Genomic DNA, 144,179 nt, shown 5'->3' with positions numbered 1-144,179 from the left:
CCTGGCACATGGCAGGCACGTAAAGGAACAATCTTTAAGTGAACGAGTGAATGCATGAAAGAGCATTCCTTTGGGTCCGGAGGAAACCAAATCCAAACCCATATTTTTGTTAGATCTGGAGCAGAGACTTTGACCCTGAGCTCTCAGATGTCAGCTGCTACATAAGCAACACACATTCCCACAACTTTTCACAAACCATAGCTATAATATATGTGGCAGGTTTGTGAAAAGCCCAGCCCTCAGGCGGAGAGGAAGGGTGAGGAGGGAGGATGAGAGAGAGAGACAGAGACAGAGAGACAGAGAGATTCGACTGGAACCTAGTCATAAAGAAGAGGTAATTCAAGTTGTACCTGAGTGATGAAGACTGGCTGGAGTGAATAGAATCCTGGAGTGGACCGCTGTGCCTCAAAGAGCTATGCCATCTGCCAATTTCTACCTCACTTTTATATTCTTTAAAAAGCAGAAGTGGGAGAACTTAAGAATTTCCCCTTTGGCTAACTGATTTCACAACCAAATTAAAAAACAAAGGAGGAGCAGTGGTAATCTGGGGAAGGGGTGTACTGAAATAATTGTCTAGCCCATGGAAAGGCAATGGGTAGTGAATGGTGACACATTTTTGCAGATGTGTCATTATGCAAATATATATTGTTTTTCTGACAACTGTCACACAAATGATGTCAATATTAAAGTATAGGATTTTCCTAGGTTAGAGTACTATTTTAATTTAGGGTCTCTGGAACAAAATGGAGGACACACAGATACCTGCATGAACAGGCTCCCTCACTCATGCACTGCACTTAAATTTAGGAGACTTCTCACTTGGAGATGGATTAAGGGGTCTAAAAAGTGACAGCAACCCTTTCAGTCTGAACTGAGGTTGCTGTTCTCTACTTTGGAAGCTCAGGGTTAATTACGGAAGCCTCTGGGGAGACAGGTGGGGCAGAAAATATATAGTTGTTCAGGGATTCAGCTCCTGATGGGGCTGGGAGACCCTTGCAGATAAGCTCGTTCAACCCTTTCAGACCAGGTACTGGTACCCTAGCCAGTTACACATGCAGTCTCTAACAATACTTGATGAAGAATGAATAAGCCCGGATTGGGAATGTATTTGAAAAGATTGTGAATAATGAGGTAGGAAAGAACATTAGGGTTTGAAGCTGATGGCCAGGAAAGAATTCTTGAGACGTCTTTGGTGAAAAAAAGGTTGTTTTATTAAAGCACAGGGATGGGACCCATGGGCAGGAAGAGCTGCAAAGGGGTTATGACGAATGGCCCGTTATATACTTTCAAGTTGGTAGGGGGTTAGGGAAAGAGTAAATCTCTAAGGAATTTGGAAACAAGGTTTCCAGGACCTTGAGGGGGCTAGCTACTGTTGGGAAAAGTCATTAATTACTATCTAACAAAATCATACTCAAGACCCTTCAAATGTATATCAGTGGGCCATATGCTTGGGGGGGTGATTGTCAAAACATATCTCGAGGGGTTTCAAGATAAAGGAAAATTTTAAAGGAAATTTTTTATGTTAAAGTAGACTTACAGGATCCTGGGGAGAGGAGGGTGGTAGGTCTGGCCCTTAGCAAAGTATTGACATTGAGGCAGTTGAGTACCTAGAGGAATGTTACTCTGTCTGTTTCAAGGACTGGTAAATGGGCTGTAGGTAGTAAGGAAACTTAATATTTTCTCTTCTGCCTTTGTTTCCCACATCAAGTAAGTCAAGCTTTCAGGGTCATGATCCCTTTTTAAAATGCAAACAAGATGGGGCACCTGAGTGGCTCAGTGGGTTGGGCCTCTGCCTTTGGCTCAGGTCAAGATCTCAGGGTCCTGGGATCAAGCCCTGCATCGGGCAGTCTGCTCAGTGGGGAGCCTGCTTCCCCCCCCCCCACCACCCATCTGCCTCTTTGCCTACTTGTGATCTCTCTCTCTCTCTCTCTCTGTCAAATAAATAAATAAAAAATCTTTGGGGCACCTGGGTGGCTCAGTTGGTTAAGTGACTGCCTTTGGCTCAGGTCATGATCTTTCAGTCCTGGGATCGAGTCCAGCATCAGGCTCCCTGCTTGGCAGGGAGTCTGCTTCTCCCTCTGACCTTCCCCTTTCTCAAGCTCTCTCTCTCATTCTCTCTCTCTCAAATAAATAAATAAAATCTTAAAAAAAAGAAAATCTTTTAAAAAGATGCAAGTAATATGTTTTCTGCCTAAAATCATTTTTCTCTTAATTTTGAAAACTGGAATATTGTTTTTTATAAGAATATCCAGCTGCTACTGTATCTCTTAATATCTCCAAGAGTGATCTGACTGGTTTTTTCTCCCTAGCTCTGTTGAAGATATAATTAAAAAAAGAAACATTGTGTAAGTTTAAGGTGTACAACACAATGGTTTGCTATACATACATATCACAAAAAGATTATCACAATAAGGTTAATCAGCACATCCATCACCTCACATAATTATACATATTTACATATTTTATATTTACATATAAACATATACATATTTACAAAAAGATACATATTTATCTTTTTATGGTGAGAACATTTAAGATCTACACCTTAGCCACTTTCAAGTATATGATATGGTATGGTTAACAATAGTCATCATGTTGTATGTATATTGGATCCCAGAACTTACTCATCGTATAACTTGAAGTTTGACCAAACTCTTCCTATTCTTTTCTGTTTCTGTGAGTTTGCCTTTTTTTTTTTTTTTAAATATTCCACATATAGGTGAAAAAATAAAGCATTTGTCTTTTTCTCTCTGACTGATTTTACTTAGTGTAATGCCCTCAAGGTCCATCATATGGTCACAATTGGCAGGATTTCCTTCTTTTTTATGACTGAATGATATTCCTTTATATATCACATTTTGACCCATTCATCTGTTGATGGACATTGAGGTTGTTTCCATGTCTTGACTGTTGTGAATAAAGCTGCAATGAATGTAGGAGTGGAGATGCCTGAGACAGTGACTTCATTTCCTTCGGATATATACCTAGAAGGGGAAATCCTGGATCCTACGGTACTTATAGTTTTAATTTTTTGAGTAACCTCTATATTGTTTGCTTTCCATAGACGTTCTACCAATTTACATTCCTGCCAGCAGTGCTCTAGGTTTCCCTTTTCTCCACATCCTCACCAAAACTTGTTATCTCCTATCTTTTTGATGATATCCATTCTAACAAGTGTGAAGCAATTAGCTCTTGTCCTTTCGTTTTGAATTTCCCTGATGATTAGTGATGTTAGGTATCTTTTCATGTAGCTGCTGGCCATCTGAATGTCTTTTCTGGAAAAATGTCTATTGAGGTCCTCTGCCCTTTTAAAATTAGATTATTTTTTGCTATTGAGTTATAGGAGTTTCTTATATATTTTGGATAATTAACCCCTTACCTGTGTTTTACAAATACCTTCTATTCTGAAGTTACCTTTTTGTTTCATTGATTGTTTCTTTTGCTGTGCAGAAGTCGCTCAGTGTGACAGTCCCCTTGTTTATTTTTGCTTTTGCTGCTTGTGCTTTCGGTGTCATATTAAAAAAAAGCCATCGCCAAGACTAGTGTCAAGGAGCTTTCCCCCTATATTTTCTTACAGGAGCTTTACAGTTTCAGGTCTTACTTTTAAGTCTTTAATACATTTTGAGTTAATTTTTGTAAGTGATGTAAGATAGGGGTCTCTGGTTTCATTCCTTTGCATGTGAATATCCAGTTTTCCCAACACCATGTGTTAGAAAGACTATCTTTTCTCCATTGAGTATTCTTGACTCCCTTGTTAAATATTAGCTGACCATATATGCATGGGCTTATTTCTGGGCTCTCAATTCTGTTCCTTTGGTCTATGTGTCTGTTTTTATGCCACTACTATACTGTTTTGATTATTACGATTTTATAGTTTAGTTTGAAATTAGGAAATGTGATACCTCAGCTTTGTGTTTCTTTCTCAAGATTGCTTTGGCTATTCGGGGTCTTTGGCGCCATAAAAGTTTTAGGATCCTTCCTTCCTTCCTCTCTTCCTTCCTTCCTTCCTTCCTTCCAGAAGAGGATAAGCAGGCGGGGGAGGGGCGGAGGGAGAGGGAGAGACAGAATCCCAAGGAGGCTGCCTGCTCTGCACAGGTGGGGCTCAATCTCACGACTTGAGATTATGATACAAACCAAATCAAGAGTTGGATGCTCAAGTGACTGAACCGCCCCAGTGCCCCAGGATTTTTTTATTTCTGTAAAATATGCTACCGTAATTTAAATAACTGTTGTCTTGAATCTATAGATGGCTTTAAATAGTATGGACATTTTAATAGTGTTATTATTATTATTCCAGTCTATGAACTTGAGATATCTTTCCATTTATTTGTGTTTTCCTTAATTTCTTTCATTAATGTCTCATAGTTTTAGTGTACAGATCTTTCACCTTCTTGGTTAAATTATTTCTATTTATTTTATTGTTTTTGATACTATTATAAATGGGATTATTTTCTTTATTTTTCTTTTAGATATATATTTTTAAAGCTTTTGTTTATTTCTTTGACAGAGAGAGAGATCACAAGTAAGGAGAGAAGCAGGCAGAGAGAAAGGGGGAATCAGGTTCCCTGCTGAGCAGAGAACCCAACATGGGGCTTGATCACAGGACCCTGAGATCATGACCTGAGCTGAAGGCAGAGGCTTAACCCACTGAGCCACCCAGGTGCCCCTTTCTTTTGGATACTTTGTTGTTAGTGTATCAAAATATACCAGACTTTGTTGAACTCAGAGACCAGCAAAGTACTTGCCCAGCATACTGGCCAAGGGTAACCTTCCCATTTGTAGAATGATTGAATGACTAGGTCATAAACTGTGCATAAAGCCTAGAAATGGGGCCTTCCCCACCCCTTTTGGCACATCTATATTACAGCATTTAGAGCACTGAATTGAAATCTTGCTGGTTTATTGGGGCACCTGGGCGGCCCAGTATCAGGAAGACAGGCACAAGAATGCTATCATTGGTAAGTTTTATGTTCCACAGGCAATCTAAAAGTTGCATACTGGGGGCTCTTGTGTGGCTTGGTCGGTTATGCATCTGCCTTTCATATAGGTCATGATCCCAGGATCCTGGGATCTAGCCCTGCATCTGGCTCTCTGCTCAGTGGGGAGCCTGCTGCTCTCTCTCCCTCTGCCCCTGCCCCTGCCCCCTCAAGTTGTGGGTGTGCACACACACATGTGTATTCTCTCACTCTCTCAAATAAATAAATAAATTCTTAAAAAAAAAAGCTGCATCCTGTTCAATGCATCAATTTCTTGTGAGTTTGGTAAGCAATAGTCGGTTCCCAACTCTGAACCCTTATAAAATCGGGTGTCTAGTTCTGCAGACACTTTAGAGGCCCCAAGGAGCTTAATGGACTTTTCTGTTTTGCCTCCATGGGCTTCACTCTCTCAAGTAAGCAGTGGTTGCCAAACTTCATTGAAGGAACTACCATCTTCCTCAGAGTCCTTATGCTGGGGTCAGCAAGACCTGGAGGTCTGATAGCTCTGTGGGCTCTCCTGCCCAGAGAACACAGAGATGCTCTCAGCCTCTTGATGTGTTGAGAAGCTGAGTGGAGGAGGATGAAAGCCAGTCACAGAGAGGGAGGTATGCAAGAGACTCAAGCGTCATTTCTGAGTTAATCCTTTCTGTTTCTAAGGACTATGAGCTTGAGGTCAGGAATCTCGAATCTACTTCTCCATCTTTTTGTATCCAGGATGCATAAGTTCCCATTCTTTTTGCTCAAGGGAAATTTTGGAGCCATGGGGCAATGCCCCTTGACGTAGTAGTTTCTAGTTCTGCTGTGTCTCATCCCAGGCTCAGAGCCTGGACCCCAAACCTGGCAGCATCCTGTCCATCTCAGGAAGTGAAACTTCTCATTGTGTCAGGCAAGTATGTTGCACAATGCATGTATCCAACCCCATCTCCTCAAAGAGACTACTCAGGTCATAGCACTTCCTTCCAGTCCCTAATCAACAGAAAACTTCTCACTACAGAAATAGTTGCACTGGGGGAGGGCCTGGAAGAGTGACAATGATGTAAATGGCCACGCAGACCCATAAAAAATGGAACAAGCAGAAGTGGGGAGTTGACAATGCCAGGATGTAGTGGGAAACTCCATTTGGGGAGGACTCTTCCCTCTTGAGTCACTCAAGCCCTTCTCACCTCCAAGTCAAGTTGTCCTCTTCACTGTCAGGTCATTTCTCCAAGACAGGAGAATGGCAGTTATTCAGAGCAGCAAGTGCCTTGGTAATATCTTAATATAATATCCTATATTCTCTCCTAATCTGTCTGATCTTGAACTTCTGGCTTCTCTTAGCAAGATTGACCTCCCCCAAATGGTCTTCAGTCAAGAAGACAAATGATCATGGGTCATTTCTTATATTATCATGTGTAGTTATAGTAATATCTACTCTCTGTCATGGGCCATTTTGTTCTTGTTGACTCTCTTGTACAGAAAAATGTAAAGCCATGACTGTCCCTACGATTTTCCAAGTCCCATCTCATCCTTGGCATGGACTTCCTAATATTCTTCTTCAGAATCTTATCATTTCTTTCCACCATTCCCATAGACCTTTCTGGTACCCAAAAGTGTTTAAAATGTCCTGTGTAGCCATACCTGTCTCCATGGCTACTTCTTTCCTTTTCTTTCTGTTTCAGAGATTATTTCAGATTGGAGAGTCTGATTTTAGTTTTGAGACCTCTGCTTTTCTTCTTATAGCATCATCTCCATCGAGTCTGCCCCTCTCTTGGATCCAGGTACTTAGAGCAGACAGGCGGATTTCAGGAATGCTCCATTCTCCTCCCTGGTCTAGAACAAGGAGGACTCAAATATATGAGGAAGCTGCTAGGTTTGGTGAGGTATATGGTCTGCAGAGGCTTCTCCCTACTGGCTGAGTCATTATTCCACCTCTGAAAGTCCAATGAAACTTGTCCTTCCTTTGGGTTCAATAGTAAAAGCCCTTTGGTAGGTGAGTAGATGCCAGGACGTTTCTACTCTGTATCTTTCTTGCACGAATAGATATAAGATAGTCTGCCATAAACACAGGGCTTTGGTGCTGCTTATATAGGGATCTAGAAACATTATAAAGGACCAGATAGTAAATATTTTAATCTTTATGAGTCACAGGGTCTATGTTGCAACTACTCAACCCTGTCATTGTTGTGTGAAAGCAGCCATAGATAATATGTAAATGAATGGGCTTAACTGGATTTATCCTGCAGGTCATAGGATGTCGGCCCCTGTCTTACACCATTGTATTAAATCATATTTCTTGGACATAAATTTAGAAACAATACTTTAAAAAAAACCCTGCCCTTTATTGAGTACCAGGCACTTTTTCCCTTGTCTTATTTAGTCTTTGCAATAAACTTTAAGGTAGATAGTATTGACCCATTTCACAGATGTGAAAACCGAGACTGACAGAGTTAACTAATTACTAGTACATGCTGGAACCATGACTCAAACATGGTTTAGTTGAATCTAAACCAGATCCTTTTTTCCTTTTTTTAAAAAAAATTACTTTTAACTGTTATAAACATTTTTTGCTCCCATCTTGTGCTGTCCACAGTGCCCATCTGCAGAATTTTTTCTCAATGATTCAACTATATTCTAAATGACATTAGTTTGGCAGACTCATATATCTTGGAAACTGTGCCCATAAATGTTTCCACACTGTCCTCTTAGGATTAGGGTAAACTCCGTGCCCCTGTCCTTCTTCCTCTTCCCACCTGGCTGTGACATGTGTGAATTCTCTTCTTTCTCCTTCTCTCAGGGTAGCACTGGGACTTTCCAAACTGGGTATTTAGTTCTCTCTCTTCCCTTTTCTGAGTTTCTTCCTTATTCATTTTCATTTTCTCACCTGCTACTGGTAGCTCTGTTGTTTGGTTTCCTTTATCCTTTCCTTTTTCTTTAAGACTGTTCTAGCACTATAAAAAAAGACCACTTTAGGATTATTATCCCTGGAATCATATGGTTTTTTAAAAAGTAATGCTTAAAAATACTTTGCTCCTAAAATCTCTGATGAAATACTTCTCTCCTAATCTGTCTGCAGTGTATGTATTCTACTTGCTGGTTATTACATAATTGAAGGTGATTTGGTCATTTCCTTCCAGGACTTAGTTAATTTCACTTCTCCAATTACTTCCTCCTTGTTGGCTGGAACCGAGTTTTCTATCTTCTGGGAATACAAAGTTCTTAGCAAAGCAACTCAGGACTTGTTGGGTGCAATGGTCAAGTCTAGAACCCAGACTCTAGATGGTTAATCTCCCCTAATTACTGAGCAATGTTGAATGAGGAAGTCTGATTGTGTAAAGGTATTATACAAATTCTACCCATACTCCTATACAATGCATAGATATTCCAGAATTCAGCAACTTGGGATTCCTTTCTCTCCCTGGCATTAGAGGTTGCAACCTCTTTAAGTATGTACTAATGGATCTATGAGGCTGCCACATGTGACCCATTTTTCAAAGTCGGTTTTCACAAGGGAGGATGTTTGATATGATGGTTCCAAAGTGATCGATCAAAGTTAACCGGTGGCATGTGCAAGCAGCAGGTTATATTTTAGAATTGGTAGTGATTTAAAAAATCAGGGTCCTGGGATCGAGCCCTGCATTGGGCTCTCTGCTCAGCAGGGAGCATGCTTCCTGCTTTTTCTCTTTGCCTGCCTCTCTGCCTACTTGTGATCTCTGTCTGTCAAATAAATAAAATCTTAAAAAAAAAAAGGGAGAAAACTTTCATTGCCCCTACCTGTTTCTCTCACTGGGTAAGTCATTTTACCAGAAATTGTCCCAGTCACTGCCATCCAGGGACTCACCGTTCATTCATTAACCACCATCAGTTCTTTGAATAGGTCTTTTTTTGAGCACTTCCTGACTGCCTTGGATCTATAGATTTCTCTCCATCCTCATACTTCATTGTAAGTAATTCAAGCCCTCTCCCTTCTTACCTCGGTCATTTAAATCATTTCCTAATTAGTTTGTTTGCTGACCTGGAAACTCCATTCATCCATTCCCAACACATTAGCCAAGGGATGTCTCCACAAAGCAAATCTGGAGACATCAAGTCCTTGCTCACATCTCATTGCTGGCTCCCTGTCTCCTCTGTGGATGAGTCCAAGCTCCTGAGCATGGCAAGCAAGATCCACCATGGAATCCTCTCTTCTTCTCTCCTGCCACACACTTAAGTCCTCCCAAACTATTTGCAGTCCTTGAATGCAATAATATTCTTTCTAGCTTCCATGCTGTTGTACAATGTTTTCTTTTTGCCTGGAAACTCCTTATCCTCCTTGTTGTTTGTCCACTGCTTAATCCCTTTTTTCTTTTTTAAAGATTTTTATTTATTTATTTGAGAGAGAGTGAGAGTGAGAGAAATCACAGAGGGATAGGGAGAAGCAGAATCACTGCTGAGCATGGAGCCTGATGTGGGGCTCGATCCTAGGACCCTGAGATCATGACCTGAACCGAAGGCAGATGCTAACCAACTGAGCCATCCAGGTGCTCCTGCCTAATCCTCTGTACCATGTGCCTCTAACACCCTCTGCAAACCTCCCTCACTGTGCTTTATTTGCTTATCTCCCTTACTATGAACACACTTGTTATAGCTCTTATCTCCATGCCTGGCACATGATGGTGGTCCATGAGTGTTGGCTGACCAAATGAATGAAAGCCAGGCATGATCATGCTGCCACTCTCATGGGTTCCATCTTGAGCAACCTTCCTCTGTTTCCTTAGAAAAGAGTATCTTGGATTAAAGATAGAGACTTACCAGAAGCGCAATTTTCAACTCACAATGAACTCCTCAGTAAGCAGCCTTGTTGATAATGGAAGCAGCAGGTAGGCCCCAAAGACTCCTAGAGACTTCTGGGCGTGACTGGGGGTGTTGTCCTCTTGGAGAAGTGCAGTTCCTGCCACAAAGGCACAGTGAACACCTTGCTGCCCAGCTTGAGTCAGAGTGGTGTTCAACTGCTCCTCTAGAGCATCCTGAGCTCTTTATGAAATCCTCTGGGATAAGGAGGTGACAGGAGTTGTCCCTATCATCAGGAAGTGATAGTGTTCTCCTGCTCAGTGTTTCACCAGATGCCTGGGAGGTAAATTTCTGGAGAGACACTCCCATTTGTCCCAAAAGGCAGTTTTGAAATGTTTCTTAAGGACTTTTCCAAACTCCTCTGAGAGTTTGGGAGTTCCAGAAAGATGAAATCAGAGGTGATGACATGGTAGGGTAAGTAGCTTTTGGAATGACTTCCATCATTCCAAAATGGGAGGTGTGTGAGCGTGTGCACGTGTGTGTGTGTGTGTGCATTTGTGTGTGTGTATACAGAGGAAGGAGAGGAAAACTATACCTCACACCAGGCACCATGTAAGCTCTGTGTGTGTGTGTGTGTGTGTGTGTGCGCACAGAGGAAGGAGAACAAAACTATACAAGACACGGTACTTGTCCTCAAGGAACTTTTGCAAATGCCTACAATTTAAGAGAATATGGCAAGTGTTATGAGGTGTATAAACTGCCATGGAGGGATCATCTGCTCTTTCCTCTACATGTGTTCAGGGACTTGGCCAGGTCAAAGGAGGGAGAGAAACATGATTTGGCTCATTGTGAACTGAGAGTGCTCTGGGCTACATTCTGATATCCTGTTTGTGAAATTGTGGATTCATGTTGGGAGGGTTGTTTACTTCAGAGCAGAGTGAAGACCTGAGAGTACTAGGAAAGGCATGGAGGTGAGTACCTCCTCACTCTGGACAAGGGACTATAAGAAAGAACTGGATTGGCCTTGGCAAATGAGGTTGCAGACTCGTATCTCCATGTGGTCATTGTTGCTGTCTGACTTGGAACCCTGAAAGGAATGGATATCTACTGTCAGACATCCTAGGGAGATGGGGCAGGAGGAGGGCCCTAGTGGGTGTGGGGTAAAGCTTTCTCTATTAGGCCACATGGCAGCTAGGGCCAGGACTCTGGGACTTGGACCTGCCTGGAACTCACCCTGCGGAGTATGAGTGGGGAAGTGGGATTGAGCTGGTTGCTCACACACTAAGAAACTCCAGGAGTGAAGCAGGGAAGGAGGCCTGGGGGTAGCCACTCTGCCCGAGGCAGTTTTATTTCCCTTCTTTCATCCTCAAGCCTCATGTCTCTGAAGGCAGGAAGGTGGTCTCAGAGATTTAAGGGACATCCCCTCTAGGACAGATGTGACAGGAAGAGTTAGGAGGTATTGTGTGCCCAGCAAAGCAGCCACCTCTAGAATGGTCCCCGAGAGCAGGGCCCTGGGGGCCTTTGCTCACTGCAGTATCCCCAGACCCTAGAGCAGTGCAGTTTCACTGACATGAATGAATGAATGTCACCAACAGCAGTCTGAGTGTGGCAGCCTGAGGTGGAAGTCAGAGGGAAGATTCTGAGACAGTGTCTTAGGGACGCTCAGAAGTTGATCACTGGGGACACATTGAGGGGGATACATTTCTGTTCTCATAATTAGGCGTAAGGCAAATTTGACCCCTACAGAAACCCAGGCATGTCGTGTGTGGTGAATGAACTGAAAGGGAGTAGTATGTGTCATTCAGAATGTACTAACTTGGCATATGGGTTATTTTGAGCTGAACGCAGTGAGATTCAAAACTCAGCTTAACCTCTCTCGTAACTACTTAAAATAATTTAGATAAGTGGCCTATACCAGAGAGAGGGCTGTTAGCAGAGAGAACTGTTATCTGAAAGACTTTTCTGTGTGGTAGGGCAAATATCTGATTACCAAACTCATGCTCTTCTTATCTGCCTACGAATTGCCCTCCTTCCTCTGAAGCCCCAGGGCCCTACCCCTTTCCCTAGGTCAGAATGGGACACATAAACCTCAATTGCCTGACTGCTTTGAGTCTCATATTTTTATGGGGTGCCTATACAAAGGAAATTAAATTTGCTTTTCTCCTATTAGTCTGTCTTATGTCAATTTAATTAGTAGAACAGCCAACAAACCTAGAAGAGAAGAAGGGAAATTTTGTCTGTCCATACAGAATCCTCACCACTGACCTTACCGTATCCAGGAGCCCAACTCCACCTTCCCTCTCCCCAGAAGTCTGCTTCAGCAGGGCATCTGGAAGGTTTGTACTATGCAAAGGGAAGCAAAAAGAAATGGGTGTTGGGGCCCCTGTTTCAAGACGTGATATGTAGGGGACTGACTGTCTGCACTGGGGAATAATGATAGGGCTCTGAGTGCCCAGGTGGCTCTCCAGGTGGCTGACATTGTTTGCCTTCAGCTGGAGCCTGTCCATATCTGTGATTGCTGGATGCTTGTGGACTAGGGAGTGTGGGGTTCATAGCTGTACTTGTGATGGACTCTACATGCCCCTCTTTAGGGCAAAGGCTCCCCCCATGTCCCTATATGTCCCCCTATGTCTCCTATTTCTAACTGGGGTAAAAATCCATGTGACCTCTGCATGCCTTAGTATGAAGTTATTGGTTGGTTAGGTGGGGTCTCCTTTGTTGAGGCCTTTCCAAGGCTCTTGCAGCCCAGGCCTTGCTGGTACTTTCTTCATCTCTCAGCCCTCTTCCTCTTGCTCACTACATCTAGCACACAGGCCTTCTGTCTGATCCTTGGCTTGGCAGTCTTGCCCCTAATTTGGGGGCAAGTTGGTTTATCTTTCTCTCATCAGGGTCTCCCTCGGCCCCCAGCTCTCATTCTGTCTCCAGCTCTAGCCACTCTCTCTCTCTTTTAAAATTTATTATTCAAGTATAGGCAGCATGCAATGTTATATTAGTTCCAAGTGTACAACATAGTGATTTGGCAATTCTATACATTATGTAATACTTACCATGATAAGTGTAGTTACCATCTGTCAACTTACAATGTCTTATAATTTTATTGACTATGTTCCTTATGTTGTATTTCCCATCCTTGTGACTTTTTAAATTTTATTTTAATTTATTTTTATTTTATTAACATATAATGTATTATTAGCCCCAGGCATACAGGTCTATGAATTGTTAGGCTTACACACTTCACGGCACTCACCATAGCACATACCCTCCTCAGTGTCCATAACCCAACCACTCTCTCCCTACCCCACTCCCTTCAGCAACCCTCAGTTTGTTTTGTGAGATTAAGAGTCTCTTATGGTTTATCTCCCTCCTGATTCCATCTTGTTTCATTTTTCCCTTCTCTACCCTCCAAATCCCCCACTGCCTCTCAAATTCCTCATATCAAGGAGATCATATGATGATTGTCTTTCTCTGACTTATTTCGCTCAGCATTATACCCTTTAGTTCCATCCACATCATTGCAAATGGTAAGATTTCATTTCTTTTGATGGCTGCACAGTATTCCATTATATATATGTATACCACATCTTCTTTATCCATTCATCTATTGATGGACACCTAGGCTCTTTCCATAGTTTGGCTATTGTGGATATTGCTTTTATGAACATGCGGGTGCATGTGCACCTTCAGATCACTCCATTTGTATCTTTAGGGTAAATACCCAGTAGTGCGATTGCTGGGTCGTAGGGTAGCTGTATTTTCAACAGTTTGAGGAACCTCCACACTGTTTTCCAGAGTGGTTGCACCAGCTTGCATTTCTATCAACAGTGTAGGAGGGTTCCCCTTTCCCTGCATCCTTGCCAGCATCTGTCATTTCCTGACTTGTTAATTTTAGCCATTCTGACTGGTGTGAGGTGATATCTCCGTGTGGTTTTGATTTGTATTTCCCTGATGCAGAGTGATGTTGAGCACTTTTTTATGTGTCTGTTGGCCATCTGGATGTCTTCTTTGCAGAAATGTCTGTTCATGTCCTTTGCCCATTTCTTGATTGGATTATTTGTTCTTTGGGTGTTCACTTTTTAAATTTTATAACTGAAAGTTTAGACCTCTTAATCCCCTCCAGCTATTTCACTTATCCCATCAACTCTCTCTCTCTCTCTTCCTGGCAACCAGTTAGTTCTCTGTATTTACAAGTCTGTTTCCCTTTTTTTGTTTATTTTGTTTTTTAGATTCTACATATGGAAATGTAAGTGATGTCATATTGTATTTATCTTTCTCTGTCTGGCTATGCTTAGCATAATGCCCTCTAGGTTCATCCATGTTGTTGTAAATGGCAAGATCTCATCCTTTTTTTATGACTGAGCACTATTCTGTCACATATATTCATATATAATATGTATATACACATATATAATATATATATATCACATTTTTAATAAAACTGGACAGCTACATGAAGAAGAACGAAACTGGACCATTGTATTATACCGCACACAAAAATAAACTCAACATGGATTAAAGACCTAAATGTGGGACCTGAAGCCATAAAACTATAAATGAAAAGGCAGTAATCTTTTAGATATGGGTTTTAGCAGCATATTTATAGATATATCTCCTCAGCTCAGGGAGACAAAAACAAAGATAAACAATGGGACTGCACCAAAATAAAAAGCTCTGGCCGCTCATTAGCATTTTACTCCTGTGTATTTTCTTCTTGCTTATCTGTTGTTTGCTGACAGATTGCTCCACTAGCCTGTGGGCATGAGGAGCATGCAGCTCCTGTAGTCTTACTACTATTGTGTCCCCAGGCCAGGGTGGGTGATTTTGATTTTTGAGTGGCAGTTGAGCAAATGAGCCATCTAGCTCCTGTCTCAGGTTTCACTCCATGCTTTCCAAAGAATGCAGGCCCCCCAAAATTAGAGTCATTTGGTTCAGTGCCTTTGGGTGTGTGGTTTGTGCCCCTGGCTCCTGCCTGGTAGAGTGTGCTGCTCTGACTGGCTGCATAGGTGCCCTTGCCCTCTCTTTCTTCTCACTTCCTCTTGGCAGTTCCTTCTGAAATTGCTTGTTCAGTGTAGAGCGTGACCTTGCCCAACAGGATTCTGCTCCACATGGGCTTAAGAAAACCGAGAACTCTTGCTTGGATCTCTCCTACTGAGCTCCTGAAGTCAGTTTATAGGTGAGGAATGAGATTACCCTGGGGTCAAACAGTAGATCAGGCAGGTTGCAGACTCTTGTACAGGTGCTCAGCTTCTGGTGTGAGTTCCCCCCTACACTGGGTGTTCAGGTGGAGAGAGGGCAAGGTATTGCTTTGTGCTCCTGAGGAAGCACTGGACTGAAATCTCAGCCAAGGGCCACATTATTTAGAGGAAGTGGCTCAGCCAGTCCTGACACTGGGAGTTGGCCCTGCCTGATTGTCCTATTGCAAATGGCTTAATGGACAAGGGGACTAGACTGGTATTAGTGGAGATGTGGGGAAAAGGGAATAAGCCCACAATATTTTCTCTGAACCCACAGCAGCCTTGTTGGCTTTAACACAGATTGTTTAACTGTCAGCACTTAGCTCTTACGTTATCCTATGGACAACCAGATCTCAGGAGTCAGAGTTTGTGAATTCTGGCAAGTTCCTTGACTCTCTCTTTACTGAGATTGATTCCTCAGGAGACCCCATTTTAAAGTATCAAGGATACAGTAGGATTCACCTTAGTCTCACTTTGTTCATTGGACAAGGAAATTTGCTCTTCTTTTAAGTACTAGTCATATGGAAAGCAATCCTACAAATAAGCAAACAAACTCATGTCAGTACCCAGAACAGAACTTTTCAATTTAGTTTTCCCCAAGTAATAAGCCTCCTTGTTGCTTAGTAGGGAGCTGCTTTGAGTGTGACTGTTTGGGAACACATCTGTCCTTCCCCTCCAGTCTTAAAGTTCCTAGAGGACCATGACAAAATCAGCCACTTCTTCTCCTATGACACTTTGCTTATGTTGAGCCCTCAGGAGAGGGAGAGGGAATTATCACTGGAATGAGGGATTCCAGGAGGCATTCAGTAGGTGAGTCAGAAAGACCAAAGAGGGAATCAGGTGAAGCTCTACCCTCCTAGCCTAATCTCTGAAGGTCACTCATCTTCCCGGCCAGATGTCCTTAAGTTAAAATGACGACAACAAAACCTAGCTCTCAAGGTTGTAACAAAGATAAACAAAGTCCCTTATGTGAAAGTGTCTATCACAGAGGTGGACCATGGCTGACACACAGGAAATACTAGTTTGCCTCCCTTCCTCCTCCTTTCTTCCCTTTCTACTGAGAGTAGCCTCCTCTTCACCGTTGCCACAGAATCTCTGATAATAGTGGTAATCCAACAGGACTCACTGGTTATGTGTGAGTATGTGTGCATTAGGACTGGAAAGTGTCAACTGGCAACATTCATTCTTAATGAACTCACTTGGCCTGGGGCTGCAGTGGGGATGGAGAATATCGTTCCCCAGTATGCATCATTGTCCCTTTGTTTCATCGGTTCCTTGGAGCATTTGTCCAAATGGAGCCCCTCAGTGGGCTCACCAGATACAGATGTCCTGAGTTTCCCAGCACCCTTAACAATTTAGCATCATCTATTCCCTAAAAGTGTAATTGCTTTCCATACAGTATTTCCAGTATTGCTAGGAATACAAAGATGGATTAAACATGGGTGCTTCTCTTCAGGGCACTTATCTTGAATACAAAAAATTAATAGTAGGTGCTGAGAAGAGGCACTCCTTTTTGCCACCCTCAAGGCTGCGTACCTCTTGGAAAGACTCCATTTAGGCAATCATGCACACAGACATCCTTCTTTCTGACCACAGCCTTCCTGCTTTCTCACCCCCATACTCTCAAAGCGTCAATTATTCACCCTTATCAGGACAACTAGCCCACAAACATCCCCCTTCTCTATCTGTCCTTCTACTTTTGCTTCCTTTTTAGCCATTTTAGTTAATATGCTCCATCTTCTCAACCATTTTCTTGCTGATCTTCTCAGCAGCCTTTCCCTTTTTCTCCCCTAGCATTTCCTAGGCAAAACCCCAGTCCTGCTTATATTGATGGTCTGCTTTTTCCGCATCTCTCTTGAGGCTACTGGGGACTGTTGGAGAAAACTGTCTGGCTTACAGATGACTGCCTCCTGGATGCATGGGCACCACTACCCACTGGGCTCTGACATTGTTTGGCAGTCCTATGAAGATCTCCTAGTGTGCTGTGCAGAGAAGTCATTTCAAATACTCACCACTGACCTCAAATCCTGACCCTACCTCTTTCCCTCATACTTAGTCCTTGAAAAATCGACACCATCATATGAGAGCTCCCACAGCATTTCCTTTTTTTTTTTTTTAAGATTTTATTTATTAGAGAGAGACAGCATGAGCAGGGGCTGGGGTGAAGCAGAGGGGAAGGGAGAAGCAGACTCACTGCTAATTGAGGAGCCTGACCTGCGGCTGTATCCCAGGACCCTGGGATCATGACCTGAGCCAGAGGCAGATGCTTAACTGACTGAGCCACCCAATTGTTGGAATAGTGGAGGCTTTTTATCCTACATGGGCTCTTTCTTCTACCCAGGCCTGCAACCTCTTGACCCACTGTTGTATAATAAAGAGTGTATCTGTTTTTTGCCCCAGATTCCTATCAGGGAACTTCTTGAAACTCTTGGAATTTTTGATTCTTGGCAGTGCCCTTAGATAACTTTAGGTGGGAGGCTAGTCTCCAGAAAGACCAACCATGTAATTAGAAGATTGGGGCTTTGAGTCACATGATGGTATTAGTCAACTCTTCCTCCCAGCCTCCTGAGAGTGAAGAGGAGGGGGACTGGAGGTTGAGTTCACTCGCATGGGCAAAGATTTAATCAATTATACCTACATGATGAGATCCCAGAAAAACTCTGGACACTGGAGCTTGGATAGGTTTCCTTTTTGTTGAACACAGTGATGTACTGGGAGAGTGATGTGTCCTGATTCCACATGGAGAGGGTACGGAAACTCAGTTCCCTCCCAGACCTCCTCCTCTATATCTTGGCATTTGGCTGGTTCTCCTGATGTGTATCCTATTTAATAAAATAATAATAATATCAGCACTTTCCTGAATTCTGTGAATCTTTCTAACTAATTAAAAAAGCTGAGAGGGTCTTGGGAACTTCTGAATTTATAACCAGTTAATCAGAAATGTGGGTGGTCGCTGGTCAGGACAGTCTTATTGGGGACTATGACCTTTAACTTGTGGGGTCTGCACTAACTCTGGATGGTTATTGCTAGAATTGAATTGAAGTATACCCAGTTAGAGTTGAAATGGAATACTCATCTTCTCAAGGACCTTGCTGTTAGTATCTTTCTCCCTCATTTTTGACCCTTTACTCTCTACTGGCTCCTTTTTACCAAACCCTCTTGTGCCTTGCTTATATGAATTAAAACGAAACAAAATAAAACAAAACTGCTTTGTTTCTCTTAAAAAAGTGCCTTCACTTGTTTCCCCTCCCACTCCTGAGGCCTCAACGCTTTTGCTTCCTCCCTCCGTTTGATTGTAACTTCTCTCATGAAGGCCATCCTGTCCCTAGAGTCAGTGATCATTTTCAGCCTTTAAAAACAAAAAACAGAAAACAAAAAAAACACAAACAAACAAAAAAACTTGACTTCTCGGTGGTATTTCACACAATTGATCTTTTTTTTCCTCAAACTACAATCCCCTATTGCCTCAGTTCTTCAATATCACCCAGCTTTTCCTTCTGTCATTCCTTTCCCAGTCACCTATCTAGTCTTCTTCTGTCTCTTAACTACGCCAAACTGTTCCACTTCTCACCCTCTTTTTTGATTTCTAGTCTATGAAAGTCTCACCCTCCACCCAGAGACCTAGAGCATCACCTTGACCCCTTCACCTCATTCACCACTCTAACCTCATGTCTAATGAACTATCATGCTTGGTTTCCTTTTACTTTTCAAGTACCTCATGTCTCCGTGCATTTACACCCTCTGTTTCTATTGCTCTCCAGTCCACATGAAAACCTCTGGTTCACTTCCTCTTTAGACTCCCTGCTTCTAGTTGTGTGACTGTCTAACCCATTCTCCACCGTATAGCTAGAGTAAAATTTCTAGAACAGACACAATTATGTAGAGCCAGAGCCTATGTGGAACCTGCCCAATGGAAAATGCCATGACTTTTTGTTGAATGACTATTATGTCCTTGCTGAAGACCCTTCAGTAGTTTCCCATGGCCCTTAGAGTCCAATCTCCTGGGCACAGTTTGTAGCCCTCTTGACCTGGCCCTTGCACACACCCCTTTTTTTTGCCTTGAATGTATCATGCTCACCCTCCCTCTACCTGCAACACCCTTCCCTTCCTTTGGCCAGTAACTGTTATTCATCCCTTACATCTCAGCCTTCATGGGCTCTTTCCTGCCCCACCTGCCATAGGTCCTAGTCACTTCCTGCTCCACCTATTATATACTTATTACATTGTATTGCAATTGTTTGCAGTGCTGATTTACATACCCACTAGCAGTATCTCAACATCCCCATCACTCTACATTCTTGGCAACACTTAATGTAGCCAAACTTTTAAAAATGTTGACAATCCATTTGGTGTAAAATGGTATCTTACTACACTTTAATTTCTATTTCTCTAATTTTTAATGAGGTAGAGCATCTTTTCAAATGTTTCTTAGCCATTTGTATTTACTCTTCTATGAAATGCATATACGTTTTCCTGCTGGATTTTTTCTTATTTATTTGTAGGAGTTCTTTATATATTCTAAATACCAATCTTTTGTGACAAATTTTATGTTATAAATTTTATATCCCAGTTTGTGGCTTGTTTTTCCACCTTTTTTTTTTTTTTTTTTAAGATTTCATTTACCTATTTGACAGAGAGAAATCACAGTAGACAGAGAGGCAGGCAGAGAGAAAGAGGGAAGCAGGCTCCCTGCTGAGCAGACAGCCCGATGTGGGACTTGATCCCAAGACCCCGAGATCATGACCTGAGCCGAAGGCAGCAGCCCAACCCACTGAGCCACCCAGGTGCCCCTGTTTTTCCACTTTTTAATGGCATATTTTAAAGGAAAAAGTTTTATTTCTTTTGTAATCATATAATATATTATTAGCCCCAGGGGTACAGGTCTGTGAATCACCAGGTTTACAGACTTCACAGCACTCACCATAACACATACCCTCCCCAGTGTCTATAACCCCACCACCCTCTCCCTACCACCCCCTCCCAGCAACCCTCAGTTTGTTTTGTGAGATTAAGAGTCTCTTATGGTTTGTCTCCCTCCCAATCCCATCTTGTTTCATTGATTCTTTTATTATCCCCCAGGCCCCCTCATGTTGTATCTCCACTTCCTCATATCAGGGAGATCATATGATAGTTGTCTTTCTCTGATTGACTTATTTCGCTAAGCATAATACCTTTAAAGAAAAATTTTTTACATTTAAAATGAGGTCAAATTGATCAGTTTCCCATTTATGGTTTATGCCTTTCGTGTCTTATTTAAGAAATTTCTCCCTGCCCCAAATCACAAAGATATTCTACTATATTTTGTTCTGTAAGTTTAAAAGTTTTGTCTTTTCACATTTGTGCCTTTATTACATTTAAGAATAGCTGCAAAAGGGCAAGAGGTATGGTCTGATTTCATGCTGATCACCAGAGCTCTGTGTAGTGACTGGTACCCAATAAGGGATCAGTGACTGAATGAATGATTGACTGAAGGTAGAAACAGAGCGGTGTGGGAATTCAGAGGGAGCAAGAGGTACTGTTGAAAGGTGAAGGAGATCAAGTAAGATAGTGGTTCTTAATTCTGGGTCTACACTGGGGTTCCCTGGAGACCATTAAAATGTAGAGGGCTCCACCCCAGAAACTCTTTGTGATTGGTCTGAGCCATGGCCCAGGCATCAAGTGATCCTAGTGAGGGGTCAGGGCTGAGGGCCATTGGATTTGGAGGTAAAATAATATTGTAGTCAAGGAAAGAGGATCTGGGCTCAGCACACCTGGGCTTGAATTTAGCCTTGTAACTGACTAGCTGTGTGCTCTTATACTGTTTGAACGTGCTTCTTTACCTACAAAATGGATGTAGTAACACCTATGTGCCAGGGTGGTTGTGAGAGTTAGAGGAGATAAATGTGTTCCCAGAACGAAGTGTGTTCTTAAAGATCTGTTGCATTTGTTTGTTTGTTTGTTTATGTTTTTCACAGAGGCGATGACATTTGAGCCAGACCTTGATGCCTGGGTGAGACACAAATATGTGGTGATTTGAGAGAGAAGGTCAAGTCAGGTGGAAGATTCAAGGGGGTGGCAGAGGGAAGACATGCTCAGGAGGAGTTAGCAGGCCAGTTAGCATCCGCAGAAAGTGCAATAAAGAGAAGAGTGGGGAATCTGTAAGGGGAGACAGGTAGTGAACAGGTGCCAAGGGTACAGCTTTTCAGGGGTTCCTATGGGCACTGTTGTCTTCCCAAATCTCCAGCCTAGCCATAAGTGAGCAAGGATTCTGGATTCTCTCTCTCTTTGTTTCTCCCGTCATTCCCTAGAATAGAGCAGTAACCGGCTTTTAGGAGGAAAGTTAAGACAGGGTCACGCTGAGGATCAGGAAAAAATGCAAGAATGCTCTGCTTGTTCTCTTATTGAGTTCTTACTTTAGTGTCTATTAAGGCAATCTAGTCTAGGGCAATGCCCAGTGGAGGTTATTCTCTTTCCCTCTCCCATATGCCTAGATTATCTTTGTTTTCCATCTCTATTCTGTTATTTATCATATTTGTCCTCTAGCACAGTATTTCATGTCCTGTCTGCCTTTCCTCTTTTCTAGATTCCAGCTGTTCCTGGAGGTTTAGATCATTTCCTTGTTATTTTCTTGTCCCCCAGAGCACAATGAGTGCTTAATAAATGGTTATTGATTTGAATCAAATCTTATTTAAATGGTTATGTTTCACATCTAATTGGCTCCTGGATCTTTGCATTTCTTTCTAGCATAACCAGAGATGGGGAACCATATCAAAGGCAGGACTATGCCTTGTAGAAATGCATGAAACCCTCTCCCTGACAGCTGAAAAAGAGCATGGAAAGGTGCAAAAACAAAACTTCCACTTTTGGAAATGTAAAAATGTGACACTTGTCACACTTAGGTGTATTTTACCATGAAGTTATTGTTGGTGTCTTATGACTGCATTGTTTACCCAAATATGGATTTATCCTCCTGTATCAGGAGCTGAGGACAGAAATGTTGTTGATACAGACTCTTGATAAGGAGGCCAGTATTCAGAGAATTTCTATAATGCAGTTTTTGAATTGTTTTGCATTTCTTTAATATTTACTTAAATTGGTGGTTTAACTTAGTTGTGAAGTCTGATCAAATGTTTGGGATATACTCATAATGCTGGCTTTGGTTTTTAGAAAAGTTATTTGTAAGTTATTATTTCTGGTAATACTTAAGCAACATGGTCATTTGTTTCTTAAGGCCTATCTTAGGTTGTGACAGTAAAATTATATCATCCCTGTGTAGATAAATGCTTATCTTTTTGGCTCCTGTAGCAGGATATAACCTTAGCTTGTCCCCAGAACTAAATCAGGTTAGTAAAGTGTAGTTTACTAAGAAAATGTTTGGGGTAAAACAATCTGTTTTATTTACTTTGTTGGATATCACATATCCATCAGGAGACTCTTCTGACTGTGACTGTGAACAGACTAAAACAAGAATTAAGAACATCAACTTACATTTTAAAAGAATCTTCAGCTTGGGGGCACTTGGGCAACTCAGTCGTTAAGTGGCTGGCTGTCTCTGGGATCTGGGACCAAGTCCCACATCGGGCTCCCTGCTTTGCAGGAAGCTTGCTTCTCCCTCTCCCACTCCACGTGCTTGTGTTCCCTCTCTCACTCTCTCTCTCTGTCAAATAAATAAATAAAATCTTAAAAAAGAGAGAATCTTTAGCTTGTTTTAGATGGATTGTTGGTTGGATAGCCTGAAGATTTATAATTTGGGGGAGAGTTGTCTCTTGCCCTTAGTGGTTTGACTTATTTCAGTTACATGTAGTTTTGTTGTGAAACAGTCTGGATTCTCAAAAAAATGTTGGCTTGTATAATGCTGAGAAGTACTGAGCCACTCATCTGAAAGAGTAGGCCTGAGAAATAATTTGAACTGGTTTATAGATGGGCACTACAGACATCTACCTCTGTCTTAACTGGCTGTTCAGATATAGACAAAATATTGAGAGGAGTAAGGATTCAAAAGTAGGTGCTGAGCTATGTGTGATCTGTTTGATCTACAACACAGAAGACTGCGCCAATGGACCTCAAGGAAAAGGGGTGTGCATTTATTGATCCCACAACATGAAGGGCAAAATGATAAGCTGAGTAAGAATTAGCCTCTGATCTTAAGAGGTTAACAGGTTTTGAGGATGACAGACAAAAATATTTAATAAAAATATTTAAGGTTATAAATGCTCTGATGGAGTTATGTTCAAGAGATCAAGAGGAAGATTGGTTGATTGAGTCTGGGAACATGGGAAAGAACATTCCTGAGCAAGCAGCTGCTACTGGTACTGAGTCTTAAAGGAGGAATAGTACATGAGAGGTATGGGGAGTGCCAGCAAAAGGACTTGAGGCAGGGTCTCTGGAGGCAGTGATGAGAGATGAGACTAAGAAGTAGGCAGGAACAAGATTAAGAAGGGCCTCCTTAGGCAAAGGAGATCTGAGTGACACAGTCAGTTTTGCATTTCAGCAAGTTCATTTTCTCACTGTAGCACAGAAAGGGCTGGAGCGGGGCCAGGCTCAAAGCAGGGAGACAGAAAGTCTGGGGGAAGTTATGATGCCCTGAAATAAGACAGCAGTGGTAAGTAGAGAGTGGAAGAGACAGAGTTGAGATTTTTCCACAGTAAAATCAGAATGGACTTATTGGCCAGTTGGATAGGAGTGGGGATTCAGGAAACAAAAGTTGAGGATAACTCTGAGATTTCTAGGTTGACCTACTAAAGTGGAATTATCTAACACTACCTGGAAGCCAGGGGGATGATCAACTTTGTTTGCTTTGGGCAAAGTGATGTAGGAGGAGTTATTGCATTAAAGTTTGGATATGTGAATTTGGTATGCCTTTGGAATTTATAGGTAAATTTCTCCAGATGGTGGTTGGATATGTCTGTCTAGATGAGGAAATAAGAACAGTTTGGCTGGTGATGCACAGTTGGAAGTGGTCATTGTATATCTCAGAACTCAGAGTAACTGAATGGAGAGGGCCATTCTGAAGGAGCTAGGTGAGGAGGTAGGGGAGTAAATTCTCTCATCTCTCACCTCTCTGCTCATGACTTCCTCTCAGTTTCTCCTGTTGACTAAACCTGACAGCAGGGGAGCCCAGTGGATATAGTTCCATATAGGTCAGCCTCCTAGGGACCAAAGCCAGATGGAAAAGGATGATGGAAGATCTGGGGTTCAAAAGGAGTATCTGGGATGACCACCATCTGAAGGCAGGTTATATAAGAATTGTCAGTGGGGCACCTGGGTGGCTCAGTGGGTTAAGCCGCTGCCTTTGGCTCAGGTCATGATCTCGGGGTCCTGGGATCGAGTCCCACATCAGGCTCTCTGCTCAGCGGGGAGCCTGCTTCCCTCTCTCTCTCTCTCTGCCTGCCTCTCTGTCTACTGTGATCTCTCTCTGTCAGATAAATAAATAACATCTTAAAAAAAAAAAAAGGAATTGTCAGTAAAGGACACTGAGGAGACAGAGGCCAGAAGAAAAACCAGACGATTCAGAAGCCAAAGGGAAAAGGAAGTCAGGCAAAACAAAGGTTGAATCCATTGGATTTGACAATTAGGAGACCTTCATAAAAGTAGTTTTAATGGGGTGGTGGAACCAAGAGTCAGCCAGTTAAGGTGGATTAAGGAATAAAAAGGATTTTCATTTCTAGCAATATGGATGACTAGTTCTCCATATAACTATGGTGACTTAGTTGGTTAAACAGCTGCCTTCAGCTCAGATCATGATCCTGGAGTCCCTGGATCAAGTCCCACATGGGGCTCCCTGCTTGGCAGGGAGTCTGCTTCTCCCTCTGATCCCTGTCCTCTCATGTTCTCTTTCTCTCTCTCTCTCTCAAATAAATAGATAAATCTTAAAAAAAAAAAAAAGCATGACTGAGCTGATAAGAGAAACAATTTGATGTCAGTTGCAATGGGAAACTTATTGTGCAGCTGAGGGTAAAAACTAGAGTTGGCAAAGAGTTGGTTTGTTACAGAGGAGCAATAATCGGAATGATGGCAGACTCTTCAACAGTGACAGTAAAGCCAGAAAACAGTGCCATAATATTTTCATTGTATTGTGAATAAATGCTGTCAACTTAAGGTTGTGTACCCAGTAAAACTATCTTCCAAGAATAAGAACCCATGCAAAGATGTTGGTGATGCGAGGATTCATACCAAGAGAACTTTATTAAAGCAGCTTCCAAGGGCAGTACTATAGGTTGGGGAAAATGAACCAACTAGGAAGGCCTGAGATGTAAGAAGGGATGGTGGGCCATGAAAATGGTCAAGGTTTAGATAAAGCTAAGCAAATATTAACTGTTCAAAATGATAATAATGTCTAATTTGTGAGGGAACTATAATTCTGGGCAACAGTAGGTTTGGAGAGGGGAGAGATTAGGGTTAAAGCACTCTGTGGTTCTTCTTTTTTTTTTTCCCCCAGAAGAGAGGAAAAATACTGACAAATTTTTGATTTGGTTAAATTAGATGTGATGTTGAAAGTTCTTGGAGGTGAGGGGTGCCTGGGTGGTTCAGTTGGTTAAATGTCTGACTCTTAATTTTGGTTCAGGTCATGATCCTGGGATCATGGAATCAAGTCCCAGGATGGGCTATGTGCTCAGTGTGGGGCCTGCTTAGGCTCTCTCTCTCCCTCTCCTTCTGCCCCTCCCCCTGTCCTCTCTTTCTCAAATAAATAAATAAATAAATAAATAAATAAAATCTGGGAAAAAAACGTTCTTGGAGGTAAGCACCAAATTATATAATGCCCAACCCAGTAAACAAAACACAAATGGCATAATGAAAACAAAATGAAGCAAATCAAACCATCTAAGAGAAGAAAAAAACAAGAAACAGAAAAAGTAGACAAACTGCACAAAATAAGATGGTAGAAAGAATTAAAATACATGACAAATCACCATCAAAGTAAGTGAGCTAAACTTACTAGATAAAAGGCAAGGATTATCAGGCTGGATTAAAAAAAATAAAGCTATGTTTTACTACAAACACACATGAAGATAAATAGTAATATACATATATAAAATAAAGGTACAAAGATTCTGAAAACAAAATGGTGAAAAGAATATGTGTTAGACTAGTTTTAAACAAGATAAAGCTATTGATTCATAACAAAAGAAATAAACATTAAGACAAATAGCATTGCTAGAGAAAAGTAGGTTCATTCATATTGATTAAGAAACCCCACAAAGATATAAAATTTAAAAATGTGTGCATTAATAATATATAAACATATTAAAGTAAAAAATGACAGATCCCAAAACAAACTGAGGGTGTTGGGGGAAGGGTGTTGGGAGAAGGGGGTGGGGTTATGGACATTGGGGAGGGTATGTGCTATGGTGAGTGCTGTGAAGTGTGTAAACCTGGCAATTCACAGACCTGTACCCCTGGGGAAAAAATATATTATATGTTTATAAAAAAATAAAAATTAAATTAAAAAAATGACAGATACACAAGGAACCACTGACAAAGCCACTAATAGAGTGGGAAATTTTAATATACATTTCTTAGTAATTGATAGACATTGCGGACCCACATCAGTAAGGAAATAACAAGCTTGGTTGAATGGATATACTTGGAATATGGTACCCCACAACTGGTACAGGTCTTTCTGTGAAATGTAGATAAGAAGTTCAGCCAAATAGAATATGCTGTCAGAAGTAAATGTGATAAACTACTTAAGATACCTTGTACAGGACCTAGCATGTATTGAGCCTTTGATAAGTGCTTGATAAGTATTTGTAATTTGTTCCCAAATTAAAAACAAACCGACAAGCCCTGTCCCCTTTAAGAGACCGTGACAGGTAGAACACCAGAGGGCAGTTCTGAATGAAGACCACTGAGAGATAACTAAGGGCCTTGGGGGCTGGGAGCACCAGTATGGCCTGGGGCAGGAGGAGGAAAGATCAAAGAGGGTGGAATAATGGTGTTAGACATGCAGTCATAAGGATCCACCAGGACTCAGACTATAATTTTATTTATTTAGTTTTCTTTTTTTATTAGATTGTAATTTTTTTTAGTTTAGAATTTATATTTCTCAGTTCTTTTTTTTAATTTTTAATTTTTTATAAACATATAATATATTTTTATCCCCAGGGGTACAGGTCTGTGAATTGCCAGGTTTACACACTTCACAGCACTCACCAAAGCACATACCCTCCCCAAGTGGCGTTAGGGATGGTCCTGGGAATTACAACAAGAGCTTCATTAATGAAGGAAAGCAGGGTGGAGAGAGTTGAGGGAGGCCATCTCTGTTAGCCCATTTTACAAACTTGCTCCCCCTGACCCTGCTTGTGCATGTGCGTGACGTCTCTATCAAATAAATAAAATCTTTCAAAAAAATTAAAAAAAATCATGTTGCTTGGCAAGATATTACTATCTTATCCCAAGCCTGATTTGAGGAAGTGAGTGCTCATAGGTACCCAGGATTATGGCAATTTCTTCATTCTCCCAGCTCTTGCTCTTCTATATTTGTCTTTCTGGGGCTTCATCTCATCTGATAGTCTTTGAGGTTCAGAGTGGGCCACTGAGTTATTCCAGTCCTGGACTTTTCCAACAGTTCTAAGTGACAAAGGGGCCTGATGTATGGGAGTGTGAGTGAGGCCCTAGTGACAGCATGCTTAGGAAACATTTAAAATTCTCCCAGCCTGGAGAGAAATTCTGTGAAAAGACTGGCATTTCCACAATTCCAGATTTATATAAAAAGATGACATTAGCACCCCACACTGGGTCTGGGTTTCCAACTGTGGCTTCTCCCTCAAATCCCTATAAAATGGCTCTAGCTTATTGGGTCTCATTCTGAGGACCAGCTGGAGGACTACAAAAAAGAATCATGGGAGATACCCCTGGCACCTGCTTGATGCCTGCCCTGAGCATATGGAGGTTGCCTTGTAGCTTTTAAAAACACTTTTAAAAAGCTTCTTAGATTCTTAAAGTTTTACTTACCTTGAAACAGCTATACTTGAAGAATTTAAACAGCTAGACAAGGTAGCTGGTTCAGCATGTCCAAGGATCTCCCAGGTGGAGGTGGAAATGATAAGGTGATGGGGCATATGTTAAATTTTTCTCTGAGGCAAACTGGGAGGATATTCTCAGAGAAGTTACCTGATCTTTGAACCTTGAGTCATCCAGGAAACCTTGGACTAGTAGGGTAGTCATACCTGTGGAAGCCTAGGAATTTCTAGGTCACGCAACTCCTTTCATTCCCACAGCAATCCTGTATGATATTAAGGATCTCTTGCTAGTAAACCTCCAAGTATTTGTGGGTAATGGGGTGGTGGTGTGTTTGACGTAGGGGTGCAGTGGGACTGTGAGGTAAAAAAGCAGTTGGTTCTAAACCTAAGAATTTAATTTATTGTTTTAGAATGTTCTGGCATAATTAAACTCAGGTATAAACAAATAGGTGGTGTTGATGGACAGGGCTGCCTCAGTGTGTCTGGGGTATTTTCAACTGGGGTCCTTTCATGATGATAATACATTGGCCCATCTGGGGTCTCTACTCTTTCCACTTTTGCTTCTTGGCCTTAGCATCAGGACATGGACATTTTGTCTGGACTGGCCTTCTGAAAGCAAAACACCCTACTTCATCTTCATCATGTATCAGAACTAGTAAGATCCTGGGTGGATTACAGATGAATCCAAGTGGGATGGATAAAGGCTGTGGAAAGAGATGAGGAATGAGCAATGTAGCACTTGGTGTTGGAACTGTGGGATGAATGGCCATAGAATTGGCAGTGAGTGGGAAGAGGAGAGACCTGAGGGGTAGCTGATAGAAAAGGAAGTGCCCATGTTAGAGACCGAGGTGGAATTGCGGCATACTAGCGGGCAGGCAGTGGTGGTGTATGTGCATGTTTTCATCCCCATGTGCTCAGGGAACTCTTTAGAGACACACCCTGGGCCCTAATGCTGCTTTAGTACCCCTACGGCACAGAGCTGAGTGCATGGTGAGTGAGTAAGAAAATGCCCACAGGTTCATATTGTCTAGTGTATCATGGCTATATGATATGATATATATATATAAAATATATATATATATATATATAGACAAACATGTATAAACATATACATATATATGACAGATATATCATGATACATATCATATGTATGTATATATAAAAGCATAGTTGATCCAGGATTTTTCTACTGCTACTGAGATTTCAGGATATATAAGTTGGAATAATATTGAAATTCCTAGAAGGCTTTTAAAAAAAAAGATTTAATTTATTTATTTGTCAGAGAGAGGAGAGAGGAAGAGAGAGAGCACAAGCAAGGAGAGCAGCAGGCAGAGGGTGAAGCCGGCTCCCCGCTGAGCAAGGAGCCAAATGAGGGACTTGATCCCAGGAGCTTGAGATCACAACCTGAGCCGAAGGCAGGTGTTTAACTGAGCCACCCAGGCGTCCCCCTAGAAGTTTTCATTAGTTTTAAAAAAGTATGTGAACTTAGGGTGAGTAATCAAAGAGTGCAGAAGAATTAATTGTAGAAAGTACTATGCTCTGTCTCTGCTTGATGACAGATACTGTGGCCCAGATATTATTGCCATCAATAGAGATATTTTTTTCTAGTTTGGTGGTTTTTGTGGTATATAGCTTAGGAGGCTTGACATTAGCGTAGGCCACAGAAAATCATTGGCAGTCTCACAAAGATAGACACATAGTGGGGATATTTCCCATGGGGCTCATTAGCCACTTGTCCCTTTGGCTTCTGTGCCCACACTGGGCTCAGAATAGCCTGCAGTGGTAGTCAGCTGTGAGGGGCATCCTGGTATGGAGTCATCAGAGCCCACGTAATGTCATCTTGGACTACCTGGAAGTGTCTGCCAAGGAATCTGGGCCCTCTGAGGCTCTTAGGAAGGAAGGATGCTTGTCCATTTAGGGTTTTCTAGATCCAGAGTTTAGGGAGGAATGGTTTAGCTTGAGGCCACGTGCCCCTTTGCCAAGCTGGATGGGATGCACCTTTGAGCTGTTGGGCTGGGTCCTGGGGAGGAGAGCAAGGCAGGAACTGGAGGCCCAGAAGCTGATGGGGTGTAGGAAATCCCATCCAACAGGCTGGGCAACAAAGATGGGAGTGGTCATCCAGGTGTTGGGGGCTGATGTAGGGGAAAATGGCATACTATAAACCCACAAACTCATGGGTGATGGCACTCTTATCATGCTTCTCTGATTTCTTGATGCATTTTGGGCTCTCTAGCAGCAGATGACTGGGCAGCTTGGGTCTCAGCCATCTCCATGGTGCAAAGTCTTTGCAACTGCCCTATGGGACAAGACAAGAGGAAACCTGACATCGGCAACAGCAGGCAGATTGGCTGACAGAGTGACACACAGGTGGCTACTCTGTTAGATTTGTTTTTTCGAGGACTCCCAGCCCGAGAGCCCTCGGTGACTGATCAAATGAGCGAGGAATGGAGGACACCTGTGAGTCAGGCCACCACAGATGCTAAGAGTCTCAGGCAGTGCCCCATCCAGTGCCTGAATCTTCTTTGCTGCTGGATCTGAGCCCAGTTGGTAAAAGGCGAACTGGTCAGAGAGCTGTGTTGCCGAACTACTACACACTCTTACAGGAATGTAGGCACACAGACATGTACTGGCAGGCATGCTGTCACTTCCCCTTTCACCACCAGGGCTATGTCTAGGCTGAGTTGGCTCTTTCATGTGGAAAAACTGATTGGACTTAGTACATAAAGATAAAGGACTTTTGGGGAGCCCATCTATCCGGAGACCCTGTGTCCAGCCCACAGATGTTGACAGGTGCCTGCTCTTCTGAGGCTGGGTTTCAGGGCAGGCTTTTGGTCTTTTACCCTTCTGTGATATCTTCTAGCTAATGAAAGACTCTGTGCCCTCTCTCTGCCTATAGCAAGTGGAGGCCCTAGGCTCAGGCAAGGAGTAGTAGCTATTTGAATAACTAATAGAGAAGATGAACCAAAGAAAAACTATCCAAATGGCATTTCCCTTGTGATGGGGAGGGGCCTTCATGGCATCTGACTTCCATCCCCATTTTCAAACCTTGTTCCCAAAGCTGGACATGCCACAGATGAGGAGCTTCGTGTGGACATTTAAGAAGGAGCCCAGCCAAAGGGGCCCTAGCACCTGGACTTACCAAAGAAACTCCTGGCTTCACTCATGGCTTATGTTGTAGATACTTGTGTTGATGCATTTCTGTTTAATCTAAGAGAAACCCCCTTCCTATGACAGCAGGAGCCTGGGCTTGTTACTTTCAGCCTCTGCAAATCAAACAAGAGGGGTGAGGAGTCTGGCTGATGGCACAGGAGGAAATGCCTGGGGCACCACCACAGTTGGGACTGGATCCTGCCACCCAGCTGAAGGGAGAAGCTCCGTCCTGTTCGGCATCTTGTCTGCTCTAGAAATATGAGCCCAATCCCAGGGCTGGGGCTTATTCCTGCAGCCTAGGGTGAAGCAGGGAGCGCTTTCCAGGGGCGCCTCCAGGGAGTTCATGTGCAGATAGGCCAGGCTCAACAGGTGCAGCGTGGCCTGGAAGGCATGGCTAGAGGGGAGTGCAGGCACACTCCAGGGACCTTGTGTCCTGCTGAAGGAAAGAGGACACACTCACCCACTTGCAAAACGAGAATTGCCTAACACAGGCCGCTTAACAAAGACCAGTGACATTTCCAAGTCAGAAATGCAAGAATAACAGAAGTGGGGACCCAAATATTTACCAGGTAGGGGCCATGGATGTTGGGGTACCATGAAGGGGCAGCACTGACTGAAGGAAGATTTAATAAAAACCACTAGTCTTTATATCCAGAACAAAGCCAGGCCCAGAACCTCTTGTTTGTTTATTGGAGAAGAAGTTAGGGCTGGGCTCTTTCACTGCCCCAGTCTGAGATTCTTGGGCCTGAAGCCTTTGCCTCCAATGGTTTCTTGAGGTTAGAGGCTCTTTTGGTTTTGCTCCCGTGTCTGAGCTACAGTGGGAATATGCCACACATCCAAGAAACCATAAGAAGGGCGACTGCAGTGTAAGTGTGGCCCACCTGAACAGCTGGGACTGGCAAGATGAAAAGCGTCTCCATGATGATTTACCTCGCTAGACAGGAAGGCTGGCTTTATCCAAACTGAGACTTGTGGCTTGCTGTTTTTGTAAGTTTCTAAAACAAGAGTTTCAACAGTTGAAACATACAAATAATATTTTATTGATTTGATTCATTTAGGTATTTTGGGGGCTAGTTTTGTAGCTAGCTTTGAACATTAGGAAACAGAAGAATTACTTGATTGTTTTAATCACAAAAAAGTAGGTATTTCTGAAGTGACAAGAATAAAGGATTTCAATATTAGAAGAGACCTCAGGGTGTCCAATCCCTAAGGATGAGGAAGGGTATTTGAGGGATGGAGTGATTTGCCTGAAGCTACTCAGCCAGGCCTGAAGGCAGCTGCCGCCATCCACCGTAATGCCCACACTACACCAAGTGCAACCTTACACATGCATTATCTTTCTTGATGTGTGCATTATTTTATAGCTTGCAGGAACTTGTCATTAAGTCCTCCTTAAAATGTTATAAATATTCTACTCTATTCCAATGAGTCCTTTCACTTAGCCTGTAACTAACACACAGCTCTCTCCAGTATGGTATACCATACACAGTGAGCATCTCTCTGAACTGTTGCTTCTGAAGAGAATGAGACAGTAGTAGTGACCATGGATTGAACATCTTCTATGTGACAAGAGGACATGCCAGTAGATTGCACACTGGGGGCCCAAGGGCTGGAGACTGTCCTTGCAGAAAATGAAAAGGAAAGAAAAGCAATGGGAGAAGCCCAAGTTAAAGTGACCACCACATCGTGGACTCAGTCCCCATCAGGGCCCAGTGATGGGCCCTCCACTGGGTCTACAGTGGATCAGGCAGTATAACCCTGTAGACCTCCTCCATGCCTACCTCTGGGCCCATGCCTAGGGCCTCCAAATATTATTGCCACAACCTTCTCCCTCTTTTACACATAGCGAAACCGAGGCATCCAAAACAGATTACTGTGCTTTCCCAAACCAGGTAGAGTTCCCTTCTGTAGCCACAATTTTGTACTTTTTGATAGCTTTATTGCATGTCACATTTCTCCACATACATTGACTGCCTTTGCAAGTGGATTTTAAATACAGTTTTAAGGAGTCAGCTGGGTGGCTCAGTTGGTTGAGTGGCAGCTCTCGAATTTCAGCTCAGGTCATGAGATTGAGCCCTGCTCAGAAAAAATACCTTTTGTCTTTTTTTAAAAAAAATTTATTTGACAGAGAGAGATCACAAGTAGGCAGAGAGGCAGGCAGAGAAAGAGGGATGAGGAAGTAGGCTCCCCACCGAGTAGAGAGCCCGATGCGGCACTCGATCCCAGGACCCTGAGATCATGACTTGAGCTGAAGGCAGAGGCTTAACCCACTGAGCCACCCAGGCACCCCACCTTTTGTCTTTCTGTTGAATCACTGACCTTGGGAAATAATCAATGAAGGCTCACATAAAAATAGACATCAAGTTAATTTTGTAGAGTGGCATGGTCTGATAGAAATTTAATTGTAAGCTGCAATTAGCCAGACATGTAATTCAAAAGTTTGTAGTGTCCATATTAAAAAAGTAAAAAGAAATAGGTAAAATTAATTTTGATACATTTTTTTCTTATTATAGTTTTTTTTAAATTTATTTTCAGCATAACAGTATTCATTATTTTTGCACCACACCCAGTGCTCCATGCAGTCTGTGCCCTCTCTAATACCCACCACCTGGTTCCCCCAACCTCCCACCCCTGCCCCTTCAAAACCCTCAGATTGTTTTTCAGAGTCCATAGTCTCTCATGGTTCACCTCCCCTTCCAATTTCCCTCAACTCCCTTCTCTCTAACTCCCCTTGTCCTCCATGCTATTTGTTATGCTCTACAAATAAGTGAAGCCATATGATAATTGACTCTCTCTGCTTGACTTATTTCACTCAGCATAATCTCTTCCAGTCCCGTCCATGTTGCTACAAAAGTTGGGTATTCATCCTTTCTGATGGAGGCATAATACTCCCTAATGTTTATGGACTACATCTTCCTTATCCATTCGTCCGTTGAAGGGCATCTTGGTTCTTTCCACAGTTTGGCGACCATGGCCATTGCTGCTATAAACATTGGGGTACAGATGGCCCTTCTTTTCACTACATCTGTATCTTTGGGGTAAATACCCAGTAGGGCAATGGCAGGGTCATAGGGAAGCTCTATTTTTAATTTCTTGAGGAATCGCCACACTGTTCTCAATCAAAAGCTTCTGCACAACAAAGGAAACAGTCAACAAAACAAAGAGGCAACCCACAGAAAGGGAGAAGATATTTGCAAATGACAGTACTGACAGAAGGTTGATATCCAGGATCTATAATGAACTCCTCAAACTCAACACACACAAAACAGACAATCATATCAAAAAATGGGCAGAAGATACGAACAGACACTTCTCCAATGAAAACATCAAATGGCTACCAGACACATGAAAAAATGTTCATCATCACTAGCCATCAGGGAGATTCAAATTAAAACCACATTGAGATACCACCTTACACCACTTAGAATGGCCAGAATTAGCCAGATGGGAAACAACATGTGTTGGAGGGGATGTGGAGAAAGGGGAAGCCTCTTACACTGTTGGTGGGAATGCAAGTTGGTGCAGCCACTTTGGAGAACAGTGTGGAGATTCCTCAAGAAATTAAAAATAGAGCGTCCCTATGACCCTGCAATTTTGATACATTTTTAACACAGTACATCCCAAATATTATCATTTGAACACATAATCAATGTAAAAATTATCCATGAGATATAATTCTTTATTTTGCACTGCATCTTTGAGGTTTGGTGTGTGTATTATACTTTGCATTTCAGGTACTCAATAGCCACATGCAGCAAGTGACTGCTGTATTGGATAGTGCAGGGGTACAAATAGGGAAAAGGAAAAATATCCCAGGAAGGATGGTTGTTGAGTGTCAATGTCATGGCTACCTCTTACGGAGTTGAGATTTACTCTGGCATGGGACATTGAAAATATCAGCAAGAAGTATGGTGAGATCATGATTGTTATGCCTAAATTATTACTATTATTATTTTTTGATTTCAGAAAGTCAAACATTTCACATATTGTGAAGATGTGATGAAAAGACATGTAGAGGTGTAGAACTGACGGGTTCCTGTTTGAACTCAATTACCCCCACTAGCCAAGCAACTGTGGGGAGGTCATTCTACGGCTCTCAGCCTGTTTCCTCATTTGCAAAATGGGGATCCCACTGTCTGCTTCACAGAGATGTCAACTTAGAAAATGTTATTTCATCAAGCTTCTGGGGCTCACTTCCTTCTTTGTAAGTTCTGCAGCCCATGCCCTGAAACTGATTTCCCTGCCCTTTGTTCAAGGTCCAGAAACAGAAGTCAGCCTGTGTCCCTTTGGCCAGAACTCAGATGCTGGTCATCTCTTGGATAGGCCACTTATTCCAGAGAGCACAAGTGGACCTTCCCTCATTTTTCTATAATTCCCTTTCATCTCTGATTGAAGCCCTTGGTTTTTGTTTCTTTTAGGCAGTTCAACAATTTTGCAGTCATTTTAGTGTAAACTCAGCCAGGGCAGAGTTCTGCCCCTCCTCCCTTTCTCCTATGAGGGCCCCTAAGATGTGGAGGGGTCTTTGCAACATAGACCTGTTGGTGGGGTGTGGCAACAGGTCTGTGGTGGTTCTTGGGAACTGCTGAGCTCTGACTGACCCTGTCTGACCTCTGTTCATTGACCTTGTTCCCCTTGATTCCCATCACAGGATACTTTGTGTCCTTCTTATTCCCAACCACCAGCTTTCAGGCCCACAGGCCTCTCTCACTGCTGAGATACAGAATAAGGGCAGCTTCTGGAAGTTTTCCCAAACTTTCCTGGGGCCACAGGAAGCTGCATGTGTCTCTGCTTCTGTCCAGACCTTTCTTGCTACTGTTTTTGTTATTTGTAGTTTCTGGAAGGCTTGCAGCTTCCTTGGACTCCCTTAGATGTTGAAATGGATCTGGTTTTTTGTCATCCACCCATTATAGGGCTCTGCTTGGAGAAGGAGAGGGTTGGAGGACCGGCTCTCCTGGCCCCTTTTCCTCCCAGAACCTCTTCTCTCCACACCTGGGCAGCCTATTTTAGCTTAGTGGGCAGGGTTGTCTGGCTCTTGCACATAGGTTTGGGGCTTTGAAGGGTATAGTTTGAGGGTAAGGCAGATCTCATATGGAATAAGAGTTGCCCTTGGAAATCCTTGAGATAGCCATCATTCTGACACTGTCACCTGCCTTTCCTTAAGTCCACAAACCAGTTTTTTCTGGGGCAGTTTGTGAGGCTAGGGTGTGGAGAGGGTTTGCAGAGAGCGATTGAGGAAGGGCAAAAGAAAATAAGCAGATGCAGGTAGAGACAGTCCTCAGTTTCATTCTTAGTTTAACCCTGCCACCACGGCTTTCCTTGTCCCCATTCCCAGATTTGGGCTAATTGCTATTGTATCAGCAATTTCTCCCTAGAGAAAGATAAATGAAAGAAAGCAGTGACAGAGACAAATCCTTCCTATTGCGCTAGTGGTTAAAAGGTGAGCTAGATGTTGTCTTTGTTCCAGTCTGCTTTAGGAAAAGTGGACGCGCAAGCAGAGCAGTGCCAGGTCCCTGGTGCCGGGAGATGACTACTTCGCTGGAAAGTGTCTGCCTTCAGAACCTTAAGTTGGGAACGTCTTTAAAAATGAATTGGCCAGGGACGCCTGGGTGGCTCAGTGGGTGAAGCAGCTGCCTTCGGCTCAGGTCATGATCCCAGCGTCCTGGGATCGAGTCCCACATCGGGCTCCTTGCTCCGCAGGGAGCCTGCTTCTCCCTCTGTCTCTGACTCTGCCTGCCACTCTGTCTGCCTGTGCTCGCTCTCGCTCACTCTCTCTGACAAATAAATAAATAAAATCTTTAAAAAAAAAAAAATGAATTGGCCATGAGGGTTGCTGGGGGCGGGGGAGGGTATGGAGAGGATGGTTGGGTTATGGAACTTGGGGAGGGTATGTGCTCTGGTGAGTGCTGTGAAATGTGTAAGCCTGATGATTCACAGACCTGTACCCCTGGGGCAAATAATACATTATATGTTAGTAAAAATACTTAAAAAAGTGGATTGGCCATAAAAGTTTTCTTCTGAAGTATGGCCTTCTCATCACTAAATAGGCATGTTCTGAGACTTTAATGAGCAGAACCTACGTTTACTGGAAAGCTCTGGTTCACCCCACTCATGGGCAGAACTGGGGTTCACTCCCCCGCCAACACCCCCAACCCGGCAGGGGACTCTCTCTCGCCACCTAGTGGCCATGTGCCCACATTCTATGTGCCACCCAGGAAGCACCTCCGTGAGTTCACTTGTCCAGGGTATTACAGATCTTAGTAAAGATAAGCTAAAACTCTGTAAAGAAATGGGACAGACAGACACACACACACACACACACACACACACACACACACACCACAAGTATTTTAAGAGAAAATTGTCATTTGTGTGTTTCAGCTTTATGTCAATTTACTGCCATTATAAATAGTGCTTATAGGTGCCAGACAATATTCTAAAACTGAAAATACATTTTTAGGTGTTCCCCATCTATGGGCATTAAAATATAGTTGATATAAAATTTGCTATGATTCATATTTTTGCGGTAAGGTGTAGGATTTTTTTTTAAAGTCTAGGCTGTAGCGTTCTAGAATGCTCAAAGAACCATTTCTGGTGGGGCTAGGAAAGTTGAATGGCTGCCTCAGCTCAGACCTTCATGGAGAATATTAAGACAGATGAATCTGTGAACACTGTCCCTGCCAAAGCGACAGCTGGTGGTGGGAAGGCTGAAAGACTCCACATTCTGAGAAGAAGTTAATGGGGAAAAATGATAGAAATATTTATTTAATAATCAAAATCAGAAACCACTGCATTAAAGTGTTCTCACTAAACTTTGGCAATGTTTTTCATGTTCGGGAGTTTTCTAAGTGGCATTTGGACATGGTTTTGCATATTGTTAGAACGAACAACAGATGATGGAGAACATCTTTCTTTGGAGCCCCCTCTGGGGATTTGGGTTATTCCCACACATGCAATTAGAAAGTTTAGACTTGAATCCCATCTGCCTCTGGTGTTCCTTGTACAAATCACTTAAGTTCCAACCTCACCTCCTCCTCCTTCTAAGTTGGTTTTATTTTTTTCCTCACAAAATTCAAACAAAACACAGAATTTGCAGAAGAGAATCTTCGAGTCCCCTTTTATACCTCCTCATTCCCAGATGAACTCCCTGATGCCTGGATAACCATGTATTAGCTGATTGGCATACTTGTAAGGTTAAATCCTTCCCTTTGCATGTATACATAGTACATATACACTGTTTATTTATTTACTGGCCTAAATGAGGTCACACGTAGCTGTATTATTTTTCCAAAAAGATTGACTTTATTGAGGTATAGTTTATGTACAACAAAACAGCCATTTTTAAATGTACGGCTTGGTGAGTTTTGACAAACAAAAACCTTGTGAAACTACTACCTTAGTCAAGTAATAGAATGTGTCCAACACCCCCTAAAGTTCCCTTATTCCCCTTTGCAGTCAACCCTCCCACCCCATCCCCCCAGCAGCCACTCAGCTACTTTCTGCCACTGAGTTTCAGTTGGTCTCTTCTATCATTTCATATAAACGAGATCATATACTGTGTTGTCTTTTGTGTCTGGCTTCTTTAGCTCAACTTATTTCTGAAATGTGGCTTTTTTTGGATCAATAGTTAATTCCTTTCTATTACTGAATAGTTTTTTGTTTTATAGTTGTACCATAATTTGCTCTTCACTCAACTGTTGATGGACATTTGATCTGTTTCCAGCTTTTAACAATTATGAGTAGAGCTATTATGAACATTCATGTACAAGTCTTCTTGCGGACTGGAGTTTTCATTTCTCTCGGTTGTAGCTAGGATCAGAATTGCTGGGTCTTATGGTAAGTATATGTTTAGTTTTGTAATAACTACCAAAGAGTTCTTAGTAACAGCTCTATGGTTTTGTATTCCCTCCAGCAATGTGTGAGAGTTCCTATTGTTTCATATCTTTGCAAACACTTTTGTTCTATTTATCATAGACACCTAAGTGAATATAGAGAGACATTGCATTATGGTTCTATTTTTTGTTTTTCCTGATGATTAACAATGTTGAGCATCTTTTCATGTGCTTATTGACTATTCCCATATCTTTTTGGTGAAGATTCTGTTCAACTCTTTTGCCCATTTAGAAAATTTGGTGGTTTGTCTCCTTGTGTCAGAAAATATGAGATAATAGAAAATATTTACATTGGTTTCTGCCCCTGATTCCTGGTACAGAGCTCCTAAAACCCTTTAAAAGTTCTAAAAGCAGTAGGAGCATCTTTTGTTCTAATTAGGCTACTCTGAGGGCCTCCTAAGAGGACTGGTTACTAGAAAGACTTGTTATGAGAGAGGGGAGAGAGGCTAGAAATGAAGATAATAGCTGATCATGCCTATGTGAGGAAGCCTCCATAAAAGCACAATGTTGCAGGGTTCAGAGAGCTTCCAGGTGGGTGAACATGTCTGTACTGGGAGGGTGATGCATCCCAATTCCATGGAGACAGAAGCTCTCGCACTCAGGACCTTCCAAGACCTCACCCTATCAATCTCTCCATCTGGCTGTTCATCTGTATCTTTTATCATACCCTTTAATAAATTAATAAACGTAAATAAGTGTTTCCCTGAGTTCTGTGAGCCATTCTTGCAAATTAATCAAACCCAAGAATGTGTCATGGGAATCCCTGATTTGTAACCAAGTCAGACAGAAGTTGTGGGTAACTTGGGGACCTACTATATGTGACAGGCATCTCAAGTGGGGAGCAGTCTTGTGGGACTTAGCCCTTAACTGGTGGCTTCTGACACTATCGCCAGGGAGATGTGTGAGAATTGAATTGAATTATAGGACACTCAGCTTGTGTTGCAGAGAATTGCTTGGTGGATATGTGTGTGAACCTCCCAGCCTCCAATGTAATTGGGTCTTAAAATCATTACAAAAGAGTTCTATATTTCTTTTTTATTCTTTATCTATCTTGTATGCAAGTCTTTTTTCAGCTACAGTAATATCTGTCTTGTCACCTCCTAGGACTGGTCAGATAAGATAATGAGCAGGAAAATGGCATGCAAATGGGGGAGCATAATTCAAATGTTGTTCATTAAGGCCATAAGATGCTTCCTGTTGTGATCACGGAAGCTGCTTCTTCCTTGATTTTGTAGACCGGCATGTGGAGCCATCCGTGTTGGCTCCCATTAGTTAGTCAGAGGGTTTTTGTTTGTCTTTTCTTGCCACGTCATTCTAATTTGTGATACGCAATCAACCATGACATGTATTTTCGGTTATGACACTGGCCTGGGAAGCCAAGGGATGATGTGAAGTGGTTTTCCCTAATTTTGCAACAATTGTGTGCTTTGCTCGTCTTATTACACCATATGCTGTTAACATGAATTCATGGAAGTGGACCATCTGGCAAGATAACTTGAAGACCATCTCCCCATCTTCATGAATATGGTTTCTCATAAGTATAGTGTTTATTTGATACTTTATTCTTAAAAGCAATAAGGCGAGTTGAGAAACTTTGGAAATATAGCATAGAGGAAAAATATTTCCATCCCCTCAAATACCCATTTTCTTCTCACATTAAGTATCATTTCTGGCCTTTTAGTGGTTTCTTTTCTGCCCTGGTTTCCATGTTTGTGAGTGTTAGTCTTTTTAAGTATTTAGATTTGGTCCAAATATTATATATTTAGATAATATATGTTATCCAATATATATTATATAAATAATATATAAATAACACATAATATATATGAATATATATTATTTTAATAATATATATAAATAATATATAAATAATACATAATATATATGAATATATATTATTTTAATAATATAAGGTTTTTTCAGAGAATTGGAAAGTATGGAAAAATGGAAGGAAATCATCCTAATCCTGTCTTCAAAAGCAACCACTGCTAAATGTATTTCTAGACTGTCATATTACTTTTTTCTTCTAGCCATTTTAACAGGAATCTTCAGGCCATAGTCATATATTTGAGTTTTAACCTTTCTTAGATGAAAATAATCTTCACTTAGGTGCTCTTACTAAAAAGAATTGAAAAATAAGAACTTAAAAATAAGATTGAAAATTTACAAAAGAGTGATTTTTTAAAGATTTTATTTATTTATTTATTTGAGAGAAAGTGAGAGCAGGGGGAGGAGCAGAGGAAAAAGGAGAAGCAGACCCAGTGCTGAGCACGGAGCCCCATGTGAGGCTCCATCCCATGACCTTATGATCATGACCTGAGCCAAAATCAAGAGCTGGACAGTCAACCAGCTGAGCCACCCCGGTGCCCCCAAAAGAATAATTTTTATTAACACTGGATTTGGGCCTTGGGGCAAATTACTGAGAAGAGGTGCTGTAACTCATTAAGGATGAAGGAAATGAGGAAGCTAATGCTTGGAAAAAGGCCAGAGATGTGGTTAGGTTTCCCAAACCGAAGAGTGAGTTAGCAGATAAGCCAACTTCAGGTGTCCTCAGACTGTCCACACACCTGTACTGTTGGGTAGAGGTGACAGTAAAACTCCTGCTTACTGTTTGCTGCAGGGATTCTCACACACAGGCCCGGGAGGAGAAAAAACTTTTCATACTAGCAAGTGGAGGAGGAAGGGTCAGACTTCAGAAGGGCATGGTGAAATAGCAACCTCTAGAAACCTCTAGATTTCATGGGGTGACTTTCTTTGTCACTAAGGTGCTGGGTGGGACTTTCTCAACCATGCAGCCCAATTCTGGTCTCTCCAGCTAAGACTGACATCTTCCTACCCCTAGGATCTTAGGTTATGTTGTCCTTTCTACTTGAACTCAATCATTCAGTGGATATGTTGAGTACCTACCATGTGCTGTGCACCTTATTTAATGAAGTTTTGGGGGTAAGATTTGGTGGTGTATCTTACTCCGTATCTCTCCTTCCCTGTTGAGTTCCCTATAAAGGAATCTGTATGTGTGTTTGACAGAGAACACAGGACTACTTCTGTAAACAATTGGACAAGCATCCAGTGGCACTCGATATAGGGCTCTTGTGGTATCTGTGTTGGGAGGGTCCATGGATTGGCCCAAGGCTAAAGAAGGGCCTCACTCAAGTTTCCTCCCCTCAGAATCTGGATGGTTAAGCGTGTTAAATAATACAAGTTAACCACACAGAGAAAGTTGTTATGGAAAATGTGTGATGCACTGCTGGGCTTCTTTCCAGAAGGCTCTGACCAGGTATATTTACTACCTGGGGAGGAAACAGAAAGAAGAAAGAAGGATGGCTGGATCTTCTGTCTTGAGGGAGAGTATGGTCAGAATCTGTCTTAGGAACAATGGCCTTCCTCAGAGTACTCCACAATGACAAGGGGGCCCATTCTGCCTGTGAAGGGAGTGAGTGGACATGGGCATAGCCAAGGGATATTAGCCCACTCTCTGGTCAAGGGCACCACAGTGCAATATCAACATCTGATTAGCAACTTCGCCCAGAGCATATTCTCTCTGTCTTCAGGGAGGGACCCTGTAGGGGCATATTGAGGACAGCATTCCTCGAAAACCACATGTAAGCTGCCTCCTGAATGATAAACAACAGAGAGCTGGGTGTTAGGGTTCAGTCCAATAAATCAAGGCAGACCTGCGGTCACAGTGGGAGAACTGCTGTATGTCAGGAAACCAGGAAACCAGGACAAACACACTTACACAGCCAGGGCTGCACAGTGGGCCTCTAGTAAGTCATTCACTTAACAAATATTACTGAACCTCAGCTGTGTAACAGGATATGTTATAGCCACTGGAGTGACGAGGTGGATGAGATCCATGTTCATATATAGGTTATGTTCCCACGGTGGACAGGCAAGGGACCAATTATGAATAATAAATTAAGTAAATGTTCAGATAGTGATATACTTTATGATGAAAATGAAACATGTTGGGGAGGACAGCCGGTATGTAACCTGAGAGAGGTTGGTTAGGGAAGGTCTCTTCAGGGTGCCCATGAGAAGGAGCCCAGCACTAGAACATCTGGGAAGGAGCCTCCGCTTTGGGCACAGGCAACAGTGAGTACCAAAGCCCCACCATATTGGAAGAACCGAAGGAGGCCAGTGCAGCACAGAGGGTGAGGGAGGTGAAGAGTTTGGATTTTATTTTAAGTGAGACAGGAAAACATTGGAGGGTTTTAAGCTGGGGAGTGACAGGACCTAATGTACATTGTAAAAGGATCATCTTATTGGGGCAGGGGTAAAACAGGGACTCAGGTCCAGAGGAGGAAAGAAGAGCCCTACTACTGGGCAGTAGTAGTGGCATCAGAGGGAAGTGGACAGAGTTGGGATATATCCTGGAAGGTGGAATCACCAGGACTCGTTTATAGGCTGTAGAGGAATGGCAGGTCAGGGGTGCTGATTCCTGAGGGAGGAGATTGGGAAGGAAGCAGGTTTGGATGACAGGGAGGCAAGAGTTTGGTTTTGGCCATTTGCAGTTCAAGATGCCAAATATCAATGTGAGATTGGCAGTTAGACAAGTCTCTATTCCATGGGAGAGGTGAGAGCTAAGATTGTAAACATGGACGTCATTGGCTAAGAGATGGTATTTGAAGCCACAAGACTGGATGAAATGCCTTTCGTATGCTGGTGTCTGGGCACCGGCTTAGGCAGGAAGACCATGACCAAATCCTGCCACCTGGTGGGGACTGGAGAGGCCAGGGTGCAGTCTGGCTCACAGGCTGAGTCTTTCATACCCACACAGACATGTGGCTGAATCATTTGGGGACTGGCACTGCTCCCACATCTTTCTCATTTCTCCCCCCTGTAGCTCCACTCACATGTTTTCTAGAATCCCCCATTGTCTTCATACTCTGCCAGCAGGTGACACCCAGTCAGGCCCCAGGGCCCAGAGCAGATGTCTAATGGTCCTCGTGTACATGTCTCCTTATTTGTCATGCCCTGGTTTTTGCCCTCTGTCTCCTATGGTTGACTGAGTAAAAAGCCCACATTTGTATTATATGGCACCCTCTTCAGGCCATCTGAGGCCCTTCATCTCAAGACTGCTTGAGTTTTTAATAGTCATTCAGTTTTCATTTTGAAGATGGGAAATTGAGGGCCAGAGAAAGGAAGTGGCTTGGCCAGGGTAACAGAACACATCAGTAGGAACCGTGAGCTCCTGGAGGCCAGGGACCACTGGTGCTGTATCTTGATCATTATAGAGAAATATGAGTTCCAGGAGTAAAAGGGGTCTTCTAAAATTAAATGACGTAGCCTTGTAAGAAAACATTTTATTTAGAAATAATTGCAGATTGGCAGGAAGGTGCAAAGGAATATACAGGGAGGTTCTGAGTGCCCTTCAGGTGGCTTCTCCCAGTGTTACCATCTTGCATTCTTATAGTGCAATGACAAAACCCGGAAACTGCCTTTGGTACAATCCCCAGAGTTTATTAGATTGCCCCAGTTACACACACACTCATTTGTGTATCTGCAGCTCCATGTAATTTTGTTGCCTTGGTAGCTCCACATAAGCATCGCAATCGAGCTGTTGAGCTGTGCCACCCCACACATCTCCCTCTTCATGGACACACCCACCTTGTTCCCCTCATCCCTCACCCCTGGCTACTTTGCATCTGTTCTCCATCTCTATAATTATGCTATTTAATGGATGTTATATAAAAGGAACCATGAAGTAAGTACTCTTTTGAAATTGGCTTTTCTTCACTCAGCATAATTTCCTTGAGGTTCCTTAAAGTTGTTGGGTTTATCAATAGTTCTTTCCTTTTTATTGCTGAGTAGTATTCCCTGGTCTGGATGTACTACAGTTTGTTTAACCAGTTACCTCTTGGACATGTGGATAGTTTCCAGTTTGGGGCTATTATGAATAAAGCAAACATAAAACATCAGTGTATGGGTTTTTGTATGAACTTAAATCTTCATTTTTCTGGGATATATGCCAAGAGTGCAATTGTTGGGTCAAATGATAGGTTCATTTTTAGTTTTAAAAGGACTCATCAAACAATTTTTCAGAGTGGCTGTGCCATTTTATATTTCTGTCACAATGTATGCGTGATCCATTTTCTCTACATCTTTGCTAGAATTTGATGTTATCATTATTTTTTCATTCTTGCCATTGTGATAGGTATGGAGTGATATCTCAGTGGGGCTTTAATGTGCATTTTTCTAATGGCTAATGATGTTGAATATATTTTCATGTGTTTACTTGTCATTTGCTTATTATCTCTTTTAAAAAAATATTTTATCTATTTATATATTTGACAGAGAGAGACAGCGAGAGGAAAGAGAGCACACGCAGGGGGAGCAGCGAGAGGAGAGGGAGAAGGAGGCTCTCCACTGAGCAGGGAGCCCGATGTGGGGCTCAATTCCAGGACCCTGGGATCAAGACCTGAGCTGAAGGCAGACGCCTAATGACTGAGACAACCAGGTGCCTCTTGCTTATTATCTATGGTGAAATGTCTGTCTATGTCTTTTGCCCTTTTTTCTTCATTCCCTCCTCTCTTTTTTCCTTCCTTCCTTCCTTCCTTCCTTCCTTCCTTCCTTCCTTCCTCCCTTCCTTCTTTAGTAGTCTCCATGCCCAGTGTGGAGCCCAATGTTGGGCTTGAACTCATGACCCTGAGATCAAGACCTGAACTCAGATCAAGAATCCAACAGTAACTGACTAAGGCACCCAGGCATCCCCTTTTGCCCATTTTCTAATTGCATGGTTTGTTTTTTAAATGTTGAGCTTTGAGAGTTCTTTGTATATTCTGGATACAAGTTCTTTGTCAGATATGTGATTTGCAAATATCTTCTCCCAGTCTGTAATTTGTTTTTTTATCCTTTTAACACAATCATTTACTGAGCATTTTAATTTTGATGATTCTAAACTTTTAATTTTCCCTTTTATGCATCATGTTTTTGGTGTCAAGTCTAAGAACTCTTTGTGTAGTCCTAGGTACCAAAGATTTCTCCATTTTTTTTTTTCTGGAAGTTTTATAGTTTCATTTTTTCTGTTTAAGTCCATGATCCATTTTGAGTTAATTTTTTTACATTAAAGTATTTTTTTTATGTAACTGAATATTGTGTATTTAATTTCATATCATATACAATTATCACGACAAACCTCTAAGAGACCAACATCAAATTTTCTCAGAACGTTTGCCATTAAAGTATTTTTAATTAACATATAATGTATTATTTGTTTCAGGGGTACAGATCTGTGATTTATCAGTCTTATATGATGCCCATTGTTGAATTAATTTTTATATATCGTTGAAGTTTAGGTTGAGATTAATTTTTTGCCTGTAGATACATAGTTGTCTAGCACCATTTATTGAAAAGGGTATATTTAGGAGCGCCTGGGTGGCTCAGTGGGTTAAGCCTCTGCCTTCGGCTCAGGTCATGATCTCAGGGTCCTTGGATCGAGGCCTGCAGTGAGCTCTTTGCTCAGCGGGGAGCCTGCTTCCCCCCTCTCTCTGCCTGCCTCTCTGCCTGCTTGTGATCTCTGACTGTCAAATAAATAAATAAATAACCTAAAAAAAAAGAAAAGGGTATATATATATATTTTTTTAAATTTATTTATTTTCAGCATAACAGTATTCATTATTTTTTCACCACACCCAGTGCTCCATGCAATCCGTGCCCTCTATAATACCCACCACCTGGTACTCCAACCTCCCACCCCCCCGCCACTTCAAACCCCTCAGGTTGTTTTTCAGAGTCCATAGTCTCTCATGATTTATCTCCCCTTCCAATTTACCCCAACTCCCTTCTCCTCTCTAACACCCCTTGTCCTCCATGATATTTGTTATGCTCCACAAATAAGTGAAACCATATGATAATTGACTCTTTCTGCTTGACTTATTTCACTCAGCATAATCTCTTCCAGTCCCGTCCATGTTGCTACAAAAGTTGGGTATTCATCCTTTCTGATGGAGGCATAATACTCCATAAGAGTATATGGACCACATTTTCCTTATCCATTCGTCCGTTGAAGGGCATCTTGGCTCTTTCCATAGTTTGGCGACCGTGGCCATTGCTGCTATGAACATCGGGGTACAGATGGCCCTTCTTTTCACAGCATCTGTATCTTTGGGGTAAATACCCAGGAGTGCAATTGCAGGGTCATAGGGAAGTTCTATTTTTAATTTCTTGAGGAATCTCCACACTGCTCTCCAAAGAGGCTGCACCAACTTGCATTCCCATCAACAGTGTAAGAGGGTTCCCCTTTCTCCACATCCCCTCCAACACATGTTGTTTCCTGTCTTGCTAATTTTGGCCATTCTAACTGGTGTAAGGTGATATCTCAATGTGGTTTTAATTTGAATCTCCCTGAGGGCTAGTGATGATGAACATTTTTTTATGAGTCTGATAGGCATTTGTATGTCTTCATTGGAGAAGTGTCTGTTCATATCTTCTGCCCATTTTTTGATATGATTGCCTGTTTTGTGTGTGTTGAGTTGAGGAGTTCATTATAGATCCTGGATATCAACATTTTGTCTGTACCGTCATTTGCAAATATCTTCTCCCATTCTGTGGGTTGCCTCTTTGTTTTGTTGACTGTTCCCTTTGCTGTGCAGAAGCTTTTGATTTTGATAAAGTCCCAAAAGTTTATTTTCGCTTTTGTTTCCTTTGCTTTTGGAGACATATCTTGAAAGAAGTTGCTGTGGCTGATATGGAAGAGATTACTGCCTATGTTCTCCTCTAGGATTCTGATGGATTCCTGTCTCACGTTGAGGTCTTTTATCCACTTTGAGTTTATCTTTGTGTACGGTGTAAGAGAATGGTCGAGTTTCATTCTTCTACATATAGCTGCCCAATTTTCCCAGCACCATTTATTGAAAAGACTATCTTTTTTCCACTGTATATTTTTTCCTGTTTTGTTGAAGATTAATTGACCATAGAGTTGAGGGTCCATATCTGGGCTCTCTACTCTGTTCCATTGGTCTATGTGTCTGTTTTTTTTTTTTTTTTTAAAGATTTTATTTATTTATTTGGCAGACAGAGATCAGAAGTAGGCAGAGACACAGGCAGAGAGCAGGCAGAGAGGAGGAAGCAGGCCCCCTGCCGAGCAGAGAGCCCGATGTGGGGCTCGATCCCAGGACCCTGAGATCATGACCTGAGCCGAAGGCAGAGGATTAACCCACTGAGCCACCCAGGCGCCCCTATGTGTCTGTTTTTAGGCCAGTACCATGCTGTCTTGGTGATCACAGCTTTGTAATAAAGCTTAAAATTGGGTAACGTGATGCCCCCAGTTTTGTTTTTGTTTTTCAACATTTCCTTAGTGATTCGGGGTCTCTTCTGATTCCATACAAATTTTAGGATTATTTGCTCCAGCTCTTTGAAGAATACCAGTGGAGTTTTGATCGGAATGGCATTAAAAGTATAGATTGCTCTAGGCAGTATAGACATTTTAACAATGTTTATTCTTCCAATCCAAGAGCATGGAATGGTCTTCCATCTTTTTGTGTCTTCTTCAATTTCTTTCATGAGTGTTCTGTATATTTCTTCCATTGAGTTACTTTACTAATTTGTCAAAAATTAATCAGACAAATTTGCGTGGGTCTATTTCTAAGTTCTTTATTCTTTCTTTTTTCTAAAGATTTTATTTATTTATTTGACAGACAGATCACAAGTAGGCAGAGAGGCAGGCAGAGAGAGAGGAGGAAGCAGGCTCCCCACTGAGCAGAGAGCCCGATGCGGGGCTCGATCCCAGGACGCTGAGATCATGACCTGAGCTGAAGGCAGAGGCTTTAACCAACTGAGCCACCCAGGCTCCCCGGAGTTCTTTATTCTGTTCTACTTATCTATGTGTCTATTCCTCTACCAGTATCATGCTGTCTTAATTATTGTAGCATTATAGTTGGGAAGAGTATTTCCTCCTATATCCACCATTAATTTTGATGAAAAAATTCCTTGGACTGTGCTTTTTTTTCAGAAGAGTAGGACTGGAGGGGAAAAGATTCCTTCTTATGTTCACAACCTGAACATTTTTTTCTCCTAATTATTTTCATCTTTGCACTAGAAAATCTGATTGGAGGAAGCTTAAAGAATTTTGTGTGAAATAGAAGTAAATTGGTTAAGTGTGATGCCTTTACCTGGTGAAGGTTGCAATGGACTTAATGCCCATTCTCCTGGCTTTTCAGAGGCCTTCTTCATGCCCATCAGATATCAGAGGAGCTTCTGGATGGTAGAGATTGTAGTAATCCTGACCTGTGTGTAAATAGAACGAGTCTCACCTTATTAAAATAGCTTATACAAAAGGAGAGGTCTTCAAGATCCATGAAATTTCAAAACAAAGGCTGCTGTATTAGTTCCAAGAATATATAACACCAAATACTGTACCTGGTGGGCATGGCAGGTGATAGAATTGAAAGAAGTGGATTGCAGTAAGAAAGAAACCCAACCACTATCTGAAGGTGCATTTACCATCTGCTCCAACCCTCTGTGGGAACAAAGCCTTAGTAATGCCAGATTTAAATAAAAAATAAAATAAAAGCCCAAATCCAGATTTTTTTTTTAAATGTGAACTCTCTTGGCTTTTAATGTTGGGAATCAATCAGTATTTTAAAATAACACCTCGTGGGCCAGATGAACTTGTCTGTGACTCTAATCTTTCCCAGGGTGGCCAGTTTGCAACCTCTGCTACTCATCTGGGTCAGCTGACTGGGCCTGGTTTGTTATTGCCAGTCAGGAAGGTAATGTGTGATTGGTGAAGCAAGTATGTGCTGTGTCTAGTCTGTTTCCATAGAGTCTGAGAGTACATAAAAACAGTTTATTTGCTTATGCAGAACTCACAGTTTTGTTTACACTGTACATTTACTTTGCAAATCTTTCATCATTTGTTTTAAGCAGCCAGAGCTGAGTAAAGCTTCATCCCAGCCTTTTTCTAATGCTCCATTGATCAGACTATGTAGAATATGAATTTCCTGTATTGACTGAGAGTCAGTGGGTGTGATTCCTCTTCTAGGTGTGGTGGAGATGCCAGGGATGGAAGCTGATAGTGTGTGTGTGTGCGTGCGCGTGTGCACGCGCACACAATGTTGGGGGTGCAGAGGGCAATAGCTAGGTGTACAAAGTTTAGTCTAAGGCAGTATCAGAAGGTCAATGAAGTCATAGCTGTTTCTATAACAATACAAGGCATCATTTACCTTTTTTCTTCTCATTTTTTAATGTGTTTCCAGGGGAGTGTTACAGAAGCTATATGATAGATGATGATGTCATTGCTCTAATGGCTAATGAAAGATTTGTATGTATGTTTTTATATTTTAAAATTTTGTTTTGAAGCAAACTTCTCTGGGGTCCTAATAATATTTAAGAGTATAAAGAAGTCCTGAGATTAAAAAGTTTAAGGACTTCTGGTTTAGGACAGGGGCTGTCCATCCTGGCTGTATTAGCCATCTGGGGAGCTTTCCATTAATACTGTTGCCTGACCCTCATCCCAAACCAATTGATCCAGAATCTCTGTAGATGGGAAGTTATCATTATTGCCATCCCATCATTATCATCATTACTGTTACCATCCCCATCATCCTCGTCCTATTATCATTCCCACCATCGTCATCGTCTTCATCACTATCATCGTCATCACCATCATCATCATCATCTTTTTCATCAGAACTCCACCTATGAACTATCTACCCTTGCTCAGGCCCCGTGCTGTGTGCTATAACTGATTCTAACAACCGTCCAGAGAAGCTGACATGATCTTACTTTACTACAGGAGCAGGTGGGTCGGAAAAGCTGAGGTGAGTGAGTTCACAGAGTCCAAGCGGATGGAGCCAGCATCTTTCAAAAACCAGTTCTTCCTGCTGTATCAATGTTCCCAGGCTTTGCAGTAACTGAAACTTATTGAATTGTGCTTTTGTCCCTCCAACTCCGCAGTATACTTTGACAGATTTTTATAAACAAACTGCACTCCTAAGCAAGAATTAATTTATGGTTTAAACTGTGTGTTAAAGTCATGCAATGTTAGAATGGCCAAAATTAATAAGACAGTAAACAATGTGTTTTGGAGCGGATGTGGAGAAAGAGGAACCCTCTTACACTGTTGGTGGGAATGCAAGTTGGTGCAGCTACTTTGGAAAACAGTGTGGAGATTCCTCAAGAAATTAAAAATAGAGCTTCCCTATGACCTTGCAATTGCACTACTGGGTATTTACCCCAAAGATACAGATGTAGTGAACAGAAGGGCCATCTGTTCCCCAATGTTCATAGCAGTAATGGCCACGGTCGCCAAACTGTGGAAAGAACCAAGATGCCCTTCAATGGACGAATGGATAAGGAAGATGTGGTTCATATACACTATGGAGTATTATGCCTCCATCAGAAAGGAAGAATACTCAACTTTTGTATCAACAGGGACAGGACTGGAAGAGATTATGCTGAGTGAAATAAGTCAAACAGAGATAGTCAATTATCATAGGGTTTTGCTTATTTGTGGAGCATAAGAAATAACACGGAGAACAAGGGGAGATGGAGAGAAGGGATTTGGGGGAAATTGGAGGGGGAGATGAACCATGACAGACTGTGGACTCTGAAAAACAATCTGAGGGTTTTGGAGGGGTGGGGGGTGGGAGATTGGGTAAGCCTGGTGGTGGGTATTATAGAGGGCACATATTGCATGGAGCACTGGGTGTGGTGCATCAACAATGAATTCTGGAACACTGAAAAGAAATTTAAAAAATAAATAAAAATTAAATTAAAAACAAACAAACAAACAAACAAACAAAAATCCCCACGCAATGGTCAATCGTGACTTCTGCTTAGTACAAGATCGTTAGATCACAGTATAGAGTTGAGGTAGTTCCATCTAAAAGCAAAGAGATCTGATCTCTGGGTTCACTTGGAAGGCCTACATGTGGCTAAATGTATTTCTTTTTTCCTGACACTTTGAAATATTAAGAAGAGCACATGACACCCCCCCCACTCTTACCTTGGTGGATCTCAAGGTGAGCACAACTCATGGGTAGATGAGGGAAGGAAAAAGAAACCTTCCATTTTTTGCTGAATTCTGAGCAGTAGAATGCCCTGGGTGTACACAAAGTCTTTTCTTATAAATAGATCTTCATGAATAATTTATTAATTTTTGTCAGAGAGCTGGCTTTATGGATAACAGAGGATGGAGTGGGTGGAGTAGGGGAGGAACAAAGGTTGGTACCATAAGCTCTCCATTTCTGGGACGTTGATCCTTTTCCTTGGATGAGGAAGTAAGGCGTGAAGATTAAAGGCACACAGATGAGGTATCTGAGAGATGTGTCAACCTGCCAGATAGTGAGATGCAGCAGTTCTCATGGAGTCCTCATTGTTCTGGCCTTGCTCTGCTTTTGCTTATTCTAACTTTAATAACAGAAATAGTCTGACCCCAAAGAGTTACTACCTCCCCTCTTGGGCTAGTTAAACCCTATGTCCTTTTTAGATCTCAGTTCAAAAGTCACTTGCTCAGAGAAGCCTTCCCTCTCCCCTTGACTAAAGTCCCTGTGATAAGCTGGCCCCTTCTCCTTCACAGTGCCTGTGCTGGGAGTTGTTTGACATTTGCTTAGGTGGAACTTGGGTTGACATCCGTATATCCCAGGAGGCTACAGTTCCCTCAACAGTAGGGATGGTGTCTGCATTTGCTCACCATTTTTTTTTTTTTAAGATTTTATTTATCTGACAGAGAGAGAGAGAGAGAGAGACAGACAGACAGCAAGAGAGGGAGCATAAGCAGGATGGAGTGGGAGAGGTAGAATAGGCTTCCCACCAGCTAGGCTTCCCACTCCTACACAGAGTGGATCTCAGAACCCTAGGATCATGACCTGAGCCGAAGGTGATGCTTAATGACTGAGCCACCCCGGCACCCCTTGTTCATCATTTTTATTTCCAGCACTTAGCACTGTGCCTTGTGCAAATAAGGTTTAAAATGAAATGAATAACTGTGTGAATGAATGGGTTAGCAGTGCTGAAAAGGCAACTACTTTTTGTTTGTTTGTTTGTTTTTGTTTGTTTAAGTATTGGATTCCTCTTTGATGCTGTTGTTCTCCATGTTCAGGCTTATGTTCCTTTTTTCTCTTTATTGTGGTAGGATGCTGATCATTATCTGTATTTGAGGCTAGACCAAACACTATTAGTGTGGATTGCTAGGTCCCAATCACCCCAAGCTCTCAGCTGTGTCATACATTTTATTGGACTTTTAAATAAAACATATCAGGAAGAGGTGGTAATTCTTCAAATATGATCTGAACCGCCTGTACCAGAATCCCATGGGGAAACTTTGTGAAAAAGCCTATTTCTGGGCTTAACCGTGGGCCTGCTAAACAAGAAGCTCAGGATATAAGAGCATGAGAATTTGCATTTATTGTTGTTATCTTAAAAAATGAATACGTGCCACATGATCCAAAACCACAAAGTATAAAAAGACATATGGACTTTAATAAAAAATTTAAATGTTTAAAAAATTAATATCTATTTTATTTTAGATTATTTTTAGGTTTATAGAAAACCTGTGAAGATAATACAGAGAATACCCATACACCCCACACCTAATTTCCTCTGTTGTTGACCTCTTACGTTGTTAGGACACATTTATCATGATGAATGAACTAATAATATTAATATATCATCATTTTTCCCATTATTATTATTTTAAAGATTTTATTTATTTATTTGAGAGAAAGTGAGAGAGAGAGCATGAGAGCAAGGTGAGGGCAGAGGGAAATGCGAACTCCCCACTGAGGGGGAGCCCCATGTGGAGCTGGATCCTGGAACCCAGGATCAAGACCTGTTCAGATTTTATTAGTTTTTTAAAAAAATAAATAAAATTTAAATTAATTTAAATAAAACTAATAAAATCTGAAGTAAGACAGATGCTTAACTTAAGCTTATGATTAAACTAGAGTTACAGGCTTTTGGGAGGAAGACCATTGATGTAAATTACAAGTCTCATGACATCATATCAAAATTACATGTTATCAATATGACTTATCAATGTTGGTGCTAGCCTTGATCAGCTGACTGGGGAAGTGTCTGTCAGATTTCTTCACTGTTATATTACATGTTATATTACCTCTCCTCCCCCTCCTATTTACACTGTGCTCTTTTGGAAGGGAGACAATATGGGTCAGCCCACACTTAGTTTGTTTGTTTGTTTTAAGATTTTATATATTTGACAGAGAGAGAGAGACAGCAAGAGAGGGAATACAAGCAGGGGGAGTGGAGAGGGAGAAGCAGGCTTCCCGTGGAGCATGGAGCCAGATGCGGGGCTAGATCCCCAGGACCCTGGGATCATGACTTGAGCTGAAGGCAGACGCTTAATGACTGAGCCATCCAGGCGCCCCTCTCCCCTGTTTTTTTTTTTTTTTTTTTAAAGATTTTATTTATTTATTTGACAGAGAGAAATCACAAGTAGATGGAGAGGCAGGCAGAGAGAGAGAGGGAGGGAAGCAGGCTCCCCGCCGAGCAGAGAGCCTGATGCGGGACTCGATCCCAGGACCCTGAGATCACGACCTGAGCCGAAGGCAGCGGCTTAACCCACTGAGCCACCGAGCCACCCAGGCGCCCCTCCCCTGTTTTTTTACTTTCCAGTACTACAAGGTATTCTAGACCTATGTAGTGCCTTTCTTTCTTTCTTTCTTTCTTTCTTTCTTTCTTTCTTTCTTTCTCTATTTCTTTCTTTCCTTCTTTCTTTTTAAAGATTTTAATTTATTTATTTGACAGAGAGTGATCACAAGTAGGCAGAGAGGCAGGCAGAGAGGCAGGCAGATAGAGAGAAGCAGGATCCCCCTGAGCAGAGGGCCCGATGCGGGGCTTGATCTCAGGACCCTGGAATCATGACTTGAGCTGAAGGCATAGGCTTAACCCACTGAGCCACCCAGGCACCCCACGTTGTGCATTTTTTTCTTTTTTTTTTTTTTAAATTTTTTATTTCTTTTCAGAATAACAGTATTCATTGTTTTTGCACCACACCCAGTGGTCCATGCAATACGTGCCCTCCCTAATACCCATCACCTGGTTCCCCCAACCTCCCACCCCCCGCCCCTTCAAAACCCTAAGATTGTTTATCAGAGTCCATATAGTCTTTCATGGTTCACCTCCTCTTCCAATTTCCCTCAAATCCCTTCTCTCCATCTCCCCTTGTCCTCCATGTTATTTGTTATGCTCCAAAATAAGTGAAGCTATATGATAATTGACTCTCTCTGCTTGACTTATTTCACTCTGCAAAATCTCTTCTAGTCCCGTCCATGTTGCCACAAGAGTTGGGTATTCATCCTTTCTGATGAAGGCGTAATACTCCATAGTGTATATGGACTACATCTTCCTCATTTGTCCATTGAAGGGCATCTTGCTTTCCACAGTTTGGCGGCCATGGCCATTGCTGCTATGAACATTGGGGGTACAGATGGCCCTTCTTTTCACTACATCTGTATCTTTGGGGTAAATACCTAGTAGTGCAATTGCAGGGTTGTAGGGAAGCTCTATTTTTAATTTCTTGAGGAATCTCCACACTGTTTTCCAAAGTGGCTGCACCAACTTGCATTCCCACCAACAGTGTAAGAGGCTTCCCCTTTCTCCACATCCCCTCCAACACATGTTGTTTCCTGTCTTGCTAATTTTGACCATTCTAACTGGTGTAAGGTGGTATCTCAATGTGGTTTTAATTTGAATCTCCCTGATGGCTAGTGATGATGAACATTTTTTCATGTGTCTGATAGCCATTTGTATGTCTTCATTGGAGAAGTGTCTGTTCATATCTTCTGCCCATTTTTTGATATGATTGTCTGTTTTGTGTGTGTTGAGTTGAGGAGTTCATTATAGATCCTGGATATCAACCTTTTGTCTGTACTGTCATTTGCAAATATCTTCTCCCTTTCTGTGGGTTGCCTCTTTGTTTTGTTGACTGTTTCCTTTGCTGTACAGAAGCAATCAGACAACAAAGAGAAATAAAAGGTATCCAAATTGGCAATGAGGAAGTCAAACACTCTCTCTTCACAGATGACATGATTCTTTATATGGAAAACCCAAAAGACTCCACTCCCAAACTACTAGAACTCATACAGCAATTCAGCAACATGGCAGGATACAAAGTCAATGTACAGAAATCAGTGGCTTTCTTATACACTAACAATGAAAATACAGAAAGGGAAATTAGAGAATCGATTCCATTTACTATAGCACCAAGAACCATAAGATACCTGGGAATAAGCCTAACCAAAGAGGTAAAGGATCTGTACTCGAGGAACTACAGAACACTCATGAAAGAAATTGAAGAAGACACAAAAAGATGGAAGACCATTCCATGCTCTTGGATTGGAAGAATAAACATTGTTAAAATGTCTATACTGCCTAGAGCAATCTATACTTCTAATGCCATTCCGATCAAAATTCCACTGATATTTTTCAAAGAGCTGGAGCAAATAATCCTAAAATTTATATGGAATCAGAAGAGGCCCTGAATCGCTAAGGAAATGTTGAAAAACAAAAACAAAACTGGGGGCATCACGTTACCTGATTTCAAGCTTTACTACAAAGCTGTGATCACCAAGACAGCATGGTACTGGCCTAAAAAGACACATAGACCCATGGAACAGAGTAGAGAGTCCAGATATGGACCCTCAACTCTATGGTCAAATAATCTTCGACCAAACGCAAAAATGTACAGTGGAAAAAAGACAGTCTCTTCAATAAATGGTGCTAGGAAAACTGGACAGCTATATGTAGAAGAATGAAACTCGACCATTCTCTTACACCGTACACAAAGATAAACTTGAAATGGATAAAAGACCTCAACGTGAGACAGGAATCCATCAGAACCCTAGAGGAGAACATAGGCAGTAACCTCTTCAATATCAGCCACAGCAACTTCTTTCAAGGTATGTCTCCAAAGGCAAAGGAAACAAAAGCAAAAATGAACTTTTGGGACTTCACCTTGTTCATTTCTTGATCCAGCCCTAGAATTTCAGGCATTTTCCTAAGGAGCTTTGATTCTTTTTTTTTTTTTTTTTTTGGCTTTTCTTTTTTCTTTTTAAAAATTTATTTATTTATTTATTTTTAAATTTATTTTCATTGTAACAGTATTCATTGTTTTTGCACCACACCCAGTGCTCTGTGCAATCCGTGCCCTCTCCAATACCCACCACCTGGTTCCCCCAACCTCCCACCCCTTTGATTCTTTTTATTAGAGAATGGTATTAAAAACTATGAATTGGGCACTAGGTATGCTTGTTGTACTGGGTATCATTGCTTCTAGGCTCTTCCAGCTGACCAATCAGGGAACTATACATGTGTATACCAACCCAGGTATATGCACAGATTGATAATATTTTTGTATGTAACTGTCTGTTCTATATCAAGCCAAACCCGAGTTCATACGGATGTCTCTAATCCGTTTCCGCATGGTTCACTTCAGCCTTTTCCCCATGCTTGTTTGTGAACTCTCCCTGTAACAGTGAGAAACCTGGCTACTCCCATCCACCATCTATATGCTTCTTGGTTAAATGCCAGTAACCTATGGATAATGGTTTCATTGTTGTTCATTTGTACTCCAGACTCTGTGGGAAACTTTACCAACTGCATGCAGTGCTTAGGTAGTTTCTTTGCCTTTGGTCTTAAATTAAAGACTCCACTCATTTCCAATGTGACTTTAGGTCAGCACCTTTGGTTTCTTCCTCACTCCCTGCAGTGAGGTTATTTCATACCTTTTTACTATATTTAGGTTCTATTGTTACAGTCTGCATTCCAACCTGGGATTAAAAAAAATAAAGCTGAATAAATAAAATAAGTTCAATTAATTTAAATAACTTTATATTTAAATTTTATATTTAATACATTTCATTTTATATTCATATAAGTTTGTATCTTAAACCCCCCAAATATAAAAAAATATATAGTTTTTAGGGTGCCTGGGCCGCTCAGTCAGTTAAGTGTCTGCCAGGGTACTGGGATCAAGCCCTGCCCGTATCAGGTTCTTTGCTCTGTGTGTGTGTGTGTGTGTGTGTACACACGCACATATATGGTTTTTCAATCAGGGTCACCCAAACAATTACAACTTTTGAGCACACATTTTTAATATTTGATTTTTAAAAAAGTGGTTTATATCTGTGCTTTCCTACTGTTATATAATTAGAAATATTAACAGTTTCTATCTGTTTACCTGCAGTTTGCGGGGGTGGGGGCGGCCCTTTTAGAGGACAAGGGCCATACGTTCCCTGAAGTTTCCAAAAGCTCCTATGTGTGTGTTTGTAATGTAAGATGCATTTTCTGACAGGAAGAAATGTAATAAGTAATGACTGGCTTCCCAGTCTCACCCACAAAATCCCATTCAGTTACTTATTTATTTCCAGCCGTAATAGTGGCATTTTATTTATCTGACCCCATGGATAAGACTGTTATCTGGAAAAAAAGAAAATCCAAGTTCCACGTGAGTTCTTAAGATTGTCTCTTGACAGAGACTGAAGTTTTTTGAGGCAAATTGTAGGACAATAGGACCTGCAGAAGTATCTTGATACAGGCAGAGTACACACTGGAGCTTCTCTTCTGGTAATGATGAACTTGGCAATTCAGGAATGAAGGTGAAATGAGGTTATTTTCAGCTAAACACAGAGGGTGTTCACTACCATAAGATCAGCAGAAAAGGAAACTTTATTTTTTATTTTTATTTTTTAAAGATTTTATTTATTTATTTGACAGACAGGGATCACAAGTAGGCAGAGAGACAGGCAGAAAGAGAGGGAGGAAAGCAGGTTCCCCAATGTGGGGCTCGATCCCAGGACCCTGAGATCATGATCTGAGCCAAAGGCAGAGGCTTTAACCCACTGAGCCACCCAGGTGTCCCAGGAAAGGAAACTTTAGATAAGCACTATCCAATAGAACTTTTGAAGATGATAACAATGTTCTCTATATTTGCCATGTAGGAGCCTTTAGCTACTTGTGGCTAGTGAGCACTTGAAATGAGTCTCTAATGAGACCAAGGAACTGAATTTTAAATTTTGTTCTATTTTACTTACTTTATGCTTAAATAGCCACATGTGACTGGTAGCTACCCTATTAGACAGTGCAGCCTAAAATACATAATTCACATAAAAGGAAAATGATCCCAGATGAAAAGTATAGATATAAGAAGAAATGAAGAGTAAAGAAGTTACTAAATATATAGCCAAAAGTCAATTAACACTCATGTTATGAAATAATAATAATAGTATCTTAAAGTTTTGAGAGTATACGAAATTAAAATATATGACAGTAGAAGGCATATAAATAGGGTGAAGTTGAGGTAAATGGAGGAGTTCTGTCATTCTGGATTGTCTGGGAAGAGGATAATGTTATTCATTAACATAAGTCTTTATAATTTAAGGATACATGGGGGTATTTCTAGGATAAAGACTAAAAGAATAGAAAATAAGTGTAAAAGCATATAAATTTCAAACTAGTAGGGAGATAAATGGAATACCAAATAATGCAAAACCAAAAGAAAGCAAGAATGGGGAGAAGAAACAGAGTAGGAGTAAGAAATATGAAGCTCTGTAGCAGTGGTAGGTTTTCAAGACCAAATGCTCTGTGTCATGATTTTAATACATACATTTACTCATATTTTTACATTTCTGGAATTCGGAGGTGTATGATGGATTGTGGCATCGCGTGAGTCCTACCAGGTTGTGCTAACATGTCAGAGTTAGAGGGTTTTTTTGGTCATCAGTTGAGTTTTGTGGATCATTGTTTTTTTTTTTTTTTTTCTTTATCTTATTTTATTTTTTCAGTGTTCCAAGATTCATTGTTTATGCCCCACACCCAGTGCTCCATGCAATACGTGCCCTTCTTAATACCCACCACCAGGCTCACCCAACCTCCCCACTCCCTCCCCTCCAAAACCCTCAGTTTGTTTCTCAGAGTCCACAGTCTCTGAAGGTTCATCTCCCCCTTCGATTTCCCCCAACTCACATTTCCTTTCCTTCACCCGATGTCCTCCATGTTATTCCTTATGCTCCACAAGTAAGTGAAACCATGTGATAATTGACTCTCTCTGCTTGACACTGCCTTTTACAGTGGCAGCTGGGAGGCCAGCAGCCAGCCCCGGATCAGCACAGGATTAGGGGAGCTAAAGAATGCAGTGGGCTAGCCTAGGCCTGGCATGCTGAGAGCATACAGTGGATTGCTGTGGCGGTTGCCCTGGCTCTTGTGCCATTGCTGTTGGCCTTGCTGCCATGATCTTACCTGGTCATGTGGATTTTCCTCTGAATGAACCAGCTGTTACTGGATTTGTGAAGCACAACCATACTTGTTAACTGACAAGAGCAAATGCAATACAAAATAATAAAAAAGCAAGTAAATTGTCAACAGGCTGTAGGGAGAAGCTGGTTCTTGGTGGTCTTGAACAAGGAAGGTCCCTTGGGGATGTGTTGCATGTCACCACCAAAGAAGAGTGAACTTAGATGAGGTGGACAGGAGTGTCAGTGATATGCTGGCATGCTCCTTAAGGAGAGCGGAAAGGATATTTTTCTCTGGGATGTGGGACCCCACCTGGCTGAACTCTGGGACTGGAGTAAAGAACCAGCAGGAGAACAGAGACTTGGCTGCACCTCCCAGGCTCAGTGTCTGGCCTACACCCTGTGTCTCCCCTTTCCTTCTATTCATGTGTCTTTCCTATACCTTCACTGTCGGACTGGACTGGCAGCCACACAGCCTGTTTCAGGTGCCTTGAAATGTGTTCAGTGGATGTGGCACAGTTCCTGGCAGAGTGACACTACTCCCCAGGAATTTGTTTGTTCCCTCAGTATGGAAAATGGCAGGCAATGGATGATGACATAACGCCTAATAACCCAAGACGCTATTTATTACTGGGTAAAGGAATGCTGCTGTTACATTTGCATGCACACTCCCAAACCGATTCTTCAAAGTAAGGACCAGGCCTGGCCCCTCCACATCAGAGATCCCAAAGGGAGAAGACAAGCCGAGCTCCAGGAACCATAGCGCGTGGGGATCCCTGGCTCAGGTAAGGGGTACTGACTCGCGCTGAAGAGGCCAACTGACATAGATAGGGAAGCGGAGCAAGGTCTGGCCCTGCCTTGCTTTTTTTCCCAGAAGCATGACTCCTGTGGATTTCCTGAATCTCTAAATATTGTCTCTGATTCCTGCCCAGACCGCCTGCTCTCAGCCCCAAGAGCAGCCTGTTGTCTGCCAGGAGCACTTCTGCTGAGTGGCAAAGCATTGCTGGAGGGCTAGGCAGACACTGAGCTTTGGAGACCTGGAAACCTGGAAACGCTATCTATGATTTCCAGATTCTAGAGAAGACTGATTTCAGAATCTAGAAAGTACTGGGCTTCAGAAAAGAGATTTTGGAAGCCTCTGTATTTTGAGTGTTCTTAGGTGAAAAGAGATCTGCCTCAGACGGTTGAGTGCACTACTTCTCTGGAGAACTCTATGGAAGCCACCTGCGTTTATTTTGATGCTGGTGGCAAATTCCATAGCGGCTCAGGGACATCCCAAGTACCTCAGTCTGTAGGTATCATTCTGTCCTCCGTCAGGACCACCATTGTCTTCATGTATCTGGGTACCTACATTTATTTCTGCCACATTTTCTTATTCTGATACCATGTGGCTGCGAAATTCTCTGCCTTCTCAGATGCCACCAGTTCCCTGTGTCCCTTGATGTATGCCCAAACTGCAAAAGCAGTTGCACTTTGTAGATTTGTGGGAGAACTAAATAATAAGTGAAACTCAGATAGTGGCTATCCATGCCCTTAAAGATCTATCAGGATTCCATGCCTCTGAGAGCCACTCCCCTGTCTTTCAATTGTCTTTGCTGCTGAGTCCTGGAGCCCTCTCATGTCATTTTTAATTATTGCAAAAGCATCTAGTTCCCTTTGTCTCACTCCTAAGCCCTTCTCAAAGGATTGAGTTTCCACCCAGACTACCCATCTCTGCAAACTAAAAGTGGTGTGATCCTTGAGAATTCACTTACCTTCGGGTTTTTCATCTGTTAAATGAGAATAGCAATTCTTCCCTCACTTCACTTACTCTGATGTCCTGAAATAATGTTGGGGAAAGTTCTTTGTGAACTGAGTGAGATGTGCCCTGCAGAATTGAGGGGTGTTTGGAAATCTCTTTTGTCTAAGCCCTCGCAGTGAAGAGCTCCTGTGTTATCCTTCCCCAAGACATTAAGAGTTGAGCTTTCTGGGACCTTTGGAGGCTTAGTTTGCCATGACAAGAGGCTTCAAAGAAATTGACTTTCTTTGCAAAGATTAGACTATAGCAGAGGGTCAGCAAACTTTTCCTATAAATATTGGGACAGTCAGTATTGTGTGTGTGTGTGTGTGTGTGTGTGTGTGTGTGTGTGTTATGTTAGTCACCATACAGTACATCATTAGTTTTTGATGTAGTGTTCCATGATTCATTGTTTGAGTGTAACACCCAGTGCTCCATACAATCCGTGCCCTCCTTAATACCTATCTGGTGATGGCTATTAAGGACGGTCAGCATTTTATGCTTTGCTGACCAGATGATCTTTCAAATACTCATCTCTGCTGTTAAAGTCAGAAAGGAGCCATAAACAATGTATAAAAAAGGACATGGTTGTGTTCCAATAAAACTTTATTTAAAAAAATAGGCAGTGGGACAGATTTGACCTATCGGCTGTAGTTTGATAGCCCCAGAACTAGAGCAATAATACACTTTGAACTCTTGATTACATTTTTTATCAAATGTTGTCAAGATCCATAAAAATCACATCATGACCCACAGTTTGGAAACATTGTTTTGAAGAGCAAAAATCAAAGAAAGAGTGACAGAAGAAGCATGATCAAGTCGTACAAGGACTTCCTGGACACAGCAAACATTTCTTAGCAGAGAACAAGGCTGGTGGATAATCAGCACTAGGGAAGTCCAGCAAGGTTTCCTGGGGTTAGAAGTGCCATAACTGATCTCCTTCTTGTCTACTCAGGTCCTGCCTTTCATCCCAGGCCCTTGCTGAGTCATTTCATTGTGTTAAAAATGTCATTTTTGAAGGACTTCGGTGTGAAAACGGAGTCTGAAGACCTGGGAAGAGATGAGCCCCAGTGCTGCTCAGAAGGTAAGATTTTTGCAAACATGCATACCAGGGCCAAACATAACGCCTAAAGAAGGGCCTTGCAAGTTTGCGTGCAGATCTGTTTCTTCCTTTTGACTTGCATGATAAATGACCTTTGAGAACTTCCCTGGTAAATGAATTAGACAAGAGAAATCCTTGAAGGGAAAATGAAGCTTTGCCATGGGTGCCTAGGTATGTTAGGTAATAGGTAAACTGATCACCTTCACCCACAGATCTGGGGCTTTGAAGTCCTGACTGACCAACTGGATGGTTCTGGATCATCCAAATGCATTTCTGTCCTCCCAGCCTGCTCAAGCAGAGGTGAACGCCCTGCAGCAGAAGGGGTTGTCTGAGTCTGGGGTGGGAAAATGACACCAGCTTAGGGCTTCTGAGGGCCCACGGAGGAAGGCACTTGGGTGTTGGCTCAAGGGGAATGAAAAGAAGAGGCTTTTAACTCAAATGACTGTCTAATGCATGGAGTGTGAATGGGGCGGCCTATAACATGACGGAGGCCCAACCCCTGAGCCTTCAACTCATACGTGACAGTGTTCCCAAACTAAAAATAGGACATTTGTCTGGCAAATGTGGATCTGCCAACAGACAGATTTAGAACTAGCCCTGCTCCTGGAACATGGGTCATATGATGGCCACCGCACACATTCTGTCCCTTAGACATCAGGGAGTGCACACCAGGAAGGCATAAGCACTAGACATTATAATTTCCCAACCCTGGGGAACTCCAAATGGTGACATTGAGGCCATGTCCTAATTCTGCCTCTTTGTAGGGAGCATGTGTAGAAAGGGAAGAGTCTTCCTCTGATTCCAACACAGTTCTTGAGAAGCTCTGTCTGAACCTGGCCGGGGGCAGCTCCAACTTTCTCCATTCCTACTCACCAGGTCCAGTCCTCCTGCTTCTTAGAAGCAAAGATGGTCAGAGCTGGAGGGACAGACAGGGAAAATGAGGCTCAGAGTGGTGAGAGGCAGAATTGCCTCGATCAGCCATGTAGTTAGCAAGGCTAAGACTGGGTAGAGCCTTCATACCAGAGCACAAGTTTTTTTTTTTTAATTTTTTATTTCTTTTCAGAATAACAGTATTCATTGTTTTTGCACTGCACCCAATGCTCCATGCAATCCGTGCCCTTTCTAATACTACCACCTGGTTCCCCCAACCTCCCACCCCCCGCCCCTTCAAAACCCTCAGATTGTTTGTCAGAGTCCATAGTCTCTCATGGTTCACCTCCCCTTCCAATTTCCCTCAACTCCCTTCTCCTCTCCATCTCCCCTTGTCCTCCATGCGATTTGTTATGCTCCACAAATAAGTGAAACCATATGATAATTGACTCTCTCTGCTTGACTTATTTCACTCAGCATAATCTCTTCCAGTCCCGTCCATTTGCTACAAAAGTTGGATATTCATCCTTTCTGATGGAGGCATAATACTCCATAGTGTGTATGGACCACATCTTCCTTATCCATTCGTCCGTTGAAGGGCATCTTGGTTCTTTCCACAGTTTGGCGACCATGGCCATTGCTGCTATGAACATTGGGGTACAGATGGCCCTTCTTTTCACTACATCTGTATCTTTGGGGTAAATACCCAGGAGTGCAATGGCATGGTCATAGGGAAACTCTATTTTTAATTTCTTGAGGAATCTCCACACTGTTTTCCAAAGAGGCTGCACCAATCTGCATTCCCACCAACAGTGTAAGAGGGTTCCCCTTTCTCCACATCGTCTCCAACACGTTGTTTCCTGTCTTGCTAATTTTGGCCATTCTAACTGGTGTAAGGTGGTATCTCAATGTGAATCTCCCTGATGGCTAGTGATGATGAACATTTTTTCATGTGTCTGACAGCCATTTGTTTATCTTCATTGAAGAAGTGAAGATATGAACAGAGCACAAGTTTTGAGTTTTCTTATTCCCTAAGTGCTATGTGCTCTCAATGTGCAAAGTTTGTTTGGATTATGGCCAGGGATTTGATGCAGGCAGTTATCAAACTTAATGTTTTATCAGGTAGAAGTCTCCAGATAAGTCTCAGATTAATGTGGGCAATGTATACTATACCCCTGAATTAATGCAATGCATGTATTTGTTGCAAGTAAGGAAGTTCTGCATTCAGAAACCAAGTTAGCTCTATTTCATTTCCATTTCCACCATTTTTGACCAGTAAAGTTTTGTTTTATTTATTTATTTTTCTTAGAGAGAGAGAGAGACAGAGACAGAGGTTGGAGGAAGGGCCAATGGAAAAGGGAAAGAGAGAATCTTAGGCAGGTTTCATGGTCAGCGCAGAGCCTGACATGGGGCTCTATCTCACAACCTTGAGTTCATGACCTGAGCTGAAATCAGGCTTAACTGACTGAGTCAGCCAGGCACCCCCAGGAAAGGTATTTTTTATGTCATTACTGCCTCTCTGCTTTAGTGTTTCTCAAAACATACAAAAAAGAAGTAAAACATTAAATGGGCCCTGATGTTCCTAAATCCCTGGAAAATCTCAATTGTATGTGCTAACCTCACTGTCTCTGATTCCAGACTTCACCAGAAGCCTCTCGGAGCCAAACATGAACCTCCCCACAATGAGTTCTCCCTATTCACGTAAGGCCCCAGGTTGAACTGATGAGGGTGGAGATTTGTGAGAGTGGGGATGAGGGTGACACCACTATGTTCTCTTTGGGGAGTCAGAGGATCAGAGACGGGGCGATACCTAAAGATACTGTGATGAGGCTAAGGCTTTTCCTTTGTGGAAGTGAATCTCAGGAGGGTCAGTAAGAAAGATGAACCCTGGGTGGGCCTCTGCCTTTCCAGAGAGGCGAGGTAACACATATCTGCCAAATGGCACAGGAGAAGAAAGGTTATGAGCCTGGGAACCTTCCATGTCCTTCTTCTGACCTTTGCCATGCCGCTAGCTGGCAATGCTGACCTCCTCACATAATTTATGAAAAACAGGAACTTGGCCAGCAGAGGGCGCACAGGAAGCTCACACAGCTAGTGCCTTGGCAGCCCTCACAGATCTAGAACTTTCTCACAGGTTACTAGATAGTCTCCTGATGATCTTAAGAAAATTCAAGTGCAGCAAATGAGGGCAACTGCCCCAAGTGACACAGGTAGAAAAGCACTGTAACATCTGTCTGCCCAAGTCAGGTTTAAGGCTCCCTGTCACCACCCCTGCAAAGGCAGAGTCTGGAGACCTCAGCCTGAGTCCCAGGTCTACAGCAGGCTTCCTTCCTCTCTCGTAAACCGGCAGTTACACACTGCGGTGCTCTGTGAGGGAGGTCGCGTCAGGCACTATGGCTGCTGCCGTTGCGGCTCCCACTGTTGTTTGGGTGTGGACTCCCTAGAGAAAATAATTACCAGCATGTGAAAGCCACTTACACCTCTGCTGTGGCTTTTGGAAGAAACTCTGAAGAACACATATGACGTCAGGAATGATGTGATGTGAACTGATCCCACTAAGAGGATACCACGGGAGCCTCAGGGCACCATGATGGGAGGCCCAAGTCAGCGTGACAGGAGGGAAACCGAAGTAAAAGAAGGACAGGTTCCAGAAATATTCAAGAGGCCAATGACCCAATGCAGTGATGGAAATGCAACTTACAGAGCATGTGTAGGTGTCTCCCCAGACCAATCAGAATCTCAGGGCTGTGGGGCCCAGGCATTCGTGAACCTAAACTGTCACCCATTAGGGGATTTCCAGTGTATGGTGCTTTGCTCCTAGATCCTTCCTGCCTTATTTCTCACCCCTTCCTTATTTCTCTTCCACTGGCCCTGCAGTGCAAGGAGCTGTCCCGCCCCAGGCATTGCTGATGGCATGTTGCCCCCAGTGATAGGATACAGGAAAGAGGGTTAAGAAGACTAAAGAATAACATGTTCTGGGTCTTTTCTATGGCTCAGATACCTGGCTAAATGTTATTCATTTGAGTAAGCATTTTGATCTTCCCAACACGCCTGCCAGGTAGGTGCTATTATTAGCCCCTTTTCACCGATAAGAAGATTTAGAGAGATTTACTAGCATTTCCTAGGTCCTAAATCAGTAAGTGATGGGACTTTGGATTGAACCTATCTTTGAAAATGGATAATCCATGTTAAATTGCTTGTTCAGAGCAAGGCAGAAAATCTGGGTGGGAGAAATCTTCAGTGGGCTGTGATGTTTGAGGTCATAGGCAGGTGGAGGCTTGGGGCTGGGACTCTCACCTGTGGGCTAGAAAGGATTGCTTATAAAAGGGCAGTCTCAGGGAATTTAATCTGTAGCAAGAACAGGAGCACCCCAAACAGAGATTCATTTCACAGTTGGCCACTCCTGCTCCCATTCAAGATCCTGGGGCAGGGTGAGGCAGATGAAGGCAAGAGCTAGGCTATCATGGGGATAGAAGAAGACCTCTATCCATCTTGTACTCTGCTTGGCATTGAGTTACCTGTACAGAGATGACAGCTTTAGGAGTGGTATACTCTAAGCATTTTGGATCCCAGTTACCCCAACCAATTAAACAAAACTGAGGATCTACATCTTTGAAATGTGGGCGTTATACATTATGAAACTTGCACAAAATTAGAAAATTCAGAAGGACTAAATAAAATAGAACCGACATTTAGTGGTTCCTTCCCACATTCCAGTGGACTGTCTGGTTTACCCCACCATCACGCTCCACCCCCGTCCCCACAGACACGCACCTAGCGATGTGCTGGCAAATGTTTGACAACCAGTTCTCTGGAAATGGCGGAGTGGGAGGGAGCTCTGATATGTAGCTCTTGCCAGTTTTCATGGTGTGATGATTCCCAGCATGGCTGACTTTAGACTGCCAACATGAAGTCACTGAGCATGGATTTGGGAAGAGATGCTAGCCGTTGGCTCTTGCAAGCTGATAAAAGCTTGTTCCAGCACACCACTGCAGCCACTTTTCAGATCTTCATTTTAGAGCAAGAACTGGTTGACAAAATGTAGCCTGTGGGCAAAAATCCAGCTCACAACCTGTTTCATGTAGTTTGCTAACATAGTCATGCTCATTGGTCATCTATGGCTGCCTTCAAACTATAACCATAGAGCATGTGGTTTCTTGATCCACAAAGCCTGGAATATTTACAACACATCCCTTAACAGAAAGTTTGCCAACTCCTGCTGTAGAGGGTAGGAGACCAGAGACTCTTGGCAGCCTCTAGACTTTTACCCTTGAGTCAATCTGGTACTTGAAGTACAATTTCCATTAAACGGCTACAATGCATAATGGTCACAAAAGTCTACACTATTTTACTCCACAAAAGTAACCTTAGCTGTTTTAGTGGTTTCGTTTGTTTGTTTTTACTTAGCTTAGTTTGTCTTGGCAATTTTCAGTAGGAAAATGCATTCTAGATTCCACCTAACCAAGACACCCAGTGTTACTTCCCCACAGCCCTCTTGCAGAAGGAGGTTTGTCAGGGCGGTTCCACACAGAAGCTCAAGGAAGGATCAGAGGTCAGTTGGCCCAAGGCAGCAGGACAGGCTAGGCTATCTTTGCAGAGTGTGCGGGAGGGACCGTTTGGCAGTCCCTCATGGTGATTTCTGGTGTTTGAGGTAATTGTCATAATGCATTGGGTGATTGTCACATCAGTAATCAACATAATGCTGTGAGGAGGGCAGGGTGAGGATTATTATGCTCATTTTATAGATGAGTAAACAGACTCAGAGACCAGTAACTTGACCAGTCACCCAGATTGTAAGTGGCAGACTTCCAGATGTTCTGACTCCTAGTACAGAGCGATTTGCCCTGTCCCTGAGGGCTAAAAAGTGACTCTGCTTAGGAATCAGCTGGGAAGGGACACCTGGGTGGCTCATTTGGTTGGATGTCTGCCTTTAGCTCAGGTCATGATCCCAGGGTCATGGGACCGAGTCCTGCATTGGGCTCCCTGCTCAGCGGGGAGCCTGCTTCTCCCTCTGCTTGCCGCTCCCCCTGCTTGTGCTATCTCTCTCTCTCTCTGACAAATCAATAAATAAAATATAATCTCTTAAAAAAAAAAAAGAAAAAAGAATCACCTGGGAAGCTTCTGATGAATCTTTAGGGTATTGGGCTATGTGAAAAAAAGACAGAGAAAGAGAAATACTGTATGTTATCTTTTTTTATGTTGAATCTAAAAAAGCTAAACTCAGAGAGACAATGTAGACTGGTGGTTACCAGGGGCTGGGGGCAGGGGAAATGGGGAGATATTTGTCAAAGGATACAAACTTCCAGTTATAAGATTAACAAATTCTGGGGATCTGATGCACGGCATGGTGATTCTAGCTGATAATACTGTTCTGTATACTTGGAAGTTGCTAAAAGAGTGTATTTTAAATGTTCTCACCACACAAAATAATTATGTGATGGTATGGAGGCATTAGCTAATGCTATGTGATAATCATTGTGGGGTATATAAATGCATTAAAACCAACAGGTTGTATGCCTGAAGCTTATTTATATGTCAATCATATCTCAATAAAGCTGGAAAAAAATACAGATTCTCAGGGTTCACTCCTGAGATTCTGATCTAGGCATTCTGAGATATAACTCAGGAATCTAGCTCCCTTGTTAAAAAGCCTTAAGTAATTCTGATTCAAGTATTTCTTTCTGGTCCACACTTTGAGAAACACTGCTTCCTTTCATATATTTCATTAGAAAATAGTAATGGGCTTTTGTGATTGAGAACCATTTCTGAGTGAGTGGGTGCCAGCAGCCAACTGCACTAGCATTCAATCTGGGCTGAAACATGCGTCCCTAGGGATTGTACCACTTCAGGGGACATGAGCCTGAACCATGGAGAAAATCCACTGCATGGCTCATCTGGTGACTGTGCACAGTTCCCAGCAGCAAAGTGCCCAGTAGAAGACAGTGACTGAGAGATGCTTACTTGCACAGAGCTTGCATAGTGTGGGTTGGCCTGCTGAGCTCCCTGCTAGCTGATTCACTCATTACAGAAAGGTTTGTGCCAGGTTCTGTGTTAGGTGACAAGGAGGAAAGGCTGAGCAGACTCAGATGCAGACTCTTTCCTCGAGTAGCTCATGGTCTGGTGGGGAGATAGACATTAATCACACCAACAGCAAGTATGAATGGAGAAGTGGTACCCAGTGCATGATGGGCATGGGTTGTAACCCAATCAGGAAATCAAAAGGGCTTTTTTTTTTTTATTTAAGATTTTATGTATTTATTTGACAGAGAGAAAAATCACAAGTAGGCAGAGAGGCAGGCAGAGAGAGAGGGTGAAGCAGGCTCCTTGCTGAGCAAAGAGCCTGATTGGGGCATGATCCCAGGACCCTGAGACCATGACTTGAGCCGAAGGCAGAGGCTTAACCCACTAAGCCATGCAGGCGCCCCTCAGAAGGGCTTCTTTGGGGAAGAGACACTTGAGCAAGGTCACAAGAAAGAGTAGGTATTGGCTCAAGGTCTGTTTAGGTTCTGGACAAGGTTAGTCTAGGCTCTGCTGTCTGTCTGTGAGTGGTCCTAATGAGTTTCCTTTATAGATACGAAAGAAAGCAAAGGTGGAGAAAAGGGAGAGACATGCACAGGATGGAGCCACCTGCATCTCCTTATCCAGCAGGAATGGTTTACCACACCCCAAGCTGTGGTACCTTGATACACCATTGATATGCCTTTGGGCACCTCCTTTCTTATGGTGGCCCAAAGGGAAAGGACAGTGCTGTAAAGGCCCAGGGAGCTCCTGCCACCCACCCTTCTTCTACTGTATCTCCTGACATGCATAAAACCCATTTCCTGACCTGACAAGGAAAACAAGTGGTGCTGGAAGGGCAATGAATAAAAATGGGCCTTGGGCACAGCCACTGCACGGGACAGCCACTGCACGGGCACAGCCACTGCACGGGACAACCCTTGGAAATTTGGAAAGAGAAAACTGCTCTATTCTTTACATAACCCCAAAGCAGATCCTGGCCCCTGATCCACTTTCTGAAACTGTGGTCATGCCCACATATTATTGAAGGCTGCAGAGGAGAGAAAAGGAAAGGTAAATTTCAAAATGTTGGTGTGTGCTAATTACTTCCTGGCTCGGTCAGCAAAATCCTTCAAGAGAAGCATAGATTCAGACCAGTTCTCACCAGATGGCAAGCAAAGATGGAGGGAAGCACTGCTTTGCTAAGGAAGGGGCTGGTCTGCAGCCTGCAGTCTAAGTTCACTGCAAATCCACCCCCCTCTTTTTTTTTTTTTTACCTCTGCAGGACTAGGAAAGCCAACTGCTTATGTATGGGCCATGGAAGCTGCAAAGTGGCAGGCTTACATAGTAGATAAGATTGGGGACCTGCATCTTTATCAAGCATGGTCCTTCAAGAATAAATATATATTTATTGCAATATATCAGACATGGTCCCTTCAGAGTTAGGTCCAGTCAATTTGCCAGCTGGTGTCAGACTAAGGATATTAATGTTCTCATCTGAACCTGTTCTCAGTGATTTCAAGGCAGCATAATGAAGTTGAGGGACCCCTTACAACACACATCAAGGGCTAAATGCCACTGCCAAACAAGAACTGTCAGTTGCTAGAGCTTCCAAAATGAAAGTAAATGCAAACAAAATGCATTAAAATTAGTTAAGTACTTACATAATCATATAAAATGGAGAATGCTTGAAAACTTTGCAACCAAAAATTAATTTTGATTATATATTCCTTTTGGGGTGTATTCAAAGTAAAAAGCAACTGAATTGTTAAATCTTACTATTCATCCAATCACTTTAACTTTAGATATTCGTCATGTTGTTTGGGACTCTAGAGCAGCAGATAAATCAAGTGAGTAAGCTAATTTTGTAAATATCAAGATTTTCAATTAGAAAATAATTGTGTAGCTCACTGAATTATAAGAAAAAGGCACAGTATTTCAGTGAACTGTTGGCTTAATCTTAAGATGACTCAAACAGGGCTTGCCTTTCTTTATTATTATTATTATTATTATTTTAAAAGATTTTATTTACTTATTTGGCAGAGAGAGAGAGAGATCACAAGTAGGCAGAGAGGCAGGCAGAAAGAGAGGGGGAAGCGGACTCCTTGCTGAGCAGAGCGCCATCCCAGGACCCTGAGATCTTGCCCTGAGCCTAAGGCAGAGGCTTTAACCCATGAGCCATCCAGGCAACCCTTTTTTAAAATTATTAACATATAGTGTATTATTTGCCCCAGGGGTACAGGTCTGTGAATCATCAGGCTTACACATTTCTGTAAGTGCTTAATCATCAGGCTTACAGTACTCACCATAGCACATACCTTCCCCAATGTCCATAACCCAGCCAACCTATCCCTACACACCACCTCCCCAAACCCGGGCTCGCCTTTCTAAAGGGTACGAGGGTAAAGACCAACAACGGAACAAAAGGAGGCACCAACTTCCAGACCCCACATTTTTACCAGGCTTTCCCAGTACAGATGACAATTTCTGAGTGGGTGAGGATCCCCTAGACTTTAAGCGTTGAATCTGTTATATATGCAACCTAGAAATAAAACTGATACTCACCTCCAACATCCCTTGCCCCTAAATTTGTACCTGACTCCTGGTCCTTATTCTTATTGCCTGCATGGCCACCACCGACAACAGCACTTTAGTATCAGGAACTTGCTTTGCTTTGGACCTAAACGCAGATACTTCACGAGGGCCCTGCTCTCTGCCTTCAGGCTTCCTAGAAGAAGCAGCTTCTCCTGATTCTTTGTTACTGGTTCCTCCCACCTGTTCACAGCTGCTGCCCCCTCCTCCTCCGCTGGGGACTGATGGACAGGGATTTGCTGTACCTCTTGGGCCCCAGACCCCACTGAACCTCTCTCAGTGTACCCACAGCTGGATCAGTGTCCCCAGAATTCACCATGCACACGCATCCCTTACTATAGAGCTTTTGCATCCTCCTCCTGGAGGCACAATAACCAGTATAGCCTGGCTGTATCTTGAGAAACAGAAGCACCCGGGTGAGGCTGGGCATGTTTAGGAAAGCAACAAACCCACAGGCCCTGAGATCATCACTTCCCAGAAATTTATTTCCCTAGAACTTTATAATTAACCACACTCTACCTTTTTTTAAAAAATATTTTATTTGAGAGAGAGAGCAAGAGAGAGATTGAGAGAGCAAGCGCGAGAGCGCACGCGCACAAGCAGAGGGAGCAGCAGAGGGAGAGGGGAAAGCAGAGGGAGAGGGAGAAGCAAGTTCCCTCAGAGCAGGGATCCCAATGCAGGGCCCGATCCCAGGATACTGGGATCATGACCTGAGCTCAAGGCAGACACTAAACTGACTGAGCCACCCAGGCTCCCCCACATGCTATTTCTTGTAGCCCAAATAACATACACTTTAAAGGGACAGACGACACTGAAAACAATGCCCATATGCTTGTAGGGTGAAGACAGCATGGTACAGGGAGAAGATAGGTTCTTATTTGCTATTCTTTATTGAAATACACAAATGTTGGGCACCCAGTTGGCTCATTTGGTTAAGCGTCTGCCTTCAGCTCATGTCATGATCCCAGGGTCCTGGGATAGAGTCCCGCATCTCATCGGGATTGCTAGGAACCTGCTTCTCTCTCTCCCTCTGCTATTCCCCCTGCTTGTGCTCTCTCCCCTGCCTCGAATAAATAAATAAATAAAATATTTTTAAAAAGCAAAAAGAAACACATAAATGTTGATACAAAATGAATAAACCTTTTAGAATCTCAAAAAGAGGGCGCCTGGGTGGCTCAGTGGGTTAGGCCGCTGCCTTTGGCTCAGGTCATGATCTCAGGGTCCTGGGATTGAGTCCCACATTGGGCACTCTGCTTAGCAGGGATCCTGCTTCCCTTCCTCTCTCTCTGCCTACTTGTGATCTCTGTCTGTCAAATAAATAAATAAAACCTTTTAAAAAAAAGAATCTCAAAAAGAAAGAAAGAATTTTATTTGAGCCCAAGATAGATGTCTGGGAAACATGCTCTTCACAGGGAAGAAAGTGCTCCAGAGAAAGTTTTTATGGTTATATACCTTTTTACAACTTGTAAGTGCTCAAAAGACAATAGATTATGATTTAAGCATGAATCACAGATTTTAATGTCAAGGAATGCAGGGAGTAAGAGCATTGATTGAGATCTTAAGGACAAGATGGTTTCCTTCAGGCTACCCATTCACAAAGGTGTACAATGTGTGCTCAGTGAGCCATAAATCAGGACTTTTGTTTAAACAAAGTTTATGTATGGTCATACAGAAAGAAATCTAAAATGGCTTTTAGAGAAGACCTCAATCATGAAGACCACTCAGATAAGAACAAACAGGAGCTATTTATTCAGAGTTTGCTCTAGCAAAGGAGTCAGCCACCATCACTTGCATTTGACGGTGATTCAAAGGCAGGCAGAGGAGTGGGTAAGCTGATGGTGAAGAAGGGGAAAGGGCTTCGAGTGTGACTGACCAGAGTTGGTGTGGGAAGCTGGAGGTGGGTCATCCCATGAGCTTGGTTTGAAGGGCATAGTTGGCTTTCTCTGGTTGGTCCTGAGTTAGAAGTGGAGACAAAAATAGAAAAGCTGGCAGTCATTGAACACATCCTGATTCCGGGCCAATTGCTGTAGAGCTGAGGGTTAGAGTTCTGTTGTCAAAGAGGGTCTGTCCACTCCCATTTGCATATTGTCTCCTAATGTATTGAGAGTCACACTGGTGTTTTGAAATCTGAATTGAACTTTTTTTTTCTTTTCCTTGATCTTTCCTTACTCCCATAGTTTTTCTGTGTATTTAGAGGTATAGAGGAAGTACTTGGAATTTGCAGCTGACTCCAAAGTGAAACAGGAACCAACCTATTCCTTGAGGGAGATGAATGGATCCTCATTGTGCAGTGAGTTCGGTTCTTTGATGTTCTTGTTCGGAAATGCAAAAGAGAATTTATCAGGTAGTCGGGCTACTTTGTGAAGGGAAGAAGGAAAGATCAGGCAGTCTTTGCTGAAGTTTGGGTTTTCAGCCTTAGCATTCAGGCTTCCCATTTCCCTGAACTGGGAGGACAGGGGACATTTCTTTCTTTCTTTCTTTCTTTCTTTTTTTTTTTTTAATATTTTATTTATTTATTTGTCAGAGTGAGAGAGCACACAAGCACAAGCAAGGGGAGAGGCAGACAGAGGGGGAAGCAGACTCCCCACTGATGTGAGGCTCCATCCCAGGACCCTGGGATTAAGACCCAAGTCGAAGGCAGACGCTGAGCCGACTGAGCCACCCAGGCATCAGGACAGGGAACATTTCTTTCCCAATCTCTTACTTTCAGTTCCATGAGAGATGTTTTGGCTCTTTGACTCTATCATAGGAGGGACAGAGTTCTCCTTTAGAGACAGCCAAAAAGTAAGATTTTTCTTGATAATAGCTTTTCTGTAGTGTGAAGTTGACACATAAAAGGTGTCTGGGAAAAGTCAAAACACGGTCAGCTCTTGTGGTGAAAAATGATCTTTTTTTCTTTTGACATTTCTGGTACAACACCCTCTTTCGTCATCAAATTCTCATAAGTGAGTTGGCCTAGGAGCCGAGAACATCTTGATTCTTGGAATTTCCCTCTCCCTGTGCCTCTAGCTCTTTCTCCCTTCCAACGCTTTCAGATAAACTTCTTTTAGATCCAGGACGTCCTTGGGCCCATCTCCTTTCATTGCTACCCACCACCCCCGTTCTTTGAGGCTGCTCCTCAAGAGGCAGCCCTTTGCCCATTCCAGAGAAAAGAGGGGCTGAAGGCCCCATCGGGAGAGGGGCTTTTATACAGGCCGGGTGGGAAGTGAGAGAACGAGAACATAAATTCATAAATAAATCATTCATAAATTCATACATCATAAATCATAAATAAAGCAAAGGGGAGAGTCACCTGGGGTTGTGGTGCTTTTGTCTGGAAATTCTTTGAGAACCTTGCCTTCTAGAACCAGAACTTGCTGGGTTTTGGGTCTCGAATAGTGTATGTATCTAAGGTTATGGATTGGTTTTTACTCCTGAAAAACGGTACCAGAGATTATGAACAATGAACATGCCTCAGTTCACCAGCCTTGGGTTCCTACTTTGCCCACTGAACTCAGGCAATATGTGCTCCTCTCATTAGTTTTTCACTCCAACCCATTAATCCATCCATTCATAGAGGAACTTTGGTAACTAACCACACCACTCTGGAATCAGACCGAGTTGGGGCCAAAACCCTGTCAGTCATTTACAATCTGAACAAGTTACTAAGCTTCACCAATTTCATTTTGCTCATCAGTAAAATGAGGATAATGAAAACTAGCTTACATAGAATTGGTGTGTGGGGATTCAATGAAAGTTAATTATTATTAGTAGTATTGATAACATCCAATGGAAGTTCATCATTGTTATTAGTGGTAGTTGTGTTGATAATATCCAATGGAAGTTTGTCATTATTATTATTATTAGTAGTAGTAGTAGTAGTAGTAGTAATAGTAGTAGTAGTAATGGTAGTAGTATTGATAACACTTTCTTCTTCACCCCCTTACTGGTGGGCCCATGACATCAGCAGTGCCCAGGTGGCACAGATCTCTGAAGTATCGTGCACCAGCTGGGCCGATAGTGAGGACAGTGAGAGGGTGAGGATGACAGGGGAGGCAGGAAGCACCAGGAGCAGCAGCGCTGTGTCAGAAGGGGATGGAGATGGCAGGAGTCTTAAGAAGAGTGCAGAGGGGTTGTACTTGCCCTTGTGGAGCCTGTCTGAGTGGGCAGGGCCAGCTGCATCAGTGGCTAGGGATCTGGATGACCATGGGCAGGGGTGGGGTGGGGTGTAGGGGATTCAGTTGGTCAGCCCTGCTTATGGGGGTTAAGGGTATGGGACAATTCTAGACAGGGAACTTGTCCCTATGCCATCTTTTATAGGGATGACCAAACATTTGTGACTGAATTCAGGTTTTGGATGGAGGAGGGTATGAGCCCACATACAGGACTGATGACTGAGTCTACATAGAACAACAGATATAAAATGTGATTGATGCGATAGATTAGCATTTATACTATAACTATGTACAAACATAAACAAATGCAACAGTTTTGTTTCTGACTCCCTAAACATGATACCTTTAGAGGGAATCTACGGTTTGTACCCTCTTCTGTGTTACCCACTGATCATAGGATCACCTGAGGAAATTTAAAATTATAGATTTGGGTCCCATCCCCAGTGACTGACTTAACTGATGTGGGGTGGTACCCAGACATTGGTATTTTTTGAAAGCTCCCAAGTGATTTTAATGTATGGCCTGGGTGAAGAGTCATTGTGCTATAGTGTTGGGCTCCTAATTGGAAACAGTTTGCACCATGAAGCAATACAGTTTGATAACAGTTAAGCTCCCTGCCTAGATTTTCTGATACAAGATGAGTCATGTTTACAGGTTTGTATCAGGAGAACTACTTTCTTGTTCTTGTGTTTTTTCTTCTACTCTTCTAACTCCAGAGTCCTTTGGAAATCTCAATGGGTGATGAATCTAGAAATTTAATCTCTTAGCTACTGTAGAGAGTTAAGTGTTAGCATTTCTGCCAGATATAGTTGGGACTGGTAGGAAAACAGTACCCAGAAATCCTTTTCTATCCCATCAACTTCAGCCCCCATTTGATCAGATAGAGTCCTTGCTACAAGGTTTTCTTACCTTTCTAGGACATTTGGAGGTCACACTTATCCCAATTGTTAGTTTAGAACCATGGTTCCCAAAGTGTGAGCCAAGGGGTCCCCGGGTGCCTCACCATACTCATAGAGGTTCCATGGGTTATTTTTAAATTTTTAAGGAAAACACAGACATCTGTCAGACCCATAAAAGCCACTATCATTAAGTTGTTTCAACCTGACTACTTAATAAACAGACCTGACAGGCACTCCTATCTTAGAGGCTCTGTGAAGAAATTCCTGAGACACTAAGGGCACAGTGAGTTGAGAAAGTTTGGGAACCTGTGACTTACAAGTTGAAGGTGACATGTCTTGGGAAGAGTACCGCCTCGGGATTAGTATATCCTTTTGACAGTGTACTTAGTTGTGGGATGAAATCACATCGAATGGGACTGAGATGTGCTAGGAAACCCTACCATATCTATTTGCCTGATAAAGAAGGAACACTCTGGGGGTACTTGGGTAGCACAGCTGGCTAAGTGTCCCACTCTTGGTTTCAGCTCAGGTCTTGATCTCAGGGTCCTGAGGTCAACCCCACCTGGGGCTCCACCTAGAGTGGAGTCTGCTTGAGATTCTTTCTCCCTCTGCCCTTCCCCACCATGCAGTCCCCCCACCCCAAATAAATAAATAAATAAATTGTAAACAAAATGAAACAAAACAAAAACAAAGGAAGGAACACTCTGATGCTTCCACAAGCAGCCAGGGAAGGATAAGGCATGGGGTCTGAGAATAGGGAGAAGCTGAAGGAAATGCAAGGAAAGGAAGGCCTGGGAGGTGGGACTAGAAGAGTAAGGTGGTCTCTGAGAAGTTCTGAGAGCAGCATCACTGACCAGTGTGAACCATGAAGGGCATAAATTGCTTGCTGGGCCGTCATCATCCCCCATGTCTGCGGGCTCCTTGGTAGTCAAGATGCAATCTGGGAATCGGCAGCGTCATTTGAAAGCTTGTGAGAAATGAATCTGGGATCCCATGCCAGACCCAGAACCAGACTCTGCATTATAACAAGATCTCCAGATGACACTTTCACAGGTATTGAGGAATGTGTGCTAGCTGAGAGATTCTCAAGCACTGCTGACATTGAAACATCCAAGGGAGTTAGAAAAAAATACTGAAACTTTTATTTAATTGATCTAGGGAGTAGACTTGGCATCAGGATATTTAAAAGCCTTCTAGGTGTTTCTAAAGCCAAGTTTGAGAACTACTGGCTGGTAACAGCTGCTTTGTAAGATTAGTGTTTTGTTTTGTTTTGTTTTTGGTAGGGTTAGGGTTTGTGGGGTAAACTAACGTTCTGTGTCAGTTTGGAACAAACATAGGAAAAAACTATAATATGTGAGCCATGAGAGAGATCAACAGATATAAGAAATCAGGGACTACAAGAGGTATTCCTGAAGCATTAGGGGATAGGTTATATGGGAAATTGAGTTTCTACTATATGTTGAATAGGGGATTAAGCAAATTCCTACTTAAACATTGCAAAAAGGATGACTCCAATAGCCTGGAGGGGTTAGAGACATGTAGGTGACTGATATCCAATTACAGACAGAATTGGCTCATGAGGGGGCACCTGGGTGGCTCAGTCAGTTAGGCATCTGCCTTTGGCTCAGGTCATGATCTCAGGATCCTGGGATTGAGACCCATGTCAGGCTTTCTTCTCAGCAGGGAGACTGTTCTCCCCCTCTCCATGCATTCTCTCTCTCTGTCTGTCTCTCTCCCTCAAATAAATAAATAAAATCTTAAAAATTAGAAAAAAAAAAGAATTGGCTCAGAAAGCTAATAAAATTCACAGTAGAACTTCTGAGGGTATCCACTCAGGTTATCCATAGAGCCACCTTAAAAAAAAAATGATACATTCAGCCTTCTGGGATCTGTATTCGTCAAGCAAAGAAGGCTCAAGAGAGGGGGTTCCAAAAGCACCTTCCTAAAAATTCTTTATTTGCCTGCAAAATTAGTCAGTCCGGACCCTGGACTAGGGGGAATGAGTGACATATCAGTGGTACCCTACCACAGCATATCAAGGTTTGTATTTTCTTAAGCTCCATTCTCTTCTTCCCCCCAGATCACTGAAAACACATTGATTTCTAGGGAAATCCCTCCTGGGAGAAATGGCTGTTCTTGTACCTTGGGGCAGGTTGCTCAGAGTAGGTCTTAGGGATAGAATTTGGAAAAGTTAGAGAAGCCTTAGGGAGGAGGTCCTCCTAGTGAGACAACAGCCCGGACAAGCCAGTGAGTGCTATTCCATCTCCCCATCCATGGAGGTCCACTGCCAAGGAAGTCAGTTTTAGGTTGGGCCAGAGGGTTGAGAAGGGCCAAAGTCTATGGTGTCCACATCCCAGGAGGGTGTTCTGCAGCTGGGGGTGAGAACCACATACGTGGGCTCGGGATGTACCATGCGTGCAGCTCTGAATGGATGTCTGGAGCTATGTTGTGTGTTTTTTTTTTTAAGATTTTATTTATTTATTGGAGAGATAGAGAGCAGAGTGGAAGAGAGTGCACAGGGAGAGGCAGAGGGAGAGGGAGAAGAAGGGTCCCCACTGAGCAGGGTGCCTGATGCAAGGCTCAATCCCAGGACCCTGGGGTCATGACCTGAGTTGAAGGCAGCTGCTTAATCCACTGAGCTACCCAGGTGCTCCATATGTTGTGTCTTATATAACACTGAGACTATAGCCTCATTGGAAAAAAAATGGGAGTGGATTAGTGTGAAACAATGAAAACAACAAATGGTTTGTTAATAACTCATTGGTAAGGCAGAATAAATACATGCAAATTCTTTGACATTCTTCTTGACAAGGGTGGTCAATGTTCCCTACTCTTGACTCTGGCTGGGCTTTGTGATTGCTTACCCAGTATTTAACAGAATGTGGTAGAATTGTGCCATTTCCAGACAGATCCAGGTCTTAAGGACTGGCAACTTAAAAAAAATTGAGATATAATTGACATATAACATTGTGGAAATATACAATGTATTGGTTTGATACATGTATATATTGTAATATGACTACTACGGTATTTGACTTACATATCTTTCTCATATCACACACTTATAATTTCTTTTTTTGTGTTGGATCTGGTCTGTTAGCAACTTTAAAATTTATAATATAGTATTGTTGATTAGAATCACTATCTTGTACATTAGATCTCTACAATTTATCCGTTATTTGCAAATTTGTACCCTTAAATAACATCTCCTCTGTTCCCCCACCCCCGACCCCTGGGAAGCATTCTACTCTGTTTTCGCAAGTTCAGTTTTTTAGATTCTGCATATAAGAGATATCATCCAGTATTTGTCTTTCTCTGACTTAGATAGCATAATGCCCTCAATGTCCACCCATATTGTTGGAAATGGCAGGTTTTCCTTCTTTCTCATGGCCGAATAATATTCAGTTGTATATGTATCTCCTTAATTCATTCATCTATTGACAGACACTAAGGTTGTTTCCATACATTGGCTATTGTGAATAATGCTGCAATGAACATGGGTGTGCAGATCTCTCTTCAAGATACTGATTTCAGTACCCAGGAGTGGGATTGCTGGATCATATGGTAATTCCATTTTTAGTTTTTGAGGAACCTCCATACTGTTTTCCATATGGCTGTGCCATTTTACTTTCCCAGCAGCAGTGTAAAAGAGTTTCCTTTTCTCCACATTCACATCAACATTTGTTATCTCTTGTCTTTTTTGATAAAAGTGGACTGGTGGCTTTTATGTCATGTCTCCTGAAATATGTATTCTTGCACACCAGTCATCACATTGTGAGAAGTTCTAAGCAGCCTTGTGAAGAGGTCCGCGTGAAAAGGAATTAGGGCCCCACTGACAGTCCGGACAGCTGAGTTCCTAGCTGACGGCCAGCACCAACATGGCAGCCAAGTGAGTGGCCTCCTGGCAATGCATCCTGCAGCCATGTGAAACAGAATCAGCCATTGCAGCTGAGCCCTGCCCACAGCATAGGATTCTGAGTAAAATAAGCCACTAAGTTTTAGAGTGATTTGTGAAGCAGTAATAGATCAATGGAACAGAATTTAGGACCAGCAGTGAGGTGCTCCAGTGACTAACGCATACAATGGGTGCCATTGCTTTGCGTTTGATGACAGGTGGAAGCTGAAAGGCTCTGGGGAGACTGTTAGTGAGGGCCAGGACAGCGAAGAAAGTGCTACTGACTAAATGACGTGTGTTTTGTAGGGGTGAGAAGTTTAGAAAAAGTGTTGCCTGAAGTAATGTGGTAAACTGGGAGACTTCAGAGGAATTTAGGGCATGCCTCGTACGTCCTTGAAAAAACCAGAAGCCTCACAGGTGACACAAAGTAGAGCGGTCTGTCTTGAAAAGAACGTAGGTGTGTTTCTTTCCCTAATGGAATTGATTATATATTGAGAATGCAAAACTTTTTTTTTTTAAGATTTTATTTATTTGACTGAGAGAGATCACAAGTAGGCAGAGAGACAGGTAGAGAGAGGGGAAAGCAGGTTCCCTGCTGAACAGAGAGCCTGACGTGGGGCTCAATCCCAGGACCCTGAGACCATGACCTGAGCCGAAGGCAGAGGCTTAACCCACTGAGCCACCCAGGCGCCCCTTTAATGCAAAACATTTTTTTTTATAAACATATATTTTTATCCCCAGGAGTACAGGTCTGTGAATCACCAGGTTTACACACTTCACAGCACTCACCAAAACACATACCCTCCCCAATGTCCATAATACCACCCTCTTCTCCCAAACCCCCTCCCCCCAGCAACCCTCAGTTTGTTTTGTGAGATTAAGAGTCACTTATGGTTTGTCTCCCTCCCAATCCCATCTTGTTTCATTTATTCTTCTTCTACCCACTTAAGCCTCCATGTTGCATCACCACTTCCTCATATCAGGGAGATCATATGATAGTTGTCTTTCTCTGCTTGACTTATTTCGCTAAGCATGATACGCTCTAGTTCCATCCATGTTGTCGCAAATGGCAAGATTTCATTTCTTTTGATGGCTGCATAGTATTCCATTGTGTATATATACCACATCTTCTTGATCCATTCATCCGTGGATGGACATCTAGGTTCTTTCCATAGTTTGGCTATTGTGGACATTGCTGCTATAAACATTCAGGTGCACGTGCCCCTCTGGATCACTACGTTTGTATCTTTAGGGTAAATACCCAATAGTGCAGTTGCTGGGTCATAGGGCAGTTCTATTTTCAACATTTTGAGGAACCTCCATGCTGTTTTCCAGAGTGGCTGCACCAGCTTGCATTCCCACCAACAGTGTAGGAGGGTTCCCCTTTCTCCGCATCCTCTCCAGCATCTGTCATTTCCTGACTTGTTGATTTTAGCCATTCTGACTGGTGTGAGGTGATATCGCATTGTGGTTTTGATTTGTATTTCCCTGATGCCGAGTGATATGGAGCACTTTTTCATGTGTCTGTTGGCCATCTGGATGTCTTCTTAATGCAAAACATTTTTAAAGGCATTGTAGTAGGTTGGACTGAAAGGGACAGAGAAGTAAAAAATAAAGAGAGGCCTTAATATATAAAATATTATATAACTATATATAACATATATAAAAATACAAAAATATATATAACATAAAATATTATATAAGCATATTTCTATAGGAAATATTATTATTATATAAGTGTAAAATACATTGTCTATAAAAATATATTTTAGTATATACAATATATAATATACAAAATAATAAAATATATATTATACATGATATACAGTATGATATGATATAAAATATAATTATATTTTAATATATAAATAAAGATATACATTAAATATTATTTATAGTTATAGATATTATATATCACTTATATATAATATATTAAAATATATTTATGTGTGATTCAAATATATATTATATTATTACCATATATAATATTACTATATGTAACAATATATATTACATATTACATACAAAAAAAATGATGGCCCCAGAGATTTGTACATCCTAACCCCAGAACGTGTGAATATGTTACCTTACATGACAGGAGGGCCTTGCAGATGTGATTTGGTTAAGGATCTTGAGGTCAGGTGATGATTCTGGATTACCCAGGTGGGCCCAGGTAATCATAAGGGTCTTTCTAAGTAGAAGAGGATGTCAGGAAGGTCAGAGTCAGAGTGATGCAGTGTTTAAAAGGATTCAGCTAGCCACTTCTGTCTTTGAAGATGGAGGGGAGACGTCTCCTAGAAGTTGGAAAAGGCAAGAAAACAGTTCTCCCCTAGAGCCTCCAGAAAGAGCCTGCCGACATCTTGATTTTGGCCCAGTGAGACCCATTTCCAGCCTCTGACTTCTGGAACTGGAGGACTACGTTTGAGCCGTTTGCTTTATGAAGTTTGTGTAAATTTTTTTACAGTAGCGCTAGAAAATGAACACAGACTTCCAGTTTTCCATGGGCCAGAAGCATGCTGAGAAAAGTTCCCTGCTGCAGATAGGGGCTGCAGGCTACTCCCTGTGGAAAAGAAAGGGAGGCTCGGAAACAGCCTCGGAGGGTGAGGCTGATGGCTCAGGGTGGAGCCTGCTCTCGGTGAGCCGGCCTTGCCCCTAATGAAGGAGGTGGCCATGTGGTCCCAGCTGGTCATGCAAACTGCTGTGAACCAGGGACTGCTGTGTATGTCTGGAGTCCCTCCTGAACAGGAAAATGTCTTGCGGTTGCTCTCTATCTGTTCACCACCACACGTTTGGTACCTGTGGGCAGATCACTTCTCTTTTTGGTTCACAGGTCTTTAGATCGGGAGAAACTTCATCCAAGAAGCCCTTTCTATACCTGGACCTGATTTAGACTAGGGATGGGAAAAATTCTTCTGTGAAGGACCAGATAGTACATCTTTTTTGTTTAACAGGCCATCTAGTCTCTGTCCTGACTACCCAACGGTGCCATTGGAGCACAAAGGGAGTCTTCACAATGTGTAAATGTGTAGGCAGACCAGATCTGGCCTTTAGGCTATAGTTTACCTGATTGAGCTGATGAGGTTCTGGACATCAAGCTGATGCCTTAACTGGATGAGACTTTGGGAGCCCTTGGGTGGGCATAAGCGGATTTTGCGTAAGGGAGGACTAGAAATAAGGCAGACTATGACAGATGAAAAATAAAGACAAATTCTTTGATATTTTTCTCATTGAGAGATGGCATTTATGTGCAACCCTCTTGAATCAGTGCAGGTTCTGCGATAGATCAAGAGAATTATGACAGAAATGAAGTATTGCCAGTTTCTGGGTCCAGGCTTTGAAAGATTAGCAGACTATTCTTCCGCTCTTTGGGAGGCTGGGATACTTGTTCTTGAATACAGAGACCATTCTGTAAAGAGGCCTAAGCAGCCACAGTGTGGGTTATGTGAGCATTTGTGGCTCTGAACAACTGACTTAGGAACAGACCTGTGGGACACAGTCTATTCCTAACTCTGGCTTTATGTGCGCCTTTTAGCTGGGCCCAATGAGTAGTTGCAGCTCTGGGCCATGAGGCACAGAGGTGGTGCCAGGAATAGGACTGGGGACACAGGAGGTCCTTGCTGAGTGATTCTCATGATATACCTCCACAGAGTTGTATGCCGCCCCCACTGGCCCCACAAAATCTTTCTTTAATTTACTAGTTAATTCACATAGCAACAACAGAAATAGAATGCAAAGTATTTTTGAAGGAATTGTAGAGGAAGTGCTTGTGGCGTTCAAGCATGATTAGGGGCAGGATGGGCCAAAAGGACTAATTTCTGCTAGTCCCAAGCTCGTTTCTCTCTGTGGGGCTAGGCGCTGGAGAAGACCAGAAGGCCCTTGTGCCCTCCAGAGCCAACTGACAATGATCTGTTTTCTCCTAGCTGTAATGCTAGGACAATGCCTTATCAACTGTGGGCTGATAACCACAGTAAGGCATAAAAATGAGTTGGAAAAAAATCAAAAAGAAATAGGACATATATCAGAATCCATTAAACATAGTGAGGGGGAATAATATATTATGAAATGTCTATTCTACCTTTAGCTCGCACATTCTTAGTAAAGCTTTCTTTCTTTCTTTTTTTTTTTTTACTATTCAGGAATATTCTGCTTCTGTGTTTTAAGGAGCTGAAAATGGATTGGATGAGCGCTGTTGGGTTTTTTAAGACACTTCGATGTTTTAGCATCATGTGGTGTGGAATTCAGATGTCCTGGCAAGATTTTACACCCTAGATCTTCCCTGTGAATTCGATAATCGCCCAAAGTAACTGAATCTCAGTGCTTTCAGAAAGAACTTGACATAAATCCATGACACCTTTCTATTTCTGCAGCCCCATTACCAGGACACAAACTCCTGCAGTGCTTCTAGAATATCTTATTTATTTTAAAGCATTTATTGGTTCATGAAAATTCATCTCCAGTAGCTTGTCTTGAAGAATTTCTCTTTAGGGATCTCAACTGCTGTAGTAACTGGGCATAGTTACTTATGCATTTTTACCAATCTGAAATGAAAATTTTTTTTTTTACTTTAATTTTTTTTTATTAATTTTTTATTTTTTATAAACATATATTTTTATCCTCAGGGGTACAGGTCTGTGAATCACCAGGTTTACACACTTCACAGCACTCACCAAATCACATACCCTCCCCAGTGTCCATAATCCCACCCCCTTCTCCCAAACCCCCTCCCCCCGGCAACCCTCAGTTTGATTTGTGAGATTAAGAGTCACTTATGGTTTGTCTCCCTCCCAATCCCATCTTGTTTCATTTATTCTTCTTCTACCCACTTAAGCCTCCATGTTGCATCACCACTTCCTCATATCAGGGAGATCATATGATAGTTGTCTTTCTCTGCTTGACTTATTTCGCTAAGCATGATACGCTCTAGTTCCATCCATGTTGTCGCAAATGGCAAGATTTCATTTCTTTTGATGGCTGCATAGTATTCCATTGTGTATATATACCACATCTTCTTGATCCATTCATCTGTTGATGGACATCTAGGTTCTTTCCATAGTTTGGCTATTGTGGACATTGCTGCTATAAACATTCGGGTGCATGTGTCCCTTTGGATCACTACATTTGTATCTTTAGGGTAAATACCCAATAGTGCAGTTGCTGGGTCATAGGGCAGTTCTATTTTCAACATTTTGAGGAACCTCCATGCTGTTTTCCAGAGTGGCTGCACCAGCTTGCATTCCCACCAACAGTGTAGGAGGGTTCCCCTTTCTCCGCATCCTCGCCAGCATCTGTCATTTCCTGACTTGTTGATTTTAGCCATTCTGACTGGTGTGAGGTGATATCTCATTGTGGTTTTGATTTGTATGAAATGAAAATTTTAACTTAATATTCTATTAATAGTTATTATTTGAGAGTGGAACCTTTTTTTTTTTTTTTTTTTTTTTTTTTTTTTTTTTTTTTTTGCTCCCTCAGTCTCAAACAGTATAACACTTTCACACAGGCTAGATAAGGGACTGATTCTGCCACTCTGTGAGGCATTTGCCTTTAACAGTTAACTGCATCATTCTGTGACTAACTCCTGTTTTAACCAAGCTCACAAAATCATTGTTCTTATTTTGCATTTGTAGACACTCCGGGAATCTCCATTCACCTTACAAGGTGTCCTCACGGTTTGTTTCCTGCTCCTGGTGATAACTCTTCCATGCAAACAAGACATTTAAACGAAGGAAGAGAATTATTTGTAGCATGAATCAAATTTAAGATAATTGTTATTATGTCGGCTACAAAACAAGACACCAGTACCAAAATGGAGTCATTCATGCTAAGCCCCATGTCACAGAACCGAGGCTCAATTACAGTATCAGCTGTCCCTGAAATGGAATCCGGAAACCAGAGGTTAAAAAAAAGGGCAGGTCATTCGGGAATCACCTGATCTACTTGAGACACCTCTGCCATCACCTAAGGGAAGTAACCTTGCAATAAGCAATAATCAACCTGATTTTTTGCCAAGTTGAACAAAATTCTTATTTTGTTCTCTACAAACATTATAAACAAACATTTACATTAATCTTTACAAACATTATAAACAAAATCCTTATTTCTGCTCCCTTCTGCCTACTAAAGTCTTTCATTCTGCACAGCTCCTCAGAGCTCCTTTCTGCTAGATTGGATGCTCCTAATCTAGCTCCTATCTGCTAGATTGGATGCTGCTTGATTGAAATTTATTTCTGCTCAAATAAATTCTTAAAATTTTTTTAAAAAGATTTTTTCTTTCTTTCTTTCTTTCTTTTCTTTCCTTATTTATCAGAGAGCAAGAGAGAGCACAAGCAGGGGGAGAGGCAGAGTGGCAGGCAGAGGCAGAGAGAAGAAGCAGGCTGCCCACTGAGCAAGGAGCCCGGTGCGGGACTCCATCCCAAGACCCTAGTATCCTGACCTGAGTTGAAGGCAGGGGCTCAAATGACTGAGCCATCCAGGCATCCCAATTCTGAAAATTTTAACATGTTGATGATAGAGTTTTGTCCTCGCAGCTGTGAATGACTTGTGAATTAGATACCTTTCTAGTTTTATTTGAATTCTATACACCCTGTTCCCCATAAAGCAAACAACTTACGAAAAACAAATGTTTCATCTTAAGGAGGCCATAGGCCTTTATGACTTTACCCAGTCAAATTTTCATAATTTTTTTATATTACCTACATTTTAAAGAATGTTTCAAAATTCCAAAAAATTAATCCTGCAACAAGAAAAATAAGATATACGGATATAGTACGTTTCTTGTATTCAGTAACTAAAAATCTTAATATTTCACCAAAAAAGGGTTCATTAAGATGCAAATTATTTAAAACAATAATTTGCTGAAGTTACAAAGACCAAAAGTCCACTTTAGCTAGCTAAATTTAATTTTGTTCAACTATTTTGTATTTTTTGGAAATTTATTTTATTGATATTCCATCAGTCAGATTTGGTAGGTTAACATTACAAGCTGATTATAGATTTACACGTATGCGTGAACTCGGTTGCAAGGTAATTTCAAACTGGGATGCGTAAAGTTTGAAAGCACGATTCTAGGCTTGCAACAAAGGTCCTGCCTTCAGGTGCCACTGCGCTAAGTTCAGAGCTCCCACCCCAGATGGGGGGGATGTGGCCTGCGGAGGCTCGGCCTTTTGATGTAATTTGGTGCCGCAGCGCCCTCTGCTGGTCCCAGAGAGCACAGCTGACCTCTCAGCTCCAAGCTAGGGTGACCAAAGCTTTTTGATTTTTGATAAAAGTCTCAGATTGACAAGACAAATGTTTGTTTTGTTTGGGGAAAAATAAGAAACTAAGTTTATATTATTAAATTTTTTTGAGAAACTAGGTTTAAATCATAATTTAGGCAGTATACCAGAGAATTCCTCAGTTTGGATTTGCCCAACTGATAATTCTTTCCATTAGTCTAAACACCTTGTTTGTATGGAAAAATAATCAGAGAATCAGCAGTACCAAACGAACTACTCTAGCAGTTTACCATAATACATTCATTTCATTTTTCTTTTAAACTTTTTATTAGAAATAATGATACAGGAAAAGTAAAAAAAAAAGTACAGGTATTTATAAATATCATTCATCTAGGGGTGCCTGGGTGGCTCAGTGGGTTAAAGCCTCTGCCTTGGGCTCAGGTCATGTTCCCAGGGTCCTGGGATCGAGCCCCGCATCGGGCTTTCTGCTCAGGAGGGAGCCTGCTTCTCCCCTTTCTCTGCCTGCCTCTCTGCCTACTTATGATCTCTCTCTCTGTGTGTCAAATAAAAAATATGTATTCATTTAGCTTCCTCTAATGTTAGAAACTTAAATAACCATCATCTCTAGCCCAGAGAGGATGGTTACCATGAGTTCTTCGGGAGACTGGATGCCCCTCACCAACACATTTGCTCGTGGTCCCTTGGGTCATCCCGGGGTGGGTGATTAATGGGCAGCTGAGTCACAGGTGTGTCCCAACATTCTCTCCATCTCCCTGAGCAACAGCTCAAAGTGAGCTACTTATATATTTACAACGTCAGCACTCTGTGGCAATGACTAATTCATTGTAGGGTAGATTTCTAGAAGTGGAATAGATGGAGATGCTTCTAAGGTGCTGCTTAACATGTATGGGAAAAAAGCCCTAGGTGTGGTAGGCAGAGCACCTAACTTGAATTGGTATAGTGGAGGATTTATGGCTTTTTACCCGCTTTCCAGGCTGAAGGGAGATCACAGACCTGAAAAGCCCTTTGAGCCAAAGGCCAGGTCCCTTTAAAGAAGAATTTTGGTGTGTTACAGACTGAATTATGTCTCCCCACCTGCCCCCACTGCTTCACATGTTGAATCTCTAACTCTCAACGTGACTGTGTCTGGAGATGGGCCTTTAAAGGAGTGATTGAGGCTAAATGAGGTCATGATAGTGAGGTCCTAATCTAAATATGACTGTTGTCCCTATAAGAAGAGGAAGAGACAGCAGGGATGTGTGTGCAGAGAGGAAAGGCCACAAGAGGGCACAGCAAGGAGAGAAGCCCCAGGAGAAACCAATGCTGCCAAAATCTTGATCTTGGACCGCCAGCTTCCAGAAATGTGGGAACAAGTTTTTGTTCTTTAAGCCACCCTGTATGTGGTATTTTGGCATGGCAGTCCAAGCAGACAAATACAGAGTGACAGGTAAATAGTAGGACTCTTCCCCCAAGCTTTACCCAGAGACACGTGTTGCCATTTATCAGAGGACCGTGTACTGGAAAGCGAGAAAGACTTTCCAAGGGCTTCAGATATTGGCTCCACACTGATGCCGATCCCCAGAGATGCCAAATGCTGCTGTAGTCCATCAAGCCAAGTAGAAGGTTATAAAAGTCAGGAGACAGATGGATTTTGGAGTTGAATCTGCCTGAAGGCTCAGCCTTAGATTATTTTCTCAGGTTTAGAATTTATCTAATTTAAATCAATAAATTTAGTGATTGGCAACATGCCCCATTTTCAGTTCCTTCTTATTAAGTTAGGGTTACTGTGGACAGAATGCAAAGGTGAAGCCCCTAGAAGTCTTCCTCACCCCTGCCAAGATAATAAGTCCCAAACCAAAAGCAATACATACCTGGAGGGATGACTAGAATTAGTGTCATCATCAAAGACTTGAAAGATGCAAGGGTATTAATTTCACATCCCATTTAATTTGCCTTGTTGGTTGGTACAAATACTGCATAGGTTGAAGAGAGTGCCAGGAAACCATCATAAACTTCAACTTGTAAAGCCAGTTGAGGCTGCAGATCTGCATATATTGTCCTCACTGGAGCAAATAAACACAGCCCAAGACCTAGTATATAGCTATTCACCTCGGAAATGTTTTTTAAACCCCATATCTATGAGCAAAGGTGACCAGAAACAATTTGCCTTCACATGCAAGACTGTGTTGCTTCATGTCTATATCAACTCTCCAATTCCTCATCGTCATAAGTCTTAGGATCAACGTGCTGGTCCATTACATTGATGACACTATGCTAATTGAATCTGGTAAGCAAGAAGTAGCAAACACACTAGATGCCTTAGAAAGAGAAATGCTAGTGAGATGCATTCAGGGGTCTGCTATATTGATGAAATTTCTGGGGGTCTAGTAGTCTAAGCATCTCAGGAAATTGCCTAAAAAGTGATAGACCAGGATGCCTGGGTGGCTCAATCATTAAGCATCTGCCTTTGGCTTGGTTCAAGATCCCAGGGTCCTGGGATCAAGACCGGCATCAGGATCCCTGCCCGGTGGGAAGCCTGCTTCTCCCTCTCCCGCTGCTTGTGTTCCCTGTCTCGCTGTGTCTCTCTCTGTCAAATAAATAAATAAAATATTTTTTTAAAGACTTAATTTATTTATTTGTCAGAGAGAGAGAGAGAGAAAACACAAGCAGGCAGAGTGGCAGGCAGAGGCAGAGAGAGAAGCTGGCTCATGCTGAGCAAGGAGCCCGATGTGGGATTTGATCCCAGGATCCTGCGATCATGACCTGAGCCGAAGGCAGCAGCTTAACCAACTGAGCCACCCAGGCATCCCTAAATAAATAAAATCTTAAAAAAAAAAAAAAGCGATAGATTGTTGGACCTTAGATCTCCCAGCAGCGGGGAAAAAGGCATAGTGATTAATGAGCTTCTTTGGATTTTAGGGTTAACACATTCTTTGTCTGGGCATGCTGTTGTGTTGTGGTCCAAGTACCAAATAACCCATAAGGCTGCTAGTTTTGATGGGTCCTAGATCCAGAAAAGATTATGCTGAATATCCAGGTTGGGATATAAGCTTATTTGTCCCATGAACCTTAAGAATTAACAGACCCACTGGTTCTAGAAGTGTTTGTTGCAAATAGAGCTCTTACAAGCCCCAGGTGAAAAATGACGGGGAAAATCCCTGGGGTTTTGGAATAAGGCCGTGTCCTCTTCAGCCCTGCTGAAAATCAGCTCCAGAACTGCTATTTGTTTATTATAGAGTCTGAATTCTTAACCATGAGATATGAAATGATTTAAACTGCCCACCATGAGCTTGGAATGTCCTGATCTACCAAACCATAAGATTGGACAGGCACAGGAACAGTCTATTTTAAAAATAATGATGTAAAGGAGACCAGGCCCAAGCTTATCTGAAAGGCAAAAGTCAACATCATAAGTTGGTAGCTCAGACACCCATGGTACCTGCTTCTTTATAGCTTTTCCACCCATTTCTTAATTCATACCAACGTCTCATGGGACGATGTAGAATGGAGGAGGAAAAGCGTAGGCCTGACTGGATGTATGTATGGATCTGCATAGTATGCTGGCCCCAGCTGGAAATAGATGGCTACTGCCATTTCACTGTAGCTCCTTCAGCTTGCCTTGAAAAATAATGATGAAGGGAAATCCTCCCATTGGGCAGAACTTGAGGTAGCATATTTGGTTATTCATTTCATGTTGGAGGAGATCTGTGAGGCAGGTCTACACTGATCTGTGGGGCAATGAGTTGGCTAGCTGGGCAGAAACTTGGAAGGAGAAAGATTAGGACATCGGCTACAAGGATGTGTAGAGAGTAGTATGCAGGTGAACCTCACAGAATGGGCACAGAATGGGGAATGTGAAGATATTTGTTTTCCAAACAAGGGCCTACCAAATGGCATCTAACTGCAGAGGAGGCTCTCAGTAAATGAGAGGTTGAAGTGTCCCAACCTGTGGATGCCAGTCTTCTCCAGTCCCTTGCCAGCTCAGTGGGTCCATGTACAAAGTGACCATGGTTGCAGATATGGAGATTATGCATGGACTCAGCTGCTTGATTTCCCCTCAACAAATCGATTTGGTTATTGCCTCTGAAGAGTGCTCAAACAATCATCAGCAGAGATCAGCAGAAAACCCCAACAACATTTCCTAATGCAACCAGCCAACTCCCTGGTGGCAGATTGTATTGGACTATTCCATTATGAAGAGGCCAACGCTTTTTTCTTGTAGAGATACATCTAAATTTTTGTATTGATTTATCTTCTCAACTCATAGTACTTCTGTCAGCAACACCATGGGCAGTGGACTTACTGCATGATGCCACAGGACGTCATTTTTAACTAAGGGTTCCATTTTTCAGTAAAGGCATTGTGGCTACAAGTTCACACGCATGTAATAATTCATTGGCTTTTCTACCTGAACCATTGTTGGCTTCACCATGTGCAGATGTCTTGATAAACTAGTGGAATGGTCTTTGGAAGAGTCACATGTGGTGCCAAGTAGAACACAACACTTTGAGAGAGGCTATCTTATGAAAGCAGAATATTCTTTAAACTACTGCTTGATAAATATTACTGTCTTCCTCACGATGGGAATGCAGAGGTTCAAGAGCCAAAAGGTGGAGTGGGGAAGAGACCCTCTTACTCTTAAACTATATGGCATACTGTAGGAAATTCTTCTTCTTGTTACATGACCCTAAGCTCCATGGAAAGGAGGTTTTAGTACCCACTAATGCAATGCTTCCACTAGGGAATACAGTCAAGGATTGGAGGAATTGGAAGCTGCGATTGCCTTATAGCCATTTGGCCCCTCGTGTCATTGAATAAACAGGCAGAAAGGAATCAACTTACTGGGTGGGGTGTTTAATCCTGATTATTTAGGGAAAACTAGGTTGGTGCTACTTGATGGAGGTACACAGGACTGTGTCTGGAACCCAGGGGGTTCCCTGGAGAAGGTCTTATTACTCCCCTGCCTTGTACTTTCAGACTATGAAAAACTGTAACACCCTAAACCCTAAAAAGAGCACCGAGGACTCAGAGTCCATAGACAGAAAGGCTTGAATTACCCTCAAGGTGAAGAAGAGCATCCTGCTAAGGTACTCGTAGAAAGCAAGGGAAATATGGGATAGATGGTGGGAGAAGGCAGCCATGATTACTAAATTAGACCCCGTGAATAGCTACAGAATCAAGTAGTCTATCAGTTGACTTCTTAACTGTTTCCTCCCCACTCCTGTATTTTCCTCTAACCACCTTACAGGAGCAACAGTGGGAATGGCTTTTAAAAACTTTCAGTTGGGGGTATGATCACATAGACCTAACTTGTGGTGATTCAGAAGCTGCTGTCTTTTTATATTTCACTTGGGATAGGGACCTCAGATTTCAGACTCATGGAGTAAGAGCATGGACTTGAGGGGCAAAAGGCTTAGCCTATGCTGGATGACTTCTACCACCATTGCCTTCACAATTCACTGGAAGGAAATTGGAAGGTGGGAAGAGAGAGAAGTCAGGTGACCCTCTGGGGTCACCCCAAGCTGTTTATCTTGAGGTAGGTCATGGCTTCTATTACGTTGCCCTCACCACAAAGCTCTCTCTCTGTGTGGGTTCTGGTAACTGTTTCCTCTTCTTGTCCATTCGGGCCCATTATCCTACTGTTGCTAGCCCCAGGGTTCAGCATTATCTATGCCTTGGGATTTCCCTATACTCTGCCCACATCTTTATAAATAACCCATTTATTACATTTGCCTCAAACTGCCAAATTTTGAATGTGTCATATATTTCTTGTTAGGACCTGATGGGCACAGCATGACTCTCAAGTTCACCCAAGCAGACTTGAAAGACTTTGATGTGGGAGAGATATTCTCTTTCTTGCAAAGATGTTAATGTCTGAACATGTAGTTCTGATTCTCACAGAAAATTATCTTACAGACATGAGGCAACCTGGCCTTATGTACTGAATGCCAGTTCAGAAGAGAAGCTCAATGTTGATCCTTGCTGCCATTATGGAATTACCAGATCAGTGGTTCTGATCACATATCACTTCTGGACTTCCAAGTATGTGATCTAATGAATATTTTGAACACTTTGAATGGGAGTTTTCCAGCTTTTGAAGCTAAACTTGACTGATAGATTCTTGTAAGTAGGATTGATGAGTCAAAGGGCACATATATTTAGATTTATAATAGCTCCTGCAAAATTGCTTCCCACAGAGACTGTGCTGATTCACACATCCATTCATATAGTCAGTGAATCTGTTTCCTCACCACCATTGCCTACCAGCTTTTTAATTTGTGCCTTCCTGATGGGTGGAAATGGAATTTCATTGTTGCTTTGATTTGCATTTTGCTAATTACTGGTATGGTTAACTATAATTACTTCTATTTGTTGGACATTTATATTTTCTTCTCAGAAATGCTTTTTACATTTATTGTTTATTTTTCTATAAAATTACTTGCATTTTTTAAGCTAGTGGGAACTACTTAAAAACTTTGAATGTTAGGTATTAGCTTGTTAGATATGTTGTAAATATTTTCTCACAGGTGCCTTATCTTTTAACTTTCACCCATGGTTTTTTTTTGTGCAAGTTTGTTCAAAATTCTAAAATTTTGATGATGTTCAGTTTATCATCTTTTCTTTCATGGCTTTTGCATTTTTTGTGATATGGCTCATTGGGCTAAAAGTTCTCTGTCATTAGCTTTTTATCCAGGAATTTCAAACTTTAGGGATTTAACCTAAGCTTTTCCTTAAATGTTTTACTATGGGCTGTCCGATAGAGACTTTAGCTGTTTGTTTTTATTTTTTGGTTGCACACAAGTGTACAATTTTGTCAACAGATGTTTTAAATTTACAGAAAGGTACCTTGATGTTGGTCCTGTATAGTTGAATTCTTTTGTCTTAATGCCTTTAATGGTTCTTTTATTTCTGCCATTTTGGTGAGGAGTTTGGGGGTTATTTTTGTTAAGCTATCTTTCATTTTCACATGGGGAGGAAGCTATTAAATAGCATGTTGGCCCACAACCCAAAGTGTGGGTTTTCATGGGGGACCCAGCTTCGGGAAAGAAATGAGGATGGGTCAGCCCACAGGGAAGGGGGTTTTAGACATTGAGCTTGAGCTGCTTAGAGCTGCTGAGGTTTGGGCAAGTTCAACTACATCATCATACCCACATTTGGTAGAGGCAGTTCTGTAGAGGTCATACTGGGAATTTCCTTGGCATTGTCCCACTTTCCCCAATCTACTTGAGTACAAATGGCCCAGGCTGTTTTCTGTGGTCTGTGGTGCACACTGTGTTGCCCCATTAGTTCAGTCGAGGTGATGGCATTTCTCTTCCAGTAGCAAAGCCCAGGCTAGATTAGTTGTAGGTAGCCCCTGATAGGATATAAGGTGCAGTGGCTTTGGTCCTTTTAGGAGCCACATTGGAGCTGGTGAGCATTAGAGCAGAGAGCCTTGGATTGGGGAATTAGGAGTTACAGATTCTAAACCCAGCTTGACTATGAATTTGATTCTGTGTATTTTTCAACTGTGGGGGTCAGACAACATCTACTACTTCATGGTTCCTTCTGCTTTCATTCCTTGTGAATGTCAGCTTGGCTATATGAATACATTGTTATGGATATTGTGCCTCTATGAACAGGTTCTAGAGATTCTAGTCTTGGTGAATGACCAAGCTCTCTCTCCCTTCTTGGTTTCCATTGATGTTCCCTCCACTTACCAAGATCATGAGCATGTTAAATGAGCAAAATAGAAGGACTTGATACCAAACAAGCATGGATGATAATATCTTAGAGCTTAAAAATTGGAATCTGGACTTCATGATCTCTTAAAATTATTTTCATGTCTAGGATCTTTTTGGGTTTATGAGTACTTACCTGAACTCAATTCAAGCCACACTTAATGGTGTGCATAATTTTCACTTTGTATGTGACAATAGAACATTAATAGAAAGAATCTGACAAACTGGGTTATGTTTACATAGCAGAATCATATTCCTTACTTTTTGTAACCGGCATAAATATTGATAGTCCTCTCAAATATAGCTAGGATATCATGTAATTATATTATCCATCCCTTCTACTCTAAGACTAAACTTCTGGTCCATTTCTTTACTAGATATGGCATCTCTGCTCCTCAATTATCCACCCCAGTGGTTCAGTTCTTCCCTCTCATCACCATCACCCCTCTTCTAATTTCTCTGATACTCATTCACAGTAAACTTTAAACTGGGGACTTCAGAATGGATACTGATTGCTGGCAATTCTGGAAATTACTGGATGCTCTGAATATTGGGAAGTGAGGGAAAGGTCAGGATTAAGTGGAATAAGAGGCTGAAGCTGAAAGGGACACATGTCATCATAAGACATAGGTTTTTGCAACCTTCTTCTGCGCATGGAAAAATCAAGCTATACCCAAAGGCTTTGGCATCAGTGAAAATACAGCTCTCTCGGTTGTGTCCCTTGGGTCCTCTGAGCATCTCTTGGGCTGATGCCTCCTCTCTGCATTTGTGTTCATGCACCGAACAGACTATACTTTCTATTCAGAGGTCTGAGCATCAGTTTGGCAGAGAGTTCCCTCCTGAGGTCTGGGCATCAGTTCTACAAGGTCCTTCCTTTGATCTCCTAGCTTCTTTTGTTTCCTCTTGTTTCTTTCCTGCACTTGTTAATATCAGGGATACTTCAGCACCTTCTTGTTACTCTTTAGCCTTCTAACATATTTTGTAACCAGTGCCCTTTGTTTGAAATTCCTTGTGTGGGTTCTTCCCACACTAGATTCTGATTGAAACAGAAGCCTAAGGAATTTGGGGGCCAGATGATAGGACCCTTTAGATGTCATTTTTTTGGTGAACTTCCCAAGAAAGGAGGTATGTTGACTGATATATAATTGGGAAGCTCTTTGGTTGCACAGAGGGGGACCTAAGAGAGGTGACACTGGCTGAGCCTGGCTTTGAACACAGTGTGTCCAAATTCATTATCACACTCTCTCCGACTGGCTTTGAACACAGTGTGTCCAAATTCATTATCACTCTCTCTCCGGGAGTAACAGATGAACTGGAGGGCAAAAGTGATGGGATTGAGGGCTCAAAGGAAAGGACCATGTTCCTCCAAGGTCAACAAGGAGATGGGGGTGAAAAGTATGAGAGGATGAGCAAGGAGACTTTCAGGGGTGGGAAGAGGGGCTCATGGAGGTGCTTGCCTAGAAGGTTCTGTCTTAACCCTTGCCTCCCACCCCCCGGCTACGCAGGTAAATATAAAATTGTTTCCAGTCTTTTGAAATTCTCCTTAGTCAAGTTAGCTTCTGCCTCAGAAAATTTTTGTGCTTGACCTCAGTGGATGGAGGGTGGGAGTATAATAAACATGGTCCCCCGTCCCCAAAAGTAGTAATAACTGTTACCATTCATTGTAAACCTACAAATGCATTATGCATATTGCATATGCATATGCAAATGCAAATGGCATCACTAGACCAGAGGGTAGAGGATAAGTTGGGATCTGGGGCTCAGGTTTTAGGGAGATCATTGCTGACCATATTAGTCCTCAGGCAGTTCTGGAGTCCACTGCATTTTGGAGGTACCAGGGACCTCGGTTAAGGGTACACTGCTCAGTGTCTGTGGCTTCTCAAGGGGGGTAGAGGTGCTAAAAGAGTACAATAGGGGAGCTTTCAGCCTAGCTCTCTTTTCAGGGGTGGCCTGAGGTGGTTCAGGCATGGTTGGATGGCCAAGAATGCCATGTGGACCCTGCCTGAAGCCCACAGCTAATTTTGCAATCACAGGGCTCCTTTAGTAAAACTGTAGAGGGCAAGCTTGCCTGCCCCAGCAGATGGACTTCTTTTGTGAAGGGCCTGGCATTTCCAATTGTAGTGACAAGGTAGGATAACTGGGTTCTGGGGAAGTCCCTCAGTGTCCCCTTGCTGAGAAACCTGGGGACTGTCATCAACTCTATTTCCCCATGGGCGTGGATTGGGGCGTGGATTGGTACAGCTCAATGCTGATGCTATGATTTTGCCATCTGAGACACCCAAGATTTTCTGACATACAATTGCCACGCCCCACATAGTGGCACCTCCTCTGTTCTACCAAATAAATGGCAGTCTCTGTCAGAGCCCTTTATTGCTCTTGGGAGCTGTTGGAGCTGTGATTCAGTTCCCTGAACTATTGATAAAGGTCCAGCAAGTCCTCCAACTTTTTAGCCTTCCCTCTCTTCTGTGCTTTAGGGCTCAGGGAAGAGATGGGGCTATGCCAGGCCCTGTGACTTGTCCAGTGCCTGTCTAGCTGCTTCTCACTTTCTCACTTCCCAGGGAGTTGCGAGGATCCTAACAGAGCTGCCCTGCCCCCGGGCAGAAGCAGATGTCAATGGGGGAAGGAGGAGGAGATGCATGCAGACAACTTAAGGTCAAAAGTCATGCCTTAGAACTTCTAGGAAGATCTGGTCACTGCCTGGATCTTTGGGTGGAGGAAGTTCTGCCTGAGGTTTTCTTGCTGTTGCTACCTTGAAGTTTTGTCTCAGGAGGTGGCTCAGATTTTCTGAGTAGGGCTCTGCGTCAGGCCAGGCTTCCCAACTCCTTGTACAGAATGAGGATCTCCATAGCTAGTGTCCTAGAAAGGTCTTGGAAATATCTCCTGATGTTCATATCTACTATCACTGTCCCCGCAGGTGTTGAGACAACCCCACTATGACATGCATTCGAGGAATCCCTATTTCTGGAGAACCCTTAACAGCAGGTGATGTTGAGTTGGGGCTCTGGAGGCCTGGGACACCTGCACTCACTCCTGTCTCTTCTGGATCTCCTGGCTGCGCCAGCATTTTCTGACCCTCTTTGTGTATAGCTCTTACCACCCAGTGCTCTCCAGTTTCCTGTGGACAGTGAGCAGTGCTTATCCTCTGCTCTAGCTCCAGACCCAGCACCAAGACGAGCACAGAAGAGGCATCAGAGGGAGTAGCTGGGACTCAGCACACATGTCCTATGGGACATTTTACCCTGTTAGACTAGTTGCAGTCCTGGCCCTCCTCACCGCAACCCATAGCTTTCCCAGAAAGAAAGGCTGAGCTGAGGGTCATGTGAATGCTGTCAGTTTTGGTGTGTAAACCCTGGACCTTCCTTCCCGAAGGGCCTAGCATCTAGCAAAATGGCCTAATTATAATGGTTCTCCATTATTCTTCTCTCTTTAAACTGCAGTGAGTCAACCTCATACTGGGGAGGTATCCGACTTGAATCAGCAGGTGTGGGTCCTTCAGGGTCAGACCATTGTGACAGTTCCACGGAGTAACAGTGTGATCCCAGGTGAGTGGTCATCCCACGGCTGCTGCCTTGGAGGCAAGGGAAGGGTCACAGTGCATCTGGGATGCTGGCACTGGCCTTTTGTGAAAGGGTGGCCTGACAGCAGGGCCCACGTGGAAGGAGGAGAATTTCGCAGCTGCCTGGGAAGCCGTGTCAGGGAGAAATTTGTCTGGACCAGGGTATAGAAAGCAGAGAGGGTAGAAGTCTCTTTGCAGGGCAGGAGAGCTGCTCTCAGTGACTGACGGCCTCTCCCATGGAAGAGGAGTATCTTCTCCTGCCTGACTTCAAAGTGTCTTAAAAGTATTAAATGAGTGGGTACAGGAAGGCATTTCAACAGTACGTTAGGCAAAACTTACTAATGAGTGGAACTCTTCAAGGATCAGAGGGTTTGCTTGGAGTTGGAACTTCCCACCTCTAGATGTTTAAGCAGAGGTGTGACAATCTCTAGGGCAGGGTCTGCCATCTGCTTAACTCTGTGTGCTTGCTGCATTTCCGAGGGCTGTGACTGGTATGTGGTATGAATGAATGAATGAATGAATGAATGAGTGAATGAATGAATGAATACAGTAGTTGGCTATTTGGTGGACCTGGGGTAGCAGGGATGATACTTCTAAGTTTTTTTCCTGCCACACCTGAAAGATGCTGACCTTGTCCTGACTTCGGAGGAAACTGACACCATCTCTGCTCTTATCTTTATTAGTAACTGTCACTATTGTCCCATGCAAGTATCCAGAATCACTCGAGCAAGGCAGAGGCGTTCCCATTTACTTGGGAATAGAGAATCCAGAAATGTGTCTGTCTTGTGAGGACATTGAAGGGCAGCCCACCTTGCAACTGAAGGTAAGTATGAAAAATGACGTTTTTTTTAAAAAAGGGCCAATTTCTTTTAAAAGATGTTTATTTGGTAATCTAATTTTAGAATTAAAAAATAAACACTCTCCAATTCTTAAACATAGTTACTATTCCTAGATATTTTTGAGTCCTGTGCATGCAACTGAGTTATCCTGCCCCTCGCTAGTTGAGGGTGTTGTCCTTCTTGAATTTTGAGATATTCTCAACCATTATGTCAAGTAAACTTCATTCTGCCTTCTATTTCTTTTTGGAATTCCTATGCCTTAGTCATTGGAACTTCTAGATCCTCTTTAATATCTCGTCTAAATTTCCATACTTTCTATCCTTTCATTGTTTTTGTTTTTTGCTTGTTGCATCCTGGGATAATTTCTTGGTTCCATCTTCCAAGTCATGATTCCATTTTAAGCTCATCCTGTCTGCTAAGTCATTTTCCCCTTGCCATTTTCTGAAATTTCAATCTTTACTCTTGTTCCTTAAACATCAGTTCCATAACTTATTAAATTCAGTTCAATTTAGTTTAACCCCATCCGATTCAGTCCAGCAAATATGAGAGTTCTTACTGGCCTCCAGCTCTGTTGTGGCCATCTGACACACGTGGAGGCCCAGAATGGCAGAGAGCCCTGTCCTCACAGGGCGTGGATTCTAGCAGGAGGAGAGAAATGGTAGACAATAAGTATCATGATGGGTAAGTTGGTGATGTCTTTAAGGGTGTTATGTCCCCTAGGAAAGCAGGAGAGAGAGGCTGGTAGTGCTAGACCCAGGTGGAGTTGGGCTGCCATAGAAAATAGTGCAGCAGGCATGCTAAGATTTTAGCAGACAATAGAAGGCAACAAGTGAGTTAGCCAGCAGCATGTGGGGAGAGCAAGGATTAGTGGAGAAAACAGTGTGTCAGCAGTGAATTAGGGAGGACGAATTCGGAGAGACAAACGTAGCTCATAAAGGGCCTTGCTGGCATTTGTAAGGACTTTGCCTTTCAATCTGAGTGAAATGGGGGAATTATTAGAATGTTTTTAATAGAAGAGTGACATGAGTGGACACAGGTTTTAAAATAATTATTTTGGCTGCCAGTTGAAAGCAGACTGTGGTGGGGGGCAAAGGTAAAAGTCTTGTGGGGGACTTTTAGGTGATCGAGGTGAGATCTGATGAATTAGGGGATAGCAGTGGAGGTGGGAGGTAGGTAGCCAGTTAGATTCTGAAAGTATTTAATTTGAGCCAGTAAGATTTACTGACAGAATGAATGTGGAGTGTGCTGAAGGAGGACTGACAAACACATTTTCAGCTACGTCTTGTCTAGTAAGCTGCCCTTCTATTGTGGTTTTGTCTTCAGATAAATTAATAATTGACCACTGCCTTCTGCCATGCATGGGTCCTTAGGGACCTTGGTAACAGCAGTGTTTCTGCAGCACTGGAGGTGGAAATCCTGGATGGAGGGGGTCTAAGAGAGGGATAGGAAGGGAAAAATCCAGGACAGCATATGTAAACAACTATTACAGCGAGGTTTCTGCATAGGGGAGCTGGGAGGGTGGCGGGCATTCCAAACAGTTATTTTTTAAGATGGTGGAATGACAGCAAATATGCTACTGGGATTGATGGACAGGAACACAAAATGATGACTTGCTAGAGAAGCAGCCATAAACTGGGGAGGGCAGAGGGGACCTATAGCCCAGTGCTTTCCAGGCTGTACGTTGGAAGGGAGGAGGACAATGTACTGGAGTTTGAAATGAGAAAGTGTCTTTTTATTTAATGAACACATCTCTTTTGAATTTCTCTGTGTTGAGGAATGCAATGATGAACTAGTCTAGCAGTGGTGATATGCCTGAGAGTTAAATATACTAAGTTCAAATGATAATTAGAACTAGTGAAGAAAATAAGATAGGGAGGGGCTTTGAATGTGGCTGAGTTACAGACCATTCTGTGTAGTAGCTCTCTGGAGGTATTTGTGCATGCGTAGTTTAGTTAGAAATATTTATTTTACTTAAATACATGGTATATAAATATACAAAATAAACTTCTATATGTGATATAGAAGGCATTTTCTGATTGCTCTATTTACTTTGTTGTTGTTGTTGTTTTTAATGCAAATCCTCTAGTTTATTAGAGACTCTTGTGTCTATTTCATGGCAGTGACCTCTCTCACATGTTGGCAGTTGGTCAAAGATGAATGCAAACTTGGGTTAGCGCAGTGGTGTCTGCAGGGCGGCAGCCCTCATTGCTGCAGCTTTGGTAGGAGAGGTCCTTGGTTTACTGCTGCAAATCTGCATGTCCTTCCTTTTCCTCTGCTTGGCCTCTTGTGGGAGGAGAGTCCCAACTCATTGTTGGAGTGTGCCACTTGTTCACTAACCTGTTCCTTATGTCTTTTCTCCTCTGTTTGTGGATCTGAGGCTGGGGACTGGGAAGGTGAGATTGTGTGCTCCCTCTGCTGTTCCCAACCCGTTTTAAAAGAGGGATAAGGCTTTCTCATACTTTGGAACATTTACTGTTTGTGTACAAGTAACTTTGAACGACTCACACTGTCTCTGCTTCTTCTGCCGGGTGTTCTCTATCATATTTCAGGAGGAGAAGATCTTGCGTCTGTACAATGAAGTGGAGCCCGTGGATCCCTTCCTCTTCTACCGCTTAGAGATTTACAGTACTTCTACCTTTGAGTCTGTGGCCTTCCCTGGCTGGTTCATTGCCTCCTCTGACAAAGGCCACCCCATCTTCCTCACTTCACACCAGGGGGAAAATAATGTTAACTTCAATTTAAGTATCAATGCTTGAACTCAGGCTGGAGGGGATATCTTGGTCAGAAATATTTGTATTAAATTTTGTAGTTACCAGCATGCTTTCCTCTATACTGTCTCCGTGTCATTTCACATCAATGCTCAGAGGTGGGCAGGACCCTGTTATCACCGTATTTTATGAATGACTTCATGACAACTGAGGCATAGAATGTGGGCTCAGACATAGAAGGGAGGGGTGATGAAAGGTTCTCCTCTCAGGCTGAAGCTGTTCATCCCACAGCCATCCCACAGTGTGAGTATGAGGATGTTTGGACCCAAAGACATTAGGGCATTCCCTGGGGGTGGATATGGAGAAGGTTGGAGCTCATGAATCTTACCCAGAATTGGGTAACTAGCATGGAACTGATTGTTTTTTGTTTTGTTTTGTTTCCTTTCCTATTTGGAAAATTACATTTTCCATATAGTTTGTATATTGCTAGTATATCTCAAGTTGTATTATGTATGCTGTTAAGGGTTAAAGAACTTTTAAAGATAAAGATTTTTAATAATAATTAAATTACTTTTTCCCAATTTTAATATGTAAACATAAAGCCAAATATAAACTTCATGTGTTTATACAATAAGAAAGCTAAAACTTAAGATATAAAATGAAAGATCAATGAGGTAGAAACCAGAGATTCAGTAGAACGTATTAATGAAACTAGAAGCTAGTTTTTTGAAAGAATCAATAAGATCGATAAACCATTGGCCACACTAATTCAAAAGAAAAGAGAGAAAGCCCAAATTCATAAAATTATGAATGAAAAGGGAGAGATCACAACTAACACCAAGGAAGTGGAAACAATCATCAGAAGTTATTATCAACAGTTATATGCCAATAAGCTAAGCAACCTAGGTGAAATGGATGCATTCCTGGAAAACTATAAACTCCCAAAATTGAACCAGGAAGAAATTGACAACCTGAATAGACTGATATCTAATAATGAGATTGAGGCAGTGATCAAAAACCTCCCAAAAAACAAGAGCCCAGGACCTGACGGATGATGTATTCTAATGAAATCTGATGAAATTAAAACATTGATTGTGGGTATAATTGTAGAAAGATGTAGCTCAGATCTGGTTCTGTATATAATACTTTTCTTATTTTGACTGTTATTACAAACGCAGAAAATTCTGTTTGCTTAAGTACAATTTCCAAAATAGCACCAGTGAATTAAAATTTTTTTTTCCTACTTTTGGACAATCAGACCACATACTCTGCTAGGTAGGCCAGTAAACAATCAGTAAGAACCATTTAATGCAAGGTGTCTTGATTCTTTAAAGTTTTCTTCTTCCATTACATATAGTTTTAACACTGTAGTTTTATAAAAAATAACATTAAAATGGGCACTGAGCTAATTAGTTCTGGGATATGAAATAGAAGAATTGGTTATTAAATATTTATGACTATGCTCCCTACTAATAAATGGTGGCAGTGTCTTACATCTGCCAATTTACATTGTTACATTGTCGGTTATTAAATTTGACAGTTGGACCCCAAAGACACATTTGATTGTGACATGATTATGGTCCGAGTGTTATAGCATTTCCAGACTACTACAGGCTGTGTGGTAATTCCATTGTCCCATCTCTTTTCTCTACCAAAAAAATTGCTCGTGCAGACACTGTGACACTTTGGATTGTCACTTGGCATAGATCTGAGCCCAAATAAAAGCTCAAATATGAGTCTTGGTGTCATGTCACTGGCTATCCTGGCTATCAGAGATTCTGATAACATATTTAGAGAGTGATCGAGTATAAACATAGTAATCTCATAGTTTGTGGAACTGGAGAACAGACTTCCAGGGACCCCTGGCTTATCCATCACATTTGAGAAATACCACAGCATATGAAATCGTGGAAGGCCCCTGTGAGTAGTGACATCCTTATTTTCTAATTTATGGCCTGGTGAACACCTGGTTTCCACACATTTGAGTATCAGTGCTCTGGCATTTGAATTCTAGGAGCTCCAGGTCAACATTCCTTGAATGACCATCCCTTGGCCCACGACCCAGTCTCTGGCAGTTGGAGGCTCCTCACCCCCACCCCTGTACTTTCAATGTGTGTGCTCTGCCTGCTTTCCCTGCTCCCAGAAGCTCTCCCAAGGACACAGCCCAGAGATAGTGATGTGTTGTTGAGACATCTGGATGGAATATGTGGCCGAACTCAGTTAAAACTTCAATATAAATTTTTAATATTCTAGTGGGTGAGTATGGAGATCTACTTGTCTTGCAGCTGCCCGAAGACAAGTGTCTTATATGAGTTTCCTTGTTTATTAAATTTGTCACCTACCAATCTGGGGCAAATCGTCTCTTTCCTTTTGGTCTCAATCCTGACCCCCACATATGACGAGCAGTTTCATATTATAGCCAGGAAGCTCCTGATGAAGTGTAATCTGACAGGTTATACTGAGAGATGGGGTTTGGGATTCAGGGAAGGAATTAAGAACCTTGCCACCACCCAAAGAACAAATAATCCAATCAAGAAATGGGCAGAGGACATGAACAGACATTTCTGCAAAGAAGACATCCAGATGGCCAACAGACACATGAAAAAGTGCTCCATATCACTTGGCATCAGGGAAATACAAATCAAAACCACAATGAGATATCACCTCACACCAGTCAGAATGGCTAAAGTAAACAAGTCAGGAAATGACAGATGCTGGCGAGGATGCGAAGAAAGGGGAACCCTCCTACACTGTTGGTGGGAATGCAAGCTGGTGCAGCCACTCTGGAAAACAGCATGGAGGTTCCTCAAAATGTTGAAAATAGAACTGCCCTATGACCCAGCAATTGCACTATTGGGTATTTACCCTAAAGATACAAACGTAGTGATCCAAAGGGGCACGTGCACCCGAATGTTTATAGCAGCAATGTCCACAATAGCCAAACTATGGAAAGAACCTAGATGTCCATCAACAGATGAATGGATCAAGAAGATGTGGTATATATACACAATGGAATACTATGCAGCCATCAAAAGAAATGAAATCTTGCCATTTGCAACAACATGGATGGAACTAGAGCATATCATGCTTAGCGAAATAAGTCAAGCAGAGAAAGACAACTATCATATGATCTCCCTGATATGAGGAAGTGGTGATGCAACATGGGGGCTTAAGTGGGTAGGAGAAGAATCAATGAAACAAGATGGGATTGGGAGGGAGACAAACCATAAATGACTCTTAATCTCACAAAACAAACTGAGGGTTGCTGGGGGGAGGGGGTTTGGGAGAAGGGGGTGGGATTATGGACATTGGGGAGGGTATGTGCTTTGGTGAGTGCTGTGAAGTGTGTAAACCTGGTGATTCACAGACCTGTACCCCTGGGAATAAAAATATATGTTTATAAAAAATTAAAAATTAAAATAAATAAATAAAAGAGCCTTGCCACCAAAATTGCAACTGCAGTGAAAACAGTTGAGTGGGATATTTTTTCCTTTGGGGATCATATCTTCTGACATCAGGACTGCTGAAAGGCAAAGGATGTTTCCTGAAACTGGACCTGATGATACCATCCCTGAACTCATGAACGATCGGGCATAAGGGACTGAAGGTGCTGCCTTTGGGACCCTTGAACAGTGGCTGTAATAAACAATTATTCATGTTAATAAAACATGACATTTTCTTTCCCAGGCTTTAAAAAGATGTTTAAAAGAAAATTCTTCCAGAACCATACATGTTTATGATTAAAAGTGACATTCTTCTGTCCTGAGCCTCTTTCTATGAGGCTCTTTTCTCAGTTTTCCTCTATGTGTCTAGGGATATGTTTTACTTCTACTTCTTGAACTACCAACTTTAGACATTATCTTTTCTACCAGAGAGATGTCATTTGGATCTCTACTGTACAAAAATCATATGCTCTTTATCTGTTTAATAGAAGTATTAATTATTAAGTCAAGAAAAATCATTTTTATAGAGAGTCAGATGACCTTTGGGTAGGCCTGTTAGACAATGCTCTACTATTGAAAAGGCACACCATAATCTCCTTGCTTTTTCAAGATTTGTATAACTTTTCTGAATGACATAATTTTCCTCCAGCTTTTTCTTTTTATGGGTAAGGAAAGGGAGATACCTGGAAGTGGGTATGACTTGCTGAGGACTACACTGACATTTAGTAGAAGGACTGGAAATATGATAGTCTTGATTTTTGGTGTTTCAATTTCTGTCTCCTTGTTTTGGTATGTTATGAAGCACTGTGTGAGAAATCAGCAACAACCACACAGAGCAAGACAGTTAGAGCAAAGTATGAGCCATCTCGTTGCCATCATTGGGTCTGTCCTTATCTAGCGGGGTGTCAGCAGATGACCCACCTAGGGTGGAACACTTCTGGCCACCTAATTATTTTAATGTAATGGCATCATTGCTTTGTCTGTAGTGTCATTTGAGTATCTTCTCCCATTCTGTGGGTTGCTTCTTTGTTTTGTTGACTGTTTCCTTTGCTGTGCAGAAGCTTTTGATTTTGATGAAGTCCCAAAAGTTCATTTTTTGCTTTTGTTTCTTTTGCCTTTGGAGACATATTTTGAAAGAAGTTGCTATGGCTGATATCTAAGATCTATAAAGAACTCCTCAAACTCAACACACACGAAACAGATAATTACGTCAAAAAATGGGTGGTACAGATGGCCATCTGTACCCCAATGTTTATAGCAGCAATGGCCATGGTCACCAAACTATGGAAAGAACCAAGATGCCCTTCAACGGACAAATGGATAAGGAAGATGTGGTCCATATACACTATGGAGTATTATGCCTCCATCAGAAAGGATGAATACCCAACTTTTGTAGCAACATGGATGGGACTGGAAGAGATTATACTGAGTGAAATAAGTCAAGCAGAGAGAGTCAATTATCATATGGCTTCACTTATTTGTGGAGCATAACAAATATCATGGAGGACAAGGGGTGTTAGAGAGGAGAAGGGAGTTGGGGTAAATTGGAAGGGGAGGTGAATCATGAGAGACTATGGACTCTGAAAAACAACCTGAGGGGTTTGAAGTGGCGGGGGGTGGGTGGTTGGGGTACCAGGTGGTGGGTATTATAGAGGGCACGGATTGCATGGAGCACTGGGTGTGGTGAAAAAATAATGAATACTGTTTTCTTGAAAATAAATAAATTAATTTAATAAAAAAATAAAATTAAAAAAATTTTTAAAAATGGGCAGAAGACATGACCAGACACTTCTCTAAAGAAGATATACAAATGGCTAACAGACACATGAAAAAATGTTCATCATCATCATTAGCCATCAGGGAGATTAAAATCAAAGCCACATTGAGATACTACCTTACACCAGTTAGAATGGCCAAAATTAACAAGACAGTAAGCAACAAGTGTTGGAAAGGATGTGGAGAAAGGGAAACCCTCTTACACTGTTGGTGGAACTACAAGTTGGGCAGCCACTTTGAAAAACAGTATGGGGATTCCTTAAGAAATTAAAAATAGAGCTACCCTATGACCCTGGAATTGCACTACTGGTATTTACCCCAAAGATACAGATGTAGTGAAAAGAAGGGCCATCTGTACCCCAGTGTTCATAGCAGCAATGGCCACAGTCGCCAAACTGTGGAAAGAACCAAGGTGCTCTTTAACAGATGAATGAATAAAGAAGATATGGTTCATATATACAATGGAGTATTATGTCTCCATCAGAAAGGATGAATACCCAACTTTTGTGTCAACATGGACAGGACTGGAAGAGATTATGCTGTGTGAAATAAATCAAGCATGGAGTCAATTATCATATAGTTTTACTTGTGGAGCATAAGGAATAACACAGAAAACATTGGGAGATGGAGAGGAGAAGTGAATTGGGGGAAATTGGAGGGGGAGAGAAACCATGAGAGACTGTGTATTCTGAGAAACAATCTGAGGTTTTGGAAGGGAGGGGTGAGGGGATTGGGTGAGCCTGATGGTGGGTATTATGGAGGGCACGTATTGCATGGAGCACTGGGTGTGATGCATAAACAATGGATTTTGGAACACTGAAAAAAAATAAAATAAATGGCGTCAGTACTGAAATATATTGTGTATCTGTATTTCTCAAACTTGAAGTAATATCAGAATCATCTCGGGTCTGAAATAAAAGCTCAGATGTTTGGGCTCACTCTGGATCTAGTGAATCAAAACCCTTTTCTCTCATTGCTGCTATAAACATTGGGGTACACATGGCCCTTCTTTTCACTACATCTGTATTTTTGGGGCAAATACCCAGGAGTGCAATTGCAGGGTCGTAGGGAAGCTCTATTTTTAATTTCTTGAGGAATCTCCACACTCTTCTCCAAAGTGGCTGCACCAACTTGCATTCCCAGCAACAGTGTTTATAGCAGCAATGGCCACGGTCGCCAAACTGTGGAAAGAACCAAGATGCCCTTCAATGGACGAATGGATAAGAAAGGTGTGGTCCATATACATTATGGAGTATTATGCCTCCGTTAGAAAGGATGAATACCCAACTTTTGTAGCAACATGGATGGGACTAGAAGAGATTATGCTGAGTGAAATAAGTCAAGCAGAGAGAGTCAATTATCATATGGCTTCACTTATTTGTGGAGCATAACAAATAACATGGAGGACAAGGGGAGATGGAGAGAAGGGACTTGAGGGAAATTGGAAGGGGAGGTGAACCATGAGAGACTATGGACTCTGAAAAACAACCTGAGGATCTTGAAGGGGCAGGGGGTGGGAGGTTGGGGGAACAAGGTGGTGGGTATTAGGGAGGGTACGTATTGCATGGAGCACTGGGTGTGGTGCAAAAACAATGGATACTGTTACACTGAAAAGAAATTAAAAAAAAATAGTGTAAAAAAAAACATTTCTCTCAAAATTCCAAATTAGTAGGTTTACAGCACAGCCTAAGAATCAATGTTTTACTAAGGAACTTATGAAATAGAATGCACTCCCACTGTTCATATGCCCATCATGTCTGTTCTAGGGTAGTAGGTAATGTCAACTAGCAGAGTGGTTTTATTTGCTTGTGTATCTAGTGACTCTTCTGTGGTCACTGGTGGGCATTAACATATAATACAAACATCTTCACATTTTGTGTCCACTCCCGTATACCCATCCACATGCCTTTACTCCATATCTCCTTATCTTTCAGTCTTCTGATCAGCAAGCCACTCATTGACTACTGTCTAGGAAGGAATCTGTGTGTATTGTTCCTTTGGGACACTGTTATTTTCATAGTAAGTGAATGACCTGTTGCCTTATTCCCAGCTATTCCCATTGACTATTTCCTCTATTTACTGTTCCTTAAGGACACTGCCAAGTGTGTTTGTAAAACAGCTCTCATCCACCTTTGCCTGATAGCTCATATTGAGCTGACCAAAGTGTAAATGATACTTGGGCTTTTTTCTCCTCTTTGAACTGATAATAGGGGGACCCTTCATATGACTGGAAAGGCAAGCTAGGGGAAGGGCACTGTGGCAACTATGCTGGTGACATGGGGATCTTCATTACATGCGCATATTGCTTACATGAACCCTCTAGTTCTGCTTGGGGTCAATTCTGGATTGAGAGTGAAGAGCTTCTGGGCATGTGTCTAACTTTATTGCTTGATAGTCTGACATAATTAAAATCAAAATGGACAGTTTGGGATGAATGTTTACTAGGTGCCTCATATATGTGTTTGTTTCTCCCTGAGGGCTCAGTAACACACAAAGAGCTATTTCTGAAAAAAAAAAAAAAAAAAAAAAAAAAAAGCATAGAATTCTCTACTATCGAGGGCATTGGTGTGGCTCATTTGGTTAAGTATCTGCCTTTGGCTCACGTCATGATCCTGGGGTCCTGGGATTGAGTCCCAAATCAAGCTCCCTGCTCAGCAGGAAGTCTGCTTCTGCTCCTCTCCCTGCTCGTGCTCTCTCTCTCACTCAGTTTCTCGTTTAAAAAAGATTTTATTTATCCATTTGACAGACAGAGATCACAAGTAGGCAGAGAGGCAGGCAGAGAGTGAGGAGGAAGCAGGCTCCCTGAGGAGCAAAAAGCCTGATGTGGGACTCAATCCCAGGACCCCTCAAGCCGAAGGCAGAGGTTTTAACCCACTTAGCCACCCAGGCGCCCCTCAAATAAATAAAATCTTAAAAAAATTCTCTGCTATAGAGAATTCTTGGCTTGATGCCCCTTTTTTTATTATTCCCTAAAGTGAGCCTTTCCACATCGTGAGCTTTAAGTTATCTGAGACTGTTTTTGATTTGCCTTTAATCTGGAAAGAAATTCTCCAGAGTGTGGAATTCCATTACAAGTTTTTTCTTTCCATGTTTGAGATATCATTCTACTGTCTTCTAACTTCCATTGTTGTTAGTGAAAAGTTAGTTGTCAGTCTTCTGCTTCCTTGAAGATGGTGCCTTTTTATTATCTGTTTCTCTTACTTGCTTATCTTTGTCTTGGATTCTATGCAATTTCAGTCTGATACTGATTTCTTTTTATTTACCTTACTTGGGATTTATTGTGTTTCTTAAAACTGTGAATTGGTGTCTTCATCAGTTTGAGGAATGCCAGCAATTTTTTCTTCAAATAGTTCCTCTGCCCTACTTTATCTTTTCTTTTTTGACTCCAATAAATGGCATAGCTTTCTCAATTTATTACCCACATCTTTTCCACCCTTTTCTGTATTTTCCAACATTCCTGTGTCTGTGCTATAATTTGTATTTCTTCTCATTTATCTTCAATTTATTAATTCTTTTTCTTTTATTGTTTCCAGATATGTTGAGATATAATTGACATATAGTATTGTGTAAGTTTAAGGTATACAAAGTAAGGTGGTTATTTGATATACATATTTTTTTGTTGTCTACTTGTGTGTTCTTGTGGTTCACTAAATTTCTTTAAGAGGATTATTCAGGGTTCATAGATCATTCATTTATCTCCATTTCTTTAGGGTCAGTCATTGGAGTTTTATTAGTTTTCTTTAGTGGTGTCATGTTTCCTGGATTATTTGTGATCCTTGTGAACTTTAATGGTGTCTGTGCATTTAAGGAGGTAGGAATTTCTTTTCATTTTTTTGTAGGTTGGCTATGAAAGGGAAAGCCCTTTACCAGTCAGCTTGGTCCAGAGATTCTGGGTGGGCATGGTATTGAAATTCTCAGACAGGTCTGGTGCCTGGGTTGGCAGGTAGGCAGGTCTGGTGCCTGGGTCAGCAGGTGGGCAGGCCTCTGCTTGGGTCCACAGAGGCCAGTCTGATAATCTGGGTTCACTGGGTTCACAGGCTCAGTGCCTGTCTATGGTGGTAGGCCTGGGACTGGGGTCTGTATAAGATGAGCCTCGTGTTTGGGTCCACAGGGGCTGGCCTGGTGGTGGGATACCCCTGGAATCTGGTTTCATGGGAACCTAGAAGCTGGGACGGTGAAGGCCACCCTAGCACTTAGGCAAGCCTGAAGCCTAGGTCCATGAGAGTTAGCCTGTAGCCTGTAGCTGCAAGGGCCATGAGGGACACTCTGGAGTTTGGATCCATAGGGGCTAGCCTGGAGTCTGGGGCCATGGGAGTTGGTCTGGAAACTGGGGCTTTAGGGACCATCCTGGTGCTGTAGTGGGCTGGTAGCTGACATCCATGGGAGCCCAACTGGAGCCTAGGTTTATGGGTGTAACCTGTCTATATCCTTGAGGACATGGGGTCTGGCCTAGTGCTAGGGCATCCTGGGGGCCTGAATCCATGGGAGACTGCCTGAATCTTGGGGACAATGGTACCAGCTTGGAACTGGGGAAGGCAAGGAGCCTCATTCCATGGGAGCTTATCTGGAGTCTAGGTTTGTGAAGGCTGGGCTTGGGTGCTGGGGGAGGCTGGTAGCCTAGGGCCATGAGAGTCAGCCTGATGCTAGGGAGGCCTGGGGGAGTCTGGATTAGCAGGAGGCTGCCTGGAGCCTGGGTTTTGGGAGGTGTACCCTGTGCTGGGATGGACTAATAGTCTGGGTGTTGGAGTCTACCAGAAGACCAGCCTGATGCTGGGCTAGGCCCAGAGCCTCAGGCCACAGGAGTCAGCATGGTGCTGCTGCCAGTGCTGGTGTGGACTGGTGGTAGAGACCACATGAAGTCAGTTCCTTAATTCACTCTCTTCCCATGAGTTGGATATCTCTTTCCATGTTGGGCTACCTTGGCTTTGTTGAGGGGGGCTGGGTAATGGGAGTAATGTGAAACTATGTTTCCTACTCCCTTTTCAGTGCATCTTTTCTTATTTCTGTATTCTACCCAGGTGCTGTTATCCCTTACCTGGAATTCTTAGCTCTTGTAGAGGTATTTTTATATATGGATAATTGTTCAAATTGACATTTCTGGAAGGCAGTGAGTGCTAGAATTTCCTATACCATAAGCTAATAGTACTCTCTAATTTTTCTGCTGTGTGTTGTCTGTTGCCAAATACAAATTTTGGTTTATATAATTTTATTTGTTGTGTTATGTAATTGTAGAGATGCTATTTAACTCTTTCAAATCTACCACATTTCATAGTTTGCTGTTTTAGAAAAATATACCCATGTTTGTTATTTGCTTTTTTAATATGGTTAAGGTAGTTGTTTTAAGCTCTGTGTATGATAATTACAGAGTCTCTTATTTGTGTACATTTCTGCTATCTTGCTTTGTTAATTTTTTTTGGTTCTTGTTCTTGTGATCTTGTTTACTTGTATGCCTGGTAATCTCCAACTACTTGTGGCTTGTTGCCTTTGTAAAATTATTTAAGTGGCTCTGCCCTTCTCTAGAGAGGCTTTCTCTTTGTTTCTGGTGGAAAGTGTTTCATCTATATTAAACCAAATACAGCTTGAGTTCTTGGCTCAAACAAGATGTGAGTACTCAAAGTAGAAGTCCTCCAGAGGGCTTGTCCATGGCCACAGCCTTCCTGGAATTACTTCTTTTCTTTATATCTTTCCCTTCCCCTCTTTGTGCCAAGACAGCCCACTTCATGGGTCTCAGGGATTTCAGGAAGGTAAGGGTAGGTCTACATCTGGTTTTCTTGCCCCCTCTCCAGTCCTAGATGGCCGCTGAGTCTTGACATCTTTTTGTGTGTGTGTGTGTGTGTGTGTGTGTGCTGCTGTGACTAGAGTATGGTGTGTGTGTGTGTGTGTGTTATATCAGTACAGAAAATATGGTAGTTTTAATGTTCCTTTATTTCAGATCCTTATTCCAGAAGTCTGGGATAAACACTAAGATTCTGCATTTCTGAGAAGCTACCAGGTGATGCGAATACTACTGGTCCACAGATCATGCTTTGAATATTGAAGATATATAGAACAAGGATGGTTCCATCTAATAACTTGGTGAAATGTGAACAGTGGTCAAGCTGAATGATGGGAATTGTGCTATAGAAATTGGGAAGGATTTATGGAACTAAGGTGACTATATTATATATATTCTATATTGATGTGAAGCAGTGAAGGATAGATATGGGTGGACAAAGGAATGAAATACCAAGCTGGATCCAGTTCTGGCTACCTGAAGAGAGAAGGAAGGCTATATCTCTAGATTTTATTCCTATGGTGTGCTTTTCTTACAGAGAGAGAAATTTCCTTCACATATTTGACACAGTGTCCCTTCTCAGGGTCATTCACTACCTTGGTAGTAAAGAATGCACCTCCATACTAGGGAGACATAAGTAGAGGTCTTGGGTTATTTGGTATCACCAAAACTCCAATCACCTCAACTAATGGCACCAGCTACATGGAGCTCCATATATTTATAGGATGAAATAATGACTCTGAAAGGATCCGTGTCTTATTGGCTGTGGCTCTGAATGTGTTTGCATGCATCATCCATACCAGTGTATCCTGAATATTTGCTTCTTTGTACCCTATGGCAGGACATTGAATCTCTCTCCTCAAAATATCCAAGTGGGTCTGGTCCTATACAGGGAGCATGGGGGTGATATCATAGGCTTTGAACTTTCTTCTTAAAGCATAGAAATCAACTCATGTTAATGGATACCGAGGGCAACTCCTCATCATAGCCACAGATTGATTCTGAATCATAGTTTTGACTCAGAGGCACGTACTGCACATTTAGGTGTGAGTGCTTCATGATTCCATGCTCCCGAGGGAATGGTGATAGGGCTATCCAGGAGAAGACCCTAATGACCTTTTGTTTCCCATTGTGCAGTGGGAATCCCTTGGAAGTGTATACAGTGTAGACATGAGGATGTTAGGTTAATGAGGTAGCACAAATGTCAAGAGCTGGGATGATGTATTTAGTGGTCAAAGCAAAAAGGCTGATAGAGACAAGTAGGCTGATCTGTGGTCTTGTGAGAGACATAGGAGACTTAGTAGATCAGTTACTACAGGAAGCTGTCATGTGCTGAGTGCTTTGATTACTCTTTAACCCACATGATAATCCAGCAAAGTACAATGCATTTCATAGAATAGTTATTTGAGGATCAGAGAAGTGAAAGGACTCTGCCAAGGACACAAGTCTGAAAGTAGCAAAGCCTAATTGTGAACATACTTCTTTCGAGTTCAAATCTATGGCTTCTGAACACTTAACTACTCTCTTAGTGTGGATTCTCCCTGAGAAACCCTACCATTGTCCCACCAGAATCTGGGGAAACTGACATTTATCCACAAGCCCTTTCCCGCATTGGTTGAGGTTTCCCTTGAGATGAATACCCTTGAAGTGTGAAGCTGATAGGTGCAAGGAAATGTCCCAGGGACAGTGAACTCCATGGGCCTGAAGGGACTGGCACAGAGTTCAACAGCCTTAGTTTTCCTTTATGTAAGGCCTAATGTGTGTCTGCTAGCTCAGAGCTGTGGAGTACTGGGAGCCAGGCTCCCTTTCCCATTAATCCAGGGCAGTGATCCAGAGTCAGTGATAGGCAGGTGCCCAGGAGCAGGCTTTGTCCGGGGGAGGCTCCCTTGAATGGAGAAGCAGCATGTACACAGACTCTGAAAAGCTGGAGAAGCATATACTGGGGCATTTTTAACTGGTCTGGGATTGACAGAGAGTATGGTGACTGTGGTCCAGGAGTAAGCTTCACAGGTCTTCGAGGACCCACCTCTTCTTTAGTCTTTCTTAAACCTACTAGGGGCTTCCACTCCTGGGAATAACATCTCAGTATGTCATTTTGTGGCAAAAGAATCCAGTCATCAGCCCTGGGGCAGTCCCATAATGTTTCTTTTCCTCAAGCTCAGTGTTGATGACTATATTTCCTGGTTGTTGCTCTTAAGGGCTTGACATGCCCTACTTTTTCAGCGTGAATAGACAAGTCATAATAATGCTTGGTTGACATTTACATACTCAATGAATCCTCTGGCACCAGGAACCAGTAAATATTGAGTGTTAGGCAGTCCCAGCCCAAGTGAGGCAAAACCTCCTTCCTTCCCAGTGTGGATAAAATGCTCGGGACCTGTTCGATTCAGTCACAGCACTTGAGTCCTGAGAAAGCCATAGTCCATAATAGAGATTACAGGTGCAGCCTTTAGTCATGAAGCCTGGTGACCTGTGATCTTCTCTTGCATCTGGGTGTCTGGTCTCTCCTTCAGTAAAAGTTAAGAGTCTTAGATAGCTTTCCAGCGCCCTTGGATGCAGATAGAACCTTAACTTTGGATCCAGGAATAAGAGGATCTCTTGGACAAAGGTAATTTCAGCTCAGAAGCCATTTGTGGGAAGTCTTGTTTCACTACTCTATGTGTAGCCTTGGGGGGCTTTGGGGAACCTTGGCGGAAGCACAGGGTGCTGGAGGAGTGAGGATTTCTTCTAAGAGTGCAGGTGGTGATTTGCTTACTCCCTGTCCAGTTATAACTGTTTAATCAGGCTGTGAGGATCCTGGGATGGGAAGGGATGTGAACAGCTGGCTTTCAATATGCGGAGTTTGTGGCCTTCTTGGGGAACTGTCCTGGTTCTCTAATTAGGAGCCCAGGGACAGATGGCCCCTGACAGTCAAAATACCTAATAGAGCTTGTGGATGTCCATGTGCAATATCCTAGCAATGCCTCTTTGGATGAAGAATGGGGGAAGATGCAGGTCAGAGAGGTAGATTTGCTGCCCGTTATTCAGAGGTTTTCAAGCCTGAAGTCAAGATGATTGGTGCCTCAGCAGCCATATGGGAGGCCAGACTGGAGATAGGTGCACAGTCTCCTCACCTCCATTCCTTCCTTTAAATCCAGAGACTTGTTGTTCTAAGCAGTGCCTGAGGTGATGCTCTGGAACCTTCTCACAACCACAGATGTGATGGATGGAGGGCATCTCAAGGCCATCAGAGTCTGGAGAACGAGGACTACCTAGTCATGACGGGATGAGAGTTTCCATTAGAAAACCCCATCCTTAGTCTCAAATGTGCATCTGGGACAGGATCTTGGGGCAGGTTTCTCAAAAAATTTTTTACACAAAATTCTAGGGTGGAAGAGGGGTGGTGAGAAATGGATGACATGTTTTTCTTCTTTCTTTCCCCCACAAGACCAGCTGCTGACAACCTCTTCTCTATTATCTAATCTACCTCCTCTATCCCAGGAACATCGGAAGCAGTCATGGCTACCCCACAAGGTGAGTGGTGAATTTAAAGCCAGCTTGGAAATTTCTCCATCCTGCCTCCCCAAAGACAATAGAGTACAAGGGCCCCTATCATTTAATCAGCTATAGATGCATTTATTTCTTACTAAACCATGCAGATTACAAAACCTGCATTTGAAAATCTCAGAGCATTTAGCTCTTTTCTTATTACGTATGTTCAGAATTATTATTTATTTTGGTAAAGAGAGCAAAGGAAAAAAAACAAGAAACCTACTGATGACAATTTGAATATTTTTGGTTCTCTCACTACCCAGAGACTATCAATCAGAAAACAATAAGTCATTGACATCCCTAGAAAAAAAGACAAATTTTGAAAATCTGTTGGGAACTATAAATGCAGATAGAATCTTACAGATGCTTTGATCCACAAACCAGTTCCTGCCATATTTCTTCTTCCTTTTTCCTTATAGCTACTCTTTTTCAGAGCAGTAATCCTACCCTCAAGGATTCAAAAACCATTATTACCATGATGCAGATAGAGTCCTGAAGTGTAGAATAACCTCATATGTGTTTTGTGCTTTTCTGTCTTCTCTCAGTGGCAGAGTTTCCCAGAACCTTTGGTGTTCATGATTCTCAACAAATGGTGTGGATCCTGAGAGAAAATTCACTAATAGCAACTCCTTTTAGCAGCAATGTCAAACCTGGTGAGTGACAATCAAAGCCACTGTTGCCTGTAAAAGGGACACCAGCTCGACTAGGAATGGGACCGAGCTTGCTTGAGTCTGGCCTTGGGCCTTTTCTACTTCTGGGTGGCAGCCCAATATTCACAGGAAGGACAAGAAGGTTCTCTTCCACAGAAGAATCCCTGTACCTAGAGATGAGGGTGTGAGGGGTTGACAGTTCTTTATCAAGAGATAATGTCTTCAGATAAGAAGAGGTTGCCCACTTAGGCAGCAGTTGAGCTTCCCCTTGGAGTTTCTCTTCTTTAAATTTCAACCATCGCCACTTATGTCCCCAGAATCAAATTTAATCATCTTTTCACCACCAAACCTGTACACTTTCCTAATTCGGTGTCCTCTCTTCTAATAATGGGGGATATTCCTTCCTCCCAGCAAAAGTCCATCTGCCTCACCTTCTTTCCCTTTTGTTAGGACTTCAATGTTTGATTTAATTTTTCTCTTCCCTATATATTCTACCTTCGTCTGTCTGGTGGATCCTTTCTATCACTGACAGACATGCTCTAATATAATATTTCTAAGCTTAATGCTAAATTCCTTCTCTTGATTCCCACATTCCATTCTTGCTAACCACGCTTTCCCCCTGTATACCAATCTCTACACAGTGCTATATACTAGTATTCATGGAAGAGCTGGCTACACAACCTGTTTCTACTTCTTCTGCTGCTCATGCTTGCATCAAACAACCTGACTTCTGAACTGTTCTCTCACGCTCCTCTTCCCAAGGTCACCAGATATGCTTCCCTATCCTCACAATGTTTGGTTCCTCAGCTACAGTCAGCATAATCAGTAACTCTTTCCTTCTTGAACACTTCCCATCTTCTTCTGTAGAAATATTCTCTTGTGGTTCCCTGACTTCTCTTTGGCATTCTCCTTTCCAGCTCCACTTTCTCTATAAAATCTCCAAATGTTGCAGATCCTCAGATCTCAGTCTGCAATCAGTCTGTAACCCCTCTGAAAGGATTGGGATCTGGTCTCTTAGATTAATATATCACATTTATCACTCTGGCATTTGTGCTTCCAACCCAGAAGTCCACTCTGAACGATTTACCTGCGTCCTTCCATGTCCCCTCAGACATCTCCAGCTTCATCTATCCCAAGCAGAACTAGGGGTCTGACTTCTCAAAACTGCTGATGAGCCCAGTCTTCTCCATCTCTATTAGTGGCATTACCATCACTTGTTTCCTCGAGCCAGAAGTTCAGGATACATCCTTGATTTGATCTCTATCCAATCCATCAGCAAAGATGGAGGATTTTATGTGCAAAATATGCTTTATTTATGAGATAATATCATCTCTTACCTGGGCCACTGCCATTGCCTCCTCACTGTCCTCGCTCCTCCTTCATTTGTGTAGTGTCTCATCCATTATCTGCAAAGCATTAAGAGTGACCTTCTGAACTATGTTAATTGAAGAGTAACATTCCCATGTGTTTGTATTTTGGGGGTGGGAGGTGGGAGCTAGTATGGAGATCTCAGGGGCACCAGTAAAGACCCACATAGGGGCCTTTGTCCATCCTTTCCCTGTGACGCTCTCCTTTTAGACCTCCTTTAGCCTCCATGTTTTCCTATACTAGTTTCCTCTTAACTTTAAGTTCTTGGCTTGAACTTCACGTCTTCAGAGAGATCTTTCTTGGTTCTTCTAAATTTGGACTCCTACTGTCCCAGGCTTTGGTCTCTTCCCCCAAAACAGGCATTGCAATTTATTCTGGTCATTTCTCTACTTACATCTTTGGTCTCATTTTCTGTGGGGGCAATGACAATGTCTCTCTTATCCTCAGCTAACTCTCTGGGGCACACATGCAGCCTTGTCCTGAGTGGGAATTAAATAAAGAAAGTTGATGGGAGATTTCTTGGCCCCTGCCTAGAAGGATAGATGCAGAACATCCAGGCCCCTGGGCTAAATTAGTTGGGAATTAAATTTCGCTAATAGTGACAGAAAACCCATATAACTGGGGCTTAAATAAGAAGTTTATTTCTTTCTCATGAAAAAGAAGCCTGAGCAGGCAGGCTGAGGCCAGTGTGGTGGCTCTATGATACCCCCATAGTCCAAAAATTCTAGCTTTCTGCTTACCAAGCCCAAGTTCTCCTCAACCATTATCCAAGTATTTGAGGCCAGCAGTAAGAAGACTGCTGGGTATAAGGGTATAAGAAAGGAGCTTCTCTTAGCTGAGTCAACTCTTTTTAAAAAACGTTCTTAGAAATCCCACACAACACATCCACATTTATCTAATGGGTTACAACTTCAGCATGTGATCAAATTTAGCTGCAAATATTGTGGGGAGTTTTATTTTTATTTTTGGGTTGCAATATGCCTTGGTAACAACTGGGGTTCTGATATTAAGTAAGAGAATGAAAGTGGGCTTCAGATAATGATGAAGGGTCTCAGGTGCATGGTGAATGGGAGGAGCCTTCTGGGAATGTCCTGATGGCTCAGCATCCCCTCCCCTGGCTGGGAGGAGTAATGTCAGGCCAGATGGACTGGACTTTCTGCTTCTTGGGGCTTGATACCTTTTTCCATTTTTCCTGTATTTCCAGTCAGTCTTGATTTAATAACATGTACAGACAAAGAATTTCATGATGCGGGGAAAGGCAATCCGGTTTACTTGGGAATCAAGGGCAACCATCTTTGTCTCTTCTGTGCAGAAATTCAGGGCCAGCCTACTCTGCAGCTTAAGGTGAGTGGTGGTATAGCTCATGAGAGAAGCACTGGGAGATACGCCTTTTATTTCACTTAACATATCACTGAATAAAAATGACAGTTTTTCAATCCAGATTGTTCAGTTTAAGGAAGGAGATGTGACTTGACTGACCCCCCAAGTCAATGGGCATGGTTGTAACATTAATTTGAACATCAGAGCATTCTTTGAAAGCCAGAGGGTACACCCATGAGAATGTTTCAAAAGTCAAGGAATTATGGTTTCTTCATCCTCAGTTTTCTTTAACTGCCTCCCAAAACTCCTCCAAGATGCTGGGCTGCTCCCACTTAAGCAAAGGCCACCGAGTGGCATAGGAGACAAGGGGAAGTTATTAGTCTGAATTGTGTGGATTATATGCCTGTGGTTTCTGCACTGAAGGTAGGATTTGTAGTCATGAAGTGAATCCTTCTGGTTATGATGAATGCCTTAAAATGTCAACCCACTTGGAGGCTGGGAATCTTGTGAAATGTCCACACCTGCATGGTGTGGACATGGGTGCCCACTAGAAGCTCCCACAAAAGGGGCTTAAGCCTGTCTCAGAGAATCAGAAGCACTTGGTGTTGTGGGATGCTGAGGTAGAGACAAGCTATTGGAGCCAGCAGGTTGTCTGTTTTGACACCTGGTGTCCCTTCACCTGCCTGTGTCCCTGGCCTCTGTTTCTCCCTTTGGGGAAAGCAGTCACTCTCAGGGTTTTGTTGATTTAGACCTTTCTCTAAGTAATCCTCTCTAATAAGCTTTTTTCCTGATCCTAGGAGAAAAAGATCATGGATATGTCCAAGGAGAAGAAAGCACAGAAGCCCTTTCTCTTTTTCCATAGTAGGGAGGGCTCCACATCTACCTTTCAGTCTGTTTCTTACCCGGACTGGTTCATAGCCACTTCCACAATGGCAGGGCAGCCTGTTATTCTCACCAAGGAGAGGGGCAAAAATTACACCACTAACTTCTATTTAGAGCCTGAGGACTAATCAGCCTGGGCTGTGAGAGGCTGATTCCAGAACAGAGGATCAAGCAGTCAGAGAACCTTCCATTCTAAAACACCATAGGTCATTTTGAGAGACCAGCATGCACTGATGCCCATCCATAGCCTACCTCACTCTCAACACCCAAAACCACCTCTTCCTTTAGACATCATTTTCTGCACCATGTCTCCCCTCTGAACATTATTCTAGTATAAAACTCAGGTCACTTTTTAATTCTTTCCAGATCTTGTCCCGCCATCCACTTAGCTGCCACATCCAGTTAAGTCAACATCCAAAATGCCTCCTGTACACACCTCTCTCTTCTTTTTCTTTCTGACAACCTATGGCCTAGAGATGTGAGTTCCAAACATTTTTGTTCATACAATACTGTCAATAAAAGAGTATTATTTGTTAATTCTGCATGCTTATTACAAATATTATGATGTGTGTTCCAATATGAATCTAAAGTTTTTATCTATTTAATCTCTACACCCCACATGGGGCTCAAACTCATGACCCTGAGATCGAGAGTCACATGGCCCTTCCGACTAAACCAGCCAGGTGCCCCACCAAAGATGAATCTAAAGGATATTATAAATGTGAAATAAAAAATTTTACATTTTTTGGTCATCATAATGGATTCATAATATCATTAGTGAACAATTTGACAATAATATGTACTTTGGTTAAGATTAATTATTGACGCTAGTGAATTTAAATCAATCCATATTTTGGAGAATCACTTGTATGGGTTTAAATTTTTTTCAGGTGACTTCTCAGAACTTCTTGTATTGCCTTTGTTTTTACTTATAAATTAGCACAAAGTAGAAGTGCCAGCTTTGATATTTTCCTGTTATTATTCACGTTTTCGGGGATTTTAGTCAAATCTCTAATCAACAGTTCCTTTATTAGGATGCTTTTAGGCTAGTTGTCCATTTGGTGAGGGTTATTTTATTTAAAGCCTATCATAAAATCTCCAAATTCACTTAGCCAATCACAAGGAGCTACAATTTACCATAATATCATGCACATGAATGTGAGCATGATGGGCTCTCTCCCCACAGGAGATCTTGCCCTTTTCTGCACATGACAAGCAGGGGTATCAGGTTTTGCAAGGGATACCCATTGCTAACTAAGTTCAAATTTCTTAGCCAGGCATAATTTTTCCAGAACTTACCCTTGTGGCATTACTTTCTGGTGCCTCACTGACCATGGTTCTGAGATAATCCCAGAATCTCCCCTTACCTCCTGTTCGCCTGCCTCTTACTCTAGTCATTGCTGTGTGACCAGCTCTGAGAAGGTTAACCTAACATCATGTCATCTCAGCTGCACCAAGCAGCTGTCTCTCTCTGCTCGGAGCCTCCTAGGACATCTTGGGGAAAGACACTTGCAGAAACTTGCTTGGCACTCACATGTACATACCTGGAAATGAGATGGGCCTGCCCATGAAGAACCCTTGACCAGTAGGGGGTGGGAGTGGGTGGGAACCTACTACTCTCTTGGGTCCTTCAGGTGCACAATTCTGAGATGCATTCTACCTACAAGGTTCCTCAGAGGGTCCCAGTAAAATGGAGTCATAGCCACCCATGGCAGCCCTGAGCTCAAGAACATACCCTTGCACTGGCTTATCTCGTTTCCCTGCTTCATTTCTCCGTGCCCCATTCCTGTTTCCTGGAGTTATTTCTCACCATCTGAATGAAAACCCTTGTCTCAGGTTCTGCTTTCCAGTATAAACCCAGGATAAGACAGATTCAGTCAAAATGAGCTTCTTTTCTCTACCAACTACACCCAACCCATTGGGTTTCTTCCCTCTGTGCCTCTGCACATGCATTTGCAAACATTTCAACCACTTTCATCACTGTGTGATGACCCCTGCCTATGTCTTCCTAGCACTCTGCATCTGTCCAAAGTGTTTAGAGGCTGTTCCTTATCCTCCCAAGTAAATCCATCTTATCTTCTTTGATGTCTATGGCACTTTGCCTTTTCATATGACAGAAGTTTCTTTTGTTAGACTTGTGCTACAGTTATTCCTCCTTGTCTTAGTCTCTTTGTTCCTTTTTCCTCAACCAATTCCTAAGTACACAGACTGCAGAGATTGTGACTTTGATAGATCTATACTCCTTAGGTGCCAAATCTTGCCTCCTACATAACAGCTGCTCAAAATATATTGTTGAAACAAATGAACTCACGTTGCATGTATTAGCATCTCCTGGTGATACTGAAATGTGTCAGAGTGGAGTTTGCTTTATTGTGACAGAGCCAGCCCTAATTGCAAGAAGGGTGCAAATTCCTCAGAGAAGGTGGGGAAGGAAAGCACAGAAAAGTTCTCTAGGAATTTCCCTGTCTCAACTCTTCTTCCTCCTCCCCGTATGCCAATATCTGACTTTAGGAGACTGCAATGATGTTAGCATATCCTTCCAGGAGGGGATGACTGCAGAAACAAAGCACAACCCAGAGCTTCTCAGAAGACCTCCAGCCAATGTCCACTGAATTGACAGCACCTCCCTCTTGGATTTTGTCCAAGTCTGCACCAACATACATTCATGCATACTCATAAAGCACTTAGGGGCACAGGAGAAGGATAACAGGGGAATCTAGTATTTCAGTTTTTTTCTCTGACAAGGTCAGGACTAAGCATAAATAAGCCCAAGGATGGCTTTGAGAGGCTTGTAGTGGCAATGAAATGGACACAGAGTAAGCACGTTTTCTCAGAAAAGCTGCAAAGAATGTGAGTTCTGTAAATAGCTGAATGTGTAGAAAAAATAGTAGACAGTGATAAAATAAAAACCACAACATAACACTAGGCTGCTCTTATAAATATTAACTTCTCAGAAATCCCACGAGCACTGGAGGTGAGCAGGAAGTAGATGGCTGGCTCATCCAATACTGCACCCTCCAACAGAGGAAGTGAAGAAGTGGTGGTGGAGGATGAGAAACCATAGAAGGACCCACGAGGTATTCTCAGATATTTTATTGGCTCTCCTAGTTTGGGGGAGGTTTTAGTCTGTTTGGGCTACTGCAACAAAATTCCATAGACTGGTAGGCATAATAAGAACAAACATTAGGTCTTGCAGCTCTGAAGACTGGGAGTGTGATATAAGGGTGCCAACATGGTCAGGTGAGGGCCCTAAGAGGGTTGCAGACATCTCATTGTGTCCTCACATGGTGGAAGGGGAGAAAGTCTCCTAGGCCTCTCTCATTTGGCTGTTGGTTTTGTTGATGAGGGCCCTGCCTTCAGGATCTAATTACCTCCCAAAGTCTCCACACCCTAATCTGATCCCATTGGATGTGAGGATTTCACCATATGAATTTTGAAGGAATCAGACATACCCATTCCCACACCCCATCATTTCCATCTCAGTTACTCAAGATAGAAACTTAGGAGTCACCCTTGATTCTTCCTTTCCTTCAAGCCCTACCTCTAATCCATGAAGTCTATCTCCTAAGAAGTCTACCTTCAAAGATCTCCAATCCACCCATCTCTCTTCAGCTTCTCTGCCACTCTCCAATCCAAACCAGGCAACCACCATAGCTGGCTGGTGCTGTAAATCAGACTCCAGACTGGTGAGTTCCATCTATTCCACCGTCTGCCCATTCAATCCGGTCTCCATGAGTCAGTCAGGATAATCTGGATAAATGTAAATCTAAACTATGTCATTTCTCTTTTTTAAAAAAATAACATAAAATGTATTTTTTGCTTCAGGGGTACAGGTCTGTGAATCATCAGGCTTACACAATTCACAACACTCATCATAGCACATACCCTCCCCAGCGTCCATCACCCAGCCACCCTATCCCTCCTCCCCACCCCGCAGTGACCCTCAGTTTGTTTCCTGACATCAAGAGTCTCTTATGGTTTTCTCCCTCCCTGGTCACTTTTTGTCTCATTTTTTTCCCCTCCCTACACCCCACAATCCCCCGCCCTGTCTCTCAAATTCCTCATATCAGAGATCATATGATAGTTGTCTTTCTCTGATTGACTTATTTCACTAAACATAATACCCTCTAGTTCCATCCACATTGTTGCAAATGGTAAGATTTTGTTGTTGTTGTTTTTAAGATTTTATTTATTTATTTGACAGACAGAGATCACAAGTAGGCAGAGAGGCACGTGGTGGCGGGGGGGAAGCAAGCTCCCCACCGAGCATAGATCCCCATGTGGGACTCGATCCCAGGACCCTGAGATCACAACCTGAGCTGAAGGCAGAGAATTTAACCCACTGAGCCACCAGATGCCCAAGATTTTGTTTTTTGATGGCTGCATAGTATTCCATTGTATATATACACCACATTTTCTTTATCCATTCATCTGTTGATGGACATTTAGGTTCTTTCCATAGTTTGGCTATTGTGAACATTGCTGCTATAAACATTCAGGTGCATGTGCCCCTTCATATCCCTACATTTGTGTCTTTAGGGTGAATACCCAGTAGTGGGATTGCTGGGTCATGGTGTAGCCATGTAGCCATGTAGCCAACTTTTTGGGGAACCTCCATACTGTTTTCCAGAGTGGCTGCACCAACTCACATTTCCAGAAACAGCATAGGAGGGTTCCCCTTTCTCCACATCCTCACCAACACCTGTCATTTCCTGACCAGTTAATTTTAGCCATTCTGACTGGTATGATGTGGTATCTCACTATGGTTTTGCTTTGAATTTAAACTATATCATTTCTATGTTCACTCCTTCAGTGCTTCCATTTGCACTTAGAAGAAAATATAAATTCCCTTCCACAGTTTTAAGGATTTCCTGGATGTCCTGACCCCTGACTCCAACTCCTCTACCTTCCAAGGTAGTTCTTTTCCCCATCACTCTTCTCAGTCATGCCAATTTTCAGTTCCTTGAATATGCCAAATTCTTTATAGCCTCAGGACTTTTGCATATGCTGTGCTTGTGCAAATCCTTATACATATATTAGTTCACTCTCATTCTCTGCTTTTCTTATATGTCACCTCCTCAAAGAAGCCTCCCTTAAGCCCCATGTCCATAGTAAGCCTCTTCTACCTCCTGAATTTTCTCTCTCCCATTTGTTACTGTTTCCTTCACACAGTTGTAATGAACTGGTTTGTTTTTATCTCTACTTCCCTCCTTATATTATAAAGTCCAGTTCCAGGGAAGAGGTATTTGTCTAGTTTACCACTATATTCCCAGTCCCTGGTGCAGTGTCTGTATTGAATAAATACATATTAATAAATTAATAAATGAATGATTGAGGAACTGACCTCCTTCCCTTCTCAGACCTTACCATAGTAAGTAAGCATCCTGGTCCCTAAAATAGGCTCAAAACCCCATTAGGAATTCAGAATACAGAGATATCTTCTCCAAGGTTATGGCTCTGCTTATAGCTTTTCCCAATAACCTCTTCCCAATTCCCAGTGCCTAGAAAGTGTGGGCTTTTCTAGAGATATACAAAGACAGAAGACTCTTCTAGCATTCCCTACACCAGCAGAGCTTGAAGGGACTGTGGGATAATATTCTTCAGAAGCAGTTGGTGGAAACCCCCACTCCCACTCAGAATTTTGAGATACGGAGGAGGGTAGAAGGTAATTCCAGAAGCTCTCAGGACACATGTAAAGAAGCCTGGGGTTGGCAGAAGGCTTAGAACCATGGAACTTTTCTCCAAGGGAGCAATAGGTCAAGTGATGATATGGTCTGAAAAGAGATATGGTCTGGAAAGAGTTTGAGTCTGGGAACTACTCAGGTCTCTCTGAGGGTGCTTAACAATAGGTAGAGGCAAGGTGATGCTGATCGTTATACCCTCCCCAACAGCCACGCACACACCACCTACTGAAATCTGATGAAATGAGACTACACCTAGGAGTGTGGGAACACCTTCCCTGCAGACCCAAAGTGGGTGTCCTGAGAGGGGCTCTGCCTTTCCTATTCTTGCTCTTTGCTTGTAACATTTTGGCACCAGGTCTGGTAAAAAAGAGGAAACAACTTTGAAAACCAAAATATCACTTCCCCGCCCCCACCCTCCCCCACCAAACATTCTGCAAAAAATGACAAGAAAGTGACTTGAGTTTCCTTGACTAAGATGTTCTTAGGGGGCCCAATACCAAGTGGGAAAGTGGAGTGAATATTGCAAATTCTAAAAGAAGTGATTGCACCAAAGGAAAAGAAAACCATGAAGTATTTTGACATTTATACCTAGATGATTAGATGGCCCCTTAGAAGTGGATTAGAAAAGGAAATAGACCAAGAGGAAGAAAAAGACCCAGGAGTCACAGGATAAGGCTTAGCCCAGAAGAGAGGTATGGGGATTCCTGCAAATAGAGAATATCTTTCCTGAATGGATCTGAAGATTGGACTAAGAGAAAGAAGATGGTATGGGTAGGAATCTGTCATTTATAGTTATGTATTCTAAAAACTCTATCTGGCTTTTAAAAGCAATATGTATGTATTACTATGATAAAAATTAAAATGAGTGCAAATAGTATGATTCTGTGCCCTTGTTTTACTCATCTGAAAATATCTTTATCTTTTTTCACTGGGGTGAAGACTAAGATCCTTTCAAGGAGATAAATATAGGAAATCCAGGAGGATTCATCCAAAATCATGACACATGGTATCTTTCCTCTTTTTTCTGGAGAGGAAAACCAAACCTCTGATGAATATACTTGAGAGAGCACCACGCTCATTTTTCATAATCACATTCACCTAGGTACCAGAGTTCTGGCCTCAATCCCTGTCCTTCTTAGTGATAAAGTCAATGTTGAACTAGAATTTCCATCTCCTGACCCTTTGGAAGAGTGCATTTCCGTGGGTGCCCAAAGGACCTATCAATTCCTGGATAGGTCATTCTCAGACCTTCAGTGGCCCATGAGCTATGAAATGAGTAAGCACTTGATCCTACCCAGAGTGCCTCATCCCGATTTCTCAAAGGCAGGAACTCAGAGATGTCCCTCTCCTGGTTTAGATTAAGGTGGATGCTGTTGGAGGCCCAGCATTGATGATTCAGTCAATCAGAGGAGACTGTGTCTGGGCAAGACAAAATCTAGGGCTGTACTGCCCTGCCTGCATTCCACCTGCAGGCAATTTGCCCTTCCCTAAGTTTCTCCAGTGTGGAGAATGTAATTGAGTCCCCATAACTATAGCGAAATAATTGCTGAAACTAAACCTGAATCTATAGAGTTGGAGGAGCCCTGGCTCTAGATGCCTCCTTCTGATGCTTAGATATGTTTATAAGTGCTTGAGAACCAAGTGGCATCTCTCTGTGTCCCTCCCCATGATAAGTATGGGTGTCTATAGGCATCTGGGACCACAGATAGAGATGTGGTCCTCAACCTCCACGAGGCTATGTATTCACCATATCCAGGTTCTTTCTGTCATGGGCCTCTGTGGATATGCCACCGTCAAGACCCTTGGTTGTTTTGGAGTTCTCTTGAGACTCATTTGTGGATTCTCTCAATATTCCTACCCAGCTCCTGTAGAAGATCCGATAGGTCCATACTATCTGTTTTTGTACATTCTTCAAATTATTATATGAATGACAGGATTCTTCTAGATCCTTACAGTTGTCTTTTTATTTTATCTAGTTTTGAACATATTTAAGGACTGTTTAGGCAGCTGGCCTTATTAACTACCAGATATTATGCTTTAGAGGCAGATTTTCATCAAAATTGTATGCTAAATTTTATGTGCTGATTTGACTGTAGGTCAGCTTTATTAAAGGAGTGGATGTTTGGAACTACTAAATTTGCATGGATAATTTTGTGTTTCTTAGTCCAGTTTGATTTCTGCACCATAATTAGGGCAGTTCTGCAATGAGAGAACTTCCCTGGGCATTTCCCTCCTTGAGAGAATGAATAATAGGACTTTTGGTGTGCCTTTGTTACAGATATTTGTAGTTCATTGGTATTGTTCCTCCTCAGAGTAAATGACAGCTTGATAGGCACCTCTCTCCCCTCTACTACAAAGCACTATGTGTGGTTGAGATATCCCCAGAGGACAGATTGTATTGATAACTTGGGCCAGGAAACAGCTTGTGATCTGAGCTTTGCACTTCCCAAACAGAAAGATGCTTTTCTTCTTGCTACAAGAGGATGGAGAGGAGGCTTTGGAGAACAGAGTATCCAGACCAGATAATCCCAGCCCCAAAGAGCTTCTCATAGCTGGCTGGGCTCAGGGATCTGCCCAAGAGAGTGCAAGATATGAGAACTAAATTGGTAAATAACGTAGTTTTAACCCAAAGGCTATTCATCTCTGAGCTGTCCTTGCCGGTCCTCTGTGCAGAGCAAGTTGGTATCATTCCTTCATTCTTTTTCTTCAACTGCTCTTGGCTTCTGACCAAAAACCAAACTCTGCCCTATCCCCATGTGGGACCAGCAGCAGATGAGAGGGAAGGGGCCCAGAGCTAGGGGATGAGAAATCTAGGTGCCCAGGACAGCCCTTCTCTGATGCCAAAGCTTGGAGTTGGGGTATAGCTAGGGGGTACAGTGTATCTTGGCTCTCACTTTGCACATTTTCCATTTTGGAATTTTGAGTTCCATTGCTGGAAAACTTAGTTTCTCCCCAGTTAGTGTATATGTATTTTTAGAATTGAGGTTTTTTTTAAAAAAAGATTTTATTTATTCATTTGACAGACAGAGATCACAAGTAGGCAGAGAGGCAGGCAGAGAGAGAAAGAAGCGGGCTCCCTGCTGAGAAGAGAGCCTGACGCGGGGCTCGATTCCAGGACCCTGAGATCATGACCTGAGCCGAAGGCAGAGGCTTAACTCACTGAGCCACCCAGGTGCCCCTAGAATTGAGTTTTTACTTATTATTTACTTATTAGAATTGAGTTATTACTTATACTTATTTTTACTTATTACTAATTTATTATTAGAATTGAGTTTTTACTTATTACTGAGTATTTACTTATTAAATATTACTTATTTACCCATTTTACAATTTAAACTTATTATTAAGTTTATTTAAAAATTATTGGCAGGGGCCAATCAATACTCAATACTTATTATTGAGTATTTACTTATGTACTTATTAAAGCAAAAAGCCCAGCTCTGCCAAAGCCTGAGTGTCCCTTGGAAGAATGTCCTCAGCTGGGTGGTCTTGAGGTGTGGTGCGGGTGGCCTGGCCACACACTTTTGCTTAAACACAGAGACTCAAGATGTGACAATACTTTGTGTGAATAAAGTATATATGGACACTTGCAAGAAACCCAAAAATAAAAACAAAAAAAAATTGTTTTCATTCTGAACCCAGTTTTTTTTTTTCTGTTTTAAGATTTTATTTATTTGACAGAGAGAGACACAGCACAAGAGGGAACACAAGTAGGGGCAGAGGGAGAAGCAGGCTCTCCATTCAGCAGGAAGTCCGATGTGGGGCTTGATCCCAGGACCCTGGGATCATGACCTGAGCTGAAGGCAGACACTTAATGACTGAGCTCCCCAGGTGCCCCTGGACCAGACCCTGTTTTGAGGTACTTTTATTTCCTTGCAGAAAAAGGAGCTTTTTTACTGGGAAGTCAAATGATTCTGGGCATGCCCATTTTTTTCCCCCCAGCAATCTCTGCTCCATGTGTCTTCTCTAGAAGGTTCAGTTCCTGATTGGAGATATCAAACCCAGCTGTGACCTCTGGTTGCATCCCTGTGGTAGTTCATACAGAGTGAGATGTATGACAGTGGGTGATATCCTTGTGTATCAGTCCAGTCTGAGTAGCCTAGTTGATATGGGGGAAGATACTGGATAGTGAAGACTAAGGCTCAAATGAGAGGCTGTGGGTTTGGTTATTTTAGGAAGGCATGATACCAGAATGTGAGGAGAAGAGATAAGCATCATGACTTTGAGGACCAGTGATAGGAGAGGGAGACAGAGGGACAGAAATGAAGACAAAAGATTAAGCCTCAGGGAATCCATGGATTCAGGGACAGGATGGAGAGAACCCATGCTCTCAACTGCTGAATCTCCATCGATTCTTGTGTTTCAGGTGAGAAAGGAGCAAAGAGTGTGTCAGGGGGAAACTGCCCATTGAGGACTGGACAAACCATGTCCTCTTGGGATCTTCTCCCCTTACCACCAGACTGAAAGCAAATAGTCATTGGTCTAAGGGTTGAGGAGAATGGAAGGCTAGCGTGGTCTTGGACTTCTGAATCTGGCCTCTTGTTTCTAGTTTGGATGTCAACTAGTGCAGATCGGACCCTGGGTGCCAAACTCACCCCAGGCATCTTGGCTGTCCAAGAATGTAATCAGTATATGCTTTGTAGGATAAGGCAGGCACCAGCGTCAAACTAAAGCCTTCATCATTACCAGCCAAATGGCAGAGTGCCACTGTGCCCTCATCACAGACTCCGTGAACACCCAAGGAGGGAAAACCAGATACCCGAAAAGTTGGTCACCATCTTACCCCTGCGGTCATCCTCACTACAGCACCGTTCTTCAGCGGAAAATGCTGGTTAACCTTGTATTTAGTTGGATCATGAAAGATTATTAAAACAGTTAGAGTAACTATCAAGTTAATAGAGGGCATGAAACTTCCAAATCTGAGGGAAGAGGGAACAAAGGGAAAACAAGGAAGACCATCTCACTCAATCCCACTGAAGGCACTAAACGAAGGAGAGAAAGAAACAAAAAAAGTGCATCAAAGAAAGGAATAAAAAAAAGAAAGGAATGAAAAAAATAAAAGGATAATAGAAATAAATGGATATATTTCAGCAGTCAATTTAAATTAACTCAATTTTCCAGTTAAAAGAAGATTAACAGATTAGTAGAGAAATAAGGCAATGTGCTCATCACAAGAGACATACTTGGAACTGAAAGATATGAGTTTCCTTTGGTGCCCAGTTGGCTCCGATTGGACCAAGGTTGCACAAAAAGAGCTATAAGATCTGGTGGGAAATGGGGAGGGAAACTGAATGCATCAGTGAACGAGCATAAGCAAACACATGCAGGCTGATTCTGCAGGACAGTAGCTAGTTGGGAAAAAATCATGTGAATGGGTCAGTTTCCCATATGTCCTGTTTTTGCACTGAGAGCAGGCTTAAGCTGCACAGCATGACAACTAAAACTGATCGAAAACCCTATAGTCCTCCTTGAAGAAGCAGTGGGACAGATTTGGGATAACTACTGCCACTGCAAAGTGAGGGGGTTAATCTTAGAAGGGGAGAGGCAGTGAGGGAGAGCCACAAAATTCAGTGTAAAAACTGCCCAAATCTCTGGCTGACCCTTGAGCCATGCCCAGAAGCCCCCGTGAAGGTAAAGGAACTGATCTGAGATATTTGCCACCACCTGAGAGACAGGATTTGCATTTTGTGTCCAATGAGGTTAGTTGTGTGGTAAAACAGAAACATAAACTTCTTCAGAGGAATGAAATAGCCTCTGTAATATAATATTTAACAATATCTAGGGAGTAATTCAAACACATGAGGAAGAAGGAATGTGTGGCCCTGTGTCAGGAATTAGGGCAATGAAGACCAATCCTGAAATTCCCTAGATGTCAGAATTAAGAGATAAGAACTAGAAAAGGGAACCGTATTAACAAAATAAAGGAGAAATACCAGACAATTATTTCAGTGGATACAGAGAAAGCATTAGGTTGAAGTTAAGCTCTACTCACGATATACAGTCCCAGCCAACTACAAATAGAAAAGATATTTTCAGTATTTTGAAAGGGCATCTACCAAAAATAGATATATCTACAGCTCCCAATGGTGAAAGATGGGATTTTTCCCCCTAAGAATGGTAACCAGTTAAGGATGGTTGTTCTCTCTATTTTACTGGAAGTCATCCCCATTGCAAAAGTCAATTAAAAATATCCAAAGAATGGGGGCACCTGAGTGGCTCAGTCATTAAGCGTCTGCCTGGCTCATGTCATGATTTCAGGGTCCTGGGATTGAGCCCCGCATTGGGCTGCCTGCTCCACAGGAAGTCTGCTTCTCTCTCTCCCACTTCCCTTGCTTGTGTTCCCTCTCTGTCAAATAAATAAATAAATCTTTTAAAAAAAATATCCAAAGAACGAAGACCAGAATATAAGGAAAACTGTCCCTCTTTGCAGATGATATGATCGTTCATGTAGAAAATCCTAAGCAATCTAGAGAATAACTACCAGAAGTAAGAATAAGTGTAAGGTGGTGGGATATACTGTTAATATAGAAAAGTTAATTGTATTTTTAAAAACAAAACTTAAACCTTAAAAAAAATTAGAGTCTAACACATATAGAGGACACTGCACAGCTCATGAGGATGTAGTTTGCTGAATTCTCTGATGATATGCATAAAGTGCCCCAAAAGAGCCCTGTACCCCCATGCACCTGAATGTTTATAGCAGCAATGTCCACAATATCCAAACTATGGAAAGAACCTAGATGTCCATCAACAGATGAATGGATCAAGAAGATGTGGTATATATACACAATGGAATACTATGCAGCCATCAAAAGAAATGAAATCTTGCCATTTGCGACGACACGGATGGAACTAGAGGGTATCATGCTTAGCGAAATAAGTCAATCGGAGAAAGACAACTATCATATGATCTCCCTGATATGAAGAAGTGGAGATGCAACATGGGGGGTTAAGGGGGTAGGAGAAGAATGAATAAAACAAGATGGGATTGGGAGGGAGACAAACCATAAGTGACTCTTAATCTCACAAAACAAACTGAGGGTTGCTGGGGGGAGGGGGTTTGGGAGAAGGGGGGTGGGGTTATGGACACTGGGGAGGGTATGTGCTATGGTGAGTGCTGTGAAGTGTGTAAACCTGGCGATTCACAGACCTGTACCCCTGGGGATAAAAATACATTATATGTTTATGAAAAAAAAAGAAAAAAAAAGAGCCCCATGCCCCTTCCAGTCCCTCTTCCAACCTGAGGTTGGGTGAGGGTTAGGTTGGGCATGAGGTTAACCCCTGGTCGGATGGCAAATACCATTAGTTTTGCTTAGTTTTGAATTATGTATATGAGATAATAAAGCATGCGTTCTTTTTTGTGCCTGGTTTCTTTCACTTAGGACTATGTTTGAGAACCACCTTTTAGAGTTAAGTAAAAAAGCAAACTTTAAATGAATAACACATCTAAATGAACAAAAGTGGAAATCAGTCCTTTCTCCCCATCCAGTTTTCTCTGGCCCATAGTGATAACGAATGCTACCCGTCTGCAGGCTATCTTTAGAGAGGAATCTGGGGCACCAGCAGGCCTCTGAATGTGTACTTTCCCCACACAAATGGTAGCACACACCACATAGAGAAGAGAACTCTTGAAGAGATACATTTTCTAAATATTTTCCGCGTCAGCCTACTTTTACTCCATCCGCATTGTTGTTGTTCATTCATTGTTGAAGAAGAAGGGGCTGTTGCTTTGTGACCATCCCTCAAGCTGGCTTTGTCTGGTTTTCCTCATGATTAGATTCAGCCTCCAGACTTTGGCAGGAAAGCTGCAGAAGATGTAACGTGTCCTTCTCCGCGTGCCATCTCCTGATGGACACGCCTTGTGTTGTCTCCCGCCAGTCCTGGAGAGCAACATTTTGGCCACTTGGTTAAGGTGAAGTGGGCCAGGTTTCTCCACTGCAAAATTACCAATTTTCCTTTTATAATTGGTAAGCGATCAGTGAGGAGATTCCTTAAGACAATGCATATCTTACTCTTCATCATTCGCATGAAGGCTTTAACCTCTGTGGATGATTTTTACCTGAATTGGTCACACCTATGATGATTGCAAAAATATTATTGTTTATTTTTATTATCCTTGAACTAATTGTGTTTTTTTAAAAATATATGGGTAGCAAGCTGTTAGAAAATGAAATAAAAAATCAATTCCATTTACAATAAAATACTCAGGAATAGATTTAACAAAGGATGTAAAAAACATACGTAGCCATACACTTAAAATGTTTAAGATGGTAAATATATGTGCATTTTATTACAATTAAATATGACAAAAAATTAGGACAGATGTGCAAACACTTATCTAATAATCATTATATATAAATATACAATTGTATTTATAATATATATAAAAATATACAATAACTATATATTATATATAAATTGTATATTATATATAAACAAATATATATATTTTTTATATAAAGAAGTAGTCCCTGGTTCTTGAGTTTGCAACAGGAGATGATTCTACTCCATCAGTGCCAAGTGTCACAGACAGAGCCATGGAAGTCTTGGGACCTCCTCTGGGGGATTTCCAATGCAGTTCCCTTTGCCTTTTTTAATTCTGCTATGGGTGCTCACTGCTCCAAGTCCTCTGTGGAAAGAGACAAAAACAAAACAAAACAAAAAACAGGAGGAAAGACTGCATGGGTCGGTCAGGTGGGTGTTTGGAAGAAATCATCCAAGTGTGGCCTGCCCAGTCCAGCCTGGCTGAGAATACCCTCTCTGTGAGCACATAGCCATGCACACAGAGCCCGTACTCTGCCTGGGAAGAAGGAGCGCAAGGCCCAGGGACCAGGGAAGATGGAATCAGACCAGTGCTCTTCCTTTCCTATTGACTTTTTCCTTCCACATTTGGTTTATTTCCAATTTTCAGCCGCAGAGTCTGGTTTAAGTCCTAGCTGTTGTGTGGCCGGAGGTCCAGAATGGCCAAACCAGGTCATCTGTGGGAGGTGAGTCCTCAGACTCTGGAGGCCTCTGAAGTACAGATGAGCAAAGCGACTGGACCTGCTCTGGAGGGTCTCTCCTGGATCTGAGGTAAGGAAGTGGCTAGTGACTCTGGTCCTGCCCTGGGTGACTCAGTCAGGAGAAACCGCCTGTGGGTGTGACACGCACCATAGTCTCACCCTGTCGTTGCCCACACACTCCCCAGTCCCAGCCTGTAGAACTGGCCCTTCCCCAGACCCTCCACCCTGGAAGATGCCATGGGATTGAGCAAGGACAACAAAGCCACAAGTTTCTGGCTCAGCCTTCGGCTGCGGTGCTCTGACCCCCAGACTTCCCTGTAATTTCACAGGGACTCCAGTGTTACCCAAATGTACTATGAGCCAAGTGGCACCTTGCCTTCTGTCGCTCTGCACAGTGACTGTAGGATGTGGCTGTCGTCGGGGTGGGGGTCCTAGGCTGTAGCAGGAGGGACCCTTCTGTTCACAGCTCCCTGAGGCTGTGTGTCTGCGCATCCCCACCGGCTCTCCTAGGCCAGGCAGGGCCTCCGTGGGTGTTCTAGGCCACCACAAGTCACTCCAGGGAGTGAGGAATCCCCTCTGTCCTATTGTGTCCCACACTCTGTCATGCTGGAACCTTTTGTCTCTGGACCAACTCTATTGGTTTCTGCTGTCTTTATTGAAGTCTCTGTTTTTCTGAAGAAGCTCCTTGGTCCTTCCTATAAAAGACTTCTGGCAGGGAGCCCCCCGGGCCTCCAGCTCTACCCTCTATCCAAGTCTGTAAGCATTATGTGGCTTATTTGTGCACAGTGGGGAATAGGAGCTAGTATGAAATCGAACTGCCAGAGTACTAATACCAGGTTCATGTCTTACTAGTTAGTGACCTTGGCTTAGTTACTTCATCTCTCTAGGCCTGACTTTGTCTTCTCAGGCCCATGGGAATAGAAATTGCACTCACTTCGCAGTACAATGCCTGTACTGCTTTCGAGATGATGCTTGGCGCAATGAACGTGCAGCAAATCCACAGCATGTGCTGTGGTCATTCAGCCAGGCTGGGTTGGGGCCTTCTCCCTCTCTGGGTCAGGAAAGATATGTTAGCACAATGGTACAGACGTGTTTGACCTGGAACTAGACTCAGATTTAGGTCAGCATAGACATGTTCTCAGGGTCCTCTCTATACACCTGGGGGTGGGGGGCGCAGAGAGGTGAGAAACAGGACATGGGAAGCAGGTGTCAGTGGATTTGTGCTAAGAGCTGACCCTGCTCTTCACTGCGTCTTTCTCGTCCATCCTCATGACAACCCAGTGAGGTGATGGTTCCTCTTTTCTTTACAGAGAGACGCAAATGAGGTGAGATGAGTCATCAGATCGGAGAGATGAGGCAAATTTCCCCAGGCCACGTGACCAATGATGACGATGGTGATTACAGCTGACACTGAAGCACCTGCCTGTGCTAGGCACGCTCCAAACACTTCACATGCATTGACTCCTATCATCTTAACGGCCATTGCTGAGTAAGTACTATTTTTATCCCCATTTTACAGATGAGAACTCCAGAAGGCAGAAAGGTCAAACAACTTGGCCAAAGATGTATGCTAATAAGTGACAGATTTAGACCTGAATTGAGACGGTGTAACCAGAGTTTGGCAAGCCCTTTCTACAAGGGACCATGCCCTAAATACCCTATCTGCGCAATTTCTGGCACAGACACTGAGCTGGGCCATTGCAGTGCAGAAGGATCCACAGACTGTGTAAACTAGTGAACGTGGTTGTGTTGCGACCAAGTGTTGTTTGGGAAATAGTGGGCCCATGTTAGCCCATGGGCTGAGACTGTCCACCATGGTCTTACCTGCTCTATTAAGAGAATGATGCCCCAGAAGCATCAAAGCTCTCTGAGAAATAAAAATCATAGCTGTGAACAAAATGTAGACAATTCTCTGGCCTGTTTTAAAGAAGATTTTATGTATTTATTTGAGAGAGAGAGAGAGAGAGAGAAATCATAAACAGGGGGAGAGGCAGAAGGAAAAGCAGACTCTCCACTGAGCAGAGAGCCCAACGGAGGACTCCATCCCAGGACCCTGAGATCATGACTGGAGCTGAAGGCAGTTGCTTAACCAACTCAGCCACCCAGGTGCCCCTCTCTGGGCTTTTCAATGTGATACAGCATACAACTCCTTCAGTTTTAGTGCCATATTATTTATTAAAGACATACTGTATACCAGGTACCACCATAAGTGCTTGGAATACACTAATAAACAAAATAGGAAACACCTCCCTTGTATGAGCTTATCTTCTAGCAGAATAGGGTGGGGGCTGATGAATAATACACATAACACAGTTGAATTATACAGTGTGTTAATAGATGGTGAGTACTTTGGAAAGAAATAGAGCATGGTAAGCAGAATGTGGCAGCAGCAGAGGAAGGCATGGGGTGGTGAGTATAGGTCTCATGGAAAAGGTGATATTTTAGCAAAGACTTTAAGGAAGTGAGAGAGTGAGCCATGCTTATATCTTGGAGAAGAGGTTCCTAGGCAAGGAGAATAGTCAGTGCAAAGGCCCTGAGGCAGGGATGCTCTGGCCTGTCCAAGAAAGAGCAAGAGGTCCTGGGGCTTGAGTCCCCTGCATGGTGTGGTAAAAGAATAAGATCAAGTGTTCGTGAGAACCTGGTTTTGTGGGGGCCTGGGAGCATGGCAGAGACTTGCCTTTTGTGCTCAAAAACTCAGGGAGCAGAATAGTGACATGATCTGGGGCAGACTGTAAATGGTTCCGTCTAACTGTCGTGTTGTGTCTTGGGGTCAATAGTTTAGATTCAGATTTCCTGGATTTGATTCTGATTATTGGTTCCATATCAGACAACATGATTAACCTTTCTCTGCTTGGTTTCCACATCCATGATACAGAGATCATAAGAGCATTTATCACATAGGGCAGTTGTGAGCATAAAATGAGAACATTCTCATGAAAAAGAAAAAAAACCCACTAAACATAGTTCTAGAGACATAGTGGACACCACATGAATACTGGTTATTTTCATTATGTTTGTTATCTTCCTAATAAAAAATTACTATTTTACTATTTTGCTATAATAAACCACTCCTACTGTGTGCTTACATACTGATGTAACCTTGCGCTGTTTGCGACTTCATCTCTTTGGCAAGAGCAGGAGGCACCCCCGCTGCAGGGCACTTGTGAGAAGCACCACGGGGAGCATTAACCCTCTGCAGACTGGCACAGCTTCGGGGACAACCTCTATGGTCAGATGAAGTCCACGGAGAATTGAGATGTTTCCTAAGAAGGGAGGATACCCACTGAGGACTAAGGAGAATGATCAGGAGTGGAAACTGCCCATGGTGATGACACAATGTGTTGGTTACCTGTTGCTGTGTAACAGATTATCCCAAAACTTAGCAGCAGCTTACAATAGCAAGCACTATAATTTTACAGAGCTTCTCAGAATGAGGAACCAGAAAAGTGGGATGAACTGGGTGGTCTGGCTCAGGACGTCTTGTGAAGTCGCCATCAAGATGTCAGCAGGGTCTCCTCGTCTGAAGGGCTCATTTCTAAGATTACTCACACATAGCTTGTCAGGTCCCACCACACAGGCCTCTCCACAGGCTGCTCTAGTGTCCTCCTGACATGGCCCCTGGCTTCCCCCAGGGGAGGGAACCAAGAGAGATTGGGAGAGAGCTACAAAACCATTTGTGATCTAGCCGCAGATGGGGCACCCTGCCACTTCCACTAAGTAGTAAATTCTTTAGAAGCCTGCTACTAAGTCCAGCCCACACTCAAAGGAGAATTAAGCTCTACCTCTTAAATGGTAGAATATCAAAGAATTTGTGGACATATTTTTAAAACCACCACACATAGGGAGCCTGGGTGGCTCAGTGGGTTAGGCCTCTGCCTTCGGCTTGGGTCATGGTCTCAGGGTCCTGGGATAGAGCCCTGCATAGGGCTCTCTGCTCAGCAGGGGGCCTGCTTCCCTCTCTCTCTGTCTCTGCCTGCCTCTCTGCCAGCTTGTGATTTCTGTCTGTCAAATAAATAAATAAATAAATCTTAAAAAAAAAAATAAAACCACCACACATGATGTGTGACTTGGGGCTAAATAATATTATCTTAGTAGTGTCAGTTTAATTTTCAAAAAGATCTGAAACACAACTCTCACACAAACACAGAGTGAACAATGTGCCAAAGATTTATCATTATTAATAAATGAAGGGAACAGCAGGATGATAAAGCTTATTCAGAAGATATGATCAGTCAGGAAAGAAATAGTGGAATGGGTTGGCTGACTTCGAATTTAAAAAAAGACCTGCTTAATGAATTGCAAAGCAGTAAAACTGCACCTTCTTGGCCTATCTTTTCTTTCGGGCAGAAATGATTTGCAGTTTATCAATCCGTCTCCTCTTCGTTAACATCTAAGTTCACAGAGTCTGGTGTTTAATCCTCAGTCATCAATAAGCCAAAGGCATCTGTTTCCTAAAGAATTGAGTAATTCCTGGTGGGGCCTCTTTGACCAAGTTTTAGTATGACATTGAGAGCACATATGGTCACCATTTTGTTTTGTTTTCTTCTTCTTTTTTTTAAATTTACATTTGATTGGCCAACATATAGTCCATCATTCGTTTCAGATGTAGAGCCCAGTAATTCGACAGCTGGATAGAACACCCAGTGCTCATCACATCACATGCCCTCCTTAATGCCCATCACCCGATTGCCTCATTCCCCCCCCAACAACTTCCCTTAAGCAAACCTCAGTTTGTTTCCCAGAGTCAAGAGTCTTTCATGGTTTGTCTCCTTCTCTGACTTCTTTCCATTCCATTTTCTCTCCCTCCTCCTATGATCCTCTGTGCTGTTTCTTATATTCTATATTTGAGTGAAACCATATGATAATTGTCTTTCTCTGATTGACTTATTTTGCTCAATGTAATACCCTCAGGTCCATCCATGCCAAATGTAAGTGGTAAGTATTCATCCTTTCTGATGGCTGAGTAGTATTCCGTCATATATATATATATAATACACACACACACACACACACACACACACACACTCCACATCTTCTTTATCCATTCATCTGTCGATGGGCATCCTGGCTCTTTCAATAGTTTGGCTATTATGAACATTACTGCTATAAATGACCTTTCTTGATTAAAACTCTCCACAGTGTAAGGATAGAGGGAACAAACCTCAATATCAGAAAAGCCATATACAAAAAGCCCACAGTGAATATCATTCTCAATGGGGAAAAATTGAGACCTTTTCCCTAAGGTCAGGAACATGACAGGGATCCCCACTCCCACCACTGTTGCTCGACATAGTACTAGAAGTCCTAGCCTCAGCAATCAGACAACAAAAAGAAATAAAAGGCATCCAGATTGGCAAAGAAGTCAAACTCTCACTCTTTGCAGATGACATGATACTTTATGTGGAAAAAATCCAAAAGATTCCACCCCCAAATTGCTAGAACTCATACAGGAATTCAGCAAAGCAGCAGGATATACAATCAATGCACAGAAATCAGTTGCATTTCTATATACTAACAATGAGATAGAAGAAAGAGAAATTAAGAACTCAATCCCATTTACAATTACTCCAAAAACCATAAGACACCTGGGAATAAACCTAAGCAAAGAGGTAAAAGGATCTGTACTCTAGAAGCCACAGAGCATTTACGAAAGGAATTGAGGAAGACACAAAGAAATGGAAAAATGTTCCATGCTCATGGATTGGAAGAATAAATTTTGTTAAAATGTCTATGCTACCAAGAGCAATTTACACATTCAATGCAATCCCTATCAAAATACCATAGATATTTTTCACTGGAAAAAATGGAACAAATAATCCTAAAACTTTTATGGAACCAGAAAAGACCCTGAATAGCCAGGGGAGTGTTGAAAAAGAAAACCAAAGCTGGTGGCGTCATGATGGCAGACTTCAAGCTACCCTGTCTTATTTTCAAGTTTGAAGAACTTACATTTCTTAATGGGGGTTTGTCTTGTTTTTGACACTTTCACTGTCTTAGCTCATTCATTCACCTCTCCCTCCATTCATCCTGTACCCATCACCATGAAGCACACTGCAGAGCAGACACATCTCTCCTGTACCCCCAGCAAGTTGCCCCATCCGGAGGGGGGGCAGTCATGCACTGGTGTCATTCCATATTAGTCAGAATGAGGAAGCCCCGCAGATGTGTCTTGTGGACACATGGGTGCAATTCACTATGGTCAGGGGATCAGAGAAGGCAGCTTTTTTTTTTTTTTTTTAAAGATTTTATTTATTTATTTTACAGACAGAGATCACAAGTAGGCAGAGAGGCAGGCAGAGAGAGAGGAGGAAGCAGGCTCCCTGCTGAGCAGAGAGCCCCATTGGGGGGCTCAATCCCAGGACGCTGGGATCATGACCTGAGCCGAAGGCAGAGGCTTTAACCCACTGAGCCATGCAGGCGCCCCAGAAGGCAGCTTTTTAAAGTGAAACAATATGTACTTCCCTATAATCACTTTACAAATGAAAGTCTGCCTGCTTAAAACCACTTTGGGGTACCTGGGTGTAGTCCTTTGAACGTGTGACTCTTGGTTTCGGCTCAGGTCGTGGTCTCATGGGTCATTTGATAGAGCCTGGAGTCAGTTAGTGGGCCTCTGGGCTCAGTAGGGAGTCTGTTTGAAGTTTCTCTCTCCCTCTGCTCCGCACCACCACCCCCACTCTCTCTCTCTAAAATAAAAAAATAAAATCTTTAAAAAAAAAAAACTCACTTTGCCTACAGGCCAACACCTTTTGGAGTTTCTTTTTCATTTTGTTCTTTTTAATGTTTATTTTCAGTGTTCTTTCCATTTGGTCACTTTAATGATTTTGCCTAAAGTAGTGTTTAGATTTTAAAGTTTTCTGAAAGGTGTTTGGCACATTGGAAAAACTTGATATTTTATTTATTCTTGAACATTTTGAGGACTTTTTAGCCTATAAATTGGAACACTATTTCTTTAAAATTTGTACCTTAGCAATATATGGCCATCAGCAGTACTCAAGATGTCATTAAATTGTTTGTTTTTATGCACAGCCCTCTGCCTTTAACTCAGCTCCATCACAGAGAGAGTGTGGAGGTACCGAAGCTGCATGAATTGTTACATATTAATTTGCCAAATAGGGATTGGAGAAAGATCGATCGCAGGTGACATGGGCTAGATTTTACTTTCTGAGGAAATCATCAGACACATGAGCGAAGGAAAGGTTGATATGAAGATGTTTGCCACCACATGATTTTCAATAGCAAACAATAATAGACTAATAATAATTGGTTGCTATAAATAAATGAGGCATCTATGCAATGAAATGTATGCAG

General features: G+C 42.4%; 3 protein-coding genes across 8 annotated transcripts in view; 2 read left to right on the top strand and 1 right to left on the bottom strand.

The window, feature by feature from the left end:
- IL1B (interleukin 1 beta) overlaps window positions 1-379 on the bottom strand; it is a 7,330-nt gene extending 6,951 nt beyond the window's left edge. Inside the window, exon 1 of the mRNA XM_045078949.1 lies at window positions 351-379. The gene's annotated coding sequence lies outside the window, so the exon portion shown is untranslated. The remainder of the gene's footprint in view (window positions 1-350) is intronic.
- A 44,964-nt stretch (window positions 380-45,343) lies between these two features.
- Window positions 45,344-103,961, top strand: LOC101680917 (interleukin-36 gamma). Of its 4 annotated transcripts, none has more exons than XM_004742409.3 (6): window positions 45,344-45,393; window positions 62,857-62,985; window positions 65,512-65,574; window positions 99,777-99,881; window positions 100,579-100,718; window positions 103,284-103,961. In XM_004742409.3, the coding sequence occupies exons 2-6, from the start codon at window positions 62,907-62,909 to the stop codon at window positions 103,488-103,490; spliced, it is 594 nt and encodes a 197-aa protein (XP_004742466.1). In that variant the 5' UTR covers window positions 45,344-45,393; window positions 62,857-62,906; the 3' UTR covers window positions 103,491-103,961. The 4 variants fall into 4 exon arrangements, with proteins under 4 accessions (XP_004742466.1, XP_004742465.1, XP_004742467.1 ...); XM_004742408.3 differs by lacking the exon at window positions 45,344-45,393 and adding an exon at window positions 59,872-60,909; XM_004742410.3 differs by lacking the exons at window positions 45,344-45,393; window positions 65,512-65,574 and adding an exon at window positions 59,872-60,909.
- Window positions 103,962-114,626: 10,665 nt separating this feature from the next.
- LOC101680219 (interleukin-36 beta) lies at window positions 114,627-122,727 on the top strand. Of its 3 annotated transcripts, none has more exons than XM_004742407.3 (5): window positions 114,627-114,811; window positions 117,862-117,947; window positions 118,511-118,618; window positions 121,188-121,327; window positions 122,101-122,727. In XM_004742407.3, exons 2-5 carry the CDS (start codon window positions 117,932-117,934, stop codon window positions 122,311-122,313), a joined length of 477 nt encoding a protein of 158 aa, XP_004742464.1. In that variant the 5' UTR covers window positions 114,627-114,811; window positions 117,862-117,931; the 3' UTR covers window positions 122,314-122,727. The 3 variants fall into 3 exon arrangements, with proteins under 3 accessions (XP_004742464.1, XP_004742463.1, XP_004742462.1); XM_004742406.2 differs by lacking the exon at window positions 114,627-114,811 and adding an exon at window positions 116,775-117,042 and having other exon boundaries at window positions 117,915-117,947; XM_004742405.2 differs by lacking the exon at window positions 114,627-114,811 and adding an exon at window positions 116,776-117,042.
- The last annotated feature ends 21,452 nt before the right edge of the window (window positions 122,728-144,179 follow it).

This window comes from Mustela putorius, unplaced genomic scaffold (genome assembly GCF_011764305.1).
Source record: "Mustela putorius furo isolate JIRA1106 unplaced genomic scaffold, ASM1176430v1.1 tig00000281_pilon_pilon_pilon, whole genome shotgun sequence".
In the NCBI taxonomy this organism is placed as follows: domain Eukaryota; kingdom Metazoa; phylum Chordata; class Mammalia; order Carnivora; family Mustelidae; genus Mustela; species Mustela putorius.
Note: the sequence above shows the minus strand (reverse complement) of the source record. Positions and strands in the feature narration are given on the sequence as shown.

What these genes read in the sequence shown, in the direction of transcription:
- LOC101680917 (XM_004742409.3), top strand. Translation starts at nt 62,907, where the DNA reads ATGTCATTTTTGAAGGACTTCGGTGTGAAAACGGAGTCTGAAGACCTG. An exon ending in AATGAGTTCTCCCTATTCAC is followed by an intron (nt 65,575 to 99,776) that starts GTAAGGCCCCAG and finishes TTTAAACTGCAG; the next exon opens with TGAGTCAACCTCATACTGGG. An exon ending in GAGTAACAGTGTGATCCCAG is followed by an intron (nt 99,882 to 100,578) that starts GTGAGTGGTCAT and finishes TATCTTTATTAG; the next exon opens with TAACTGTCACTATTGTCCCA.
- LOC101680219 (XM_004742407.3), top strand. An exon ending in TAGCAGCAATGTCAAACCTG is followed by an intron (nt 118,619 to 121,187) that starts GTGAGTGACAAT and finishes CTGTATTTCCAG; the next exon opens with TCAGTCTTGATTTAATAACA. An exon ending in AGCCTACTCTGCAGCTTAAG is followed by an intron (nt 121,328 to 122,100) that starts GTGAGTGGTGGT and finishes TCCTGATCCTAG; the next exon opens with GAGAAAAAGATCATGGATAT.